At 37.6% G+C, this 144,179-nt stretch overlaps 3 protein-coding genes and 1 long non-coding RNA gene across 10 annotated transcripts in view; 3 read left to right on the top strand and 1 right to left on the bottom strand.

Annotated features, from left to right (window-relative positions):
* The window catches only part of USP16 (ubiquitin specific peptidase 16), a 30,906-nt gene extending 1,660 nt beyond the window's left edge, over positions 1-29,246 (bottom strand). Inside the window, exons 1-16 of one of the 7 annotated variants that reach the window (XM_068546948.1) lie at positions 29,006-29,245; positions 22,438-22,539; positions 20,604-20,782; positions 17,374-17,477; positions 16,191-16,294; positions 15,101-15,288; positions 14,441-14,536; positions 13,726-13,856; positions 13,325-13,412; positions 12,213-12,291; positions 10,751-10,842; positions 9,964-10,020; positions 8,868-9,044; positions 6,009-6,669; positions 4,494-4,588; positions 3,202-3,288 (exon numbers count right to left, since the gene is read on the bottom strand). In XM_068546948.1, the coding sequence (XP_068403049.1) occupies positions 3,202-3,288; positions 4,494-4,588; positions 6,009-6,669; positions 8,868-9,044; positions 9,964-10,020; positions 10,751-10,842; positions 12,213-12,291; positions 13,325-13,412; positions 13,726-13,856; positions 14,441-14,536; positions 15,101-15,288; positions 16,191-16,294; positions 17,374-17,477; positions 20,604-20,782; positions 22,438-22,498 (2,199 nt within the window). In that variant the 5' untranslated portion in view covers positions 22,499-22,539; positions 29,006-29,245. Of the gene's footprint in view, positions 1-3,201; positions 3,289-4,493; positions 4,589-6,008; positions 6,670-8,867; positions 9,045-9,963; positions 10,021-10,750; positions 10,843-12,212; positions 12,292-13,324; positions 13,413-13,725; positions 13,857-14,440; positions 14,537-15,100; positions 15,289-16,190; positions 16,295-17,373; positions 17,478-20,603; positions 20,783-21,939; positions 21,993-22,437; positions 22,540-25,864; positions 25,968-29,005 lie in introns of those variants that run through there. The other 6 variants (XM_068546947.1, XM_068546949.1, XM_068546953.1 and 3 more) reach the window with 6 other exon arrangements.
* LOC137766031 (uncharacterized) lies at positions 26,029-28,564 on the top strand. Its single transcript, XR_011074263.1, has 2 exons — positions 26,029-26,129; positions 28,316-28,564. It is a non-coding gene; the product is annotated as an uncharacterized lncRNA (long non-coding RNA).
* Positions 29,247-29,276: 30 nt separating the features above from the next.
* On the top strand, positions 29,277-41,181 carry RWDD2B (RWD domain containing 2B). Its single transcript, XM_068546955.1, has 6 exons — positions 29,277-29,431; positions 33,916-34,090; positions 39,084-39,310; positions 39,427-39,494; positions 39,620-39,982; positions 40,556-41,181. The coding sequence occupies exons 3-6, from the start codon at positions 39,104-39,106 to the stop codon at positions 40,788-40,790; spliced, it is 873 nt and encodes a 290-aa protein (XP_068403056.1). The 5' UTR covers positions 29,277-29,431; positions 33,916-34,090; positions 39,084-39,103; the 3' UTR covers positions 40,791-41,181.
* Positions 41,182-50,107: 8,926 nt separating this feature from the next.
* Positions 50,108-120,271, top strand: LTN1 (listerin E3 ubiquitin protein ligase 1). Its single transcript, XM_068546946.1, has 30 exons — positions 50,108-50,232; positions 55,112-55,315; positions 55,809-55,907; positions 56,426-56,656; positions 59,221-59,273; positions 59,987-60,167; positions 81,585-81,758; positions 82,765-82,955; positions 83,687-83,822; positions 84,672-85,481; positions 86,008-86,049; positions 88,574-88,763; positions 89,292-89,531; positions 90,373-90,526; positions 91,315-91,459; positions 91,922-92,108; positions 93,873-94,032; positions 94,985-95,089; positions 100,395-100,537; positions 104,358-104,493; positions 104,689-104,833; positions 105,752-105,965; positions 106,439-106,676; positions 107,015-107,089; positions 110,101-110,287; positions 113,732-113,903; positions 114,784-115,004; positions 116,712-116,906; positions 118,160-118,327; positions 118,921-120,271. Exons 1-30 carry the CDS (start codon positions 50,191-50,193, stop codon positions 118,981-118,983), a joined length of 5,301 nt encoding a protein of 1,766 aa, XP_068403047.1. The 5' UTR covers positions 50,108-50,190; the 3' UTR covers positions 118,984-120,271.
* The last annotated feature ends 23,908 nt before the right edge of the window (positions 120,272-144,179 follow it).

Raw genomic sequence — 144,179 nt, 5'->3', positions numbered from 1 at the left:
ACCACATCCAGCTCATCACATAACCCAGCTCTGAATTCCACAGCGTACATTCCCCGACCCCATACACAGCTGCTATTGCTACGAAACAAAATTCTGTAACCATGCAGCCTGGAAAATTCATGATTTTCTACCTCACCAGGCCCTCAATGTGACCGTGTAATTTTATAATGTGTCCTCAGTTAGCTGCCTCTTCCATGGATGTCCTTCACAGCAACTAGACCAAACTGTCACCACTCTCTTGTAGCCTCTCCTTATAGTTGACCTCACCTCCCACTTCAGGAAAATTGAGACATGACCTACCCAGCTGCATGTTGCCCACTCTCAGGAACATGAAGTCTCCTTCCCTTTGGTTCAGAGATTCTCCACTTAGTGTCCTTATCCCAGCCTTCCTGGCCTCCTCCAGGATCTTTCCTCAGTTATCTCTCTTTTCTGTGTCTTTTACTTCTAGATTTTCCTCTTTGCCTACAAACCTAATTAAATCTCCTAGTATTAAAAAAAAAAAACTTCATTGATGCACATTTCCTTTTCAGCAAAAGCTCTAATGTATCTATATGCTCTATCTCCAACATTCTCATTCATTTCTCAACCTACTGAAGTTACCAACACTTCTTAAAAAACTTACCATGACCTCTATACTGTCTAACACTTTCTAGTTTTTTTCTCTGATATTCTGACACTGAGGCCACTTAATCCTTTCCTTGAAACCTGAACACAGGACAATGGCATTTTAGGCAAAAGATGGATTCCTGATGACCCTGTATTCAAAACTAATCCAACCAGAGCTATTTCTATTTACAGGCATATCTCCTTTTATTGTACTTTGCTTTATTGTGCTTCACAGAGACTGCATTTTTTAATAAATTGAAGGTTTGCGGCAATCCTGCACTGAGCAAGTCTATCGGTGCCAATTTTTTTAATAGCATTTGCTCACCTGGTGTCTCAGTGTCACAGTTAGGTAATTCTCAAAATATCTCAAATCCTCCACCAGCAAAAAGATTACAATTCAGTGAAGGCTGAGATGATGGTTAGCATTTTTTAGCAATAAGGTATTTTTAACTAAGATATGCACATTGTTTTTTTAGACACAATGCTATTACACAGTTAACAGGTTGCAATATAGTGTAAGCATAGCTTTTATATGCACTGTGAAACCAAGAAATTCGTGTGACTTGCTTTATTGCAATATTTGCTTTATTGTGGTCTGGAACGGAACCCAAAATATCTGAAGTATGCATATACCAGCAAAAGTGGCCCTAGCCTATGGTAGTAACATAAAAATAATGACAATTCACTCTACCCACCACGTCTGAAATACCTTTCTTGGAGAATTTTAAATTGGGAGAGAGAAAGGGGGAATTTCCATCATTTCAAGTTTTGCACATAAAGACTTAATATGTTTACACTGAAGTATTTAAAACCTGAATAAAGAACAACAGTTTAGCTTCTTTTCTTCTCCAAATTTTTCAACATGGAGATTCGCTGATATCCTCGGTGGTGTCTTCTCCAACCTACGCCTCTTACACTCTGATGCTCGCCAGAGTTCTGTCATTAAGTATCTCTCCTTTCTCTCTCCTTGTTTACACAAGAGATCCTATCCTCTCATAGTTTTAACCACCACCTATGTATTGATTTCCGAATCCTTATCTCCAGCCCTAACCCCTCTATTCTGGCCCTCAGACATGTACATCCAAATGTTTTCTAAACATAGCCACATGAATATCTCAAAACGATCTGAAACTCAGTGTTTCCCAAACTGAACTTATTATTATTCCTTTCTCCACCTCCCAACCTGCTCTTCTTCCTGTATTTCTTACCTCAATTTATGGCACTCCCAACTGCCCAGACACTCAAATCAGGCCCTGGGAATCATACTCAACTCCTTCTGTGGCACCCTCAGCATCCATTTAAAGGCCTCTGCCTCATCTTCCAGAGGCAAGAGATCAAAAGTCTTGTTAGGGGCTTCCCTGGTGGCACAGTGGTTGAGAATCTGCCTGCTAATGCAGGGGACACGGGTTCGAGCCCTGGTCTGGGAAGATCCCACATGCCGCGGAGCAACTAGGCCCGTGAGCCACAACTACTGAGCCTGCGCGTCTGGAGCCTGTGCTCCGCAACAAGAGAGGCCGCGACAGTGAGAGGCCCGCGCACCGCGATGAAGAGTGGCCCCCACTTGCCACAACTAGAGAAAGCCCTCGCACAGAAACGAAGACCCAACACAGCCAAAAATAAATAAATAAACAAATGTGGGGTTTAAAAAATAATAATAATAATAAATACTTAAAGTGGATACATTTAGGAATGGAAGCAATGTTTAAAAAAAAAAAAAGTCTTGTTAATTTTACCTCCTGAAATATTCCTTCAATCTCCCCATCTCCAGCCCTAGTTTAAGCTGTCATCATCTACTGACTGAATTAACTCAACAGCCTCCTAACTTCTCTGCCTCTAGTCTTGTCCTCCTAAAATCCAGCCTCCATTGCTTCAGCAAGTAACCTATGTAATATACAGACCTGGCTGTGTCACCCTGTTGCTTTAAGTTCTTCAGTGGCTCCCCACCGCATACCTAATAAAGCCCAAGTTTCTCATCACAATCATCTTCCAAAGCCTCATTCCTCTCTCACTCCTCTGGCTTCATCTCCTAACATTCCCAAGACCTTGCACTGTGAGCTCTAGACCTGCTTATACAGACAGTCCCCGGCACCCACCGTGCCACTTTACACTGCTCTGCCTTTGCTCCTGCTCTTCCCTCTGCCTGGAAAACTTGTTTCCTCTTGATTCATCATACTAAGTCTTACTCCTTGAAGTCGCAGTTGAGGCATGTTCTACCTCCAGAGCCTTCCCTGAACCACCAACATGCTGGGTTAAGTGCCTATCACCCCTGCTCTGTGTATACCAATCTTAGCACTCAACCATATTAAACTGATATTATCCATTAATATATCTGCTCACCTTTAGTTATATGCCCTCAGCTCCGAAGACGTCTGCCACAATAACGGGGGTTCAAAAAAATGTTGAACTGCAATAACAACCTAATGTTCAACATGATTCATCACAGATCTTGACATTATAAAGGTACAAAGATCAAAGACCCGGTCTACTCAGTAGTTCCTATCAACTTCATAGATATGTGAGTTGCTGTTGGAGTACTTGGTAATAAGCTATGATTTCCCTTTAAAGGATTTTCCCAAAAAGGCAAGTTCCACCTACCTTACATTTAAGGGTACAAAAAGGAGCCAAATCTAAGATTTCTGGAAATTTTATGTGTCTGTTAACTTTGCGTAGGTTAAAACCAGCCTATAAAAGAAGGATAATAGATTAAGTTCTCTTCCTGGAAAAGCTGTACATGTTAAGTAAACTGTAGTCCCACCTCAATGCCCAGAAGAACACTAACATCTAGCCCTCGTTCAATCTGCTTAGAAGACTATCTCCCTGACTACTAATTGATTTCCAGTTAATTTGTTTTTGCTAAGAGCAACACACACACACACACACACACACACACACACACACACACACAGTCCAACACACTGAGATACCTGCTCCTATAAGAAAACTCTCAATGTTTCTGCTTTAGGCATCTGGAAAAGCCAGATTAGACAAGAGGTTTCGAGTGCTTAAATCTCAGCAATAGCAGGGACTTCCCTGGTGGTCCAGTGGTTAAGAATCTGCCTTCTAATGCAGGGTACGCAGGTTCCATTCCTGATCAGGGAACTAAGATCCCATAAGCCACGGGGCAACTAAGTCCACATGCCACAACTACTGAGCCTGTGTGCCACAACTACAGGGCCCATGTGCCATAACTAAGACCCGACGCAGCCAAAAATAAAAGAAATAAGTAAAAAATAAACATAAAAAAAAAAAACCTCAGCAACAGCAGAATACTGTTCTGTGAAGCACACACTTTCAGCCTCACTTTCTAACCAAGCTTGGTGAACTGTTCAGAGAGACCCACCCAATTAGTCAAACTCATACCAATCACAGAACAGAAAACACTATGAAGGTACTTTGGGACTCGAACTGAATTTACAACTTGTACTGCTCATAGGAAAAAGTCTTCCAGAAAAGATGGAGTCACCAAAATGATGAAAAGCCAAGGTACCAATCAATGCCTTTTTATCAAGGGTCAGTAAAAATAAGATACCACACAGATCACTAAATTTCCCAAGTGTGAGATATAACTAGTAAACTGGTCTTTTTTCTTTAAACCTGAAAATATGATTAGAGTAAAATGCTAATATATCTAAAAAGAGTAACATGAGTTCTAGTAAAACTGAGGCGTGATTGTGCCTAAATTTCTCTTCCACCTTGACATGCATCTTCATCAAACCCCTTTTGTGTGGTAACATAAACATATGTATTATTTTACTTTCCTACTTCTTTGAAGTTAGAATTAAGAAATAACAGAAAGCCAAAAAAAACACAGTAATATGTTGGGACAATAACAAATAAAGCAGGTGTCACATATTTAGAACAAATTTTAGGTAACAAACAAGGGGTACCTGCTGAAATCTCTTTAAGTGAAGAGTGAGAACAGGAGGAGCAAGGGAAATGAGCATCTGCTTCTTGGCATTGGTGTAAACATGCTGCTTTTCACCTACAGAAGGAAAGTAATTTTAGCAGTGTGAGGACCATTTTAGACCCCCATATAGCATTCACATCTGCTATAAAACCATTTCCAACATCTAAAGCAAGGATCAGTAAGCTTTCTGGAAAGAACCAAATAATAGATATTTTAGGCTTTTTGGACCAAGAGGCAAAATCAAGGATATTTTGTAGGTATTAATACACAAGAGGAAATTTCCACAAATTTTATAGAATTCAAACTATAATAAAATAACTGAGTACGATTGCAGTCTACTGAAAAGAAGAATGGAATCATTTTTGGAGAGGTAACAATTAGGGTTCAAAGTTCATGTTTTCTACTACAAAATCATTTTCAAATGTTCATCTGTAAAAAATATTTTTAGCTCGGAGATCACACAAAAACAAGAAGCAGGCCAAATTTAGCCTGCAAACCATAGTTCACTTACACCGGCTCTAAAGCAGACAGAAATGCTATAAAATCAACACAATTTACTTTTTGTATCAACAAGTAAATAAATAAAAAGCTAGACTTTTTAAATGTTTCAACAATTCTAGTAAGAATCCTTAGGAATCTATGATGCCTCCCTATCCCACTTACCCAAGATCAAATAAAACACAAGGTGGGGGCAGGGGTAGGAGGGGAATTATCAATATCTTTCTGTTCTGTATTTGAAGAAGGTGGTAAGAAAGCACTGTCCTCCCAGTACCTTGCACTAGGCACGTCACTTCAGCCCGCTGAAGAATTAAAGTGTGGTTTTCTGGATGCAGGGGAGATGAGGGTCATCACAAATGACAGGAAACTGAGGATACAAAGAAACAGCCCCTAACTGTTAAGCAGCCTGCTCTGATAACATCTCAGTGGGATGATTTCCCTACAGGGAGTGGTATCAGAGCACAAACTGCCCCACTTTAACTGCTGCTGGATGCCACAGAGTACTAGCCACATCAACAAAGTTCTGCTTATCCGTCCTTCTGTTAAAATATTTACACAGGGGGCTTCCCTGGTGGCGCAGTGGTTGAGAATCTGCCTGCCAATGCAGGGAACACGGGTTCGAGCCCTGGTCTGGGAAGATCCCACATGCCGCGGAGCAACTAAGCCCGTGAGCCACAACTACTGAGCCTGCGCGTCTGGAGCCTGTGCTCCGCAACGGGAGAGGCCGCGATAGTGAGAGGCCCGCGCACCGCGATGAAGAGTGGCCCCCACTTGCCACAACTAGAGAAAGCCCTCGCACAGAAACAAAGACCCAACACAGCCAATAAATAAATAAATAAATATTTTAAAAAAATATATATTTACACAGGATTTTGGGAAAAGGGAACTTATTGACACCATCCAAACCCTGATACAATTAAACAGTAGTACTCTACTGATACAGTGCAAAATGTACCCCTAAACATTAATTTTACTTTCTGTGAAAGAATCTGAATACCTTTTATATTTGCCTTTGGTCCACTATACTGTCTCCGTGTGCACACTTCACAAAGCAGTTTATTAGCATCTCGAAGTTTCTCATTTCGGGTGAACTGATATAAACAATGTTGGATTGAACATTCATCAGTACTGAAAGCTTCCCTGTTTGCAAGAGTACAGAAAGCAGTTTCTGGATCTTCGTTTACAACCTCATATACCTTCGTCCCGGGAGTATGAGCGTCATTCAGAATCTCTAAATTTATTTCGTCAGGTTGAAGAGCAGCATTCAAGTTAAGGTTCTTAAATCCACTGGAAATGTCCACTTCTCCACTGCTCCCTTCCTTCATGTAGGCACCATTTAAGTTCCTAGTACATTCAGCAGGAGAGGCCAAAACGTTCAGATCATTATCCATGTTGACATTTTTCATATCTACTTCCTCTGTGGATTTTTGATTGTCAGTTATACTTTCTATCATTTTTTCATGGCCATTCAAATCTTTCTGATTAACACAATAGTCTTTATGTATAACTTCCTCTTGTGAAATATGGTTGGATTTAATATCCACTTCTCGCTGAAGTGACATTTCAACTTCACATTCATTATCTTCAGGATGGTCAATGGCACAGACATCATTTAAATGAAGAACTTTTCCTTGAATTTTTTGTTGCCTTCGTTGGTTCTGTGTAAAAAGTACAAAACATTAAAAAGAAACAACAACGAGAGAGAGGAAGGGGAAAAGCGTACACGTATCACATCAGGTTTTCCTGTTTATCAATCAAAAATAAATAAGTTAATAAGGAAGCGTTCACTCCCAGAATTCCGACCCTAAAAGTTCCTTTACTATCAGGGATCAAATAAATTATAGAGAAAAGTTCTTTGGGGCTTCCCTGGTGGCGCAGCGGTTAAGAATCCACCTGCCAATGCAGGGGACACAGGTTCGAGCCTTGGTCCGGGAAGATCCCACATGCCGCGGAGCAACTAAGCCCATGCGCCACAACTACTGAGCCTGTGCTCTAGAGCCTGCGAGCCACAATTACTGAGCCCACATGCCACAACTACTGAAGCCTACACTCCTAGAGCCTGCACTCTGCAACAAGAGAAGTCACCACAATGAAAAGCCCGTGCACCGCAACAAAGAGTAGCCTAGCCCCCGCTCGCTGCAACTAGAGAAAGCCCACGTACAGCAAGGAAGACCCAACATAGCCAAAAATAACTAAATTAAATAAATAAATTTAAAAGAAAAGTTCTTTGATTGAAAGCAGGGATAAAACATCACCAATCATCAAAAAATTGTCACACAGGGCCAAATAAAAATGTGCAAGACATGGTATCTGATCCAGACAGAGCAGTAAGGCTGTTGAACCCAAGTAGCCATGTATTAAAGCAGGGGGCAAGTGTCTACACACACACCAGGAAGGGATATATCCATGTGAGTTATAATTACCAGATCAAGGTTTCACTTAAAAGATAAAAATAAACTGAAAACTCAAGGATGTATAAAAACAAACCAAAAATTCAAGGATGGGCAGAGGGATGGAGGAAAACATTCCAGGAAACAAATGGCCCAACACTAGAGAAGCAAGCAAGCCACATATATAGACGACAATAAAATACTCTATCCACTTAAATCACCTTCTTTGCCATTTGCTGCCCATGTCCAAGTGCGGGGCGGGGGGGTTTGCATTTTATGCAGATTTCTGTTACTGTAATTCCTAAAGACTCAAGGGGTTAGCATTTTGAGTTGTCACTAAAAGGATAGTCCCTGTGAGGCTAATTCGTAATACCAGAAAGCTGAAGGGCAGCACATAGGGCTCTGGACACAAAAATTTTCTGATATGCTTCAGTTAAAAATAGTACACATGAAAGAAAAATGGGGAAAGGATATAAGCAAATACTTCAAAGGAAAGGAAATACAAACATCCCTTAAACATAAAAACATACTTAACTTCACTTACATTAAAATAAATGGAAAATAAAACTGCACTGAGATACTATTTTCCATCTATCAGACTGGCAGAAATCTAAAAGTTTGGTAATACTCTGCTGTCAAGGATAAGGAGAAAAAGCACGTCTCATATGTTGCTGGTGGGAATATAAATTGGTACAACTTTTGTGGAGGGCAATTAATTTATCAAACCACAAATACAATCCCTCTTCTCAAAATGTGCCCTATCGATGACATATGTATAGGGTGATTCACAGCAGCACTGGCCATCATAGCAAAAGACTATAGGTGTTCGTACACCTAAATCAAAAGAGAAATGGTTAGATGAACTATAGTACATCTATTATACTATATTTAGTAGTATGTTTACTACTAAAATAGAATACCATACAGCTGTTAAAAAAGGAATCTTTGTGTCCTGAAATGTAAAGATCTCCAACAATCTAAGTAGAAACAGACAAAAAGCAAGGTCCAGAACACTGTGCATAATTTTTAAAAGGAGTGAAAAACAAGACTACATATTTGTATTGTACTTGATCATATTTTCCAAAAAAACCTAGAGGATACATAAGAAACTAATGAAAGTAGTATCTAGGTCATACAAGGAGAGAGACTTTTATTGTACACATTTATATATTTAAAATTTTTTGAATGTCAATGTATTAGCAACTCAAAAAATTACTGAAAATGAACTAAAGTTTTTTTAAAGTTGTCACAAGTAATGCAGAATTTTTTTTAAAAAGCACATTTTCTTCACATATACTCAGAGAAACTTCACTGCAGAGAATACTAAATGAGCTAATTCTGTAATTGCCCAATGAAAGTGCTGTATATAAAATAACAGACATGTCTACCAATGTCACTCAGACTTTAAACTCAATAGTTCAAAAAATTAAAATGAGAAAAGTATGGTTTTCCTCCTAATTACCCACCTTGGCTTGCTTTTTGGCTTGCTTCTTTGCTTTTTTCTGTAAGTGCTTACTTGTTCCTGAAGGAATATCATTTCTCTCCTTTATATAACTGTCATTATCTTTTTCTTCCTCACTTTCTTTATCTTCATCATCCATGGTCTTTTTCAGATTTTTATCATTTATACTTTTCTTACCACTCTTAAAATATGGAGAGAATATGGGCCAAAAATAAAACTTTACTATTGTTGGTGAAGAGATTTCATGTTACCTAAATAGTTTTCTACTCCTATTTTACACCAGATTTATTTTTCACAATGTTTGGAAACATGTCTAGGACAAAATTCATTCATCTCAAACACCAGAAAGCAATCTTCACATACTGAGAAAACAAGCAAACAAACAAATAAAACAGTAAAAAAGGGAACTTAACATATGAGTGTAATAGAAAGGAATTTAATGAGTTGTATTAGACACATGCTGTATCAAGCTGTAATTACGTCTATTTCTAAATGCACTTTCTGTTGGTAAGTGATTTACATGTCCCACTACAGGTATTCCTTTTTATTCTTTTTTTTCTTTGCATGCAAATGACAGTTTTAAAGAAAGAACAAACAGAGTAAGTTTAGTAAGACTTTAATCACTAAGTAACAGTGATTTAAAGGGACCCCCAATTCATATTAAGTTGAATAATGATTTATCCAATACTCATAATATGTCCTCTTTTTCCTATGACTACTTGATAGGAACTAAATTAATATGGCTTAAAACTGAGATACTCTCTTAACATTTATAAACTTAAGTCTGTAAGGGATTTGTGGTTAATCTTAAATAATGAAAATAAATAGTAATTTATATGAAGTAAATATTTCCCGATATGTAAACTAATCAAGTTAATTATCTATAAATAATTCTAGACACACTCTTTAAAAATATATATATATTTATCCCATTCTCTTTTCAAATCTTTAAAACTCTTCTGTCTCATACACACTAAGAAATATTTCTCCATGCTTGGCCTAGTAATGTACAGCTTGGAAAAGGTAGCAAGCCCTCACCCATAAATCTAGCACAGGAAAGAAAAAAATCTACTTAAATAAAATAAACGCAATAGTCTTACCTGATCATCTAAAACCGGTAGAGACAAATCAAGGAACGATTCATGAACCAAGGAGACCTTAACCAACCAAAAAAGAAAACGTAAAAAGGAGGAAAAGATTCACTTTAAACATTATATAGTAAAATCATGGGGGTGGGGGTGCTAAATTTTAAAATAAAGGCTTAGGGGCTTCCCTGGTGGCGCAGTGGTTGAGAGTCTGCCTGCCAATGCAGGGGACGCGGGTTCGAGCCCTGGTCCGGGAAATTCCCACATGTGGCTGGGCCCGTGAGCCACAATTACTGAGTCTGCACGTCTGGAGCCCGTGCTCCGCAACAGGAGAGGCCGCGATAGTGAGAGGCCCGCGCACCGTGATGAAGAGTGGCCCCCGCTCTCCACAACTGGAGAAAGCCCTCGCACAGAAACGAAGACCCAACACAGCCAAAAATAAATAAATAAATTAAAAAAAAAAAAAAAAAAAAAAAATCAGGGAAGCTACCAACAAATGAACTTTCTCTGTTGCTTTAAAAAATAAATAAATAAATAAATAAATAAAGGCTTAGGAAAATGAAATGAAAAATTACACAGTGTTGAGGACTCTGGGTTAGGGGAAATCAATTAAAATATTAAATAACTTCTTCCTGATATAAGGAGTGCTCATAGTTCCAGCAAAAAACTATGCATACTTGGACAGTTCAAAAAGAGTATCTTATGAAACTAACTAGACATTTCTGTTTTTGAAAGAAACAATTGATAAACTGTACACTATTAATATTAACGCATAAATCCAGTCTGCACTCCATCTACTTACAGTTCTGCACTCATCACACATGATTGTACTAGTTAGTTCACCACCAAATACTCGGTCCACAAAACTTGGTACTGATTTTTTCTTTTCATAATCTATAAGGGGAAAAAATCTATCAATTATCCTTACATAATTAATGAAATAAATCAAAACTACTTACTTACCTATCTAACCCTAAAATTTAATTTTAATTTCCTATCCTATTGACTTGCTTTTCTCTATTCATAATTACCACAATTTTATTTTTATGCTACAGTCAGCAGCGTATACTCCACTTCTAAGCATAACACATTTGAACATAACCACATCTTGTGAAAAAGAAAAAAAAAGTTCTTACCCAAGATCTAGTCAGTGGAAAATAAATTTTGCGACTTTCTGTATATCAGTATCTTGCCTAGTAAAACAAGCAGATCGAGCTATAGACAGAATGCTATTTTAGCTCGCTTCTAGCTCCAACATTCTAACACTGGCAGCAAGTTTGGGAGTCACTTGCTTTGTGAACTCCACTTAAAACAAAAACAAAAAGCCCTCAGGAGAGTATTTCAGACAAAATCCTCCTTTTATTTTTCTATGTTCCCAGAAATAACCTTGCTAAGTTTAGCATAAGGTGACATAATTTTACTACCTAGTAGTCCAACTTTCTAATTACATGAAATGTGTAGGCCTTATTCAAATGACAGGTGTCATTTATACAGAAACACATTTTATGACAGACAGTGCGAACAGGCTTGATTTTGTCTCTCTGTTGCTGGCCAGGCCAGCACCAAGGGCACCAAGGAGGTAAACAGTTGCTATGTGTTGATTCTGAACTGTGCTTTACAATACAGTAGTTGCTAGTCACTGGGGCCACTTAAATTTAAATTAGTTAAAATTAAATGAAAATAAAATTTAGCTCCTTAGTTGCACCAGTCACATTTCAAGGGTTCAGTAGCCACATGTGGCTACTGTATCGGACAGCAGACGGAAGTGCTCCGTCATCACAGAAAGTTCTACTGGACAGACCTTTTCTAAATCTTTAAATGTCACATAATAAGAATAAAGTTGTCTCCATGATTAATAAACCAGCTGACAACTCTCAAAGACAATCACTGCTAATTAAAGTCTAAGCTTTTGAGGGAATTCCCTGGTGGTCCAGTGGTTAGGACGAGGCGCTTTCACTGCCGGGGCCCGGGTTCAGTCCCTAGTCGGAGAACTAGCCAGTCCGACTAAGATCCCACAAGCCGTGTGGCGTGGCCAAATAAATAAATAAAGTCTAACTTTTTGAAAAATAAAATTTTACCTTTGGAGTATTGAATAATTGTTTTAAATCAACGAAGATAAAGAGAAATTATAATAACTGTGGATAATAATATAAATAATATAAATTATTAATAACTGTGGATTTGAAATACATGTGCTAGCAATCTTGTCCTAAAGTACAGAGGAATTCAACTATAGTGCTTTAGTTCAAAAATTCAGACATTACCTTTAACTTTATTTTTTAGTTCTTCATCCAGTTTTTCAGTAGAATTACCAAATGCTTTAAGAATTCCTTTACTCACTCTCTAAAAGTAATAAAATAGATATATATACCATTAAATTTTATAGTTATTTTCCTTAAAAAGTATGTAATCAAGTCAAGAAAGTGATCAAGAATTAATTAGCTCCCCAAACTTACTGAATAAAAATTAATATTTCTAAAATCACATTTTCAAAATTAATTCCAGGAGCTAAAAAGAATTATACTTAAAAAAACAATCACTAACCCCTGAGCAAAGGCACCATCTTATCATTTTCAAGATTTTAACCTACTCAAACCAAAGCTTTTCAGAACATGCCCACCTCCTTTGAAAAGACCACTGAAATACCATGTCCTAGAAGCAGAGTGGATAATGAGAGCTACAGGGAAAAACTCCAGTGCTCAAAGCCCAGCTTCATCACTACTGGATGACCTTGAACCAGGCACTGAACTTCTCTATACCCTAGTTTCATAATCTATGAAGTGAGAAAATGACGTACGGCATGGTTGTGAGGACTGAGTAAGGTAATGCTTACAAAATACTGAGAACAGTGCTTGACAAAAAATAAGAACAACATAAATATTAGTTGTTATCACTGTGTTATTACTAATTATATCCACATTCCCCCAAATTACTTTACATCCTGGTAATTAACAAAAAATTTAAAATACAACAAATGTTCCCTGACTCTTACAAAATAAAAATACTTCCTAGGTTCAAAAAGCAGTGTTAAATCACACTCAGAATTAAGAGTTAAGGGTGCGCTGCAACTGGGAGTCGTCTGGGGGAGACACATTTTCCAGTACCTTATAGCTCTCCTGGTATAGGCTAGTACAATAGAACCCTTAAAGAACAATAACGCTGTAAACATCAAGCAAAGTAGAGCATTATGAAAAGGAGACTCATTTCTAATTCCCTTCATTCATTCTAATAATTAAAGTATATTAGAAAAGCCTGGTGAAGAAAAAAAATTTTTTAATATAATGGGCTCGACTGCTCTAATAACTCTTAAGACATCAAATGACAAAGAAGTTAATGAAGATCAGATTATAAAATACACTCGTCAAAATATGCTAACTTGATGTTCTTCTGCTCTCATTCCATCCAATAAATAGCGAAGCAGCTCCTGGCTGTCTTGCTGCTGATAGCCTTTAAATCGCATTGCTCTACAGAAAAGAGAAAAAGAAAAAGAAAGAAAAAAGAAAACCAATGGTGAGTCTACTAAAATGAAACTATTTTTTATAAAATCTCAGGATCATATCCCAAATCTTGGCGTGTTCTAGTTTCTCAAAAATTTGTTTAGCCCAACAACATCCTTAGTAGATTTAATTTTCATACGAAGTACATATTTTTTAATCCAAATGAAATAAACCATGCTTTCATATATCTACCGAATTAACTCTAAAGCTAATAATTTTTTCATATTATTTCCCAGCATCCTACTGATGCACTGAAAGCACAATCAAAACAGATACTCACTTTTTACAGACCTGAGAAAAGAGTTCTCTAGGTGTCACGATTCCCTTTTTGGTCTCTTGCATCTCATTAAGAAACTGGCTCATGGCTAAAGTAAGAGGGCCTGGAGGCTCAAGGTTTATTTCTAAGGGTTCCTGAATATGGGAATAAAAATTACTTTCTTCAGTCAAATTTTGGAATCATTTATTTTATCAAAATGTAACTAGTCAACCTATATTCCTATGTTCCTGACAGAGTTGTCCCAATTAAATTCTCAAAATGTACATCAAAAGATGGAGAAGGCTTCTGGTCACAGACTTTGATAAAGAATTCAGTTCTACTGTTTTAGATTATCAGGAACTTACTACCTAGGAACTGAAAGAGCCAAAGCAAAATGTAAATAATAAAAATGGATAAGGTAAAATTCATTTGGCTCTATAGCATTTAAGTCACCTGAAAAGATGTTAAAAATAAGAATGCATGCCTAGGGCTTCACAAACATCAACAGCATTCCCAAGAAGAAAGCCAAACACTCAGCACAGCAGTACATGGCATACACAGAGCAAATAAATGCAAAGGCCCCTTATAAATTTCCATTAGCCTGAAAATCCTTAACTTGGTAGCTTAAAACGAAATAAACAAAAGAGGTGAAAATGAGCATCAATTCTTAAAAATAATTTAAAATGCTGCTATTCAGAGAGGAAAAGTACTGAATAAAAGAAAATTTTAAAGTACGTACTGTTAATGCCAAATCAGGTGGTTCAATTTTTACAATCGTTCCAGACATTTTTACTTCTTTTAGTAGTTCTCTAAGCACGGGTGTTTGTGACAAATTCTGGAATGTAGGATGGAAAAGAAAGGGAAAATTATTTAAAGGCAAACCAATTCATTCAAATGTTTTTTAAGTGCCTATTCTACCAAAACAGAAAATCACTATCAACACTGCAACTTTTATTGGGACTGTCAAACAAAAAGTAGTATCATGCTCTTCCCCCCACTCTAATTGGTTCATAAATACTTCAGTTCTGAGCTGATTCATCACCTCAGAAGGTCATTCTCCCAACCACCCAATATGAAGTAGCTACCCTACCACCACCACTACTTATGACTACGTGTAACTAGGTGTTTGTTTCTGTACTCGGTTCTCCTGTTTCCTCCACCCAAGTGAAAGTCCTTTGAGGGCAAGGGCCATGTTTGTTTTGAGCCCTATTGCACCCCAGTGCTTAGCACAGTGTTTTACTGTCATGCAAAGTAAACATTCCCTTGAGTTCTTTTTTGAAAACACAGAAATAAACTACTTACAAGGGAAAAGCTCAAGACTACAAGTAGCAAATATGCAAAAACACCCTACGAGGAAAACACTAGATTTCCTTAAAGGGGGAAAAATTAATATTGGCACCTGCATAACTGCATTGAAGAAACATGTATTTCCCAAATTACTGAGTCCTTTCACAGTTATTTGGGAAGTAGAATTCATGGAAGGATTTTCTTTAGCCACGTTTTCCTTTTTTTCTCTCTCTTGCTCATTTTTACTCTCCTTTTCTAGTTTTTTATTTTCAAGTTCAATATTACCACTATCTTTTGCTGCTTTAAAAAAAAAAAAAAAGAAGAAGAAGAAAAGACTTATTAGCAAAATGTATAACAGCCATACCAAATGCAAAGTTATACTGGGGACCAGAATTTGTGAATTTTACCTAATAACATGATTTGCCACCTGTTTGATTTTAAATGTTTTCTTACAAATATAAGTAAATTACCATCAAGAGAGAAAAACCAATAAACAAAAAATATTCAGAACCGATGTAAGCATTACTTTGACAAATGAAACCAAACAGTATATGCTTCAATATAAATCCCTTTTTAATGCACAAATGTTTTCTACAAATGAGCATATCTTACCCTGTGAAATCAGAGTATAAAGCAATCAAATAAAGAATGTGGACATGAAATAAATTTTTAAATGAAGTCTGAGGGTCAAAAACCAATCCTGAAGTTAGGAACAAACAATTCTGGCTTGGCAAAAGATACCACTGTGACTGTAAAAATCTAAACAAGCTTTTAAAGTAAATGATGAAAGCCAACCCAATTAATTTAATTATGTATGAAAAAAACCTGAGAAGTATCTGGCCTTTTGAAGGAGTTACAGGCACTTTACTTTCACATCATCCAAACAAATGTAACAAAATAAATTCATTATAAGGCAGGTCTCCCTTAAGCCCCTGTGCCAGGGTATGGGAATAGGGTGTTACTGCCCATTACTTAGTCCAGACTCTGCATCACATTTGACTATATTATTTCTCAGATTCCCTTCTAATTCTAACTCCTTATAATTATCTATATTCTCACTGTTTTACATTCTTAACCAAAAATAGTTTGAAATCAATCATAATGTTATTCAGCTATATGTAATGCTACGGTATGTTAAACTAAATATCAGCAGATTATATAAATCAACATTACAGTATATATTAAGAAACAAATGATTTTACCTGATTTTGGAGCTGTAATACCGGCTTGTTTTCTAACATAATCAACCACCTGACCCAATCGGTTTGAATTACAATACTGCACCTCATCATCACATAGGTAACACCTGTGTCCCAAAAGACCCCAGAGAAGAAAAGTAACAAACTGACAACCACAAAAGGGCACTAATTTTAATTCATGGAACCCAAAGTGTGTAACCCTCAAATTATTCTACTAAAGAAACTGAAAATGAAAATTCTATGTTTTGAAGGAGACTATACATATTAACTCTGGTTTACTGTTAAATAAGGTTAGCCTGAATTATAGCTACATATAAATACTGTGAAAATACTCCAAACATTTTACTGAAATGGCTATTTATAACATTAAAGTGAAAGTTTTTTCTAATATTTCAAATTACAGACCTACATCATCAAAATTAACAAATTTTACAACTGACAAATGTTCAGTGAACACTACTGTGTAAATGGTTTTTAAAGATGTAAAATTTTATTTTAATGAGGTTAAAAGAAATGCCAGCCTGACATTTTCATGCAAATTCATTGCCAAAATTTACTATATTCTCAGTTTATCTGGAATTTGTTCTTAGTGTCCCAATTTTTTTTTTGATGCTTTTTTCTAAGTATTTCTTTTTTTTTTTTACCTCTTTATTGGAGTATAATTGCTTTACAATGGTGTGTTAGTTTCTGCTTTATAACAAAGTGAATCAGTTATACATACATGTATGTTCCCATATCTCTTCCCTCTTGCATCTCCCTCCCTCCCGCCCTCCCTATCCCACACCTCTAGGTGGTCACAAAGCACAGAGCTGATCTCCCTGTGCTATGCGGTTGCTTCCCACTAGCTATCTGTTTTACGTTTGGTAGTGTATATATGTCCATGCCACTCTCTCTGAGTGTTCCAATTTTTCAACTAAAAACAATCTACCATTCACTTTGTAATATCACAAGAAAGAAAAACAAGTGTGAAAATTCCTATGTCTTCTCCATGCTATAATTTTTGTGTTTGTACAATACTAAGCAAAAGCTTCTCATAACATCACATTCTCTAGCCTTCTGAAAGTGATGGTATTTAAACAAATACTACAAAAATTTTAACTTTCTTGCTCTTTAAACATTTCAAACAGCTCCATTCTCCAACATTTCAAATGATTTCCAGCAAATGGGCACAGGAGTTGAAACTCACCATACACTCCAGTTGTCCAAACTAAGAACCAGACAATGAGGTTCAGATCTCGGCGTCATATAGTGCTTCAAGGCATGCTGCTCCTGAGAATTTCTGCCGCAGCCCTAGAGAATCACAATCATAAACCTCAAAGCCACAAAAATTCACCAGGAGAGAATTCATAATCTACAATGAATAAGGAAGTGGGTCAAGAAATTCTGCCATTCTTATAATTTTGAAAATAAAACTTTAGACTCTAGAGAGTCCAGATTTTGTTAAAACTTAAATATGAATAGGCAGCTGAGGACATTTCAGGAAGAAGGTGTGTATAAACCCAAGCATTAGGACTCTTGCACTCCAACTTGTCCTTTCCAGTCCCAACTAAACCATGCTAATGTAGTCATTCACTAGTTCTAGTTCAGACTCCTTAACATCTTCCTAAGTATTTTCCTAACTTCAACCTTTCTTCATATACATATTTTTTAGTTTAATATTCCTAAAACAAAGCTCTGTTCATATACTCAATTCAAAAGGGATGAACTGCTCTTAAACTCCTACTCACCAAACCTGATACCCTCTGATCCCAATTCACCTTTTCAGGATTATCTCCCATAATCTCCTATTTGAATATCATCTACCAGCTAAAACCACAGCCCTTCCACAATACAATTTTGTTCACATTATTCCATTTGCCTTGAAATTCTTTACCGTTACTGCCACTGATCAAATCCCACCCAGTCTTCAGGATCTTGCTCAAAGGCCACTTCCTCTCAGAAGCCTGTGCTTATCCTTCAAGATGAGAAAACACTATATTCTTCCTCTAAACAAACTCCTACAAAACATGGTATAAATTCCTGGTGGCATTCTTTATTTTCTACCTTATATTAAAGTTGTTAATGTTGATATCCTTCCTCCCCTGGAGTGTAAATCCTGAAGGCATGAAAAACAGAATTAACCTATTACCAAAAACCTAGCAAAGTGAAGGTCAATAAGCATTAATTGAACAAGTAAATGGGAGATTTCACCTACATCTGCATAGGCATATTCATAAAAGAACACGACCATATTGTGTGTCTCCAGGTGATTAAATCACAGCTAAGAAATACATCTTCACTGTGTATCTATCTGAACCAGGCTTCCAACTCTTTGGATAGCACTACAATAAGTGGTCCTGTTTCTATTGTAGCTAATAAAAATATACTTCAGAGGGGAAATATTTATCAATGGCTTCTAGTCCTTTAACTATGATATCAAACCTACTGATTTAATTTATCCCGCTCAACATTTAAATCTAAAATAAACTAATTAACATTTGATATTAATTTTGAAAATTATAACACCATTTGAGATTATTTGAAACTTAAACATGACATGAGTTATCGTAAGACAACAGTTGAGAATCCCTTGCTAACACTGCAAAAGATAACTCTACTAGGATAAAAGTTAACAGTTAATACTGACATTGTCTTACCCTTAGGAATTAAAAAGATAGCAAAATAGATAAAATTTATAGCAGGAAATGTATTGTGGAAAATTTGAAGTAGTAAAATATATTCATCCTCATCACATGTATCTAACAGGTTAAATGAAAACTTTTCAAATATAAATAAACAATAAATATGTTCTTTACTAGTATATAAATTTTTTTTAACTGTCTGACCACAATAAGGTATCACCTATCAGAATGTTTAAAATAAAAAACTGTGACAATACTAAATGCTGGCAAGGATGTGGAGAAAGTGGATCACACATGCTACTGGTAGGGATATAAAATGGTACAACCGTTCTGGAAAAGTTTGGGAGTTTCTTAAAAACTAAACATTTAAGGGGATTTCCCTGGTGGTCCAGTGGTTGGGACTCTGCACTTCCACTGCGGGGGGCACAGGTTCAGTCCCTGGTCCGGGAACTAGGATCACATGCCATGTGAGGCAGCCAAAAAAAACCAAAAAACTAAACATTTAATTATCATATTACCCAGCAATTGCACTCTTGGACATTGTCCCCAGAGAAATGCAATCTTAAGTTCACGCAAAAACGGGTACACAAATGTTCACAGCAGCTTTATTCATAATCACCAAAAAAGTGAGATAAGCCCCGATATCCTTCAACAGGTGAACAGTTAAAGTGTGGTACGCCCATACCATGTAATACCACTCAGCAATAAAAAAGAACTATTGATACACACGACTTGGGTAAACACTCAGGTGATTAGGCTAAGTGAAAAAAGCCAATCCCAAAATGTTGTATATTACATGATTCCATTTATATAACATTTTTAAAATGACAAAATTTTAGAAAGAGAGAACAGACTAGTGGCTGCGAGGGGCTGGGGGGAGGGATGGCAGTAGAGAAGTATGACTTTAAAAAGGCAACACAAGAGGTCCATGTAATGTTGGAACTATTCAATACTTTGACTGTGGTGGTGGATACACAAAACTACATAGGTGACAAACTGTACAGAACTTAATACACACATACTCACATGCACAACACACGTATACCCACACACAAACGAAGTAAAACTGGGGAGACCTGATTAAGACTGATGGATTGTATCAATGTTAGTATCTTGGTTGTGACATTACACTATAGTTTTATAAAATGTTACCACTGCCCTGTAGTCCAGTTTCCTAACATATAAACTTACCACCACTAAGGTTGACTAAGAGGTTCTCCTGCCCTCTAGTACCAAGGTAATACCTGTGAGCTGTTCTGCAACCCACATACCACCCAACCCCAAGGTATTCATTCCCCCAGCAGCCAGAAATGTGGCCTGGTGACAGCTCACAGCTCAGTCTGTCCATCCCCAAGAATTATCCTCAGTGGAAGGAAGTTGCCTTGCCCAAGGTTAGTCCCCTTCCCCAGAGTCAGCCCATATCCAATGGCTGGTCTTTGCACAAGTACAAAGGCCTGGCCTCTTGCCTCAACTCAGGACCTCTCTGAAGGCCAGAGTTCACTGTGGGATCAGCTGAGGCCCCGTAGCACTGCCTCTTTGCTCTCCCTCTGCCTAAACTTGCTTCCCTCACTGTTTTCCTTGGGTGGTACCTGAGAACACCCCCCAATAAACCACTTACACACAAATCTCACTCTCAGAATCTGTTCCCCAGGGAACATGACCTATGCCAGCTAACATTCTGGTCACCCATACTGTACTTTTAGGCAATATCTTCTAAAATAAGTTCATACTTATATAAATTTATAAGTTCATACTTAAATAATAAAATCCCATATCAATCAAAATCTAAGCATACCTGATGGCCACATTTAAGACACAGCCAAACTGAAGGATCTTCTTCTGTTTCTTCTTCAGATTTATCTTTTACTTTATTGTCTGTCTTACAATCTTGGCAAATGTTCCATTCCACATTCACTAAAGCCTTTTTCAAATTACCTTGTTCCAATCCTTTTCTAATGTGTCTGCACATAGGTTCTATTAAAACAAATAATAAAGGAGTACGTGAGGTAAAATACGACTTTCTTCAGTTAATCTCAAAACTTACACTTGATTTGAACTTCAAAAATGAATTTATAAACAAATTTTTAGATAACCTGAAAAGTTAAATTTTTGTTTGATATTTGATTGTAAGATGATTATGTAAGAAAGAGATTTTATACAAATTTTGAAGTCCTAGGTATAACTACCACCACCCCAAATCACTTCAATTTATTTATCACATCTATTATTCTCTTTATTTTAAAAGGTTTGTAGAGAAGGTCCCTCATTCAGTCAACAATACAACTACTGCACACCCAGCACTGTGACAGATGCCAGGGAACCTAAAAAGTGACCAACTCACAGCTCTTTCTTTAAGCAGCACACATCCTAGCAGGAGAAGCAAATAAATAAATAAATGTACAAGAATCTCTGAAACATGTTATAGCAGCACAAGAAGGTTGAAGTCAACGAAAGTTTCACAGGGGAGGTAATGTCTGTACAATCTTGGAAGATATTTACAGTAACAAAAACTCATATTAATTAAGCACTTAACTATGAGTGTGACACTGTGCTACATTATCTCATTTAATCCACACAACCACCCCAGAAGGTAGACTCTACTATGCCCAATGACACATGAGAAACCTCAAAGTTAGTGCCCAAGGTCACATAACTACTGAGCAGCTATGCCAGAATTTGGATTCAAGTCTTTCTTATTTCACGCTCATAGTTTAAACTATGACCTCATGGAGTAAAGAACAATCTGAAAAGGCCACATCTCATGAACAAAGGGATGGTGGTGTAAAATGTAAAAGTGCATGCTGTCTCCTGAGAATGGCAGTCACACACGTTTAAAAACGAGCAGCTGGACCTGAAACTGAAAACCCCCGCTGGGGCTAGATCACTAACAGGCTTCGCAAGCCACTCTAAAGGGCTTCAGTTCTTTCAGGGCCCCTGGAGGTTTAGAAACTCATCAAGTGACACAATTAGCTTTATGTCCACTGAGTGTGCACCAAGAGAATATAAATGCAAGTGAGATCATGTGAAAAACTACTAAATCCCAGTAAGTCGTCAAAAAAACACAGACTGAAAAAAGAAAATACTCTCTTTCAACTAGCAAATCAGGAAAGATTTTTACAAATGATACTAACCTGTGTCAATAAAGGTTCAGAGAAATGGGCACTTTGTTATGCTGCAAGGGGGCCTGTAAATTAGTAAAACATTTCTGAAGGGCAATTTGGCAATAGATCCAAAAGAGCCTTGAACATATTTATACCATTTTATTCAGCAATTCTAATTCTAGGATCTGTACCAAGAAGATAACCAGATGTGCACAGTTTTAGCTATAAAAATGCTTACTATGACTCTATTCATAACACTGAAAAGTTAAAGATTTATCTACATTTGTAACAGTAGGGGATTACCTAAATAAATTATGAAATGTGCAACCATGGTCTTTTACATCAATGGAATAAACATCACGCCATTAAAAATGTTGTGCAGACTATTAAATGACATGTCTATACAAAGATTAAGTTAAAATGCAAATTACAGAATAATGTACACTTTGATCCCATTTTTACATATTAAAATAGATGTCCATTTAGGGATACAAACAGTACTTTAAAGATTTAGTTGGTGAAATATACCTAAAGATTCAGAAGAATCATCAATTGGAACAGTTTTTCCCTTTGTCCGTTTCTTTCCCATGTTGGCACTTTATGGATTACTTACTGACACAAAATAACAATCTAGAAAACAAGATAAAGTTAGCTTGACAAAAAAAAAAGTATGTTTTACAGTTCTCTCGGAGACAGTTACATAGCTAAACCACATAATCTTGTGTGTCTATTAAGTTACAAAAACCATTCACATGTATCATCCAGTTTTCAGTGAGAACCCTGAAGTAGAGTATTACCTCTGTTTTTCATAGCCTAGGAAACTGATTCTTAGTAAGGTTAAAAGGTTTTCAACAAATGTAAAGGTCAGGAGAGAACCTACACCTTCTTACACAGATCTTGAAAAGTCTCAGCCCCTTATATTATTAGGAATTCAACTTCTCACTAGATAAATGTGGAATGGTGGTGGCACTTTGAAACAAGATAATTTCTCGTCCTTCAAAGCCATCTTTCTTAGCTCCTGCAGGGAATGCAATTTGATTGATATTTCTCAAAGAAAATTAAAAATAATTCTGAAAACAATCTCCTAGAGGGAGTTAGAAAATTCACAAAATAATTCAAAGCCAAATATAAAAAGTGACACACGGTTCTGCATTTTTCCACACCAGGATTTCCTATGGATGTTAGCTGAAAATTGATTACATATGCATTCTCAACCATTTACATTATATTCTTGACAAAATCAGTTTGGACTACTATGATAAATCTAGTTCATATCAAATCACCTCCTTAGTCAACAATTAAAAATTAGAAAACATGAAAAATACTGAAAGTACATACAGGTCTACCTAATAGCGATTATGAAAAGTATATTTTACATACATTAGAATAACTTAGTGTCAAAATCACTTAAATGACTAAAATAATTATTTTACCTGGGATGCTTATTAAAATTCTGATTGCATAAATGGAAAGTAGGACCTGGGACATACGTTTTTAAAACACTTCCCAATTAATTCTGATACTTAGCTGTCATCTTGCTCTGGCTTGGAGTATTAGAAGTACTCCTCCTTTAGCTCTTAATGGGTTAGGGTAACTAAAGGTAATTCCAAAAGGTTTGTATGAAGAATGAGTGGCAAATTAAATAACTGTTAACCTTTTCAAAGATAATATAAAACGTAACAGTTTCATGTTTACAAAATAAATGAATTAACTACTAACAAAAGAACACAACTATATGGGTATATATAAAATGAGGGTATATTTTATGTAATTTTCTCACCCCAAAATAATATTTAACATAATTTATCTTATCTAGAATTGCAGATTTTAGGGGAAAAAAACAGCATCCAAGTTCTTGCCTCCAATCCAACTCCCTCTAATCTGTGCTGCATTCCAGTACCAGACATATCTTCCAATTTTCGTCGTATCACTCTCTTGATTCAAAGTATTTAACAGTTTTTCAACCCACCCTCCTATGCTGGGCACTCATGGTCCCTTATAAATTGTCCCCACCGCTGTGGTAATCCTGACTCTCATTACTTCTCAACAAAGAACCACTAACGTTTGATCATATAGTGCTTTTGATCTTCAAAGCCTTTTCATAAGTATTATCTCATTTGATTTTCACAAAACCCTTTAAATGGAGCATTTCGCTAAAGAAGGCGACTCAAGCAAAACGATGAAAGATCACAGGGTGGCAGAGATGGAACTAAAACGCCGATATTTTGGTTCCAAGACAGAATCAAGCCAGTCTCTTCGGTATCCTCCACTCCAAAACACCCTGCCCCTACCTCTAAGCCTTTGATCTCCAGATAGGAGTTCTCTCCATCTATCCAAATCTTCCCAATTTCTCCAAGATTTCCATTTCAATGGAGCCTTAGGCAACCATTCTACTCTAAATGAACCACTCAACTCTACTTCCCCAGCTAGTGTGCACTATTCATCTTGTACCCTAATCAGATACATAAGTGGGCTGCTTCTTAAATCTTTAACCTGAACATGTGTTATTTCTCTATCTGGAATCTGAACTTCTAGGAGCAAGAAATGGTTTTCGGCATTACTTCTGAACCGCCTATAGCATTTAGCATAGTGTTAGTACATAGTAGGTCAAGAAATACTTCTTGCATTGAAATAGAAAAAGAGAATAGTACCTGAGGCATTAAGGATGATTAGGTGCAAAGGTAGGTACATAAGAATGAAGCACACAAGTTCCGGTGAAAAAGAGAAAGGTAAAGAATGAAGAAATCTTCAATAGTGAAGACAGCACTAGCAAATCTGGTTTGAGGACTGCAGTAGCCCAGACTCCAAAGTAAAACTTAAAAGACGAACTGTAATTGCTGCAGGCAGAGGACAGTAAGGGGGTTGCTTCAATGATGTGGAAAGAGCTCCAATAATTTTTTTTAAATTTATTTTATTTTTATTTTTTGGCTGTGTTGGGTATTCGTTGCTGTGTGCGGGCTTTCTCTAGTTGTGGCGTGCGGGGACTACTTTTCGTTGTGGTGCGCGGGCTTCTCATTGCAGTGGCTTCTCTCGTTGCGGAGCACGGGCTCTAGGTGCGCGGGCTTCAGTAGTTGTGGCACGTGGGCTCAGTAGTTGTGGCTCGCGGGCTCTAGAGCGCAGGCTCAGTAGCTGTGGTGCACCGGCTTAGTTGCTCCGCGGCATGTAGGATCTTCCCAGACCAGGGCTCGAACCCACGTCCCCTGCATTGGCAGGCGGATTCTTAACCACTGCGCCACCAGGGAAGACCCTCCAATAAATTTTTGACAACTATAAAGGGCATCTAATGAGTCGTTGAGAAGAGAGTACTGTGAGTACCATCAGCTATAAAACATCAATATATCTATAAAATTTTTCAGACAAGTCTTCAGATGAGCGTTACTTTTTGCAGGACTCCACACAAAATTGAAATCATAGCCGGTTTTGCCGGCTCTCATATTATCCAGTTCCCTTCCCTCTCTGCCCTCCCAGTCTTCCCATGCCTGCTCGGTTCCGTTAAAAATGCGTTTGGGAAACTTTGCAAGACTAGAACACGGCTTTCAAGTTTTGAGTAGATTTATCCTACCCTGGGAGCACTGATTTGGTTAGGTGACAAATGCTGCCTATCCTACTAACCACCACACGGACGCGGCAGCAAACTCAGCCCCAACCCATAGGGTGCCCCTAGCCGCGCGGCGCCCGCCACACCTCCCCTTCCCTTCCAAACTGCTCCGCACCCACGGGGGGACCTCGGGGTCCACCGGGTCGCGGAGGGCGCCAGCACCAACAACTCATTGGTCAGCTCCTGGAACTGACAGGACATGACGCCAATGAGAACGCGGTACCGGGCCGAGGCCAGGGAACGTGCTTAAGGACGAGGGCCTTCGAGAGGAGAACGAAGTCGGGCAGGAAATTCGGACTCCCGGCGCGCAGGAAGTCGTGCGAGTGATGACTGCGAGGCAGTGGGAGCAGAACTCACCCACGGCGACAGCGCCCATAACTGCATCCCCTAATGGGCCCTCGGGCTGGTCAGCCTGCTCCGTCTTCCTCCCGGTGACGAATTGAAAGCGACAGAGCGGAAGCCAGCGCGACCCCTAGAAAGCAACAACTTCCGCTATGCAGCATTATGGGAAGTGGCTTTGGCCCCAGGGTCCGGCGGCACTGACGCCAGTCAATCAGCGCCTGCGCGGGGCTCACACCGGACGTCTGAACGCGGCAGTCCCTGGAAGCTTGGCTGTCAATGAGTAATTCCCGCTCGCGTGTGGCTATGGGGTTATTGAAATACTTCTAAAGTGTGGGTACCTGGTGGTGGTCAGACATTTGGAGTCTCCAGGATAGTTACCTTACTCAAACTCATCGCATCTGAAGGCTGGCTAAGAGGGGGACATTTAAAGTTCACGCATTTTTCCCTAATTCTGTCCAGTCGATTTCTAAAGTTGAGTATGTAAATAGTCTTTAACTAACCTTGCCGACACAGGGTAAAATTTACAAATATTTACTGTTTACTCGTTAGAAATAGGTAAGTGCCAAGCCCTCTGTAAAGTGAAAGAAACATGGGCCTCATCGCCCTGGACTATTGTCTTATGCAGAAGACACAATAATTGCTAGGAAAAAAAGATGCAGGTGCCAACAGAAAAGCAGGCAAGGGATATAAACAGGTAATTCACAATAAAAGAGCATGATGTGAAGAAATATTCATCCTTATTAGTAATCTGATAAAACTAGGTTAAGAAAGTGGCATCCTAGGGACTTCCTTGGTGGCACAGTGGTTAAGAATCCGCCTGCCAATGCAGGGGACACGGGTTCGAGCCCTGGTCTGGGAGGATCCTACATGCCGCAAAGCAACTAAGCCCGTGCGCCACAACTACTGAGCCTGCGCTCTAGAACCTGCGAGCCACAACTACTGAGCCTGCGCTCTAGAACCTGCGAGCCACACGTACCTAGAGCCCGTGCTCCACAAGAGAAGCCACTGCAATGAGAAGCCCACACACTGAAACGAAGAGTAGCCCCAGCTTGTTGCAACTAGAGAAAGCCCGCGCGCATCAAGAAGACCCAACACAACCAAAAATAAATAAGTAAATAAATAAAAAGAAAGTGGCATCCTAATCTGTCCAATCGGCCAGAGTAACGATGGTTAAATCTGGGGGGAAACTGGCTCTCCTGCTCTTTACTGCTGATATAATTTAAGTTTTCTTCATTCAGCACATAGGCTTTTTTTTTTTTTTTCTATTCTAAAACAGCCTTAGGGCCATTGTACCACCTGCTTCCTCTTCCTAGAATGCTGTTCCCTTTTGATCTTATTCTAATTTTGTTCACACTTTAAAAGTCACTTCCTCACAAAGAAATTGGCTGAGCAATCTAGGAAACATAGCTACCCGATCACTCACATCACCTTATTTTACTTCTCCACCCAGCAATTATCACTATCTGGTATTTTTCTTTCATAGTTACCTACATTTACCTCCTCCCCCAGCCTATCCCCTTGCCTCCATAGATACACAGAAACAAGCAAATATAAGCTCTTTGAGAAATGGGACATCTTTGTCTTGTTCATGGCTGTATCTCTAGTACCTGGAAGTGTTTGGAACACAGTGCTTAATAAATACTTATTGAAGAAATATAGTCATGAGAAATGCTTGTACAAGAATGTTCATAGCAGCCTTATTCATAATAGTCCAAAAACTGCAAACAGCCCACATCTCCATCAAGAGGAATGGAAGAACTGTGGTATAGTCACAGTGGAATACAACTAAGCAAAAAAAAAAGAAGTTACTGATACACACAAAAACATGGATGACTCTTTAAACTATACTGAAAGAAGCCTTACACAAATGTACCTACTGTGTAATTCCATCCATATGAAATTTTGGAACAGGCAAAACTAATTGTGGTGGGAAAAAAAATCAAGAGTAGTGGTTGCCTCTTGGGTTGGGTGGGGACTGACTGGGAGGAGCATTTAGGAACTTTCTGGGGTGCTGGTAATGTTCTATATCTTAACAGGATTTGAGTTACAAAGGTGTTTGCATTTGTCTAAACTCAGCAAATATACATTTAAGATGTTCATTTCATTTTTACTTCAAAAAAAACCTGATCGGGATAGAGTAGGATAATCAAATAGCTCAGAAACCCCATTAGGGGATTGTAGATAAAGAGGGAACTTTAGGGGGCTTTGGGAGACCACAGTAAGTTAATGATCACTCAAGAATGCAGGTTTGCCTAACCACAAAACCATGCAACAAAAGAATGAGGCATGCCTCAAAACAATAAAACAATGGTAGCATGAGACCCACATCCTGCCCAGTGAGCTCAGTAAGTTAATGACCCCTAGGACATGCTCTCTGAACACATAAAAAACAATAATTTATGGAAAGGTGACACTTCAAAGTGAAAGACCCTCATTGTACTGAGACCTGAAATAATTTTTCCACAGTGCCATGACAGTCCCAGCTTGACCATGTAGGGACAAGAAAAACTCCCCTGCCCAACCTGGAGGAGGAGCTGATGATGGAAACATGACATCTACTCAAGAATGAGGAAGAAGCTGGTCTTTTCCCCCTCCCCACTTTTCCTTTGATTATAAAAATGTAACCCACGAAGTACTCGGGGCAGCACAACGCTCGCCTGCCCGCCTGTAAGCCTCACAAACGTCCTATTCTAATAAATCACTTCTTATCCATCACTTTGCCTCTGGCTGAACTCTTTCTGCTCTGAGACATAAAGGAGCAGAGCTCCTGGGAGCGCCCCCCCCCCAAAAAAAAACGCCACCTAGCAGTTTCAATAGTACCTGACATCAATGGATATCAGTTTACAAATCTTATAAATTTATGAGATTTCTACAATGAATATGTAACGTAAAGGAAAAAGTGCATTGTGTATATTTAGTTCGTGAGGAAAAACATTTTTAATTACTCTCGTGTTGGAGTCGCGTTCAAACTGTCCTTTTATTAGCCGGGACAAATTTCTGTGCATGCACAGGGTCCTTCCTAAGGTCGCCAAGGCCAGCATCCACGCTCACCTGTTCCTATTGCCTTGCTACTCGGCGTCCTTCAGGGACCAGGAGGATCGTTACTGATTGGGAAGATCTTAGGAATGCAGAAAGTGGGACCCCACCACTACCTACCGAATCCCGATCTGCATTATATCAAGATCCTCGAAAGATTCCGCTGCGAGTTCAAATTTGAGGAGTGTTATTTTAATGGACCATTTCCTGACTCAGGAAACTTGCCGGCTATGCGTCTCACTGACAGTGGCAGCAGCTGGGAAACGCCAATCCGGTAGAACAAAAACTGCGCGACCGAGAAGAAGGAAGCTGGGCCCAGGAATCCCACCGGTCTCTGCTCGGGCTTCCGGGATGAGCGGGCCTGCGAGTGCGCATGCGCCAGCCTGGAGGACTCGGTCTCACTTTCCCAGGCTGCCGGGCCAGAGCGGTTTGTAGACTTCCGGTTGCCTAGCCCTAGAATTCTGAGGCTCCCTCCGGATGAGAATTGAGCTGTCCGTACTGCCGGGAAACTCGGGGTTACAGCACCGAGGGGGTCCATGGCTCGAGGTGAGTCCTTGTCCACTGGTGCTCAGCGGGATTAGGGTGGTCCGTCGCTGCAGCGGCCCCTTCCACGTCCCGGGAACTTGGCGACCTGGTGGCACCGCCTTCCCACGACCTTCTCACCGCTCATTGGTTAGAGCTGGCTTCGGGGTTTCCTGGCCCCGCCCATTCCTTTACCCTCCCCGCACCCCCACCCCAACCCTCACCCTCACCCCCACCCCCACCCCCACCCCCAGCCTGGTCAGTCGTTAGGGGCGAGGGCCCCTGCGAGTCTGGCTTCGGTAGTGGCCCTGGCAACTTTCTGAGACGGTTAGGAGTCGGGCAGCGAGACGCGCTCCGCCCTTAAAAAAAAAAAAAACTTAGGGGGGGAAAAAGGATTCCGCTCAGGAAACTCAAGATTCATTCTGCGTTCTTACAGCATTCATTAAAATCTCGAGTCAGAAAATTCTCATAAGGGTGTTTCTGGGACTGAAATCTCATCTACGAAAATAATTTGACAAATCACTTACTTGTGACATCACTGTAGTTGTCCACCCGTAGGTCTATTAGTCCCACACTTTGCTGGTTCCATTTCATCTTCCAGACCTCCAAACTCAATGAGGCCTCCTCCCAAATTCACTCACTCCCTGACTGAGTAAACAAACGTGCCTTTAAATAAATGTCGATTACTCCCCAAATTATATCTTCAGCCGGATCTCATAGCTGGACATCTCTGCTTAATAGGTGTCCTGATAGGCACTTCATTACCTAGTATGTCTAAAACCAAACTTCACATTTCCATCATCTTCCCCATCTAAGTAAATGGCAGATCCATTCTTCCAGTTTCTTAAAGCCTTGGAGTTATTCTTGCAGCTCACATATAATTCATCAATAATCCTATTGGTTCTATACTAAATCTATGTCCAGAACATGAACAGTTGCTTACCACCTCCATCGCCATACCTTAATCCAAGCCACCATCACCTCTCCTCCTATCATTGTGGTGCCTAACCTGGTCACCCTGCTTCCATCCTTGTTCCCCTACCCTCTTCCCGGCAGTGAGTGCGGGCCTCTTCATAAGTTAAACCCCTCCAGTGGCCTTCCATATCAGTCAGGATAAAATCCCAAATCCTAGCCATCCCTATGAGTTCCAACATGAACTGCCCCATACTTCCTTTCTAACCTTGTGTCCTAAAACCCTTGCCCTGGCTCATTCGGCTCCAGCCACCTGGTGTAGCACCATCCTGCTTCATGGACCTTGGACATGCTGTTCCTTTTGCCTGGAAAACTTTTTGCCCAGTTAAACACATGGCTTTCTTCTTCAGTGCCTTCAGGTCTCTTCCCTGCATCACCTTAGCAGAGAGGCTGTCCCTGGCCACCCCGTGTAAAATTCAACCACCCACCCTGCAACTTGAGCCTTACCTTCCTTATCTTCTTCATAACCGTTATTCACTGGACATACATATATGTGTGGGTTTTGTTGTCATGGTCTTCTCCCACTAGATTAAATCTCTGAGAGCGGAGTTTTTTTGTTACGTTTGTCCATTAGAGTCTTAGTGTTTGACAACACAATAGGTGCTCAAGAAACATTTGTTGAATGAATATAATAATAATAGCAAGTACTTTATGGCACTTAATCTGTTACCAGGCACTACTTTAAGCACTTTCCACACATCCTCATTTAATCCTCACAGCCACCCTGTCATTCCCATTCTGGAGATGGGGAGACTGAGGCACAGAAAATTAAGCCACCTGCCTAAGGTCACACAGTTGGTAATTGGCAGAGCCAGGAGTTGCACCTTGGCTGTCTGGTAACAGAGTACATACTTGAACCACTATGATAAAAAAACCAAAGTAAATTCACCTTCTCTAATAACCATGTAACAAGTTGTTTCCTAGTTTCCTCAACTCCAACACGACTAGAAAAGATACGGAATTCCAATAATCCAGGAATTTTAAATATTTATGAAGATATTTTTAATAACTGAGCAAATGCTTAATTAAGTTAGGATGTCAAGTGAAAATAGTAGGATATAAAAATATACAAAGTCACTAGAGAGTAAAGCAAACATTATATTTAAAGGAGGGAGGCATGTGCAGTTCTAACTGTGTAGAGAAGAGCAAATATCATTAGGTCTGGAAAAAATGTTTGAGGGTCAGAAAGGTTTGGGATACTGTGCATACTAAACCCTCTTGTTAGAAATTCATGGTGCATGTTGGCATCTAACAATAAAGACTCTGAGAAATCACACACAAAAAGTGTGCCATATAATTTATTGTCCTAGACTTCTTGGTGATCCAGTGGTTAAGACTCCATGCTTCCAATGCAGGGGGCACAGATTCAATCCCTGGTTGGGGAAGTTCCACATGCAGCGAGGTATGGCCAAAAAAAAAAAAAAGTTTATTGTACAAATGGGGTCACTTTTGTCTAGGATAAATACTAAACCAGTCAGGACAAGAAGATGACCCATGGTCACCCTAAAGAAACCTATTGAGCTTTGTGTCATTCAGCATTTCAAGAACTTATTTAAGCACACAATGCTTTATGTATTTTTTTTTCCCAGCATGGCATTGACACCCTGGTAAGGCGTTTTAAGGACATGAGTTGAGAACCACTGGGATTGGGAATGATTAGGTGGTGTTGGCATTGGTTTATACTCTGATCTGTGGAGACTGCCTATCGTATACATGACGTTATTTTCATATTTTCCTGATTCGTGTCCAGTTAATCCTAGTGAAGTTAACACCCCACCACATTAATCATTCCCATAATCTTTGGTGTGTTTTTGACAGGACCCATTGCAGCTACTGACCTGACACCTCTGAGTAGTTTGCATTTCTTTTTAAGTGGAAGAACTTTTTTTGCTCTTTAAAAGTACCATAGAGTGAACTAGCTAAATTGTTGGCCAAATACCATTTTCTGATGTTAAAGAAATGACCCAACTATATTGGATGAAATAAAGAAGACTTGAATAAATAGAGAGACATGTTCTCAGAGGGCTTATAATGGATCATGCAAGGCACCCTTTGGGAAGTAGATCCGCTCTCAATACGCTGGCATTTTGTGATGCTGTGTCTTTGAAACTAACAGCCAGATGGTGAACTGGGATAAATTCTCTCTGTTACTGACCAGGGATCTTGGCCTCCTTAATCAACAGAAATTGATAAGAGGCCAGACAAGAAATTCAGGCAGGGCTTTATTGGAACCCCTGCTGCAGCAGGAGGGAGCGAAAACAAGTAACAAGTTCCCTTGCTCACTCCGGGGGCAGGGGTAGCTGTTTCCTTATATGGGGTGAGGATAGCGGTGGGTCCAGGGGTCGGGGTGGTCTGCCCACCCCATTGGTGGTGCTGTGTGGGTTTTTGGTCTTTTTGTATGTTGTTCATAATTTGCCCCAGTTGCGCCTGCATGTAGTCATTTTTAGTCCCTTATAGTTTCTTTGTATTTTTTTGCTCGAGGAGACATTTGTCCGCATGCAAGCACTGCAGCAAAAGGTCCCAGGTCCCAGCCTGTCTCAACTCTATTGGGTAGCTGTCAGGGTCATCAGCCAGTATGCCTTTCCCCCCGGGAACCTAACACACCTCCACCCCATTCTCCCAGACCACAACACTGTTGCCCAATCACCGATTATGTGAACTTTTCCCTAATAGATAGTTGGCGCCCTCTTGCTTGTCTCAGTATACTTCTATTAGACACTGCATACAATCAGTATAATGACAATGTGGAGTGTGAATTGATGGTTGATGGAGAGATATTAGAGGCGGAGGCCAGGTAAGGGGAGTCATGGTTCTGGAAGGAAATAGATACACACTCAACTTTGAAACTTTGAATAGGCTGTTTAATAAAGGGGCTATTTACAGAGGTGTGGCCAGGTTTAAAGGAACCATGACTATCCCTAGGCTGTAAGTTCTGCTGGAGCTAAAGAAGAAGGGCTGCCTGCAGAAGCTTGGTCATAGAGGGTCACAGCCATTGTCAGAATACCACCAAAGCAGGGAAGGAGTAGTGAGGAAATACTCTAGCCTCTTTCTCCTCCCATCCTCCCACTTCCTGCCAGAGCATTGGCTGAACCCAACCACAAGAAAGGCAGAAGACTTGGGTGCTATAGGCTATAGAGGTCAGCTGTGCAGAGTCCAGGGCAGGGAAAAGAAGGACCAAGAATGAATTTAGAGGATAATCAGAAAGTACCCAGCACAAGAAGAAATATTCCAAATGATGAGTCCCTGAATTAGACCTTGGTAGTTGGGCTTGTGAAGAAGGGACAGGTTCAGGCCTATGCTGTTTTTCTTGTGCTTTCCTGCCTTGCACACCTGTTCTCTCTCCCCACTATGCCTCCTCCTCCCTTGTCTAAGTCTTACCCTTCCTTCAAGGCTCAACTCATATCCTGCTGCCTTCCTCAAATCTTTCCTGATGACCTATTTCATTGATTATGCTCTCATCTTAATCCTCATGATAATACCTATACTGGTCATTTAACACTTGGCCTGTTTACCTTCTTTGTTCTATATTTTATTAGATATAAGTCCTGATCTTCGAACTAAATAGAAAGTTCCAAGAAGGAATGAAGGATGAAACTCTACATATAGTAGCTGCTCAATAAACCTTTACCAACGATTAAAAGGAATTCCATGAAGGCACCACTAGCTGAAATAATGGTGTTTGATTTCACGGAGTAAATTCTTATTGAGAAGGTAAGCCATGTTTGCCTCTGCAACAGTGGGATTGAGCTCTTCTTCTCCATTCGGAAGAGTAACCCTTATTTTTTTTCTGGTGAATTTAGAAGTACTACATGCTAATCATAAAACATCAAACAATATAGAAGCACACAAATTAAAAAGTGAAAATCCTTCTCTTCTTCCCTCTACCCACATTTAGCCAACTGTTAATAGTTCGGTGACTTCTCTTTGTGATTTTTTTTCAAATATGTGTGATGGTATAAGAATGAATAGTAATATCATTATTTATTGATTAAGATTATTTATATTGCTCTACAATCTACTATTTTAGGTAACCATATAAAATGAACATCAATGTTAATATCCATTTTTTAAATTATAATATTCTACTGTTTGGGTATACAGGCATACCTCATTTTATTGCACTTTGCAGATACTGTGTTTTTTACAAATTGAAGGTTTGTGGCAACCGTTGAGCACATCTATTGGTGCCATTTTTCCAACAGCATTTGCTCACTTTGTGTCTCTCTGTCATATTTGGATTGGTATCCAGAAATCCAAGGGTACCAACCAGAAAAAAGAAAGAAAAATTTAAGCCCTAACAAAAGCCTGCTCTATCTAATAAGGTATCAAGAAAAGTACAGTCTAGCAAGACAGAAAACATTTAAATAATAAATACTGTATACTAGGCAAATCCCACGAAAACACTGTGGCCTCTCCCCTACTAACACCAGCAAAGGGAGCCTAGATTCCATCTTCACTGAGCTGTAATAAGCACGTAATGCCCACCCCTTGTCAGAAAGGTGCCAAAATGTCTGAGTTGGGACCCAGGACTTTCTTCCCTGCTAGGCAGTAACAAGGACTGCACTACAGTGTCAGTGTCAGCCCCATGTCAGGTCCATGTCAGACCACATGAAGAGTTTGTACGTCCACGTGATGCAGCAATAACAAGGGACCCTCTTTTATCCTTCTGGGGTGTTGTCAGAGAGGTCTAGTGGAAAGTCAGAGCTCTCAACACCACCTACCATTTACAAAGCCACCCCTAACCCTGGTGTTAGTGGAGGCCACCTGGGGAGCAATAATGAGGCACTCCTATCACTCCCAGCCAGGGAGGTATCCTTAGAGGCCTACAGTGGCACTAGAACGCCCATCCTCACCCAGCAGTAATGAAGAACTCTCTCCACTCCCCCACTCACCTTAGATGTCAATAAAATCTGAGTAGGGAACCTGGACTTCTTTCACACTTGGTAGTAATGAAGCAGCACCCACCTCTTCCCCTCCTGAAGCATTATCAGAAAAAGCGTGCTAAAATGGACGATTTAAATAATACCCAGAGTCTCCTAATACCCCAAGTGTCCAAGCTTCAATCAAAATCGCTCATCATACCAAGGACAATGACAATCTCAAACTAAATGAAAAAAGAAAATCAATAGATGCCAATACCAGAATGACAGAGATGGGAGACTTATCTGACAAAGATTTTAAAACCCCTATCATAAAAGTTTTCAACAAGCAATTACAAACACACTTGAAGCAAATGAAAAAAATAGAGTCTCAGTAGAGAAACAGAAGATATAAAGAAGAACTAAAAAGAAATGTTAGAAATGAAAAATACAACAACCAAAGTTAAAAACGCAGTAGATAGAATCAACACCAGAAGGAAAGGAGCAAAGGAAAGAATCAGCAAACTGGAAGTTACAACAAAAATTACCCAATCTGAATAACAGAGAGAAAATAGACCAAAAATAAATAGAGTTTTAGGGACATGTGAGACTATAACAAAAGATCTGACAGTCATGTCATCCCAGAAGGAGAGGAGAAAGAGGACAGAACTGAAAATGTACTTGAAGAAATAATGGCTGAAAATTCCCCAAATTTGTCAAAAGGTATAAACAGATTCAAGAGACCAGATTAATGTGAAGCAAGATGAACCCAAAGAAATCCACATCAAGACACATCATAGTCAAACTTCCGAAAACTAAAAGAAAAAAGTCTTGAAAGCAGCAAGAGCTAAATGAACCTTAGCTATAAGGGTAAACAATTCAAATAAGAGAGCATTTTTCATCAGAAACTATGGAGACCAGAAGGAAGACACATAATACTGTTCAAATGCTGAAAGTAAAGAACTATCATCCCAGAATACTTATATCCAGTGAAAATATGCTTCAGGAATGAAGGAGAAATCAAAACATTCTATGATAAAGGAAAACTAAGAGAATTTGTAACTAGAAGACTTACCCTAAAAGAATGGCTAAAGTAAGTTTTCTAAACAGAAAAGAAACAATAAAGGAATTATGGAGGAAATATCATGACTGAGCAAAAATATGAATGAATAAAATGGATTTTCCTTGAGCTTTCTACATCATATTTGATGGCTGAATCAAAAATTATTACACAGTTGTTCTAAATATATGTAGAAGAAAAATTTAAGATCACTATATTATTAATAGAGGGAGGTTAAAATAAAAGTGACATAAGATTTCTGTATTTTACTGACACTGGTAAAATATGATACCAGTAGACTGTTATAATTTGTATATACATATGTGTGTAATTATATATATATAATGTTATGTATATATAATTTAGAGTAACCACTAAAAAGGCTATAAAAGGAAATACGTGGGGCTTCCCTGGTGGCGCAGTGGTTGAGAGTCTGCCTGCCAGTTCAGGGGACACGGGTTCGAGCCCTGGTCTGGGAGGATCCCACATGCCGTGGAGCAACTGGGCCCGTGAGCCACAACTGCTGAGCCTGCACATCTGGAGCCTGTGCTCCGCAACAAGAGAGGCCGCGATAGTGAGGGGCCCGCGCACTGCGATGAAGAGTGGCCCCCGCTCGCCGCAACTAGAGTAAGCCCTCGCACAGAAACGAAGACCCAACATAGCCAAAAATAAATAAATAAATTTATAAAAAAAAAAAAGAAATACATGCAAAAACATTATAGATTAACCAAAATGGAATTACAAAATGTTTTCAAAAAGGCAGGAAAAAAACCCCAAAGAAATGGAAAACAGATAGAAAACAAAATGGTTGACTTAAGACCTAACATGAATATTGCATTAAATGTAAATGTCTAAATACTATAATTAAAAGATAGAGATTGCCACACACACACACACACACACACACACACACACAGAGTTATCTCATCCAAAATGTCAGTGGTACCAATATTAAGAGATGCTGAACTAGAGTCTAATTAAAGTCTAGACTCTAGACTTTCAACAAATTCATGTTTTCTACTGCATACACACTGCTGCTTTCCAAGGTAGCTGGTGTTGACAGTACTGAGCCTGTCTGAAGTTCTGCAGCTCCCTTCCCCACCTGACCAAGCAGTTAACAGAGGGAAGAAAGCTGAAATTTGTTAGTTATAATTCATTCACCCCTTTCCATCTTCCAGAATTTTGTTGACAGCTTTTATCTATTATTTCCTCTCCCTTTGTATTTAAGAATCTGTTCCTTTACTGTAGTTTTAATGGGGGAAAAAGAGAGAGAAATAAATACATGTGCTCAGCCTTCGTGTTTTATTAGAAAGCCCCACACTTTTTCTTGCAAATGAAATTAAAATCAATTTATCAAATTCTAAAAATTTTTTTAAATCATATTTTGATTAGCAGCTTGGTAACCTTTATAACCTTGGAGTGGGGAAGACTTTTCTAACAAAGATTCAAAGTCCAGAATGTGTAAAAGAAAAGGCTGGTGAGTTTGCCACCTTACAAATAAAAACTCATGAATGGCACACACAGACACAGAACACCATAAAAAGACTATTAAGAATTTTTTTTAAAGGAGGGTACTGTGTAAAAATTTTAAACTTCCATGTAGCAACTTTCTGGAAGGCAGCCTGGCAATATCTACCAAAATTTTTAAATGCTGTACCAACCAGCCACCTGTACAAACTGATTCTTGAATATACAGTATTCACAGTTCAACATGCTTATGTGTATATATATATATATGTATATATATGTATATATATATGTACATGCACATATATATATATATATAAAAACTACCATTATAGAAGTGTTCATAATAGAAAAAATCTGGAAGCAACCCAAGTGCCCATCAGTAGATAACAAACGCAATAAATTATGACATATCTACATGAGTCAGTATGACAGTCAACCACTAGAAAGAATGAGATAGAGCAATATGTGCTGACAGTGAATAGATCTCCAAAATATATTCGGGGGGAAGAGGGATAGGAAGTAAGGAAAAAAAGATGTGTATATATGATCCCCTGTAGATACATTTTAATTATATATTTCATTCTCTACGTTTATTTACACATTATACCAACATGTGTTTTCCATATATGTATAATGCCTAAAATGTTTTCTGTTTCTGAAACACCAAAAACTCTGCCTTGGATCAGGGACTTGGACAGATAGGGGAAGCAATCACCAGCAGCAAACTGTATCTTCATTTTTTAACCTTTCTCTGCCATTTGAATTTTATAATCTTGTACTTTTTTTTAAAATGTTAACATGGGTTACTTGAGCTGTGGGATAATTAGCCTTTGTTTTCTCTTTTTCACATTCTTCTACTTTTTTTAAAAACTAACGAATATTAAGTTAAGAGGGAAAAATTAACCATCCGCATAACTAACTCTCTTATTCTTTTCATTCTAACTTTCCAAGGTAACCAATCAGAGCCTCTGTCCTTGTTATATCATTGATATGGCATTTGACTACATAATTAGTTCACTTCAATGTAATTGCTCATTGTGGCAGCTCAAGACGCCACATCAACTATCTAGAAACAGAGGAATTTGGTACCTGCTTATTATTAGAGTTTTATGGCTCTCATTGGATTGTCCCTTTCTTTGGGTCCTTAGCATATTACATCTGAAAGTAGAATAACCAGAAGGTACTCTGATTAAATTTCATATTTTATGAAGAAATCAAATTTTCAATAAGTATCCATATTCAGTAAGTACCCATATTGAGTTCTCCCAAGATTGTATAAATACTTGTAAATGTCTCTATTATCCTATCTTCCTAGAAACCTACAGATATCCAAAAATGATTGAGATTGAACAGGCAGAGGCCCAGCTCTCTGAGTTAGACCTGCTAGCCAGTATGTTCCCCGGTGTGAATGAGCTCATAGTGAATGACCAGCTGGCTTTAGCAGAACTAAAAGATTGTATTGAAAAGAGGACAATGGAAGGACGATCTTCAAAAGTTTACTTTACTATCACTATGAACCTGGACATATCTGAGGAAGCAATGGTAATTCAATTTTACTTTTGGAAGCATGTTTCATGTTTACTTTTGAAACATGTCTCAACTTAAAACAGCACTTACGGCATTTCCCCACCCCCCCCCCTTTTTTTTTTTTTAATCAGGTGATGTTTTCTCTGGCCTGTGTTCTTCCCTTTAAATACCCTGCAGTTCTGCCTGAAATTACTGTCAGGTATGGTACAGAAACTGGCCAACTCTAGAGGTCAAAACTAATCTGAGAATAAAAGCAATTCTCAAGTTTGTTTTCTGTCCCAAGAAAATTGATTTAATTTTTTAATCCCGTATCTTTTCCATCAGATCAGTATTATTAAGTAGATCCCAGCAGGCTCAGCTGAATACAGATCTGACCACATACCTACAAAAGAATTGTCTTGGAGATGTCTGTATATTGAATGCCACAGAGTGGGTTAGAGAACACGCTTCTGGCTATGTCAGCAAAGACACCACACCTTCCCCTGCTCCAGGAAGTACAGTCCAGCCAGCTGACCTCATTCTCACAAGACTCTGGATCTACAGCCATCACATCTACAACAAATGCAAAAGAAAGAACATTCTAGAGTGGGCAAAGGAGCTTTCCCTATCTGGGTTTAGCATGCCTGGGAAACCTGGTGTTGTTTGTGTGGAAGGCCCACAAAGTGCCTGTGAAGAATTCTGGTCAAGGTTGGCTTTCACGACTTTTGTATGCCTTGTCAATAATTTTAGTACTAAACACAACACTAGAGATGTGGAAATCAGTATGTATGGGCACTCAGTCTAAAACAGCACTCACATATGATCAGCATCACTCCCTTCGCCTGATACAGGGCGCAAAGAAGATGTTCTGTAGATAGATGTTAAATCGAGCCCCTGCCCAAGATGGTGTCTACTGTCCCCTCCATGTCTATGGATCTGGTTCTTCCCTCATCTTAGTGATGCTGTAAGTTGTGTGAACCCTGTGAAACAAGGGGGTTTCTAATCTTCTCATTTCTGAGAAGTCCCTTTGGGAGGTCGAGATTCAGCAATTTCCACATTTCTAAAATGCTAATACGAGGCAGTGATAATGGCAATAAGTGAGTTTGGGGGTGGGATTATAACCAGAATCATATTTGATTAAAATAAAATCCATGGGAGATAAAAGTAGATTTCTTTACTTCTAGGAAAAGGCACTGAGAAATCTGTTTTATAACTTCTATTTTCAGTGCTTTAGAATACACAACACATTTTCAAAATTTCTACTCTGAAAATTTCTTTCAGACTCAGAAAATTAAACTGGAAGAGAATTTTAATTCGCCATCGAGAAGACATTGCTTTTGATGGTACAACTGAGGAAATGGAAAGACAAAGAAAATTTTCAGTTTTTGAAGAAAAAGTATTCAGTGTTAATGGAGCCAGAGGAAACCACATGGACTTTGGTCAACTGTATCAGTTTTTAAATGGCAAAGGATGTGGGGATGTTTTCCAGATGTTCTTTGGTGTGGAAGGACAATGAGCAGAGGAGTAGTTGAAAGTGTTTTGCTGCTGTTGGTCTTTTGACTTTCTCCCCGACTCTTTCTTGAAAGATTAAGTAATTTCACTTTAGTCCCATTCTAAAATGTTAAGGGGGAAAAAGAGGAAAAGTAGTATAGCTGAAATGCATCAGTTAAAAATATTCATGATTGAATGCAGAACTGAGTTTTATAATCTTAAAATTGTTGATAGACATGTCTTGACATATAAACTACCTATTTTGAGAGAGAAGTTAATTATATTTGAGGACGATAGTGTTGGTGATAACTTGCCACTTATTCCCAATCCCCTTCCCCTTTATCTGCCTCCGCTAAGAACCTGGGAAAGTTTAATGCTCACTCTCTCCAGGCTCTCTTGCAGCTGGGGGGGGGGGGTGGGCAGGGAACCTTTGGGAAAACTTTTGCTTCCCTGATTAAAATGATAGATGCAGCTAGGGCACCTCTTCCCTCTCTTTCTGTCCAAAATACCAAAGTGATGGCTGGAGCTGCAGTAGTCCTTTCAACCACGAGGGAAGGAAGGGCCAAGAGAGCCACAGAGATGCCAGTCCTCAAGCTGTTAAACTACTGATCGAACACTAGCCGCTGCCTATCTCCAGACAGCTTATTATGAAATAAAACCAGTTTTATGTATATTTCTCTGCCTGTTACTAGCAGTTAAAAGCAAGTTTGCCAAATAGATTTTTTTCAAAGCATAAGTTTTGCATCTGCCCCAGGCATTTGATACAAAGGTAAGTGAAATTTTTCTTAAACGGAGTTTTCAGTTCATCTCTATTTTTGTATACGTATGCTCTGCCCCTGCTCCTTGGCTCACCTCACAGAAGGCTTTGAAGCACGAGCAGAGCTCAAACTTTTTAATAGGCCTCAACTATTCATCAAACTGGTAATTTAGAGCATTCGTTTTTGGAAAATTGGATTTTGACAAATTTTTCTCTCTGGAAGTGGCTTTCTGTAAATTTATTTTCAGCAAATTGACCTAGAGTCAAGTAAACACACTACCTGGATTTTGAGGCCCTCCATAAATCAGTTTCCAAAGTGTTTATTAAATATTTACTAATTGCTAGCACTCAGCTTGGTACTGTGTGTTGGGTATTCCTTGAAAAGTCAGACTTGGGTAGAGGGGTGGGCGTGGGGGGACATAATGCATTGTTTATCTTAGTAAAAAGTTGGAGGCAATGTAGGTGCCCATCACTAAGTGAATCAGTAAATACATTATGCTACGTACTATCCAAGTAAAAATCAAAAGTAATAAAGTAGAACTAACAAGGCAATGTGGATAGATCTTAAATATAAACACAAATAAGAATCCAAATGGTATTCATAGCACAGTGCCTATATTGGCTGCAAATCTTATGTGCTTCCTCAGATTCCCTCCATGCTGCCCACCTCCCCAGTGCCCTGTCAATTGCCCTGGAAATGCCAGTCCTTCCTCCGCTGCCACCACACAGCCAGCTGAACCAGCTGGTCGTTTAGTTTCTGACTCACTCCGGCCACTTCCAGATTTGGGTGAAATACCCCACAGAGCATGAGACTGACATCCCTAGAGGCCACCAAAGGGGCCAGGTGATGCACATGTTACTTTCAGCAGGACTAAATTGCTATAATTTTTTTAGTCTTTGTACATTATTTTAATAAAAAACACATTGTTATGTGTAAATATATAGATCTCAAGTGTAATATAAAAACATAGACTACAATAATGTAGCATTATAAGTTTTCTTCCCAGACAGACCTGTCAAATTTAGACATTGAACTATTAACACAGTGACCAAGAGAAGTACAGATTTTCCAACCTCATGATTAATAAATTTTTTTGGAGAGTGGATGGAAGTATTAGAAAACAGCAAATTAGGTGGTCCTGCCTACATTATATAATGTAAGAGACACAATAAAAGCTGTAAGAAACTATAATTAAATGTTAGAGGCAATATAGCTTTCTTAGACTTTTACCAATGATTATGTACTTCATATATAGACATCCTTAAATGTAAAATTGTTCAGTATGTATCTTTATTCCACAGTGACAGTTTGTCATGTATTAATCTGAAAAATATCTTGAACTGGAATCATCTATAAAGAAATAATGATAAACCCTTAAAAGAAACTTTTAGTCCCAAATCAAATCATGTTTAAAAATTAAAAGATCTGTAGAACGCAAGAGTGGGGGCAGGAAACATTGACTACATGTCCATTTTTATTTGTAAAAGTAATTCCTGTACAAACAATAGTATTATTGAGTCAAGTAAAACAAAACAAAATTTAAACATTCTAAAGTTAATCCCACAAGCCCAAATGTTCAGATTGGAGTAACAAAGTCAAAGCCAGTCCTACCATCTGCACATTAATTTGATAAACTGCATTAAAACAAACAAACAAAAAACTGCATCTGCTGCGGTGCACAACTGATGATTACTTTCGGCACTTGTATAAAAATAACTGTGGCACCGTTTTGTTTTTGGTTTTGGTTTTAGAAAGCTGTGTATCAGGGAAGCCCAACATAATGTATCATTCGTGAAATTCCATTAAAGCTACAAGGCAGCCAAGAGTTAAAGGCATACAAGGACAGGTGCACGTACATAACTTGCCAGTCCGCTGCCCCCCGAAACAATGATTACAACTACATAGTACAAACTGGGCCCACAAAAATTCTGCAAAAGGGGGTACAAGGAGCATGTGCTTCCACTTAAGCACAATCTGGCAATCTGATCCCACCGCGTGGAGTAAGGATGGAGGCTTTAATGCCTTTTGCGGACTGCTTCGAGGAACAGGGCCTGGCCAGGGAGGATTCCGGCTCATAATGAAAGGCAGGTGCCCGGCTACCTACGGAAACCGGGGTCCCGAGCGGCTCCCAAGAGCGCTGGGCCTTAACAGACACCACGGCCGTCTTCTACAACCCCGCACCTCCCCCGTGCAGGACCGCCGCACGTGCAGCTACAGAACGCAGCTGGGAGGGGCCCTAGGACGCTTCACGCATGCGCCCCGCCTTCGTCGGTGCGCCCCAGAAGCACTAGCCCGTGAGGGTCGGAGACGTGGTGAGCGCTGGGCAGTTGGGCAGGTAGCGTAACCGCAGTTGGGACAGCTGGATTCGGATCTGGTGAAAGGATTCTGGCCCTGGCATGAGTCCTGCGCTTGTCTTTCGGACGGGCTTCCTGCAGCCGTGCCAGTTGCAGCTCTGGTGCTGAGATAACGGTTTTTGTTGGGTGGTGGTGGTGGTTGTTGTTGTTTAAAACTTATCTTTTACTCTCTTGGGATTTCCCGGATGTTGCTAACAGCTGGGATGACTGGAGGAATGATGCTCTCTGGGACCTGGGTGGCACCTTCGAGGTTCAGGGTGTCTCCCGATTTTAACCAGGGAATTACTGAAATGGAGGCTTAATTTTTTTAATATTAAAAAAATTTTTATTTGGTTTTAAACGGATACATTTTTTGAAAGAAATTTAAGTAGTTTCAGAGAAGTTTAAATGACATGTGTTCTCAACAATATTGTCTTCCTGAGATAGTTTGAAGTTCTAATTTATGATTCTTTAAATAACACTAAATTTAACCCAAAATGCAATATGATAGGAAAAAGTGATTTTTTTCAGAAAGAAAATTCTTAAGTTTATTGGCCTAAAGTTCTTATTTTACCTGTTCTTTTTTAAAAATTTATTTTATTGAAGTATAGTTGACTTACAATGTTGTGTTAACTTCTACTTTACAGCAAAGTGATTCAGTTATACGTATACATACATTCTTGGAAAAAGTAATTTTTGATACACCATCACTTTTGTTCTTAAAATATTTTCAAATTAACTATTTTCAAATAGTTCCTAAATAATAATTTCCTTTGGATGACTGAATATAGGAATTTTGCTCATACAGTATGGAGGCTTAATTCCCCCCCCCCCACCCACCCCCCACCGGGGTGTTTGGCATTTTGGATTTTGTAAACTTGTTCTCTTGCTTTCCCCCGCCCCCCAAATATATGTAAATAAGTGTAAGCAATATATTTTTACTAGAAAAGATGACCATTGAGAAAATGTACACATAACTGGATATAAAACTCACCCATAATCTCCTGCCCAAGAAGACAAATTTTTGTTTTATGTTTTATTTTTTAGTATATTACTTTTGCATATGTGTATATGTTGCCTTCCTTTTTTAAACAAGTCATACTGTACATGCTGCTTTGTATCTGCCTTCTTTAATTAAACAATAGGTTGTAAACATTTCCATGACATTAAATATTTTCAAGACTGTCTTGTATTCGGTTGTCTGAGTGTACCGTAATTGATTTCAGCAGTTCACTGTTTTGATCGTGAGATCATAACATTTTTGGTTTGGTTTGGTTTGGTTTAGTTTAGTTTCAAAAACGAAGCTGCTCTGAGCATCCATTATTATCTCTTCAAGGTAGATTTCTAGAAGTGGAAATTCACTCAAACTCTGGATTTGTCTTGCCGATTGCACTTGTGAAAGGTTGAGAAATGAAAATTGCAAGACCTCTAGAATTTCCTTTGCCTTAGATTTTTACCAACACTGATTATTATTTTGCCAGTTTAATAGATGGAAAACTCTACATTGGTTTATGTTATTTTCAATTGACTTTTAGTGTGGGCTAATACTTTTTACACGAGTACTGGTCAATTTTATTTCTTCCGTGGTGAATTGCCTGTTTATGCCTTATTTATACCTAAATAAGAAGGCTTAAAATAGTTATTTGTAAGAACTTTTTTTTAACAGTAAGCATATTAACACCTAGTTAATGTTGCAGATGTTTCCCAAGCTTGTCTATTTTTTTTTTCTGACATAGAAAAAAAAAAAAAACACTTTCAAATTAATGTTACTTAAATGTATCAGTCATTTTCTTTATGGTTTTCTGTCTTTGGAGCATTGACTGGGAATGCTTTCCCTACTCCAGGATAATTTAAAAGTATGTCTATATAACCTTATAACTTTTTTTTGTTTTAAAAAATCTTATTGTGAAGTAGATATGTAACATTCATACTATTTATCTTACTATGAATATTTACCTTATACAAAAAGGTAAAAAGAAGTAAAAAATGAATAGTCATAATCTTACCAACTAGTTTAAGAAAACTTTACCGACAAGTAAAACTTTACCACTCTACTACACGAGTGTGGTTGAAATCCTCTTGTGTACTTCTGCTGATTACAATTCTGTTCCTTGGCAGTATTAACTCCACCCTAAAGTATTTATCATTCCCATATATTTCTTTTTTTTTTTAATTAATTTATTTAATTTTTGGCTGCGTTGGGTCTTCGTTGCAGTGCACGGGCTTCTCATTGTGGTGGCTTCTTTTGTTGCAGAGCACAGGCTCTAGGCACGTGGGCTTCAGTAGTTGTGGCACACAGACTCAGTAATTGTGGCTTGCGGGCTCTAGATCGCAGGCTCAGTAGTTGTGGCACACGGGCTTAGCTGCTCCGCGGCATATAGGATCTTCCTGGACCAGGGCTCGAACCCATGTCCCCTGCATTGGCAGGCGGATTCTTAACCACTACGCCACCAGGGAAGTTCCCCCATATATTTCTCTGTACTTTAATGACGTGTGTGTGTATCCCCGTGCCACATTTTATGGCTTCATTTTTAACATTCAGTCATCAGCAATTCATTTTAGAGTGCTGCATGAAGTAGGTACTAAAGTTATTTTCTCAGAAGGCAAGCAGTTGTTCCAATGATATTTGCTGGATAATCCATATTCTTCAGACATTTGAGATGCCACTTTTATCAGAGCCTGAATGTGGGTTCTGGATTTGCCATTCTATTTTAGCTTATTCCTAACAACACTATTAGGATTGCTACGGCAATATCTTGAGTTTTGAAGTTTAGAAGGACAAATCATTGTTATGCCTGCTTTTCAAAATATCTTTAGCTATTCTTTCATGTTATTCTTTCAGGTGAGCTTTTGAGATAGTTTTGTGATATCTGAAAACAAAATCTTACTGAGAATTCTTTTGGGAGCACATAGGTTACAGACTTAACTTTCAAGATTTGACATCTCAGCTATTGTAATTTCCCATCCTCTCTCTAGTTATAACTCTTTAAGTTTTTGTAGCTTTTTTCCTCTACGTACTGCACCTATATATTAATTTTTATGTATTTTGGATTTTATAATTATCTTTAATTAGGTCTTTTATTTTAGAACTTCTTTATTATTTTATAACATCAAAATTGATGTTGCAATCTGATAGGACAGATTTCTCTCTTCATTGTTTACCAAAAATATCCTTTTGATTCTCCTTTTATTCTTCCAGATAAACTTTTAAATCATGTGTCCAAAGTTCATTAAGACTTTGGTTTACATTAGAGTTATGGATATTTTGATTAGAATTGACATAATATTACCACTTTGGCAGGCACTGTTTAGAGTACTCTGGTGTAAGAGGGTCTCATCTTCAAAAGAGACAACCACTGGGAACTGTTACGTAACGGAGACTATTTTCGAATGCCCAAACCAATTATAAAATGGCGTTCTAGGAAAATCAAACAGAGACCTGCGTGGTTTGGAATAGTTTGAGGGTTTACATCAAGTGATATGGATCCTTGTTATGAAATGTGGGCAGTGTCAAGGAAATAGAAAGAAATGAAATCATGAGATATTTCGAAGTAAGAATAGTAAACAAGGGCATGGATAATCACCCTGGTCCTTTCCCTCAAGTTGTTTTTCCCTGATAAAAGTCCCTGCACAGAAGTCAGTCCAGTTTCTTGACTGGCCTTTCCAAAGGCCATGCTAATTCCTTAGTTCACTGACTCTGCCCCTCTCTAGTCCTGTTTAGAGTGTTCTTCCCTAGGTCTGCTCTTCCTAATTTTGTCCAAGCTTTGGGCTGAAGTTGTCATCCAGGAAGTCTTTCTGACTATTCCAGCACATTACTCTCCCCCTCCTGTAGCATTTTTGATATGTGACACCCAAATTATCAGTGAATTGCCTGATATCGAGTACTATTTCTTATGGTAAGCTGTTTTCCAGCTATACTGTATAACTCTTAAGAGGACACTGTGATTTGTGCAACTGATAATGTAAGGTATTTTATACAAACAACTTGATTAAATATTTATTTTTATTTAAAATTACATAATTAATACATGAATATATTCTCCTTGTATAAAATAAAATCTTACAGGGAAGGCTTAATTTCCTTTGACTATAACTCTTAACCCTAATCTCTGTTCTTGCCACCTCTTTCCCCTAAGGATTAACTTCAATTATCAGATTGGTATGATAATTGCATACCAATTGCAGCCTTTTTTTCTGTGTATTTACATAATATATATGTATCCATATAATATTGTTTTATAAATTTTTTAGACACAAATGGTATTATGCTGTACATATTACTCTATTTGCTTTTAATTTAAGAATGTCTTAGAATTCTTCCCATGTATGTACAGATAAACCTCTCTTAACTGCTGCCTAATAGTCCATAGAATAGATATAATTTACTTAGCCATTCCCCCAATGGATAGACACTACGTTGTTTTCAATTATCTTGCTATTATAGTGTTTCAGTGAACATCCTGCAGCATGTCTCTGGATGCATTTTTTAATCAGGGTCCAGTCAGGAAAACAGAAACTTCACTACTTATTTAAAGAGAAAAAAATGTAACATGGCAGATTGGTTAAAAACGAGTATAAAAGCAAAAAGAGAATCCTGAGGTAACACAGAGGTGATTACTGCACAGCAGCTACTATCACTAGGGCTAGAAAAGGAAGGAAGGAAAGAAGAGGTTGGGGTAATCCGAATTTAGAAGTTTGGAGGAGGGCCTGGAAAAGCTTGGGGCTCAGTTCAAGCCTATGAAGAGAGGGTGGTTCCTGGCTGGAGCTGCTCTCTGGAGCTCAAAGAAGGTACTGCGTGATGCTGGGGCTCTGACTTCTGAGAAGGGGGCACCACAGGCCGTCTTAAGAGCTCAAAGGAGGGGGCCCATGGAGCTAGGACTCACACCGCGGAGGTGAAAGGTCCTGCCTGGCTGCTGCTGGTACCCCTGAGGTGTGCAATGAGGTTGACTCTGATTGTCGAAAAAAAAGATGGAGACGGAAAACAGCTGCTGCCTAAACCAATTGCTGCTACCAGGGCAAAGCGCTGCTGCTGAGATGATGTTAACAGTATGGAGCAAGTCCCTTCTTCCTCTTCTCTTTCCGTCTCCTTCTAGTCCATCGTCCCCCGCCCCTCCCCCCCACGTTGAAGGAAGCTAACAGGAAGCCAGTTGACTAAAGGAGAAATAGTCTGCAGAGCCTCCGTATCATGGAGTTGATTATAATAGGGTGAGTGTGTGGGCATGAGAGATAATAACCAGCAACATGTGCTTATGTTTCTCTACTGCGATTCTGAGGAGCAAAATCACTAACTACAAAACCGGTAAATTTCAAATTTTAAGAGAGACTACCACACTACCCTCTTTTCTAAAAGCTGCACATAACACTTTTGATATGGGGGGGGGGCGGAAACGCGGAGGGGGGCGGATTTAGAGTTGCCTAGAGCACTACTTTGCAAATTTTAACAAAACCTGGGGAAATTGTTAAAAATGCAAAATCTAATTTAATAGTCCCAAAGTGGGCCTGACAGTCTGCATTTCTAAGAAGCAGCCGGGTGAACTGATAATTGCTTTTTTGCGTGGGGGGATGGGCTGCGTTGGGTTTTAGTTGCGGCATGCAGGATCTTCCTTGAGGCGTGCGGGATCTTTTCGTTGCGGCACGCGGGCTCCTCTTCAGTTGTGGCCTGCGGGTTTTCTCTCTCTAGTTGTGGCTCGCCAGCTCCAGGGCGCGTGGGCTCTGTGCTTTGCGGCACGCTGGCTCTCTCGTTGAGCTGAGCGAGCTCAGCAGTGTGGCACGAGGGCTTGGCTGCCCCTCTGGCATGTGGGAATCTTAGTTCCCCGATCAGGGATGGAACCCTCGCCCGGTGCACTGGAAGGCGGATTCTCTACCATTGGACCACCAGGGAAGTCCCGATAATTGCATTTTAAAAGGTCTAACATTGTCCCATCTTCCTTCAGCCACTACTGTGCCATTCCATTGCTACCCTTGTATGAAAATACCTCCCTTATGGCCCATGCCGATCTCCTACCCGCTAAGCAAGGAACAAACCTTCGCCGCAGGAAAGCGAAGAAGCAGGGTTTGGCGCTATTGGTCCAATGCTTGGCTTCCTATTGGGCAGGGGTTACGTCACTCAGATGGGCGTGGCCACAAGTGTGACATATCCCGCCACGGATGGCCAGGGACGCGGCAGGAGGCGGGAGGGGAAGTGGGGCGGCATGTGGGCGGGGTGGGTGACGGAAGGGGAGGGCCAGGGGAAGGCGTTCCTGTGGGCCCTTTTCCGGTGCAAGGGGCCGGAAGTTGTGGCTCGGTCGTGTTAACTCGGGGGCTGCGGGGGGAGAGTGCCGCTGAGACCGCGAGCATGGGCGGGAAGAACAAGCAGAGGACTAAGGGGAACCTGAGGGTGAGTGTGGGGTGGCCCAGCCAACCTAGGAGTCCTCGCCTCGCAGTGGCTGGCTCCGCCCGGCGCAGGGCCGGAGGATGTGTGGAGCGCGGCTGTGGGGAGGCGTGTGTTTGCGTGTCGAGTGTGACCTCTCTGTTGTGTGTGCGTCCCCGCGGGCGGGGTGGGTTATCCCTGAGCAGACTGGGGAGTCGTGAGAGAAAAGATGTTCCGTGCCAGAACTGTCCCCACCCGAGCATATTCCCCCCCCCCCCAACATTTTCATTAAGAATTGGTTCCGTGTCAGCTTCAAGAGGAAGGTTACCTGGCCAGGGTGGCAGGGGTGAACAAGGGAATTGGGTGGGAAGCAGTTAAGGTGAGCCTGGTGTGCACGGTATCTCGCATCATGTCGCTCCTTCGCTCAGAAACCTGCTGTGGCTCCCCACATCCCTCGGGGTAAAGGCTAAAGCCGTGACGACGATACATACACGGTGCATGGTCTGCTGCGGCCCCTTTCCATCTCCGACCCCATCTTCAACTCCCTCCGCCTCGCTCACTCCATCTGGCCACGCTTATCTCTTCACCGAACCTTGACCTTGCCTGGCAGGCTCCCCGACGCTCTTTTGTTAGGTGCCTCCAAATTTTGCCCGAGATATCTCAGTGAGGTCTCCGGTGATCACCCTATTTTAAGTTGTAGCCCTCCCCCCCACCCCCGCTCCCTTTTCTCCTTTCCTGCTTTATTTTATTCCATTGCATTTATGACTTTTAACATATTAGTTGACTGTCCCGCTTCATTTACTGTCTTGCTTCACTAGGATATTAGTGTAGGATATAAGTATCATGAAGGCAGGCGTTTCTATCTGCTGCTGTTGACCTTGGAGCCTAGAACAAAGATTAGCATATAGTAGAAGTTCACTAAATACTTGTTTAAACCCCAGAGTGGACTAAACTACAGGATTGGGGATGCCATAATGATATTTTTTATAGTACTAGGTTTATTATGGCACAGTCTAATTTTATGAGGATGCTTTTTTCCTGTTTCTGAAACAATTCTCGTGATTCCAGTACCACATTTTCTTAGGTCTGTCACTTAATCTGTTTTGGAGGTTAATAATAGTAACAGTGATAATAGTAACTTACCTTGTGTTAGTACTCTCCTAAATGCTTTACTTGCATCCTCATTTAATTTTATTTTTTTATTTAAAAAATTTTCTCAATGTTTACTTTTGAAATATTCCAAATATTAGGAAAAGTTGCAAGAATATTAGAGCAACAACTCATAAATTCTTTACCTAGGATTACCAATTGTTAATCTTTGGTCACTTTTGCTTTCTCTTTCTAAAATATATGTATTTTGCTGAACCGTGTGAGAATTAGTTGCAGAAATCATGACCCTTAACTCCTAAATACTTCAGCATGTATATTCTAAAAACAGCACCATTCTTCTACACAACCATGAGCAATTATAACATGCAGAAAATTTAACTTCAGTATAATACTATTATCTAATAATATACATTATCATATTCAGATTTCTATAGTCATCTCAATATTGTTCTCTATGAGTTTTATTTAGATATAGCGTTTAAAAAATTTTCTAAATTTATTTTTGGCTCTTGGTGCACGTGGGCTTTCTCTAGTTGCAGTGAGCAGGGGCTACACTTCATTGCGGTGCACAGGCTTCTCATTGCAGTGGCTTTTGTTGCAGAGCACGGGCTCTAGGCGCGCGGGCTTCAGGAGTTGAGGCACGTGGGCTCAGTAGTTGTGGCTTGTGGGTTCTAGAGCGCAGGCTCAGTAGTTGTGGCGTGTGGGCTTAGTTGCTCTGCGGTATGTGGGATCTTCCCGGACCAGGGATCGAACCCATGTCCCCTGCGTTGGCAGGCGGATTCTTAACCTCTGAGCCACCAGGGAAGTCCCTAGATATAGCATTTTTAAAAACATCCAAGATCCATGAAAGGATCACTCATTCCATTTAGCTATCATTTAGATCTAGGCAGTTTCCTAGTGCCTTTTTTTGGAGGAAGATTCTTTTATGACGTGGACCATTTGGAAGAGTCTAGGCAGTTGATTTGCTTAACTTAGATTTGTCTAATTGTTCCTTATAATTACATTCAGGTTAAACAGTTTTTGACAGAAATGCTTCATAGATGATGTGTATTTCTCAGTGCCTCTCACACCACAGGGACACATAATGCCTGTTTTTCCTGTTATTGGTGGTATATGTTTAATCAGTTGTTTAAGGTGTTGTCCATTGTATAAGTGTCTCTTTTTATTGGCTATTAACAAATAATATGTGGAGTAGTAATTTCGGAATAACCTGTTCTCTCATGGACTTTCACTTAATGGTTTTTAGCATCCTTTGATAATTCTTGCTGGAATCAATTATTATTATGGTGGTTTGAAAACTTATGTTTAATCTTGACTACACCTAAGTCATGATTTAGTGACTGTTGTCTCATTTTAAAGGTGATGATTCTGAGGCTTTGAGAATTAAGTTGCCTAAATTCATGTAGTCAGGAAGTTGTGGAGTTGGGATTTGGACTTCAGAGTGGCAGTCATTTATTCAACAGAAGACTTTGAATACTGAATGCCATGTATTCAAAGACGATAGAGAAATTTTCTGTTCTTGAACTATTAGTTTGATGATAGACAGATAAGTAAGCAAATAATTGTAATATATTAAAGAATTATGGAACAGGTATCAGTAGAAGCAAAGTGGGAGAACAGCAAAGAACGGTGATTGACCTGAGGGGCAAATGTTGAAAACATGAATGTGTTTTCAGGGATAAGTGGGAGTTTGTCAGGGAGAGAAGAGATTACACAAAGACCAAATTGTGGGTAACTAATAAGAACCTGCTGTATAGCACAAGGAACTCTGCTCAAATACTCTGTAATGGCCTGTATGGGAAAAGAATCTAAAAAAAAAAAAAGTGGATATATGTGTATGTATAATTGATTCACTTCGCTGTACTCCTGAAACTAACACAACATTGTAAATCAACTGTACTCCAATAAAAATTTTTAAAAAAAGAAGCATGTTTGCTGTTTGAAAAAAATGAATAGAAAGACCAGATTGTGAAAAGGCATGACATTTTCGGGGAACTTTGTATTGAGTTTGGAACTAGAACATAAATGGTGGGAACAAAAGGGAGCAGGGAGGAGGAAGTGGGACAAGAGAAGAAAAAAGTGTTAGAAAGATGACTGGAGAGGTCGAGGCCAGATGGTGAAAGATCCCGAAAGCTTCCTGAATTTGGTCTTTAAACTGTAGACTCAGGATTGCCACCTCAAATATTATACCTCTAGAAGCCAGGCACAAAAGAATGAAGTAGGTGTAGTATAAGAAAATTAACTGCCAGAAATAGTATCGAGGTTCTTAATTTTTGAACTGTGGGTATGAGCATCTAATGTACAGTGGAGAAAGTAACAAGAAACAGTAACTACATTTTAAGTTCAAAGTAGACATTGAAAAAAGATACAATTAGTTGAAAATAATTTGTTTCTGTGAAACTGGACATCTGATACCTTTTCTGCACCTGGTTGTCACTGTCAGCTCTGGTCTTCAGGTCAGTTCAGAACTCAGCCTTGACTCTTTTAGCTTTTAGCTTTTTATACTATTTCATTATTCTGTTTCATAATAAAACTGTTTACACATGAGATTATAGGTAAAATTCCAATGTCTTAATATCATCATAGTTTTCAGAATTATAATTCACTAACTTCCTTTGTAGCTCTTTATTCATGTATCAATATTGAGAAAGGTGAACTGAATAATTTTAGTTCATTTTAATAAAGTTTTAAAATAGAGAACCTTTTTTGAAATTAGGCCAAGTGCTACTGTTTTGAAAAAATATCTAGTCCATCATTTTCATTTCTGGTCACTCATTTCAGTTTAGGAAGTAGTACAGATTATTATTCCTTGATAAATGATTTTCCCAAACACAGTTTTGCTAGGTATGAACAAACTGAATCACACATTTGGATTTGGATTTTCAGACATTCTTACGGAGGAATAAGAAATAGATGAGTTTAGATGGGTTGTGATGTCATCCTGGACATTGAACTGAGGCATTTTCCTATTAGATGACAATGAATACATTAATTTCTTTCAACAGTTCAAATATTTTCTTTCTTTGTCACAAAGAATCCTTTAATTTTTAGTACTGGAAGCCACTATATTGTGTATCAAACAAGCCACTGACTGTGTTTCAAAACAAAGGAGTGTATCTTATATCCTGATCATTGTATTGATTTTTATGTACATACTAATGTAATTTGTAACCATTTTAGCCTAAAGAGATTTGGTTAGGCTGTGGGTATGTGGAAATGAGTGTGTCTGCCCACAAGGAACTCCTGGTCTAGAAGTTGCTATCATTAGACTTGTCCTAGGGTAGTTGCTTAATAAATATTTGTTGAATGAGTGGGTGAATGAAAAGATATCCATTTATGAGTTAATTTTGCATCACTACACAGTATACATATGTGTGTGTACATACTATTTATACAAAAGTTGGAAATAAAAAATTTCATACAACAGTACTTATTCTTACCATATGTGATGCGTTCTGATTTTTAAAATTTTGTTCTATTTCTTTAAAATGTTGTCATGGCCCATTAAGTTGATATCATGAGTCTCTAATGGCTTGTAATCACAACTTTAAAAACATGGTTCTGATGTTTAGGAAACCAGGAAATAGCTCCTAGGAACATTAGTGTTCAGTTCTTGGTGACAAAAATATTTATCTTTGGGGAACATTGCAATAGATGCATAAGCTAGGGGGAAAAAGTCCTCAAATAGAAGTTTGCTTCATTGTGGGAATTGTCAAGTAATTACTCCAAAGAACTCAAAGTTAAATTTTGAACTCTTCCTTGACTCTGACTTTTTTTCTACCTACTTTCTTACCAGCCTTCAAACAGTGGCCGAGCTGCAGAACTCCTTGCCAAGGAACAGGGAACAGTGCCTGGATTTATTGGTTTTGGAACATTTCACAGTGACCTAGGCTATGTTCCTGCTATTCAGGGAGCTGAAGAAATAGACAGTCTTGTGGATTCTGATTTCCGAATGGTGCTGCGGAAACTTTCAAAGAAAGATGTCACAACAAAACTAAAAGCAAGTTTTACCGTTTTCATTAAAATGGTCAAGAAAATCTTTTTGTTAAAATGTCATTGGCATATTTTATGTAAAGAAGAATGAAGAATCATCACTAATAAGTACTTTTACAATTGTACTTTTTTCTGACACAGACTTTAGGTTATACTTATCTTCTAGGTTATAAGTTAGTTTGTTTTTCTGCACTTCTTAGAATCACTTTGGAATTCTGGCTTTACATTTTTTCCTGTTAAGTAATGTAATTTTGACTCTCTAATTTTAAATGGTTTTTGTTTTTTGTTTGTGTATGTTTTATATATTTTTTAAAACAACTGAAAAGTTTCTACCATAGTAACCTATAAAGGAACTCTTCAGATTAGTCCCATATGGCACAAACAGGGATGGTGTATTCTCACGTTACATAAAATAGACTAAGCTTCTAGAACAGCATAAATATAATCAACAGCCAGTATTATGGCTGTTGATCCTTAACAATTTTAATAATTTATTTTAGGCTATGCAGGAATTTGGAACCATGTGTACAGAGAGAGACACGGAAATTGTGAAAGGAGTTCTTCCATACTGGCCAAGAATTTTCTGCAAAATTTCACTTGTAAGTATTAAGACTTGGCTAGTTTATTTCTGTTGTGGTTTTTTTGTTTTGTTTTTTGTGTTTTTTGTTTTTGTTTCTGGTTGAAGTTGTGGGGACTATCAAATTTATATGATTCATTTTTGGTGAGGGTTGTGGAATGTTATGTCAATATTATTATGCAGATTGGATCATGTTGGGTTGTAAAAAGGAGGCTGTTAGGTCCTTACTATAGAATTACCTAGATACTTTTAAGTCATAGCACATTTTGACAATGTAATTTCTTTGTATACTTGCTGCAGAAGAATGAGAATGAATTGCTTATTTATTCCAGGCTTAGCCTTGACTCTATCTTGAATACAGTCATTTTTAACTCGTTGGGAAAAGGAAAAATTAATCAGTTTTTTAATATAATTATTGATTTTAGTTTAGGTTTGTGCATAGGTGAATTCTTATTAATGGGTCCTCATCGCATACCCAGAAATGTCAGTATTTGTTTTTATGGGTTAGAGCTGTTTTAAACCATATTATATTTTCAATAGGATCATGACCGCCGGGTTCGAGAAGCCACACAGCAAGCTTTTGAAAAGCTTATCCTTAAAGTTAAGAAACACTTGGCTCCTTACTTGAAAAGTTTAATGGGCTATTGGCTAATGGCTCAGTGTGATACTTACACACCAGCTGCATCTGCAGCAAAAGATGCCTTTGAAGCAGCTTTCCCTCCAAGCAAGCAACCTGAAGCCATAGCATTTTGTAAGGATGAAATTACAAGTGTAAGTCCTTGGAACCATTCTGTATCTAGTTTTTTGAAGTATTTAAGGGATATAAGGCATATTACAAAGGCAGCTCTTTTACCTAGCATTGTGAGGATATGAGAAGTGAAATATTTTCAATGGAAGATTGCGTTTTTTAAACGGTGTTTATCAAAGTTGACCATTTTGGCTTTTTAAACATAATTAACTTTTTGGATTGGATCTTTCTAAATGATTTAAGTTTTCCCTGTTTATTTTAATGTCTTCATTTACCGTATCTAAAAAAATTTAGATATGTGCTTTGTAATATATAATCTAAAAAAAGAATACATCTAAAAATCAAATCTAAACTTTTTTCCCCCATATTTCCAAATCAATACATGTATACAAATCTGTTTCATCCTGGTATTCCTTTGTATATATAGATATACAACAGTTTATTTAACTTCTTTCATTTTAATATACATTTGGGATTTTTCTCCAGTTTTTTTTTAAGAATAGGTTTATTTATTTATTATTTTTAAAAATATTTACCCGGTTTTTTATGATAACAAACAATGTGCCTCAGTGAACATTCTTGAATAGATTTCTTCATACCCTGTAGGAGTGGGAGTTACCAGAACTTCTAGTAACTATATGTTGGGTCACAGGGTTTAAATTTCTTATAGATGTGGATAAACTGCCCTTCAAAGGGCCATACAAATTTGTACTCCCATTAACAGATATACATTTCTCCAACACTTGGCCAACAGTTTTGCCAGACTGATACCAGCCATAACTTTTGTGGCTTTTAGTTTGTACACAGTACCGTCCTTCCTCATTTTTTCTCTCCTTATTTGCTATTCCTGATATATGGACTGGAAAAAACTAGAGGCCAATTTGTTAGCATTATACCAAGAGATAAAAATAGGTGGGCTGTGAGTCCATTGAGGAGAAGTAAAGATTTAAAAAAAAAGATAATGCTTGCATTTATTTCCTCATTTAGTACTCTTACATTTCCATAGCACCCGATGTATAATCCTACTTAAACACCTTCCCTCCTCCTCCCTCGTTTTCTCCCTGCTTCCCTCCTTTCAGTTAGTCGACCTTTCTGTGGCTTCCCATTATACTTACAAGTCCAGATTTCTTATCTTGGCCTACAAAGCTCTGCATGATGTGGTCCCTTCTTACCTATCTGATCTCTTCACCCAACATCTCTACACGCACAAGCACACACGCACACACGCACACACGCATTCTAGTTCCCCCTTTAAGTTCTTGGTTCTTACATTCTTTATTTTCTGTTGTACCAGAGTTGTTTTTCTAGGGTGATGGTTTGTAGTTGTGTGGTTTTTTTTGGCCGCACCGCGCGGCTTGTAGGATCTTAGTTCCCGGACCAGGGATTGAACCGGGGCCCCAGCCTTGAAAGCGCTGAGTCCGAACCACTGGACTGCCAGGGAATTCCCTAGGGTTTGTAGGTTTAATCATACTCTCAAAGGGAGTTCTCTATCCCAACTGTAAATTAAATATCATTGGTTTCTTTAAAATATCAAGTGATGAATGTTATGAGTGAAGTATCATGAGTTTGGACACTTAAGAGTTTTAGAAAATGGATTTTGAGATAATTAATTCGGCTATTCATAGTTTTGTTTATTTGGTTGGTTTTTTGTTCTTGGTTTTATTATGGATGGGTAACTGATCATTGGATATGTGGATTATTTCCTCCATTATTTTACCTTTAGTTGGCTGTGTCACAGATATACAGATACTGGGTTTGAACTTTCCTAAGTTCAAAACACATTTATTAGAGAGGAGTTAGGCAAATGAGATCCAAATGTCACAGTGTCTGTAAGAGAACATGGGCTCTGGGTCATACCACTGGGTTCCAGTCCACTCTGCCATTAGTTGGGGTGTTTGACCATGGGCACGTTTCTGTGCTTCCATTTCCTCAGCTGTTAAAGTAGGAATTAACTTGTACTTCATCGAGTTGTTTTGAGGATTTAGTTAATGCACGGAATGTGCTCAAAGCAATACATGGTAAGTGGAAAAACTCAGTAAATGTTGGTTATTATTATTGCTGATAAAATTGATACTGGAACAGTGGACTTGCTAGTACTCTACCCCAGAAGTAAGCAGACTTACTCAGTATTTCAAGTGGAACCTTAAACCTTCCTCCACGATGGAGCAGAGCACAGTGTGTGTTCTATGTGAGCAGGGAGGTGCTCAAAAAAGAGGGGCGAGGAAAGCAGAGCCTAATTCACTCCCAAACTTACTAATCGGACATCCCATTCACTTCACTGCTGTGTACAAGAGGAATGGAGAAGCAAGGGGCCAGGAGTATTTAAGGGAAAATTCCTCTCAGTGGAAACTGGAGGTGTTTGGAAGAAGTACCTTATCCTTCTTTACCCCAGCAGGTGCCAACCTTGGGGATTGATAGGGGGAAAAAATTGGTAAAATTCAAACCTTTTAGTTTTGCTACTTAATTTTGCTACTTTTGTGAGAAAGGGGATAAAAACTTTTAGATAAGATGAAGTTTATGTTCTGTCTCTTCACCACTGACAATTCAATAAAATCTCAAGGCTGTGGCATTTTTCTCCCCTCTATAGGTGCTGCAGGATCATCTTATAAAAGAAACACCTGATACACTCAGTGACCCACAGTAAGTTGTATTGTTTCTGTGTAACTCAGATTAAGTGAAACTATGTTTCACTCATAGGTAATAAGATGGTAATTTCAATGTGACATTTTTTTAAAAAGGGATGCTAAATGTAGAGGTGAAAATACTTAATATAGTGCTATTTGCCAGGTGCTGTTTTAAGTGCTTTTACCTGCAAGTTGTCCCGCTATTTAACTTGAATTATCTGGGAGCCCACGATTTGGTTCTTTTACAAAGAGATGTTTTTAGGTTTTTTCAAGATTTGCCTTTTGACAGTCATAGCAGGAACCATTTTAAGGTCTGGATGAAAATAGTTGAACTATGAATAGTTCTATTGAAAGAATAGTAAGATGTTCCATTTACTTTTTACTCTTGTGTTCTAATCAAACTATTAAGAGTCTGTAAGGGAAAGTACTCTTAGATGCAGTGTTATTTATTCTCTAATCATCCAATTAACTGCTACTGAGAGCAGTGTACATGCGCACTTATGAATGAAGCCACAACTCTTCATTTACTTTCACCTTGTATTATTCAAATAATATGTGATTAAAATTCTGTATTGGCATTTTGCGGGGGTTTGGCACAGGGAGAATGAATATAGAGATAAAGCAACTTTGGTAGATATTCAATGATAAAACATTTAAGATAGAAGTGCTGAATATGTATTTTGTCTTATTCTCAATCCTTATATGTATTTATTTTCTTTTTACATCAAGAACTGTTCCAGAGGAAGAGAGAGAAGCTAAATTCTATCGGGTTGTAACTTGTTCCTTATTGGCATTGAAAAAATTGCTTAGCCTCCTACCTGATAATGAGCTTGATTCTCTGGAGGAGAAATTTAAGTCTCTTTTATCACAGAATAAGTTTTGGAAGTATGGAAAACACAGTATACCTCAGGTATCTTAATCTTTTTTATTTTAAGGCATTTCTCTGATTCCGTTTTCTCCCCTGATCTTGTTATTTTTTATTTAGGCTTCATGTTTATTGTTTATGTTTAAAATTCTGCAAACACATTTTTGTGGTGGGACTGAATTACCTCTTACTAGAATGTCCTTGTATTTTCATTTTTTTATTTAGTTGTTTGGACCTCAGATTCAGAGTTGAATCATCATCTTTCTCTGTTCATGGCACCTTAAAACTGCTAGGTGTGTACAAGTCTCTTCCTTTTAATGTATTTATTTTTTCCCTTTTGTCTGTCTGTCTCCGTTTTCCACCTCCACCAGCTGCCCACCCTAAGTGTGATTAATGTATGTGCTTTCGTCTGTGCAGTCGATTCTCATTATTTACTGTGATTTTATTCTGTGAAGTCCACGAACACTGAATTAGTGAATACTGAAGCATTGCTCTTAGGGGAAATGCAGGATCAGGCTCCTGTTAGTCTCTTGTCACGACATTTTTGACAGTTGGTCAGTACATAACCTTGTTTTATGTGTGTCTGTTTAAAGACACCTTATTTAATGTATATTGTTGATTCACTAACTTTGAATTCCCACACAACAGCACTAGACATCATGCCTAAATGAAGTTTATCTAATTTTCTCTGTTAGGCATGTCACAGCCTTTTTGCATGTGTTTTTAATTCACATAAATGATACTGTGTTATATTTCGTCCCATTTATTGCTTTTTACTTAGTAGGTTTTTTTTTTATACATGTACTTTTTGTTTGTTTGTTTAAAAAAATATTTACTTATTTATTTATTTAGGCTGCACCGGGTCTTAGTTGCGGCATGCGGGATCTTTTTTTTCTTTTTCTAAATTAATTAATTAATTAATTAATTAATTATTTTTTTGGCTGTGTTGGGTTTTCTTTGCTGCGCGTTGGCTTTCTCTAGTTGTGGTGAGTGGGGGCTACTCTTCCTTGTGCTGTAGGTGCGAGGGCTTCAGTAGTTGCGGCACGCGGGCTCAGTAGTTGTGGCTCGCGGGCTCTAGAGCACAGGCTCAGTAGTTCTGGCGCACGGGCTTCGTTGCTCTGCAGCATGTGGGATCTTCCTGGGCGAGGGCTTGAACCCGTGTCGCCTGCATTGGCAGGCGGTTTCTTAACCACTGCACTACCAGGGAAGTCCCAAGCTCACAGGATCTTTTAGTTGCGGCATGCGAGCTCTTAGTTGCGGCATGCATGCAGGATCTAGTTCCCCGACCAGGGATCAAACCCAGGCCCCCTGCATTGGGAGCACGGAGTCTTACCCACTGGACCACCAGGGAAGTCCCAGTAGTTTTTTAAAAAGTACAAAGATATTTAAATTTATCACATTCCTGTATGTGTATCTGGCCCATGGCTTCTAACTGATGTGTAGTACTCAGAAGTTTGCATTCATTCCATTTTACCTGTTCATTCCCCCAGTGATAGACACCCTGATTGCCTTTGACTCCCTGCTCTCACAAATAAAGCAGCAGTGAGCATCTTTCATGTATCCCCAGATCTGTGAGAATTTCTTTTTCTGAAATTCTCTTGATTTCTGAATTGCTGAGTCAAAGAATATAGGCATACTTAATTTTCTGAAGTAATGTCAGATTGCTTACCTGATTGGCTGCATTAGTCTAGGCTCAACTGTCAATACATGATGACTACTATATATCCTTATACTGTAGCCAGGACTGGGCATCATTCAACTTCCTATTTTTCAGTAGTCTAATTAGGAGTTCAAATGATACCTCTCTTTAATTTTAATTACTCTGCTTACTAGTGACTTTTAACATCTCTTCATAAGCTTTTCAGATTTTTATGTTTCCTCTGTAAACTACTTATTCATATCTTTCACCCCTTTTTTTCTATTGGAGATCTCTTTTTCTTATTTTACTGGAGTTCCTTGTATATTTTAAATATTAGTCCTTTTGTCATTTTTAGGCATTGTAAATAATCTCCCATTCTGTCACCTTTCATGTGTCCTCTTTTATAAAGAAATCTTAATTTTGATGTAATCAAAACCACTGATATTGCCTTATGAAGGCCTTTCTCACTTTTAAGCCATAAAAATATTGTTATATTTAATAGTTATATCTTTTTAAACAGCTATATCCTTTTTTAAGTTATATTTTTCTTAACATATCTTTTAATCTCTTTAGTTTTATCTTTCATATGAAGTTTTTAATCCATCAATAACCCACCTTTTTATGTGGTGTTAAGTGGAGATCTAGTTACATTTCTCTTCATGTACAGTGAGCCACTTTTCCTAACATCACCTAGTTAAACTGTTCATTCTCTCCCTATTGATTTATGGTCCTGCCATTATGGTATATTAAGTTCCCATATGTTCATGAGTTTTTCTCAAAACTCTATCTTCTGATCTATTAGTCTTTGTTTCTTCTTATGCCAGTACCACTGTTAAAATGACATTATGATATGTCCTAATAATTGCTCAGGTGAGTCACTCTTTTTTTCATCTTCAAAACTAAGTTGTTTTAGAACTTTATTCTTCTGTATAAATTTAAATAAATTTATTGAATTCCTCAAAAAAAATCTAACTGGAATTTTGATTGGGGTTTCACTGAATGATTTGGGGAGACTTGCTGTTTTTAGGTTATTGAACCTGATGTTATAATTACCTCTCAATTTGTTCAGGTATTTAAAAAATATCCTAGAATAACTTTTTAAACAAATTTTATTAAGGTATGACTTACATACAATAAAATGCAGTCATTTTAAGCTTACAGTTTAAGATTTGACAGATGTATACACTCATCTTCATGTACATACCCACATAACCACTACAATCAAGAAGTAAAACATTTTTATCACCCAAAAATTGGTTCCTTGTGTCCCTGCTAGTCATCCTCTCCCTTAACCTAGGCAACTATTTATCTACTTTTCTGTCACTACAGATTCGATTTGTCTTTTTTAGGTTTTCATATAAATGTAGCCATATATTACTCTGTATCTGGCTTCTTTTCTTTTCTTCTCTTTTCTTTTTTCTTTTCTTTTTTTGCCTTGCCGCACAGCTTGTGGGATTTTAGTTTCCCAACCAGGGATTGAACCTGGGCCCTCGCCAGTGAGAGTGCGGAGTCCTAACCACTGGACTACCAGGGAATTCCCTGTATCTGGCTTCTTTTGCTCAGCATAATGTTTTTAAGATTCTTTGTTGTTGCTTGTATCAGTATTTCAAAGTGGTTATACTATTTTACACTCTTAATCAGCAGTGTATGAGATTTTTAGTTCCATATCATTACTTCAATATTGTCCGTTGGTTTTTTTTTTTTTAATTTATTTATTATTTATTTATTATTTATTTTTGGCTGTGTTGGGTCTTCGTTTCTGTGCGAGGGCTTTCTCTAGTTGCGGCAAGCGGAGGCCACTCTTCATCGCGATGCGCGGGCCTCTCACTATCGCGGCCTCTCTTGTTGCGGAGCACAGGCTCCAGACGCGCAGGCTCAGTAGTTGTGGTTCACGGGCCTAGTTGCTCCGCAGCATGTGGGATCTTCCCAGACCAGGGCTCGAACCCATGTCCCCTGCATTGGCAGGCAGATTCTCAACCACTGCGCCACCAGGGAAGCCCTGTCCGTTGTTTTAAGTCATTCTCTTGGGTGTGGGATCGGGGATTGGCAAATTACAGCTCATGGCTCAAAATCTGGCACACCTGACCTGTTTTTGTAAATCGTTTTTGTATTGTATGTGACTGCTTTGTGCTAACATAGCAGAACAAAGTAGTTGCAACACAGTCCATATGGCTTGCAAAGCTTAAAATATTTGTTTTCTGGCTCTTTAAAGAAAATGTTTGCTGACCTGTGGGGTAGAGACTTTACATTGTGGTTTTAATTTGCACTTCCCTGATGGCTAATGGTATTGAACATCTTTTTTTTTTTTTTTTTAAGATTTATTTATTTTTATTTATTTATTTTTGGCTGCGTTGGGTCTTCATTGCTGTGCATGGGCTTTCTCTAGTTGCGGCGAGTGGGGGCTACTCTTCATTGTGGTGCGCGGGCTTCTCATTGCGGTGGCTTCTCTTGTTGCGGAGCACAGGCTCTAGGTGCGCGGGCTTCAGGCGGCATGCAGGCTCAGTAGTTGTGGCTCGCGGGCTCTAGAACACAGGCTCAGTAGTTGTGGCGCACAAGCTTAGTTGCTCTGCAGCATGTGGGATCTTCCCGGACCAGGGCTTGAACCCGTGTCCCCTGCATTGGCAGGCGGATTCTTCACCACTGTGCCGCCAGGGAAGCCCTGAACATCTTTTAATGTGTTTATTGGCCATTTGTTTTTCTTCTTTCTTTTTTTTAATTTGGCCGCACCGCTTGGCTTGCGGGACCGTAGTTCCCCAACCAGGGATTGAACCAGGGTACCAGAAGTGGAAATGCTGAGTCCTAATCTCTGGACTGTCAAGGAATTCCCTATCTTCTGCTTTTTTGAGGTGTCTGTTTAACCCTTTTGCTCATTTTTAATTTAATATGTTGTAGTTTTTATATCTAAAATTACAACTTGGTTTTTGTATTTTCTATTTCTTTGATGAAATTTTCTACTTTTTTAAGACTTTTTTTAAGAGCAGTTTTAGGTTCACAGCAAAATTGAGGAAAAAGTACCAAGATTTCCCGTATATCTCCTGCCCCTCACATACATAGCTTCCCCCCTTATCAACGTCCTCTCACCAGAGTGGTACCTGTTTTTCTTTTTTTAAACAATTGATGAACCTACATTGATACATCATTATCATCCAGAATCCATAATTTACATTAGGGTTCACTGTTGATGTTTTATATTCTGTAGGTTTGGACAAATGTATAATGACATGTATCTGTTTCCTATATTTTCATTCATTGTTGGCATATTTTTCTTTACCTCACTGAGTGTAGTTATAATAGCTGCTGTAAAGTACGTGTCTGATAATAACATCTGGGATCACATTTTCTTGGCTTTCACATGTTGAGGGATTTTAGATTGTATCCTACACGTAAATATTTAGATTGCATCCTAGACGTAAATATTTAGATTGTATCCTGGAATGTTATATTTTGGAGACAGGATTATTTTATATTGCTCCAAAGGGTGTTGATGTCTTTGTGTTAGTGGGCAATCAACTTGGTTAGACTCAACAAACTCTCATGCCTGCAGTGGGCATGGTTCAAGTGTCAGCTGTAGCTTTAGACTGTTTAAACACAGAACGTGGGGGTTCTCTTCGTTGGTTCTCTTCTTTCTGGAGTTCCCTATTACTCTCTTGCCATCTTGGTTACCCTGGGCTCCTTTTCCTGGTTCTTTCAGTTCTTCCAACCAGAAGGATGTCAGGCTTTCTGTTGCAGTTGTAGCTGCCCCAGTGCCTCTGTGGTGGTGACTGCATTCACCTTCAGGGCAAAACTGCACAAAATGGGAACTCAGTATGTGTGATTGCTTACTCCAAGTTATGATACCCCCTCCAAAATGTGTATTTCAGTCTTCAGAGCCCTTGGATAGTTTTTTTGTGTCGGATTCACAGAGTCTATAGTTGTTCTTTGCAGGAAGATCAGTGTTATCAGCCTGTCACTACTTGATATTCTTTTGCCTATTTTTAAGTTGGGTTTTTGGTTTTTATTGTGAGTTATGAATATGCTTTACTTATTCTGGGTACAAGTATTTTGTCAGGTAAAGTATCATGAATGTTTTATTATAGTTTGTGGCTTGCCTTTTCACTTTTTTTCCATGGTTTTTGGAGAGTAGGTGTTTTAAAGTCCCATTTATCAATTTTTTTTTTTTTTTACACTTCATACTTTTGATTTCTTATATAAGGAGTCTTTGCCTACTTGAAGGTTGCAAAGATTTTTTTATATTTTATTCTAGAAATTTTATAGTTTAGGTTTATTTAGACTTAATTTTTGTGTATGGCATAAAGGTGAGAGTCAGATTTCTTTTCATATAGGTATCCATTTCTTGAAAGACTACCAGCTCCTCCTCACCCCACCACCCTGGCACCTTTGTCAAAATTCAGTTGAACATATGAGATTTTAATTTTGGACTCTTACTCCGTTACATTTTATGTCTGTCTTTACACCAGTACCACTCTTTCTTGATTATTATTCTTTTACGGTAAGTCCTGAAACCCTCCAACTTTGTTCTTCTTTTTCAAAATTATTTAGCCTATATCAGGCCCTTGCCATCCTGGAATTGTATTTTATAATACTGAACATGACTTCATGGTTTTTGTTACTATTGTGAAATGGGTTTTCTCTTTTGATTCCATTTTCTATTTTGTCTCTACTGTTGTATAGGAATGCTATGCTTTTGTGCGTTAATTTTGTATCCAGCAACTCTTCTGAACTGTTAGTTCTTTTTTTTTTAATCAATTCTTTTATTATTTACAACAATCTTTTGATAATTTCTGCCAAATTTGTTCTGATATATTCTTTTTTTTTAACATCTTTATTGCAGTATAATTGCTTTACAATGTTATGTTACTTTCTGCTTTGTAACAAAGTGAATCAGCTATACCTATGCATATATCCCCATATTTCCTCCCTCTTGCATCTCCCTCCCTCCCACCCTCCCTATCCCACCCCTCTAGGTGGTCACAAAGCACCGAGCTGATCTCCCTATGCTGTGCGGCTGCTTCTCACTAGCTATCTCTTTTACCTTTGGTACTGTATATATGTCCATGCCACTCTCTCACTTTGTCACAGCTTGCCCTTCCCCCTCCCCATATCCTCAAGTCCATTCTCTACTAGGTCTGTGTCTTTATTCCTGTCTTGCCCCTAGGTTCTTCAGAAATTTTTCTTTTTTTAATTCTATATATGTGTGTTAGCATATGGTATTTGTTCTTCTCTTTCTGACTTACATCACTCTGTATTACACACTCTAGGTCCATCCACCTCACTACAAATAACTCAATTTCATTTCTTTTTATGGCTGAGTAATATTCCATTGTATATATGTGCCACATCTTCTTTATCCATTCATCTGTTGATGGACACTTAGGTTGCTTCCATGTCCTGGCTGTTGTAAATAGAGCTGCAATGAACACTGTGGTACATGACTCTTTTTTAATCAGTCATCAGTTTTTTACACATCACTTTATACATGTCAATCCCAATCGCCCAATTCAGCACACCACCATCCCCACCCCACCACAGTTTCCCCCCCTTGGTGTCCATACGTTTGTTCTCTACATCTGTGTCTTAACTTCTGCCCTGCAACCCGGTTCATCTGTACCATTTTTCTGGGTTCCACATACATGCGTTAATATACGATATTTGTTTTTCTCTTTCTGACTTACTTCACTCTGTATGACAGTCTCTAGATCCATCCACGTCTCAACAAATGACTCAATTTCGTTCCTTTTTATGGCTGAGTAATATTCCATTGTATATATGTACCACATCTTCTTTATCCATTCGTCTGTCGATGGGCATTTAGGTTGCTTCCATGACCTGGCTATTGTAAATAGTGCTGCAGTGAACATTGGGGTGCATGTGTCTTTTTGAATTACGGTTTTCTCTGGGTATATGCCCAGTAGTGGGATTGCTGGGTCATATGGTAATTGTATTTTTAGTTTTTTAAGGAACCCCCATATTGTTCTCCATAGTGGCTGTATCAATTTACATTCCCACCAACAGTGCAAGAGGGTTCCCTTTTCTCCACACCCTCTCCCGAATTTGTTGTTTGTACATTTTCTGATGATGGCCATTCTGACTGGTGTGAGGTGATACCTCATTGTAGATTTGATTTGCATTTCTCTAATAATTAGTGATGTTGAGCATCTTTTCATGTGCTTCGTGGCCGTCTGTATGTCTTCTTTGGAGAAATGTCTATTTAGGTCTTCTGCCCATTTTTGGATTGGGGTGTCTGTTTCTTTAATATTGAGCTGAATGAACTGTTAATATATTTTGGAGATTAATCCTTTGTCCGTTGATTGGTTTGCAAATATTTTCTCCCATTCTGAGGGTTGTCTTTTGGTCTTGTTTATGGTTTCCTTTGCTGTGCAAAAGCTTTGAAGTTTCATTAGGTCCCATTTGTTTATTTTTGTTTTTATTTCCATTACTCTAGGAGGTGGATCAAAAAAGATCTTGCTGTGATTTATGTCAAAGAGTGTTCTTCCTATGTTTTCCTCGAAGAGTTTTATAGTGTCCAGTCTTACATTTAGGTCTCTAATCCATTTTGAGTTTATTTTTGTGTATGGTGTTAGGGAGTATTCTAATTTCATTCTTTTACATGTAGCTGTCCAGTTTTCCCAGCACCACTTATTGAAGAGACTGTCTTTTCTCCATTGTATATCTTTGCCTCCTTTGTCATAGATTAGTTGACCGTCGGTGCGTGGGTTTATCTCTGGGCTTTCTATCTTGTTCCATTGATCTATGTTTCTGTTTTTGTGGTAGTACCATATTGTCTTCATTACTGTAGCTTTGTAGTATAGTCTGAAGTCAGGGAGTCTGATTCCTCCAGCTCCGTTTTTTTCCCTCAAGACTGCTTTGGCTATTCGGGGTCTTTTTTGTCTCCATACAAATTTTAAGATGATTTGTTCTAGTTCTGTAAAAAATGCCATTGGTAATTTGATAGGGATTGCATTGAATCTGTAGATTGCTTTGGGTAGTATACTCATTTTCACAATGTTGATTCTTCCAATCCAAGAACAGGGTATATCTCTCCATCTGTTGGTATCATCTTTAATTTCTTTCATCAGTGTCTTATATTTTTCTGCATACAGGTCTTTTGTCTCCCTAGGTAGGTTTATTCCTAGGTATTTTATTCTTTTTTTTTTTTTTTTTTTTATTCTTTTTGTTGCAATGGTAAATGGGAGTGTTTCCATAATTTCTCTTTCAGATTTTTCATCATTAGTGTGTAGGAATGCAAGAGATTTCTGTGCATTAATTTTGTATCCTGCAACTTTACCAAATTCATTAATTAGCTCTAGCAGTTTTCTGGTGGAAGTTTTAGGATTCTCTATGTATAGTATCATGTCACCTGCAAACAGTGACAGTTTTACTTCTTCTTTTCCAGTTTGTATTCCTTTTATTTCTTTTTCTTCTCTGGTTGCCATGGCTAGGACTTCCAAAACTATGTTGAATAATAGTGGTGAGAGTGGACATCCTTGTCTCGTTCCTGATCTTAGAGGAAATGCTTTCAGTTTTTCACCGTTGAGAATGATGTTTGCTGTGGGTTTGTCATATATGGCCTTTATTATGTTGAGGTAGTTTCCCTCTATGCCCACTTTCTGGAGAGTTTTTATCATATATGGGTGTTGAATTTTATCAAAAGCTTTTTCTGCATCTATTGAGATGATCATATGGTTTTTATTCTTCAATTTGTTAATATAGTGTGTCACATTGATTGATTGGCGTATATTGAAGAATCCTTGCATCCCTGGGATAAATCCCACTTGATCGTGGTGTATGATCCTTTTAATGTGTTGTTGGATTCTGTTTGCTAGTATTTTGTTGAGGATTTTTGCATCTATATTCATCAGTGATATTGGTATCAGTGTGATGGTGGCCTCATAGAATGAGTTTGGGAGTGTTCCTTCCTCTGCAATTTTTTGGAAGAGTTTGAGAAGGATGGGTGTTAGCTCTTCTCTAAATGTTTGATAGAATTCACCTGTGAAGCCATCTGGTCCTGGACTTTTGTTTGTTGGAAGATTTTTAATCACAGTTTCAATTTCATTACTTGTGATTGGTCTGTTCATATTTTCTGTTTCTTCCTGGTTCAGTCTTGGAAGGTTATACCTTTCTAAGAATTTGTCCATTTCTTCCAGGTTGTCCATTTTATTGGCATAGAGTTGCTTGTAGTAGTCTCTTAGGATGCTTTGTATTTCTGCGGTGTCTGTTGTAACTTCTCCTTTTTCATTTCTGATTTTATTGGTTTGAGTCCTCTCCCTCTTTTTCTTGATGAGTCTGGCTAATGGCTTATCAATTTTGTTTATCTTCTCAAAGAACCAGCTTTTAGTTTTATTGATCTTTGCTATTGTTTCCTTTGTTTGTATTTCATTTATTTCCTGTCTGATCTTTATGATTTCTTTCCTTCTGCTAACTTTGGGTTTTGTTTGTTCTTCTTTCTCTAGTTTCTTTAGGTGTAAGGTTAGATTGTTTACTTGAGATTTTTCTTGTTTCTTTAGGTAGGCTTGTATTGCTATAAACTTCCCTCTTAGAACTGCTTTTGCTGCATCCCATAGGTTTTGGTTCGTCGTGTTTTCATTGTCATTTGTCTCTAGGTATTTTTTGATTTCCTCTTTGATTTCTTCAGTGATCTCCTGGTTATTTAGTAATGTATTGTTTAGCCTCCATGTGTTTGTGTTTTTTACGTTTTCTTCCCTGTAATTCATTTCTAATCTCATAGCGTTGTGGTCAGAAAAGATACTTGATGTGATTTCAATTTTCTTAAATTTACTGAGGCTTGATTTGTGACCCAAGATGTGATCTATCCTAGAGAATGTTCCGTGCGCACTTGAGAAGAACGTGTAATCTGCTGTTTTTGGGTGGAATGTCCTATAAATATCAATTAAATCTAGCTGGTCTATTGTGTCTTATAAAGCTTCTGTTTCTTTATTTATTTTCATTTTGGATGATCTGTCCATTGGTGTAAGTGAGGTGTTAAAGTCCCCCACTATTATTGTGTTACTGTAGCTTTCCTCTTTTATAGCTGTTAGCAGTTGCCGTATGTATTGAGGTGCTCCTATGTTGGGTGCATATATATTTATAATTGTTATATCTTCTTCTTGGATTGATCCCTGGATCATTATGTAGTGTCCTTCCTTGTCTCTTGTAACATTCTTTATTTTAAAGTCTATTTTATCTGATATGAGTATAGCTACTCCAGCTTTCTTTTGATTTCCATTTGCATGGAATATCTTTTTCCATCCCCTCACTTTCAGTCTGTATGTGTCCCTAGGTCTAAAGTGGGTCTCTTGTAGACAGCATATATATGGGTCTTGTTTTTGTATCCATTCAGCAAGCCTGTGTCTTTTGGTTGAAGCATTTAATCCATTCACGTTTAAGGTAATTATCAATATGTATGTTCCTATGGCCATTTTCTTAATTGTTTTGGGTTTGTTTTTGTAGGTCCTTTTCTTCTCTTGTGTTTCCCACTTAGAGAAGTTCCTTTAGCATTTGTTGTAGAGCTGGTTTGTTGGTGCTGAATTCTCTTAGCTTTTGCTTGTCTGTAAAGCTTTTGATTTCTCCATCAAATCTAAATGAGATCCTTGCCGGGTAGAGTAATCTTGGTTATAGGTTCTTCCCTTTCATCACTTTAAGTATATCATGCCACTCCCTTCTGGCTTGTAGAGTTTCTGCTGAGAAATCAGCTGTTAACCTTACGGGAGTTCCCTTGTATGTTATTTGTCGTTTTTCCCTTGCTGCTTTCAATAATTTTTCTTTGTCTTTAATTTTTGCCACTTTGATTACTATGTGTCTCGGCGTGTCTCTCCTTGGGTTTATCCTGTATGGAACTCTCTGCGCTTCCTGGACTTGAGTGGCTATTTCCTTTCCCATGTTAGGGAAGTTTTCGACTATAATCTCTTCAAATATTTTCTCTGGTCCTTTTTCTCTCTCTTCTCCTTCTGGGACCCCTATAATGCGAATGTTGTTGCGTTTAATGTTGTCCCAGAGGTCTCTTAGGCTGTCTTCATTTCTTTTCATTCTTTTTTCTTTATACTGTTCCGCAGCAGTGAATTCCACCATTCTGTCTTCCAGGTCACTTATCCGTTCTTCTGCCTCAGTTATTCTGCTATTGATTCCTTCTAGTGCAGTTTTCATTTCAGTTATTGTATTGGTCATCTCTGTTTGTTTGTTCTTTAATTCTTCTAGGTCTTTGTTAATCATTTCTTGCATCTTCTCAATCTTTGCCTCCATTCTTATTCCGAGGTCCTGGATCATCTTCACTATCATTATTCTGAATTCTTTTTCTGGAAGGTTGCCTATCTCCACTTCATTTAGTTGTTTTCCTGGGGTTTTTTCTTGTTCCTTCATCTGGTATATAGCCCTCTGCCTTTTCATCTTGTCTATCTTTCTATAAATGTGGTGTTTGTTCCACAGGCTGCAGGATTGTAGTTTTTCTTGCTTCTGCTGTCTGCCCTCTGGTGGTTGAGGCTATCTAAGAGGCTTGATGGGAGACTCTGGTGGTGGGTAGAGCTGACTGTTGCTGTGGCGGTCATCAGAGCTCCGTAAAACTTTAATCCACTTGACTGTTGATGGGTGGGGCTGGGTTCCCTCCCTGTTGGTTGTTTTGCCTGAGGCAACCCAACACTGGAGCCTATCTGGGCTCTTTGGTGGGGCTAATGGCAGACTCTGAGAGGGCTCACGCCAAGGAGTACTTCCAAGAACCTCCGCTGCCAGTGTCCCTGTCCCCACGGTGAAACAGAGCCAGCCCCCGCCTCTGCAGGAGACCCTCCAACACCAGCAGGTAGGTCTGGTTCAGTCTCCCCCAGGGTCACTGCTCCTTCCCCCGGGTCCCGATGCTCACACTATTCCGTGTGTGCCCTCCAAGAGTGGGGTCTCTGTTTCCCTTAGTCCTGTCGAAGTCTTGCAATCAATTCCCACTAGGCTTCAAAGTCTGATTCTCTATGAATTCCTCCTCCCGTTGCCGGACCCCCAGGTTGGGAAGCCTGACGTGGGGCTCAGAACCTTCACTCCAGTGGGTGGACTTCTGTGGTATAAGTGTTTGCCAGTCTGTGAGTCACCCACCCAGCAGTTATGGGATTTGATTTTACTCTGATTGCGCCCCTCCTACCGTCTCACTGTGGCTTTTCCTCTGTCCTTGGACGTGGGGTATCCTCCTTGGTGAAGTCCAGTGTCTTCCTGTCGATGATTGTCCAGCAGCCAGTTGTGATTCTTGTGTTCTCGCAAGAGGGAGTGAGAGCACGTCCTTCTACTCCGCCATCTTGGTTTATCTCCCACATGACTCTTTTTGAATTATGGTTTTCCCAGGGTATATGCCCAGTAGTGGCATTGCTGGGTCGTATGGTAGTTCTATTTTTAGTTTTTTAAGGAGCCTCCATACTGTTCTCCATAGTAGCTTTATCAATTTACATTCCCACCAACAGTGCAAGAGAGTTCCCTTTTCTCCACACCCTCTCCAGCATTTATTGTTTGTAGACTTTTTGATGGTGGCCATTCTGACCGGTATGAGATGATATCTCATAGTTTTGATTTGCGTTTCTCTAATGATTAATGATGTTGAGCATTCTTTCATGTATTTGTTGGCAATCTGTATATCTTCTTTGGAGAAATGTCTGTTTAGGTCTTCTGCCCATTTTTGGATTGGGTTGTTTGTTTTTTTTGATATTGAGCTGCATGAGCTGCTTGTAAATTTTGGAGATTAATCCTTTGTTAGTTGCTTCATTTGCAAATATTTTCTCCCATTCTGAGGGTTGTCTTTTCGTCTTGTTTATGGTTTCCTTTGCTGTGCAAAAGCTTTTAAGTTTCATTTGGTCCCATTTGTTTCTTTTTCTTTTTCTTTCCATTTCTCTAGGAGGTGGGTCAAAAAGAATCTTGCTGTGATTTATGTCATAGAGTGTTCTGCCTATGTTTTCCTCTAAGAGTTTGATAGTGTCTGTCCTTACGTTTCGGTCTTTAATCCACTTTGAGTTTATTTTTGTGTATGGTGTTAGAGTGTTCTAATTTCGTTCTTTTACATGTAGCTGTCCAGTTTTCCCAGCACCACTTATTGAAGAGGTTGTCTTTTCTCCATTGTATATTCTTGCCTCCTTTATCAAAGATAAGATGACCATATGTGCGTGGGTTCATCACTGGGCTTTCTATCCTGTTCCATTGATCTATATTTCTGTTTTTGTGCCAGTACCATCTTGTCTTGATTACTGTAGCTTTGTAGTATAGTCTGAAGTCAGGGAGCCTGATTCCTCCAGCTCTGTTTTTCTTTCTCAAGATTGCTTTGGCTACTCAGGGTCTTTTGTGTTTCCATACAATTTGTGCAATTTTTTGTTTCAGTTCTGTGAAAAATGCCAGTGGTAGTTTGATAGGGATTGCATTGAATCTGTAGATTGCTTTGGGTAGTATAGTCATTTTCACAATGGTGATTCTTCCAATCCAAGAACATGGGATATCTCTCCATCTATTTGTATCACCTTTAATTTCTTTCATCAGTGTCTTACAATTTTCTGCATACAGGTCTTTTGTCTCGTTAGGTAGGTTTATTCCTAGATTTTATTCTTTTTGTTGCAATGATAAATGGGAGTGTTTTCTTAATTTCACTTTCAGATTTTTCATCATTAGTGTATAGGAATGCAAGAGATTTCTTTGCATTAATTTTGTATCCTGCTACTTTACCAAATTCATTGATTAGCTCTAGTAGTTTTCTGGTAGCATCTTTAGGATTCTCTATGTACAGTATCATGTCATCTGCAAACAGTGACAGCTTTACTTCTTCTTTTCCGATTTGGATTCCTTTTATTTCTTTTTCTTCTCTGATTGCTGTGGCTAAAACTTCTAAAACTACGTTGAATAATAGTGGTGAGAGTGGGCAACCTTGTCTTGTTAATGATCTTAGTGGAAATGGTTTCAGTTTTTCACCATTGAGGACGATGTTTGCTGTGGGTTTGTCATACATGGCTTTTATTATGTTGAGGAAAGTTCCCTTTATGCCTACTTTCTGGAGGGTTTTTATCATAAATCGGTGTTGAATTTTGTGGAAAGCTTTCTCTGCATCTATTGAGATGATCATATGGTTTTTCTCCTTCAATTTGTTAATATGGTGTTCACATTGATTGATTTGCATATATTGAAGAATCCTTGCATTCCTGGGATAAACCCCACTTGATCGTGGTGTATGATCCTTTTAATGTGCTGTTGTATTCTGTTTGCTAGTATTTTGTTGAGGATTTTTGCATCTATGTTCATCAGTGATATTGGCCTGTAGTTTTCTTTCTTTGTGACATCTTTGTCTGGTTTTGGTATCAGGGTGATGGTGGCCTCGTAGAATGAGTTTGAGAGTGTTCCTCCCTCTGCTGTATTTTGAAAGAGTTTGAGAAGGGTAGGTGATAGCTCTTCTCTAAATGTTTGATAGAATTCACCTGTGAAGCCATCTGGTCCTGGGCTTTTGTTTGTTGGAAGATTTTTATTCACAGTCTCAATTTCAGTGCTGGTGATTGGTCTGTTCATATTTTCTATTTCTTCCTTGTTCAGGCTTGGAAGATTGTGCATTTCTAAGAATTTGTCCATTTCTTACAGGTTGTCCATTTTATTGGCATATAGTTGCTTGTAGTAATGTCTCATGATCCTTTGTATTTCTGCTGTGTCAGTTGTTACTTCTCCTTTTTCATTTCTAAATCTATTGATTTGAGTGTTCTTTTTTTCTTGATGTCTGGTTAATGGTTTATCAATTTTGTTTATCTGCTCAAAGAACCAGCTTTTAGGTTTATTAATCTTTGCTATCATTTCCTTCATTTCTTTTTCATTTATTTCTGACTTGATCTTTATGATTTCTTTCCTTCTGCTAACTTTGGGGGTTTTTTGTTGTTCTTTCTCTAATTGCTTTAGGTGTAAGGTTAGGTTGTGTATATGAAATGTTTCTTGTTTCTTTCTTTTTTTAAAAATTAATTAATTAATTAATTAATTTATTTATTTATTTATTTATTTATGGCTGTGTTAGGTCTTCATTGCTGTGCGCGGGCTTTCTCTAGTTGCGGTGAGTGGGGGCTACTCTTCGTTGTGGTGCGCAGGCTTCTCATTGTCCTGGCTTCTCTTGTTGCAGAGCACCAGCTCTAGGTGCACAAGCTTCAGTAGTTGTGGCACGTGGGCTCAGTAGTTGTGGCTCGTGAGCTCTAGAGCGCAGGCTCAGTAGTTGTGGCACTCGGGCTTAGTTGCTCTGCAGCATGTGGGCTCTTCCTGGACCAGGGCTTGAACCTGTGTCCCCTGCATTTGCAGGCTGATTCTTAACCACTGCACCACCAGGGAAACCCGTTTCTTGTTTCTTAAGGTAGGATTGTATTGCTATAAGCTTCCCTCTTAGAACTGCTTTTGCTGCATCCCATAAGTTTTGCGTTGTCGTGTTTTCATTGTCATTTGTTTCTATGTATTTTTTGATTTCCTCTTTGATTTCTTCAGTGATCTCTTGGTTATTAAGTAGTGTATTGTTTAGGCTCCATGTGTTTGTAATTTTTACAGATTTTTTTCCTGTAATTGATATCTAGTCTCATAGCGTTGTTGTCAGAAAAGATACTTGATATGCTTTCAATTTTCTTAAATTTACCAGGGTTTGATTTGTGACCCAAGATATGATCTATCCTGGAGAATGTTCCATGGGCACTTGAGAAGAATGTGTATTCTGTTGTTTTTGGATGGAATGTCCTATAAATATCAATAAAGTCCATCTTGTTTAATGTATCACTTAAAGCTTGTGTTTCCTTTTATTTTCATTTTGGATGATCTGTCCATTGGTAAAAGTGAGGTGTTAAAAGTCCCCTACTATGATTGTGTTACTGTCGATTTCCCCTTTTATGGCTGTTAGTATTTGCCTTATGTATTGAGGTGCTCCTATGTTGGGTGCATAAATATTTACAATTGTTATATCTTCCTCTTGGATTGATCCCTTGTTCATTATGTAATGTCCTTCTTTGTCTCTCGTAATAGTCTTTGTTTTAAAGTCTATTTTGTACAATATGAGAATTGCTACTCCAGCTTTCTTTTGATTTCCATTTGCATGGAATATCTTTTTCCATCCCCTCACTTTCAGTCTGTATGTGTCCCTAGGTCTGAAGTGGGTCTCTTGTAGACAGCATATATACGGGTATTGTTTTTGTATCCATTGAGCTAGTCTGTGTCTTTTGTTTGGAGCATTTAATCCATTTACATTTAAGGTAATTATCAATATGTTTGTTCCTATTACCATTATCTTAATTGTTTTGGGTTTGTTATTGTAGATCTTTTCCTTCTCTTGTGTTTCTTGCTTAGAGAAGTTCCTTTAGCAATTGTTGTAGAGTTGGTTTGTTGGTGCTGAATTCTGTTAGCTTTTGCTTGTCTGTAAAGGTTTTAATTTCTCCGTCAAATCTGAATGAGATCCTTGCTGGGTAGAGTAATCTTGGTTGTAGGTTTTTCTCCTTCATCACTTTAAATATGTCCTGCCGCTCCCTTCTGGCTTGCAGAGTTTCTGCTGAAAGATCAGCTGTTAACCTTATGGGGATTCCCTTGTGTGTTTTTTGTTGTTTTTCCCTTGCTGCTTTTAATATTTTTTCTTTGCATTTAATTTTTGATAGTTTGATTAATATGTGTCTTGGCGTGTTTCTCCTTGGATTTATCCTGTATGGGACTCTCTGTGCTTCCTGGACTTGATTAACTATTTCCTTTGCCATATTAGGGAAGTTTTCAACTATAATCTCTTCAAATATTTTCTCAGTACCTTTCTTTTTCTCTTCTTCTTCTGGGACCCCTAGAATTCGAATGTTGGTGCATTTAATGTTGTCCCAGAGGTCTTCCTGAGACTGTCCTCAATTCTTTTCATTCTTTTTTCTTTATTCTGCTCTACAGTAGTTATTTCTACTGTTTTGTCTTCCAGGTCACTTATCCATTCTTCTGCCTCAGTTATTCTGCTATTGATCCCTTCTAGAGAATTTTTAATTTCATTTATCGTGTTGTTCATCACTGTTTGTTTGCTCTTTAGTCCTTCTAGGTGCTTGTTAAACGTTTCTTGTATTTTCTCCATTCTATTCCAAGATTTTGGATCATCTTTACGATCATTATTCTGAATTCTTTTTCCGGTTCACTGCCTATTTCCTCTTCATTTGTTAGGTCTGGTGGGTTTTTGCCTTGCTCCTTCATCTGCTGTGTGTTTCTCTGTCTTCTCACTTTGCTTAACTTACTGTGTTTGGGTTCTCCTTTTTGCAGGCTGCAGGTTCTTAGTTCCCGTTGTTTTTGGTGTCTGTCCCCAGTGGCTAAGGTTGGTTCAGTGGGTTGTGTAGTCTTCCTGGTGGAGGGGAGTAGTGCCTGTGTTCTGGTGGATGAGGCTGGATCTCGTCTTTCTGGTGGGCAGGTCCACGTCTGGTGGTGTGTTTTGGGGTGTCTGTGGCCTTAATATGATTTTAGGAAGCCTGTCTGCTAATGGATGGGGTTATGTTCCTTTCTTGCTAGTTGTTTGGCATAGGGTGTCCAGCACTGTAGCTTGCTGGTCGTTAAGTGGAGCTGGGTCTTGGTGTTGAGATGGAGATGTCTGGGAGATTTTCACCGTTTGATATTATGTGGAGCTGGGAGGTCTCTTGTGGACCAGTGTCCTGAACTTCGCTCTCCCACCTCAGAGGCACAGCTCTGATGTCTGGCTGGAGCACCAAGAGCCTGTCATCCACACAGCTCAGAATAAAAGGGAGAAAATAAAAGAAAGAAATAAAGAAGAAGATAAAATAAAATAAAGTAAAATAAAATAAAGTTATTAAAATAAAAAATAATTATTAAAAAAAATTATTTTAAGTAATTTTTTTAAAAAAAAGGAAAGAAAGAAAGAAGAGAGCAACCAAACCAAAAAACAAATCCACCAATGATAACAATTGCTAAAAATTATACTAAAAAAAAAAACAAAAACGGACAGACAGAACCCTAGGACAAATGGTAAAAGCAAAGCTATGCAGACAAGATCACACACAGAAGCATACACGTACACACTCAGAAAAAGAGAAAAAGCGAAAAATATATATATATCGTTGCTCCCAAAGTCCACCTCCTCAATTTGGGATGATTCTTTGTCTATTCAGGTATTCCACAGATGCAGGGTACGTCAAGTTGATTGTGGAGATTTAATCCGCTGCTCCTGAGGCTGCTGGGAGAGATTTCCCTTTCTCTTCTTTGTTCGCACAGCTCCTGGGGTTCAGCTTTGGATTTGGCCCCGCCTCTGCGTTAGGTCGCCTGAGGGCATCTGTTCTTCACTCAGACAGGACGGGCTTAAAGTAGCAGCTGATTTGGGGGCTCTGGGTCACTCAGGCCGGGGGGAGGGAGGGGTACGGATGCGGGGCGAGCCTGTGGTGGCAGAGGCCAGCATGACATTGCACCAGCCTGAGGCGCGCCATGCGTTCACCCGGGGAAGTTGTCCCTGGATCACGGGACCCTGGCGGTGGCGGGCTGCACAGGCTCCCGGGAGGGGAGGTGTGGATGGTGACCTGTGCTTGCACACAGGCTTCTTGGTGGTGGCAGCAGCAGCCTTAGCGTCTCATGCCCGTCGCTGGGGTCGGCGCTGATAGCCGCCACTCGCACCCGTTTCTGGAGCTCCTTTAAGCGGCGCTCTGAATCGCCTCTCCTCGCGCACCACGAAACACAGAAGCAAGAAAAAGTCTCTTGTCTCTTCGGCAGCTCCAGACTTTTTCCCGAACTCCCTCCCGGCTAGCTATGGTGCACTAGCCCCCTTCAGGCTGTGTTCACGCAGCCAATCCCAGTCCTCTCCCTGGGATCTGACCGAAACCCGAGCCTCAGTTCCCAGCCCACGCCCGCCTCGGCGGGTGAGCAGACAAGCCTCTCAGGCTGCTGAGTGCTGGTTGGCACCGATCCTCTGTGCGGGAATCTCTCTGCTTTGCCCTCCGCACCCCCATTGCTGCGCTATCCTCCGCAGCTCCAAAGCTCCCCCCCTCCGCCACCGGCAGTCTCCGCCCACGAAGGGCCTTCCTAGTGTGTGGAAATCTTTCCTCCTTCACAGCTCCCTTCCACTGGCGCAGGTCCCGTCCCTATTCTTTTGTCTCTGTTTTTTCTTTTTTCTTTTGCCCTTCCCAGGTACGTGGAGAGTTTCTTGCCTTTTGGGAAGTCTGAGGTCTTCTGCCAGCATTCAGTAGGTGTTCTGTAGGAGTTGTCCCACATGTAGATGTATTTCTGATGTATTTGTAAGGAGGAAGGTGATCTCCACATCTTACTCTTCTGCCATCTTGAAGCTCCTCCTCCTCCTGTTCTTATTATTTGTCTTTAGATTTTTCTTTTCCTAAATTTTTAAAAAATTGATTAATTTATTTTTTGGCTGCTTTGGGTCTTCATTGCTACACGTGGGCTTTCTCTAGTTGCTGCGAGTGGGGGCTATTCTTCATTGCAGTGCGTGGGCTTCTCATTACGGTGGCTTCTCTTTTTGCAGAGCATGGGCTCTAGGCACGCGGGCTTCAGTGTGGCGTGTGGGCTCAGTAGTTGTGGCGCATGGGCTTGGTTGCTCCATGGCATGTGGGATCTTCCCAGACCAGGGCTCGAACCCATGTCCCCTTCATTGGCAGGCAGATTCTTAACCACTGTGCCACCAGGGAAGTCCTGTCTTTAGAGTTTTTGGAATATTTTTTATAGCCTTTTATTTTGCTATGATTATAAACAGTAATTTGGGTTACTTTATAGTTTCTTTTTTTCCCCTTTTCTCTGTATTAATTAGGTTCTCAGTACCATGTTGAATAGAAGTGGTGATAGCAGGCATCCTTTTCTTGTTTCTTACTTTAATGGAAATAGTTGTAGACTCTTAATGTTGAGTATGATGCTCTTAAACTATGAATTGTGCTCTTATTTATTTATTTGTGTATTTATTTTTACTTTAGGAATTGTGCTTGGTTCTTTTTCAGATCTGCTGTGCTTTTTCTAAGATCCTTTTCCCTTTAAATTTCTTTAAACTTTTGTTTCTTTAAATATAATAAACATTGTTGTTATGGAGTTTGTTACTGATAGATAATTATAAGATTTAAAGTCTCAGGTCTCTGTGTTATCTTTTGGTTCTGCATCGTGGCTCATGGTGTCTTATTTTTTGTTTGGCTGTATTTAATTTTGTGCTGACTAGTATATTCATAGGGATAATTTGAGCCCCCAAATGAAGGCTTCTTACACTACCGAGGATTTGTATTTGCTTGAGCCAAAGAAATAGAAAGTTGAATTCTTTCTGCCTTCACTTTTGGCTTGGTAATTCCTAATGTCTCTTCAGCCCTGTGGTGTTCTTAAGATTTTTAAAAAGTATTTTTTTTTTTTTTAAATTAAGAAATTTTAAGAGTAGTTATTTGTTATTTCATTTTTTTTTTTAAAGCTTGATGGTATTCACATTGCTTAATTTGTGTCATGCTTTATTTATTTATTTTATTTCTTTATTTATGGCTGTGTTGGGTCTTCGTTTCTGTGCGAGGGCTTTCTCTAGCTGTGGCAAGCGGGGGCCACTCTTCATCGCGGTGCGCGGGCCTCTCGCTATCGCGGCCTCTCTTGTCGCGGAGCACAGGCTCCAGACGCGCAGGCTCAGTAATTGTGGCTCACGGGCCCAGCTGCTCCGCGGCATGTGGGATCTTCCCAGACCAGGGCTCGAACCCGTGTTCCCTGCATTGGCAGGCAGATTCTCAACCACTGCACCACCAGGGAAGCCCCTTAAAAAGTATTTTTTCTAGCCCTTTTAGTTTTATTAATGGAAGGGTTAGTATGAATAACCTACTTGCCATTACCATAAATAAAATTTTATCATACCTTGACTAGGCTTTAGTTTAATTCAGCTTTCCATTTTTTTCTTTCAGATCCGCTCAGCCTATTTTGAGTTAGTTTCTGCTTTGTGCCAGCGTACTCCACAGTTGATGAAAGATGAAGCATCCAAAGTGAGCCCATCTGTCCTTCTTAGCATTGATGACAGTGACCCCATTGTATGCCCTGCTCTCTGGGAAGCTGTGCTTTACACACTTACAACTATTGAGGTAAGTTAAAGAGGTACATTTAGTACATCTGGGAATATTTGTCTTCTTAGTTGTATTTTAGAAGCCGTAGATACCATGTGAGAGAGCCTATCAGATTATAATATTTAAAACTTGCTAGAAAAATGCTTTCTTGGGAATAAAATATTTAATCCAAAACTTTGTATAAATCTTAAACTGACTATAAAATGATATAGCATTTTTATTTTACTTTCAGTTTAGTCAATATCAATTATCCTTTAAACTTATATGGCCCAATGAAATCAACATATCTGAATCTTATACTTAAGATTAAATATTGCTGTCCCTTTTAGAAAGCAGCTTTTTTTTTTTTCTTTTTTTTTTAACTTGTTTAGAAAGCAGCTTTTATAGAAATCTTTTCAGTTAAATATTACTTCTTTTTTGGCTGCCTCAGGCCTTAGTTGCAGCACACGGGATCTTCATTGAGGCATGCAGGATCTTTCGTTGCTGTGTGCGGGCTTCTCTCTAGTTGTGGCGTGCGGGTTGTTTTCTCTTCTCTAGTTGTGGTGCGCAGGCTCCAGGGCATGTGGGCTCTGTAGTTGTGGCGCATGGGTTCCAGTGTGGGCAAGCTCTGTAGTTTGCCGCACACAGGCTCTCTAGTTGAAGTGCACGAGCTCAGTAGTTGTGGCATGCGGGCTTAGTTGCCCTGTAGCATGTGGGATCTTAGTTCCCTGAGCAGGGATCGAACCCACGTCCCCTGCATTGTAAGGTGGTTTCTTTACCACTGGACCACCAGGGAAGTCCCTAAATAGTTATTTCTGATCAATATTGTCCTGGAAGCATGTTGTATACATAATTACTAAATGTAATAAATTTCTTATAATTTCAGACTTTTAGTTTTTAATGGTGGTGAGAGATTTTGACCCTCTTTAGGTAGAATACTTGATTTTTATTTTTGAGAGTCTATGTGTCTTCTCTCTTAATTGGGAAATGTATGTTTATGATCTCTAATTATTATTATAATCTTTTTTTTTTTTTTTTTGGTAAGGACTGTTGGCTTCATGTAAATGCAAAAAAAAGTGTGTTTCCCAAGCTGTCAGCTATGGTTCGTGAAGGAGGTCGGGGTCTGGCTGCTGTCATATATCCTTATCTTCTGCCATTTATCAGCAAACTCCCTCAGTCTATTACAGATCCAAAGTTGGATTTCTTCAAAAATTTTCTCACCTCCCTAGTTGCAGGGTAAGGAATTTAAATTCTTGACCTTTAAAGCAAAATAGATTTTTTCTTATTTTCATAAATGGGCAGAACGACATACTTGTTATTATCATATGTAAATTTCCCCAAATTGTTTTGCTGTTCATTAAACACTTTTGAAGTTTTAGAGAATTACAATTGGAATTCTTTTTTTGGGTACTTTCAAGACTTCAGTGGTAGTATGCAGCAGAAAGTGAGATAAATTATGGCAAGGCCCTTAGGTGGAAATAGGCTCTTTTTCAATGACCCATTTTTTGGTATGTTGAAAATACAAATGCCCGAGTGCAGAAAATGAACCAGTGAACTTTTCCATTAACTTAAATATAATAGCTGTTTAAAGTCACGCTTAAAACGTCATTTCAGTGTATTTGTTGAACTTAGTAAAAGATACCCGGTTTTATTAATGATTAAAAATTTTTTTTCCACTACAGTATTATCTTTATTTGGTTAAGTCCTCTCTTTGAAATTTGCAGGTGGATTGGTTCATGAATAGAAAATAAATATGTTATCTTCTGTTGATACATTTTTGAAGATATGCTATTTTTCATAGTTCTTCAAGTTTATAATCTAATTGGGCTGTATTTTGGTTGTTCTTAGTTTTTCATTGAAGAATTTTATTTTTAGAAATTCTTTTTCATGCCTTTATTTTGGTGTTTTTGTATTGCTTATTTTCTTTTTCATGAAGGAGTAAGCCACAGGTATTTATTATTTCTTAGGCTATCAACAGAAAGAACCAAAACCAGCTTTTCAGAGTGCTCAGCAGTAGTATCTGCTTTTTTTGAATGCTTACGTTTTATAATGCAGCAAAACTTAGGTGAGGAAGAGATAGAAGAGATGCTCGTCAATGATCAGGTATTTATAATGTAAAAAATCATCAGTGCCTTTGCACACTAACTATAAAGAATCAAGCTCATTGTGTCTTGTTGCCATTTTTATTAATTAGCCTTCCTTGTAAAGATTTCATTTTTATGATTTACAAATTAGGTAATGTGTATTGCTGACCAATAAATGAAAATTTCTGTATTGTTAGTTGTTAGCATAATACCATAATGCCTAAGTACTAGTCACTCTCTGGTTGTACAAACTCTGTTTTAGAGAGTTGCAATGCAAAACAATTTAGAAGATGCAATTTTCAACATTTTGTATTTTAGTTTATATTATAATCATCTTCTTCCTTCTAAAATATGTAGTACATTTATCCTTTTGTGAGCAATTGTGCTTGGCTTTTAGAACTAGTGATGAGAGCAGGTCCTGGAATATGGTTCCTTATGGTAGGAAATTAATTAATATGATTATATAAGCCCAGATCCTAGTTGATGTCTCAGATAGTTAATTTCTCTTATCTTTGTAATTTAAGAGAAAGCACTGAATTCTGTGGGTCCTGTATGTCTTTCATATTGGTTTCGAAAAAAGGAAAAAACTTTGAATAAGTTCAGAAGATGCAAAGAGTTGATGACCAGTGATCTTGGTCAATTATATCATAAAGAATAAGTAATTCGGGGGGATACAGTGAAATCGTTAGGCTCTTTGAATGATATGAAGATGATTTTCAGGTTCAAATTAACTCTTTTCATAGTTCTGGGAAAAAAATTCATGTTTTTCAGTTATTAAATATGAAAATTTATAATGTTTTACAAATACCTTGTTTAAATTTTATTTTCCCTGAAAACTGAACTTTAATATTTCTACCTTCTCTTTCAGTTGATTCCTTTTATTGATGCAGTTCTCAAAGACCCAAGATTGCAAGATGGGCAGCTGTTTAACCATTTGGCAGAAACTTTAAGTTCGTGGGAAGCCAAAGCAGATTTGGATAAAGATGATAAAACAGCTTACAATTTGGAGAAAGTGCTACTGAATTTCTGGGAAAGACTGTCAGAGATCTGTGTTGAGAAAATCAGTGAGCCAGAAGCCGATGTTAAGTCAGTTTTGGGTGTTTCTAACCTATTACAGGTCCTTCAGAAGCCAAAGAGCTCCTTGAAGTTAAATAAAAAAAACGTTGGTAAGGTTAGATTTGCTGATGAGATGCCCGAAAGTAATAAAGAGAATGAGAAATATGTCTCCTCAGAAGGAGAGAATAGTGAAGGCTCTGAATTAATGGCTGAACCTTCTCTCACTCACAGTTGCTCAGACCTTATATCACCCCTAAGGAAAAAACCTTTGGAAGACTTAGTCTGTAAACTAGCAGAAATGAGTGTTAATTATGTCAATGAACAAAAGTCGGAGCAACATCTAAGGTTTCTTTCCACTCTGCTCAACTCCTTCTCTTCAAGCCAAGTATTTAAAGTGCTATTAGGTGATGAAAAACAGAGTATTGTCAAAGCCAAGCCTCTTGAAATAGCCAAACTTGCACAAAAAAATCCCGCGATACAGTTTTTATACCAGAAAGTAATAGGTTGGCTAAATGAATATCAAAGGAAGGATGCTGGTTTCTTGGTGGACATTTTGTACAGTGCCCTTTGTTGCTGTGATAATCATATGGAACGAAAAGCTGTCTTGGATGATCTAATTGAGGTATTACTGTTCTGTATCTTTTTATTTTCATTTATTTATTTATTCATTCATTCATGCATGCCTGCATGCAGGATCTTTGTTCCCCAGGCAGGGATCAAACCTGTGCCCCCTACAGTGGAAGCATGGAGCCCTAACCACTGGATCACCAGGGAGTTCCCTGTATCTTTTTAAACTATAATGGTTTACACTGGCACACTGATTATGGATGAGTAGAACGAGACCTCTGTGGGGGTTATTTTGGGATTGTTTCTTAACTATGAATGTCAATTTAAAGACAATATATTCTTGATTGGGATTGGGAAGTATGTGAGACTTCTGGGTAGCTGTTCAGTAAGAGTAAATATGTTAAGATAACAAAAGCTTGGTAATAAAAGGGTAAGTTCTTTCAGTCCATACTTTTTAAAGCTGGACTCGCTAAAAAAATGTTTTAGTTTTGTAGTGGTTCCATGGTCACTTCATTTACTAATAAAAAGTTTTACCAGTTACTGTTTTTTCTAGCAGATTGTTTCTCTTTTTCTTCTTTTAGGTGGATCTGAAATGGAATTCTATGCTTCAGGTCATTGAAAAGGTATCTTAGAGATTTTTCTCTTTTTTTTGTATTTATAAGTATAGAAAAATGAAACCACAGCTATATTCACATAATGGTATGTGATCAGGAGTCTCTGTTAGAGAATTTCCTTATTATTGTCACTTTCTTCTCATAATTTGAGAAGACATGGTGTTCAGCTTTCTATAGTATTATTTTTCTGGTTAGGAATATCAGGGAAGAATGAACAGGTTCTGGAAGATCCAGTGTCTCTTCCCTAGTGGGCAACAAAGGAAGAGTTAAGCATTTATCTTAGTTTATCTTTTAAACTAAGGTTTCTGCTGTTATCCTAGTTATTTTTTCTTCTGTGGAAATGGATTGAATGGTTCTAGCTTTGAGTAGAACGCATCAGGATATTAAGTTTGTTTTACCCTGGAATACTGTACAGGCAAACTAAAGTCTTCCCACCTTTATTTAATTGCCATTTGACTAAGTAAGAAAATTAGTGATGAGAATAATAAAAAGAAATCAAGGAACATAATTCAGAAAAATTTTTGAATGGCTTAAGTATTCTTTCCTAATGAAGATGTAAATGATATAACATAACACTTTTCCAACCATAGAAATGTTATGACTAGCTGCCTAAAAGTCTTCCTTTTCGTAAAGAACTTTTTCATTATTTTAAAATTTTACATACATAACTCTAATTTACAAGTTTCTTTTTTTTCTGTCTTTTTAAATTATGTTGAAAAAACATATAATTTGCCATAGTAACCATTTCTAAGTGTACAGTTCAGTAGTGTTAAGTTTATTCACATTATTGTGCAACCAATCTCCAGAACTTTTTCACCTTGTAAAATAGAAACTATACCCATTAAACAATAACTCCCTATTTCCCCCAGTAGTTTATTTTTACAAAATAAATACAGAGTATTAATTTACTCTTTTTCAATGGGAAATATAACTTACTAGACACACCATTTGAATTACTTTATTCAGTACCTCCTCTCCCTATAGGCAGGCTACAGGAAAAGCCAAATTATGAGAAAGCTGCTTGATAAGTCTAGAATCAGAGCAAACGTATATAGTTAATAATTTGATAAGATAAAGATTGATATATCCATTTCCAACTTAGGAATGTACCTGCCAGTAGTTCAGGTACATCTGTTTAGAAGACTCCTCTTCCTGGGCAGTGTTTGGCAGTTCATAGCCAGTGTTTGCTTCCTGTACTTCTGTGACTAACTAGTCTCCCTAACCCCTGTTAGATTCTTTCTGTGGATATGTTAAAACATTGAGAAGTTGGACTTCATGTCTTAATAACCTGAGAGACATTTTATTCAGAAGTTTGCTTTTTGGATTCTGTAGGATTCTATAAAATAGATTGGTTTTATTTGGTAAGCTGTCTTAGGAAAGCCAATATTATAGCTGTCTAAATTCTAGTTTTTCTTGTTTTTATGCAACCTCATACTTTATGAGTAGAGTCCTAAAGTCAGCTTCCTTAAAAACAAACCTGACTTTTGTAACCAGAAAGAACCTTAGAGATTTTCTAAGTTAATCTTCATTTTTCAAATTAGGAAATAGGCCCAGGTTGGTTAAGAGCTTTGTCTAAGGTCATAAAGCCAGAATAGTGGTAAAGGTTGGGTTAAAATAGAAGCTCTCATTACCTACAGTTTTTTAAATAAGGAGATGAAACAGTTTTGGGGGCACTACCCAATCTGCACGTGGATTTTTTTTTTTCCAGATTGCTTTGAAATGAGCCAAGTTGCAAATTCCTTTCTTCTCAGCCCTTAAACCAAAAGAAGCTCTGGGAACATGGATCACCATGCTTTTGGGGGTGGATTTACAGTTTTTTTCCTTGCTTCCCCACCCCATGAAAATAAACCAGTTGCTGTCAGCTATCTGCCCCAGTAACTATTTCAGAAAATTTGGGCAAATGATAAGTCCCATTGTTCATATTGAAGTAATTTACCACTACTGTATGTTAATTGTTCTTTAATTTTAGCAAAATTAATGAAAAAAATTTAATATTTGTAGAGGATTTTAAAATCCGTCTTTAAAGTTCATTCATTATTCATTGAACATATCTGCAGTGTTGATAGCAGGTATCAAAGAAGTTTAAGACAGTCTCTGCTCTCAAGGAACTTACAGTCTCATTGGAAACAAGACATACACAGATGAAACATTATAAATAATAATACAACCCAGTAAGTGCTCTAGAGATTCAGAGAAAAGCAGTGATGAGTATGGGCTGGCATGGATGGGGGAGACTTCACAAAGCAGGGGGGATTTATACTGAATCTCAAGTAATGGATGTGATTTTGATAAATAGAGAAGAGGGGGAATATTTATGGTTGGGAAGATAGCATGAACAAAGCATGGAAGCGTACATAAGCAAGGCTTAGTGGGGAATAGGGAAGATACCAGCCTTCTTAGAACTTGAGGAGGAGGCATGGGGGATGATGTTGAGGCCATGATGATGAAAGGAGGTAATATGGTACAAGTAATATTTTGGCAAGTCTACTTTTTGATCTTGCTTCTAATCTTTGCTTTAATTTTATGGTTTTAGGCATGTTCTAGTTCAGATAAACATGCTTTAGTAACTCCTTGGCTAAAAGGAGATATCCTTGGCGAGAAATTGGTAACCTTGGCAGATCATCTTTGTAATAAGGACTTGGAATCCACAGTATCTTCTGAATCTTACTTCTCAGAAAGATGGTCTCTTTTAAGCTTGGTATTATCCCAACATGTTAAAAATGGTAGGTAAAAATATGGCTTTTGTTTTTTAGTAGGGAGGGAGTAGTTTTTTCACCTTTTGGGAGGATTCCGTGCTGCTCAGTTTGCATAATATTAGTTGAGAATAACAAGATTTAGTTCACTCAAATATCTGAATTTTGTAAGCACCCTAAATGTTTATAAATCTCTGTAACATGACTTGGAAGGTATTTAATACTTTTAGTTTTATATTTTAAAGGGTTTTGAATTTAGCCATTCAGTCTAATTTTGTCTAGCATTGCTTTTTTACTTAATTTAAAACAGCTTTTTTTTAATGTGAGGGCTTTTATGCGTGGGGAACAGATTGATTTGTTGATGTGATTTTCTTTTATCTAAAACATAAACACCTTTTTTTGTTTACGAAAAAAACACATGGAGAGACCAAGGTGGAATGTTAACCCAAAGTAAAGTATTAAAATACACTGGTTAAAAAATTAAAAACAAAGATTAAAAAAAGGAAATCACACTGTTAATATTTCTTGTATTTTGTCTGTTTGAATTTTTTTCTGTAGATTACTTGATTGGAGAAGTATATGTTGAAAGAATTATTGTTAAACTTCATGAAACTTTATCCAAAGCAAAGAAATTGTCAGAAGCTGAAAATAATGACTCATCAGTGTCTTTTATCTGTGATGTGGCCTATAACTATTTCAGCTCAGCGAAAGGATGCTTGCTAATGCCATCATCTGAAGATTTATTGTTAACTCTCTTTCAGTTGTGTGCTGAGAGCAAAGAAAAAACACATTTGCCAGGTAATAGCCTACTGCTCAAATGTTTTGTTGGGAATCTCCGGCTCTGACCTTCATAGTGTAAGTGCCCAGGCTTTATTAATTGAATCATAATGTGTTTGAACTTTGAAAGCGTTTTGAGTAAAGGACTACAAATCTTAAACACTTTGAGCTTTAGAAACCAAGTTAAAGATGTATATAGACATTATATCTAAAGTTTTTACTTGATATCAAAGAAATGGTTTTGGAAGGGGCCATGATAGATGAGTTAGAATCTTAGCTCCTTCACTCAGTAACTCTCGCAAGTTGCTTAATTTCTTGATGCCTCAGTTTCCATATTCATAAAGGGGGACATGAATACCTTCTTCTCTTATAGTTAAAGACATTCAATCTTGGTGTATAGTAAAATGAAATTGAGATTGCCTTTTTAAGGACTATATTCCTGTCTTATGTGTTAATTCAGAGTTATTTGTGAAAGGAATGTAAAAAATACTCTTGAAAAAAAAAAATGCTGTTAATGGAGAGCCCTCCTCCCCACCCCTTTCTTTAATACTAACTTTTCTATTTGGAAAAGGTATAATATTTTTCATATCTCCAGAAAGGCAACTCTCTTATAAATAAGTTCAGAGCAGAAAAAAGCTGACTTTAAAAATCTTAGCATTTTTACATTTATATGGCATGAGTTAGCTTATATTATTGCATGTTTATGACATAGTTATTTTGTTTTAGCCGTTGAATAGTAATTTTATGTTTTCTTAATGGTACCTTAAAAATCTCAGATCTGCAATGAGCTCTTTCAGACATTTTGTACCGATGATAGTTACTTCATAGGGATTATGAATCACTGTTGACATCTTGATTTTAGACTTTCTTATCAGTAAACTGAAAAATACATGGCTCTCTGGTGTGAATTTATTGGTCCATCAAACTGGCGACACATATAGACAGAGCACCTTCCTACGTTTATCTGCTCTGTGGCTGAAAAACCAAGTTCAGTCTTCATCATTGGATATCACAAGGTAACCTTTTTTTGTGCTCAGTTGCAGAGTATCTCTTTAATAATTGATCATTGTCCTTAATAAGATTCCATGATTAGTGTGAGTGCCTATGAAAAATGACGTGTTTGTTATGTAAGAAATCTACAGGATTCTAAGGGAAGATCCAAACAGATTTTTTCAAAAGGATTTTGTTTTAATGATCATCCATTTAAGCTCAATTAATTGGAGAGTGATTTGTTCTGACCATAATAATTGATGGTCAGTGATGTGATAGGGGTGCTGCCCTGTGTCTTAGGCTGGTATGGATTGTAACCGTAAACTCTTACGGCCACCACGGACAGTGATTGTCCTTCATTGTTTATTTTTTGGGGGAGTCTGGTAGCCACTGTTGTAAGGGGTTGGATTGCAGATGTATTTCACATCTCATGCCTAAATCCATATATAAAAATGAAAACTAAGAGAATGCATCCAGAGCTACTGGGGTTGGGTTAAATCTTTTTCTGATTATCATGCTCTTTTCATGGAATAAAGTAGCTATATTTCAGAAATATCTGATCTGAAATAGGTCATTCCCCTTCATTCTGAAATAGAAGCAGCACTTGATTTCAATTATAAAATGTTGGATAAAGTCCCCTGTTTGATTGTGTGTTAGTCACGAGGGGAGGGTGGAGGGGCCATTTACTTTTATTTTGAATTGTCTTTTTTGTTCAGGTAAACTGTTACCTGCCGTAGGGTATTTAATGTATACCAGGGTGTTCAAATTGGTTATAACATAACTGCAGTGGTTAAGTTATTTGCATTATTTGCAGTCTTCAGGTCCTATTGTCTGCTGTTGATGATTTGCTAAATGCGCTTCTAGAGAGTGAAGATACTTATCTTCTGGGAGATTATATTGGAAGTGTAATGCCAGACAACAGCGAATGGGAAAAGATGAGACAGTCTCTTCCTATGCAGGTATGTTTGAGATTGGAGAGTACTTATTTTTTTCTGAAGTTTGGATTTCATGCAAGCTTAAATATTTTAATTTTATTCTGGGGAAGAAAAAAAGTAAATGAAATGAGTATCTTACTTTGTGTTTCTGCCTTTGAATGCTCCTGTGTTGGGTGTTTGCTCTTTGCAAGATACCAGTTGACACTTGGCAGTTGCCATGGTACAAGGTAAATAAGACCTTGTTCGGTCCTGAAGGAATCCTAAAGAAACACACACATTGATCATTTCTGTTCGTAGAAACCAAACTTCTAGGCTTCTGTGGTTTTACTAGTAAACTAGCAATAGCTTCATTTTTGAAGTTATTCTAATAACATTTTGAAGATATTTTAATAACTTTATTTTTGTTCCCTTCTTAATTGCAGAGGTAGTAATTAATTGAACTATTGAATGCTTTTGTGTATAACTTAATGTATTTTTTTTTTACAGTGGTTGCATAGACCTCTTTTAGAAGGAAGACTGAGTTTGAATTATGAGTGTTTCAAAACAGATTTTAAAGAACAAGATACAAAGAAACTTCCCAGCCATTTGTGTACTTCAGCATTATTGAGCAAAATGATATTAGTTGCACTGAAAAAGGAAATAGTCCTAGAAAATAATGAGCTTGAGAAAATAAGTAAGTATATATGAGCATTCAGGTAAATACATATGAACATAAGTAAGTATATATGAGTATTCAGATAAATACATATAAACATACATCTTGAAGTAATTAAAATGTAATTTTGAAATAATTTTGATTATACTTCAATCTAAATCTTTAAAGAATCAAAAATCCTCAGCTCCTTTTAATTATTTTAGCAATGAGAAACTTGAGGACACTTAAGAGATGAATGTTAAATTGCAAATCAAATGGAATCATACTGAATATCTTGCTGTAGTCTTGTTAGCAATAGAGCAGAATTTGGTATAAGATGTTACTCTAGCTGGCATGACACCAGTATAAGCATATCCTATGGCACATAACCCTAAAGAAAGTGGTTAAGTGAGTCTTGTGTTTCATCAAGGATTCTGAATTTTCAATTAATTTTTGAATCAATCTACCTTTGTATAGGGCTATAATTTTTTTCCCAGCAAGTGGAGCTTCAAATGTTGAATTTCAAAAGGATTTAAAAATTCCCCCATTCCAGGAAATGGTGTAGAATTGTAGGTAGCAGTGTGACCTGTACAAAATGGCCTGAAAGGTGGAGGACTTGCGTAATTCCTGTATCAGTCTTGATTGTGAGCCCTCAGCTGAGTACAGTTACTAGCGTAGGAGAATATTGTGCCCTGTGGAAGAAAGCTGGAACACCTCTCGTGGTGAGCGAACTCCACATGCAGTTGAGGTCAAGGAGATTAGCCTGCTGTTTACTTTACTCATAGAGTGAATCTGTCCAAAAACAACAATGGAAATTAGAGTAATAATTTTTGTTTTTCTTATCTGGAACTTGCAAGGGATGGGATTTGATTTTTGAACCAGGTTTCAAGTCTTCTAACTCCAAAATCCATACCTGACTTTATAAAAGAGAGTTGTGACTAATTATGTATTGAAAACCTGTGACATGCCAGGTTTTGTGATACTTGGTCATTTAATTCTCACAGTAGTCCCATGAGGTAGATTTGTATTATCCTAGCTGATGACGATGTGTGCAGCTCATTTGAATCCAGACTAGTCTGTCACCAAGGCCCATGCCCTGTGTACTAGATCATGCTCTCTCCCATTTCTTAACACATTGACTTGAACTTCTCAGGTCTTGGGTCCCATAGTTGTTTATCCTGGATGCAACTTCTTATCATTTGTGGCAAAAATAGTAGGAAGATTCTTCCAGTATCTGTCTCTGATAACTTAGGTTACTGTCACATTCTTAACTAATCAGAAAACGGACCAAGTAATGTTTGGGAGAGGAGTGATATGTTGTATCAGGTATTCTCAGCTTTCATTATAGCTGAACATCAAATAGTTGAAAATCAGTTCATAGGTATTTTATTTCTTTCTTTCTTTCTTTATTTATTTACTTACTTACTTACTTAACTAACTTACTTACTTACTTACTTACTGCGCTATGTGGCACGTGGGATCTTAGTTCCCCGTATCAGGTATTTCATTTCATTATACTTGAACATCAAATAGTTGAAAATCAGTTCATAGATTATTGACTGATTGATTGATCGATTGCACTACGTAGCATGTGAGATCTTAGTTCCCCAACCAGGGATCGAACCAGCGCCCCCTGCGTTGGAAGTGCAGAGTCTTAACCACTGGACCACCAGGGAAGTCCCAGTTCATAGATATTTTGAAATTAGCGAGCACAACAATGTTAGGGAATGGGGGGGACAAGTGAAAACAGTTCAAAGGTCTGTTCACAAAATATACTCAGTAATGTGTTGTCCATTCTGTTAGTTGCAGAACTGCTCTATTCATTGCAGTGGTATGAAGAATTAGACAATCCACCTATTTTTCTAACTGGATTTTGTGAAATGCTTCAAAAAATGAACATTACATACGATAACTTATGTGGACTTGGTAATACTTCTGGCCTTTTGCAGCTGTTATTTAACAGGTAAGAATCTCTTTCAATTTCCATTTTTTTATGACTGTTTTGCTAGTTTATGGCTTGTGTCTTTAAAATGTAAGCCCACTTCATGCTAATCTTTGAATCAGAGGGTTTATCTAAATTAATCCCAATTCTTAATGATAAATACTTTGTGGATACTAAGTACTTGATTTACTCTTCTGGTGAGACATTTGGACTTTGCCTGTGTTATTAAATCCATAAATACATTCAAGGGCCAGATGACAATGAAAGAAATAGAATCCTGTAGAAGTTGTTTTAATTTGTCATATGTAACCCATCCTTCCACTACTCTAAATTTAACCTTTTACCTTGCATGTTGTTGCAGGTGAGTCTTAATATCATAACCACAAAACCCTCTCCCCTAGACGAGGAAGTAGGTATGAAAACAGAGTTGTTGTAGAGGTTATAGCAGTTTGATGGTTAGCTCGTTGAAATTACTGTGTTGAACTGCTTTCTCTTGAAGAGTTTTTCACTTGCCTGTAGTATTTTTCGTATGCTTTGCAGTATCAGAGGCCCCAGGCTGAACAGGTCTTCCTTTCCAGTCCCACTCTACATACTTGACACTCAGAACTTTCCTCAGTGGATATCAATACCTCCTTGCTTTCTCAACTTCAACAATCCTCGGTGTCCTCCAGGATATGTCCTCTTTCCAGCTGCAACCTCTGGTCCTCAAGCTTAATCTTTAAGGTCATCTCCCCTATTGGAACTTGAGGGGCTTTGGGATTGCCTTGGATGAGAGCTCAATATCAGCTGTAAAGGAGTTTCAGAAGTTAAGTTCCCAATCCTTTTGGTAATAGCAGTTGTTTGGGTGCAGAAGTGCTGTGTGAATTGATACCCTTACAAGGTGATTTATTTAGTTCTGTAAAAGGAATCCAGGTAAGCATTGTTTAAAAATCTTAACTACACTTTAAAAACGGAATTTTTTTTCCTCTTTTAGATCCAGGGAAAATGGCACCCTTTGGTCTCTTATTATTGCTAAGTTGATCCTTTCCCGAAGTGTTTCATCTGATGAAGTAAAACGGCATTATAGGAGAAAAGAAGGGTATTCTTCTTGAAAATACTTTTACTTTGAAATTTATTATGAGTAGTCACTTTGGCAACCCCAAACTAACAAACAGTCTAATGAATCAGGAAAACAAGACTTAGGAAATGAGGAAATTAAAGAAAATGAGACTTAACAATTTAAATTGCTTTAGGTTGTGGACACGTCTTTTTTTTAATAAGCATTTTTAACCTTATAACATTTTGTTGAGGAATTTTATATATGCTATAAATAATTAGCATTTCATAAACTTGTTCTCTTTTCCCCAGAAATCTCTCTGGTAGAATCTATCTCCCTATCCTTCCATCACTTTATTTGCTAAATGGAAATGATAAGGAAAGTTACTTACTCTTAACTCTATTCGATATCCTGTGATAAGCCATAATGGAAAAGAATATGAAAAGAATGTATATATATGTATAACTGAGTCACTTTGCTGTACAGCAGTAATAAACACAACATTGTAATTCAACTGTACTTCAATAAAAAATAAATTTAAAAAATTAAATTAAAAAAAGGTTACTTTTAAATAAGGATCATCCTATTGACGTATATTCTAAAAATGCAATAAATGTGTTCTTAAGACAAATAGTGAGGTTGGACATACTAGAGATTTACTAGAGTTGATCATACTAGAGAAGCTGAGCATTCAAATTAAACACCTAGCTGAAATTTACCAAGAGGCATTTTGAATTTACTGATTTACCAAGAAGAATTCAGAAGTTATATGTGTGTGTGTGTGTGTGTATTCTGGTACAGTAGAGTTGTAAGCTAAATTTTGATGTTTTTAATCTTATTTAAAAATTTAAAAAATTTATTATTACTATTTTTTTAGAAGAATTTATATATATATATATATATATATAAATTTATTTATTTGGCTGCATTGGGTCTTCGTTGCTGCACACAGGCTTTCTCTAGTTGGCGATGAGCGTAGGCTACTCCTCATTGTGGTGCATGGGCTTCTCATTGTGGTGACTTCTCTTGTTGCAGAGCACGGGCTCTAGGTGCACAGGCTTCAGAAGTTGTGGCACGTGGGCTCAGTAGGTGTGGCTCACGGGCTCTAGAGCGCAGGCTCAGTAGTTGTAGCACATGGGCTTAGTTGCTTCGCGGCATGTGGGAATGTTGCCGGACCAGGGCTCGAACCTGTGTCCCCTGCATTGGCAGGTGGATTCTTAACCACTGTGCCACCAGGGAAGTCCTAAATGTATTATTTTGAGTTCAGTTATTAATGTGGATTATAGGTTCACATGTAATTATAAAAAATACAAAGAAATTCTGTGTACCTTTCATTCAGTTTCTTCCAGTGGTACCAGTTTGCATAATTTTAGTACAATTTCCCAACCAAGAGAATGGCATTGATACAATTCACTGACCAAGTTTACTTGCACTCAACGTGTTTGTGTGTGTGTTCTGTGTGGGTTACCACCACCATATTACAAGCTACAGAATAGTTTTATCATAAGGATCCCCTATGTTACCCTTTCTTGCCAAAGCCACCTCCCCTCTTGCCATTCTCCTCACCTCTGGCAAACAATAATCTGTTCTCTATATAATTTTATCATTTAGGAATGTTATATAAACGGAGTCATATAGCATATGATCTTTTGCTGTTAGCTTTTTTTTTTAAGTAATTTAATTAATTAATTAATTTATTTTTGGCTGCGTTGGGTCTTCGTTGCTGCACACGGGCTTTTCTCTAGTTGCAGCGAGCAGGGGCTACTCTCCGTTGCGGTGCGTGGGCTTCTCATTGCGGTGGCTTCTCGTTGCGGAGCACGGGCTCTAGGCGCGTGGGCTTCAGTAGGTGTGGCTTGCGGGCTCTAGAGCGTAGGCTCAGTAGTTGTGGCACACGGGCTTAGTTGCTCCGCGGCATGTGGGATCTTCCTGGACCAGGGATCAAACCCGTGTGCCCTGCATTGACAGGCAGATTCTTAACCACTGCGCCACCAGGGAAGTCCTGATGTTAGCTTTTTTTATTCAGCATAATTTTTAATTTTTTTCTGATTATAAATGTCATAGGGAATTAACTAAAGAAGTATTAAAACTAATTATAAATGAGATGGACATATACTTGACATACAGAAATCAGTATCTTTCTTATTTACCAGTAATAATCAATTTAAAAATGGCATAGGAAAAAAGAAATTCTGTTCACAATGACAACAAAACTGTAAATACCCAGAAATAAATTTAACAAAAATTTAAAATTGTAAAACTTAAGATCACAAAAGAAGGTGGGACAATAAATTATAAAAATTGTTGTATCTGTAATTTCAGTGTAATGTCAATCAAAATTTCAGCAGAAGTTTTTGAAAAACTTGACAAACTGTTCTAAACATAGTATGCATTTGAAGGAAAAAAATGCTTAAGAATAGCTGGGACATTTATGAAAGAGAAAAGTGAAAAGGACTTGCCCTACCAAAATAATAATTAAGCAGTATGAAATTGGTGAACACACAGATCACTGGATCAAAATATAGAGTCCAGAAACCAGTCCACACATATATGAAAATTTAGTTTTTGATACAGGTGGTCTTTCAAATCAGTGAGATGAGTCAATAATAAATGACATTAGGAAAATAGGACATGTGTTTGAAAAAAATTGTGAGACCCACTCCCTTACATTATACATAAAAGTAAAGCCCAGATGAAAACTAAATGTAAAGAACAGACCTATGAAAGTATTAGGGGACAATGAGACTATAATCTTGGCATGGGGAAGATCTTAAGCAAAGCACAAACCCAGAATCCATAAAAGAAGCAATAGATACCTGATTTTGTAAAAACAAAAACCTTTGTGCCCATCAACAGATAAATGGATAAACAAAAATGTGGCATATACATATAGTGGATATAATGGAATATTATTCTGCCTTAAAAAGGAAGGAAATTCTGACATGTTAAAATGTGGATGGGGAGGGAGGGTGGGAGACGCCACAGGGAGGAGATATGGGGTTATTTGTATATGTATGGCTGGTTCACTTTGTTATACAGAAGAAACTAACACACCATTGTAGAGCAGTTATACTCGAATAAAGATGTTAAAACAAAATGTGGATGAACCTTGAGGACATATGCTCAGTGCAATAAAACAGTCACAAAAAGGCAAATGCTGTATGATTCCACTTATATGAGGTACCTAGCATAGTCAAATTCATAGAGACGGAAAGTAGAATGATGGTTGTCAGGGTCTGAGGGGAAGGGAGGTGGAGAGTTCTTAATTAATGGATAGAGTTTCAATTTTGTGAATGAAAAAGTTCTGGGGATTGGTTGCACAACCATGTGAATGAACATAACACTACTGAACTGTACACTTTAATATGGTAAATTTTACATAATGTGTATTTTACCACAATTTAAAAAGAGAATTTCTGTATGATAAAAGTACAGTAAGCAAAGGTTAAAGGGCAGGTGGCAAAATGGAAGAAAACACTTGCAAATTAATAAAGAATTAATATTCATAATATATAAATAGCTTCTATTAATAAAACTATTCAAATTGAAGAATATATCTAGGACTTGAACAGGTAATTCATAGGTGAAATAGTCAAAGGTAGTTCATTTATGAAATGTGAAATACAAAAGAAATACAAATTAAAAGTAGTACATTTTATCTACCATATTGCCAGGGATTAAAAAGAGTCATTAAGTGTGCAGCTAACCAAACTTGTACAGTTTTAGTGAAAATGTAAATTGATTATGCTTTTTTGAAAAGCAACTTGAAATTATCAAAATATAATACACTCAAATCCTTTGATTTTGCAGTTCTACTTCCAGGAGACTAGCCTAAAGAGGTATTTGCACATATGCAGAATAGTATCTGCTCAAGGACAGTTATTACAGCATTATTTGTAAGAGCAAAAATTTGGGGGGAAAAACCTAAATGTCCACTAATAGGGAAATAGTTAAATTATGATAGTGTGGAATATTTGGGTTTTTTTTTTTTTTTTTTTAGATTTATTTTTGGCCTCGTTGGGTCTTTGTTGCTGCGCACGGGCTTTCTCTAGTTGCGGCGAGCGGGGGCTACTCTTTCTTGCGGTGCACGGGCTTCTCATTGCAGTGGCTTCTCTTGTTGCGGAACACGGGCTCTAGGCGCTCAGGCTTCAGTAGTTGTGGCACGCGGGCTCTGTAGTTGTGGCTCACGGGCTCTAGAGCGCAGGCTCAGTAGCTATGGTGCACCGGCTTAGTTGCTCCGCGGCATGTGGGATCCCTGGTTTTGTTTTTAATCTAGTTATGTAGCTTTAAAGTGGAAAGAATGAACTTCCCTGGTGGCGCAGTGGTTAAGAATCCGCCTGCCAATGCAGGAGACATGGGTTCGAGCCCAGGTCTGGGAAGATCCCACATGCCGTGGAGCAACTAAGCCGGTGCACCACAGCTACTGAGCCTGCACACCACAACTACTGAAGCCCGCACGCCTAGAGCCGGTGCTCCGCAACAAGAGAAGCCACCGCAATGAGAAGCTCGCACACCGCAACGAAGAGTAGTCCCCGCTCGCCACAACTAGAGAAAGCCCGCGCATAGCAATGAAAACCCAATGCAGCTAAAAATAAATAAATACATAATTAATTAAATTTTAATAAATAAATAAAGTAGAAAGAATACTTTATACCTATATGTTCTGATGTAAAACAATCTACAAAGTACAGAAGTGTATATACTTGTATACAAAGTATATAAGCTGCTGCATAGAACAAGGAGATCAGCTCCATGCCTTGTGACGACCTAGAGGGGTGGGATAGGGAGGATGGGAGGGAGGCTCAACAGGGAGGGGATATAGGGATATATGTATACATATAACTGATTCACTTAGTTGTTCAACAGAAACTAACACAACATTGTAAAGCAATTATACTCCAATAAAGATATTTTAAAAAAGACAATCTACAAAGTATATAAGTGGCAAATAATACAAAACTTAGGTAAATAAAACCCAACTATATATGTGCACATATATGAATATCAGTTCATACAAACAACATGCAACTAGTACTCTTTAAATTGAATCAGTAGACTCTTAAAGAGAGCATAATCATGTATAATTTTTAAAAATTATACATGGGGAAAGTTATTTTAAAAATTAGAAACGTGAAAAAGAGAAAGAAGCAGCAAAAAATAATTATCCACAGTTGCGTCATCCAGAATCAGCAAGTGTCAATCTCTTTCCTAGTTTCTTTTTTTTTCTCTACAATTATTTTATATGGTGGAAATATTAGTCTTTCTGAATAGTCTGAATAAGAAGAATTTTCTGAAATAACTAAATATTTAGGATAAATATAATTCATACCTTTTTTTTTTCTTTAAACAGTTTTTTTCCACTAACAGAAGGTAATATGCATACCATTCAAAGTCTCTGTCCATTTTTATCAAAAGAAGACAGGAAAGAATTCATTGCTCAATGTATACCTGCCCTTTTGGCCTGGACCAAGGAAGATGTTTGCAGTATTAATGGTCAGTTGCTTGGTAATAAATATTTCACTAATTATTGCTTGAGATGAAAGAAATGTTTCTTAATATCTAAATCCAAATCTAGCAGAGATGAATTATAGTTAATTTTTTTCCTAGTTTATAATTATTCTATATAACAAGTTGACTCAGTAGGACGAGTGTCATTGGAGAGTGGCTGTTACCATTTTGCAGGTCAGAAATGCTGCAGCCTTACGGGAAGATTCACAACCACAGATACCCTCTAATCATTTCTTTTCCATGTACAGCTTTTTTTAGCTACGCGTCATCTCTCCCTAGTCAACCAGTGATTGAACTTACAAAGGCAAAAGAGGGAACAGCTTTTGTTATGTTTTAAACTTTTCGGACATTCTGTACTCTATTAGTTCATTTGCTTATTAGTTTAACAAGCACTTACTGACCCTGGCTATGTGGCAATTCCTTCTGTAGAGAAGGTAGACATAAAGTTGTATGATAACTGACGTAGCAAAAAGATGTCATATGTGTGGAAGCGCAGAAAAGGAGTTTTCTACATGGCTTTGAGATGTTCTGGCTATTTCACAAAGAGAAATATTTCAATGGAGTGATGAAAGATAGTTTTCCATATGGACACAGTTGGGAAAGGTATTCCAGGTACACAAAAACATAGGAGAATGCAGATAGTTCATTTTGGTTGACATTTAAGGTAGAAAGTCGGGGACAAAGCTGTTAAGGTGCACAAAAATATGGATTTTTGAAAAACATCATAAAGGCCTAGTTTTGTCATTTATGGAGTTTGAACTTCAAGCGGTAGGAGGTAAGGAGCTATTGGCCCAAGTTAGGTAGGAAGGTAGTAAGACTATCACATTGACGTTAGAAAGGTTATTTTGACAACTGTGTGAAGGGTGAATGTGAGAGAAGAGAGATTAGGGGTAGAAGACTAGGTAGAGAGCTATGGGAATAATCATGATGAGAGATAAGAGAGCTTGAATCAAGGCACAGATGGAAGAGAGGAGATGGAAATGAAAGACGTAGGAAGTAGAATTGATGGGGTTCTGTGATTATATTTCTGGACTGGGTATATGGAAGTACCATTAGGCCTTATAGGAAACCCTATAGGAGACTTGAGGATTGGAAGGAGGATGGGGAAGGAGTATACAGGGAGCTAATGTTGAGTTTTAGACACATTAGGTTAAGGTGTCTTTGGAATAAATACTAAAATGGAGATTGTCAGTAAGCAATAGACTATTGGCTGGATGGAAATACTGCTTTCAAAGTCCATGTCATGTAGGTGGTAGTAAAACCGTAAATAAGTATGAGCTTGTTTAGGGAGAGTGAAGAGTGAAAAGAATATCAAGGGAACACCAGTACATAGATTTAATGAGTATGTGGATGGAGGCACATTTGAGAATAAGGACTAAAGATAAAAAATAAGCAAAAGCAGAGTTTTAGGTAATATTCATCACCCGTTAAATGCCACAGTCCAGCCATTGGCTTTGGCATTGTTGGAATGAATAGTGGTGAGAAAATGGGAGCAGATAGTCTGTTCTGCGTGTTTGGCAGAAAGGGATGTTGAAAGAGGTGAAAGCCGGAGATGAACACAAGGTCAAAGGGGAAATATATGTTGTGGGGACGGAGGGGGAATAGAAAATAGAGACGGGATAACTGACAATAGCTCCCACTGAGAAGGTGAGAGGGGAGGGCATGTAGGGCTGGATCTAGAGCAGTTAGAAGATACCAACCACGTATAGGTGGAGACAAGATAAGGAACAGTGTAGGATGGACGCACATGTAGGTATAGAGGGGGTTGGGAACTTCATGGCTTCATGTCTCTTTAGGTCATTTAATAAGTAAAAACTGGATTGTAGATTTTAAGAAGGGTAGGGAAAGTTTGAAATAGTGGAAGAAGAATATGTCCATCAAAGAACAGAATGAAACAGAATTGCCTTGATAGCACAAAGGGCCAGCTGGTGTCAAAAATAAACTTTTGTGGCATTAAACTTTACCGTTGAGCTCACTTATATAGTTAAACTGTGGGATTAGGTTGGGATTTGCAGTTCTGGAACAGGGTTACAGTTGAACTTATTGTGCATGGAAGAGAGGATTACCTAATGGAAGTGTAGGTGATTTCTCCAGCACGGGTTATAACTGAAGGATGGCAGAGAGGGGGAAGGGGCAGGAGACAGGACCACGGTGCCACACAACTGTGTGCTGTTCACACAGACCAGAGGTGCCCAGCTGTGCAGAGGCCAACAGGAACGGGAATGTTTTTAAGATTTGACAGTCAATTTTGCTCTTCCAGCCAAAGTGACAAAACAGAATTAGCTAAGAAATACTTTTCAGTTATTAGAAAATCAGTTGTTTCTGATTAAACTTGAGCCTCTTCTATTTTGTCAGGAAGATTTTTAAAAAAATTCTTCCTCAGCCTTTAAAGGAAGATTACATTGTTATTAATTAATTAATTTTTGCTTTTTCCCTTGGTTCCCATTTGCCTACAGGATAAAAACCTAAATCCTTAGTTTGGCCTATAAGACATTTTACAATCTTACTGCAACTATTTCTCCGGTTTTACCTCTTTTGCTTCCATCCTGGACCCTGACCATGCTAAATTCTCATGAATTTTGAACACTGTACTTTCTTACAACTTTGTGCCTTAGCATTCCTTGGAGTGTCCCTTTTCTAGGCTTGCAGACTTTGATCTTTTGATAAATCCCAGTTCACACACCAACTTTAGGAAGCCTCTTCTGACTCAATCTGATTTCCTGTTCTGGGCTCTCAGTTTTTGGCCATATTATATTCTAATTTGTTACGTCTGCCAATACTGCTAGATGAGTCCCTTCAGAGACTGGATTTTGTTCAGCTTTCTCTCCCCAGCATCTAACATTGTACCTTGTATTCACTCATTTATTTGTTCTTCATTTAGTCAGTCAAAATAAACGTCTCTGGATCTCAGGCATCATGCTAGGGGGACATATGCTAGTGGTAAGTAAAACAGACAAGGTTCCTGCTCTCACGGAGCTTACTTTCTAATTAAGATAATAAGTAAACATGTACACCTAGGGAATAAGGTCAATAATATTTTAACAATTTAACAACCTTCTATGGTGATGGATGGTAACTGGTCTTACTGCAATGGTGATCATTTTGTAATGTATAAAAATATCAGAAAAGCTATGTTGTACACCTGAAACTAATATAACATTGTATGTTTTAATAAAAAAGTAGAGCTCCTCCCCCCAAAATAAGTAAATAAACAAACAAACATTAGTGCTATAAAGGCAACAAATAAGTGATATTAGAGAAATGAGGAGGTGCATACTTTGTATACTTGGGAATTTCAGTGTGGAGGCAGTATTTAAGCTGAGAGTTGAAGGATAAGGAGGAACCAGGGATACTAAAGATTTAGGGAACCCTTAAGAACTTTCCAGACATAGTAGATGCTTACTGAGTGAATGTATGAATTAGGAAACAGTATGTTCTATCTTCCAACTTTATTTAACTTTGCACTCTAGCTAAGGTTTGTTTGTTTTTTGAGAGGTAGGTATGCTGAATAAGTCCTATACTTAAGAAAACAAAAAAGTAGCATAGGTTAGTTTAATGCACAGTATCATTTACTTGTTTCCCAGCTTCCCTTCCACACTTTCTTTTCTGTGCTGGGTGTGGAGACAGGGTCCCTGCCCTGTGGAGTTTATAAGCTCATTCGTTGACTCTTTCATGTAAGCCCTAATTTTCAGAGTTCTTAACCTGGACACTTGTGAAGAAAGTTTTTAACCTATCTCAAAGTAGACTTTCTTTTTTATAGTAGCAATACAATTAAAAACATTTTTAATTTTTTATTTTGCTTTAGGAGGTTTTGGACATCTCGCCATTTTCAATTCTTGTCTGCAAACCAAAAGCATAGATGATGGAGAGCTATTACATGGTATATTAAAAATTCTGATAACCTGGAAGAAAGATCATGAAGATATTTTTCTTTTCAGTTGGTAGGTAATACTTTATACAGTTTTTTTCCCTCTATTTATGATGTGGACTGAGATTATGTATCTTATAGTCACAGTTTTGTAGAGCAATAAGATGGTAGACATTTCAGTCAGTCTGTTGTAAATATATGAGATTTAAATGTTTCCACTTGAATGTCTATGTAATTCTTCAATGTTTTGTTTTTGTCTTTATCACAGTAATCTGTCAGAAGTAAGTCCAGAGATACTGGGTGTAAATACAGAAATAATCCGGTTCCTTTCCCTATTTCTGAAATACTGCTCATCTCCTTTGGCAGAGAGTGAATGGGACTTCATCATGTGCTCCATGTTGGCTTGGCTGGAGGTAAATTAACCTGCTGGGTCATCACGGCTACCGGGTCTTCGTGCATATCTGTGTACCAGAACTATTCGCTAATCTTCTTCAAGTAACGATTGTAGTTAGCTCCTTTGCAAACGTTTAAACACTTTATAGATATGTTCCACACCAGCTACTACTTGACAGATCAGTAAAATGATGGAGGTTTAATGTCTGTCAAAATCATTCAGTAACAAATCTGCTAATTGCTTTTAAAATGTTCTCTCCATTAGCTCATTCTGGCATAATATTTGCAATACAGCCCATTAAGGTTTTATCTTTTCATGACAAGTTTTTAGGTCTTTTGGTTCTAATTAAATTATTCTTAAAATGTACTGTTTCAGTATTGCCAGAGTAATGCATTAAAGATTACGCAAATTCGGAGGGAATTAGTGTTCTTTTTATGACCTAAAGCAACCAGATGTGTAATACTCATGGGCTGTCACATAGCAAGTCAGTCAGGGTTGAATTTGTCTGAATCTCTGCTTTGCCTGCTGTTAGCTGTGTGGCTTAGAGTATTAAAGTTTACCTAGTTGAGCCTCAGTTTCCTTATTTTAAAATAGTTTAACAATGCCCAATTACTAGGGCTCCTATAGGGCTCCTGAGAAGATTATAAATGTGCTTTTAATGTACTCAACTTGGTAAATAGTAATTGATAATATTTTCTTTCATAGTTTTAGAAATAAAATAGAACATTTTAGAATAAATAGATTGATTCTATTGATAATTCCTAATATTTAATTTTGAAACGAAGTTATTTTGATGTAAAATATATAAATGTCTTCTGAGACTATGCATTTCAACTGCTTCTTTTCAAATTTAGAGAAATGAAAGGGACTTTTCTTTATTGCCTTGATTTGTAGTATTCTAGAAGTCTGCTTACTTATTTAATTTTTGTTTCTTCAGACAACAAATGAGAATCAGACATTGTATTCTGTTCCACTTGTACAACTGTTTGCCTGTGTCAGCTGTGATTTGACCTGTGAACTCAGTGCTTTTTTTGATTCCACAACTCTGGATACCACTGGCGGTCTTCCTGTAAATCTAATCAGTGAATGGAAAGAATTTTTTTCTCCAGGCATCCACAGTTTGCTTTTACCTCTTTTGGTAACTGTTACAGGCAAGTGAAAAAGGGAATAATAGTGAGATTCATTGAAAATGACTTGTTGAAAAGTTAAAAAAAAAAAACAACTCTGGATGTTTAAGTCACACAGTGCAAAATAGTAAAAGAGCCAGAGAGAAAGCTTGGCATCTCAGAAGCATCATATATGCTTCTGCTTTACAGACAAGAATTGAAAAATGGCAAGACATCTGAAGACCATTGAAAATTAAAATAATACTAATTCAGATAACAAGAATAGATTTTTTTAACTCACATGTCTTTTTTTTTTAAGGATGAGATAATAGAAGTCATTAAATAGTTGAGATTATCTGAAATATATATTCAGTTCATGTTTCTAGTTAGGACTGCTTTAATGTTTGTCAAGTTTTTATTTCATTTTCTTAAGTAACATTTGGTTGTCTGTGAATGGGTCAAGCTGTATTACTCACTTTGTTTTGGGGTATGAATATTTCTTTCCTTTTTGTCATCAGGAGGAAGCAAAGATACATCTGAAACATCATTTCAGAATGCAATGCTGAAGCCCATGTGTGAAACATTAACTTATATCCCAAAGGATCAGCTATTGAGTCAAAAACTCCCTGCAAGATTGGTTGCTGGCCAAAAAACAAACTTGCCAGAATATCTCCAGACTTTGTTAAATACATTAGCCCCATTACTCCTTTACAGAGCTCGACCTGTGCAAATTGCTGTTTATCATATGCTATACAAGTAAGAATTCTTTCAATTGAATCAATGTCGTGGTGTTCTAAAAAAATGGAATATATATTTAGCTTTAACTTTTAGTCATTAAAAAAAGTCACAGTAAGAACAACAACAAAGTAAGCTTGACTATGCATTTCAATAACAGGGATGCCAAGTTTTTGATCTTTTAGGTCACTGTTCTCCATGCACTGTTTACATTTAGATAGTCCTGGCCATAATGGGTTATTTCAGAAAAAACTCAGTAAAAAAAAATATGATCATTACAAAATAAGTATTGGTCTTTCTGCTTTTAAGCATGATTTAACAATGAACCGTTTAATATATTTAAATATCCTAACTTCCAGATTGATGCCTGAATTCCCACAATATGATCAGGATAATCTAAAGTCATATGGAGATGAAGAAGAAGAACCAGCCTTGTAAGTTTTTTTTAATACAGAACTTCTTTGATTTACGGGATTACATCCCAATAAACTCATTGTAAGTTGAAAATTGTGTTGAGTCAAAAATGCATTTGAGGGCTTCCCTGGTGGCACAGTGGTTAAGGATCTGCCTGCCAATGCAGGGGACACGGGTTCGAGCCCTGGTCCAGGAAGATCCCACATGCCACGGAGCAACTAAGCCCGTGCGCCACAATTACTGAGCCTATGCTCTAGAGCCCGTGAGCCACAACTACTGAGCCCACGTGCCTGGAGCCTGTGCTCCCCAACAAGAGAAACCACCACAATGAGAAGCCCACATACCGCAGCAAAGAGTAGCCCCCACTTGCTGCAACTAGAGGAAGCCCACGCGCAGCAATGAAGACCCAACACAGCCAAAAATAAATTGATTAATTAATTTTAAAAATGCATTTGATACTCCTAACCTACTGAACATCAGCTTAACCTCACCTACTCAGCCTCAGAACACTTACATGAGCCCACAGTTGGGCACAATCATCTAACACGGGGACTTCCCTGGTGGCGTAGTGGTTAAGAACCCGCCTGCCAATGCAGGGGACACAGGTTCGAGCCCTGGTCTGGGAAGATCCCACATTCCACGGAGCAACTGAGCCCGTGCACCACAACTACTGAGCCTGCGCTCTAGAGCCCGTGCGCCACAACTGCTGAAGCCCGCGCGCCTAGAGCTTGTGCTCCACAAGAGAAGCCACCGTGGTGAGAAGCCCACGCACCACAACGAAGAGTGGCCCCCGCTCACCGCAACTAGAGAAAGCCCACACGCAGCAACGAAGACCCAAGGCAGCCAAAAAAAAAAAAAAAAATCATCTAACACAGAGCCATCTTATAAAGTGTTGAATATCTCATGTAATTTATTGAATACAGAAAGTGAAAAGCGGAATGGTTTTCTGGGTAAGAATGGTTGTGAGAGTATTGGTTGTTAACCCGCGTGATCACGTGGCTGACTGGGAGCTGCAGTTCGCCACCACTGCCCAGCATCATAAGAGAGTAGTGTACTGCACATCGCCAGCCTGGGAAATGACCAGAATTCTTAGTGTGGTTTCTATTGAATGCTTATTGTTTTCACACTATTGCAAAGTTGAAAAATTGTAAGTCAAACCGTCATAAGTTGGGGACCATCTGTAGTTTGCTTTATTAAATGCTCATAATCCATCATAATGACTTTAGAAGACTGAGGCAATACAAAAGCTCTAAATTTAGAGTATATGTTCCTTCAGGTCTTGTAAGTTTATCTGTAAGATACAAATGAAATTTAGAGTTCACCCAAAGAGATAGTTACTCTCTCTTCTTAATTGTTCGTAAATCATTTTCAGTTTGCTACCGTTTAGTAAAACTGTCTTTGGCCACATGGGAGCTGTGGAAAGAGTATATCAATTCAGAAATCTATTGTGCACCCCTTTGTGCAAAGTATTAATTAAACGTTGAGGGGAGAATACAGAGTTAGGTAAACAGTATTTTTCTTAAAGAGTTTATAATCTAATATAGATGACATTACCCTATAATAGAAGACAGTGTATGACAAGTGCTAAGAAAAAGGATGATGTTAGAGGGACACAGCTGCTGTGCCAGGAAGAGAAGACATTCTCGTGAAGAAGAGACATTTATGCTGGACCTTTCAGATTAGGGAGCATTTTAGTAGGGCAGGGAAAAGTTGTGCGAACACCATGTGCAAAGGCATTGAGGCATGAGTGTTCAGGAAATGCTTGGGGAATATTGAATAGTTGCCATTTAACGTATCTTTTAATTGTCTAGATCTTCTTCCACTGGAATATAAGCTCTGTGAAGGCAGACATTTTTGTCTCTTGTTCCTGACTATATTCACAGACCCAGGTTTTTTGGCATAAAACAGTCATGAATAGTGCTCATTTGTTGAATAAAAGTATAAATGAATATGTGTGGAGTAGGCAAGGAGGGTAGAGTGGAAGATGAAGCTGGAAGGGTAATGAAGGGCCTTCAAAATGACATTTTCTAGGAATCGGGGCATTGTTTGGTAGAAGATGGGATACCACCAGCTGATTCTGGCAATAGTATAAAGCCTAAACTGTACGAAGAAGCAAGCAGAGGGGGAGGCCATGCCAGAAGTCATAGCAGTGCATGGAGGTTAGTGTAGAAAGTGGAGAGCTGTTGTTTGTAAAATCTAGTGACGGTTGGTATGGAATGGAAAAGGGTTGGTACATGAGATGGTGATGTTGAAGGTAAAAACTTAAGGGCAGAAGCTTAAAGAAGACTTGTTTATGGACTGGTAGTAGGAAACCACAAGGGAAGAAAGATCACAGAGGTGAAAGGAGAGAACCAAGCTAGAATGTCAGAGAGAAGGGAGTTTGACAGGAGATACACGCAAGTATTTCACTTTTTGAGAATCTTATAAGCTCATCTGTAAGTGTTAATGAGTGCAGTACTTTGGTAAAGAAAAAAATTACTTCACATTGTCATGAATTAATGTGAATGTTAAAATTTACTTCATTGAAGAAACAGAGTCTTTTTACCCTTTATAGGATGATAAAGGACCCAATAGGATTTATTAGCCCTAATCATTCCCCTGACTAGCCAAGGGACTTCAGACTAATAATTTAGCTTCTCTGGGTATCTGATTTTTTTTTTCATCTATAAAACAGAAGGTTGAAATATATGTTTTGTAAAAGGGTCTTTCCTTTAAGTGCTAACCTCTAGAGTTCATATTTTATAGCATATTTTATATATTTATAAATATAAAAAGTATATTTATATTTTTATATTTTTTATATTTATAAATATGGAAATGTAGGTATATATTTATATAATACTTTATGTCTTTCAAATTCTGTAACTGCCTCTGTGAATTAGGGGTCAAAATTGAATCTATAAAGGGAGACTTTTAAAATGGTTTTTGGAAAATAAAGATTTTTTTTAAATGCTTGACATTTATACGTGCTGTCAATTTGTTAAGGGACGAGTTATGAAGAAAATTGTGGTGTTTAATCATTGATTCTTAGGTCACCACCAGCAGCACTGATGTCTCTTCTTAGCACTCAAGAAGACTTACTAGAAAATGTTTTGGGGTGTATTCCTGTTGGACAGATAGTTACTATTAAGCCACTGAGTGAAGACTTCTGCTATGTTCTGGGATACCTCCTCACTTGGAAATTAATACTTACTTTCTTCAAAGCTGCTTCATCTCAGGTAAATAAAATGAGACGACTTTTGACAGTTCTGTCCTATATGTATTTCTCTGTTACTGTCCTAAACCCTTTCCTTCCCCTACTTTTGGAAAAAAAGGGGAAATGCCTCACATTTTAATCTAATCTTATCTGGCTAATTTCAGACATTTTGCTAAATTTATTTCTGTCTCTGCTTCCTCATCCTCCCACAGGTTTTTACACAGACACACACACATACACACTCAGTTTTTTTGCAAAAGTAATTAATCTCTGGAATGTGCTTGGATCAATTTTTTTTTCTAACTGAATGTAGCCACCAAGTCCTTTTATTGCAGGAAACCAGATTTCTATAATTTAATTTTGTGCTACCACAGTAAGAGTTTCAAAAGAATCGGATATTGCTATTCTTTTTCCTTTGGTCAATTTCTGACTCTTGTGGAGATGTCAATTACTACATCATTGGAAATTTACCTTACTTGAAAATCAGTGTTTAGAGAAAGATCTGTGAAATACTACCTTATATAATTCAAACCATTATCGCTAAATAAAGAAAATATCCTACTGTAATTATTTTTACCAAATTATTTTAGCAGGCACTAGATGTCTCTGTTGTCTCATGTTTAAGAAGGAAGCTGGAGAAATCTACTCCATTTTTAAAAATTCTTTTAGACAGATTCCCACTTTTAAAAAGATTAACACATTGATTGAATCAGTTTAATAAAGTAGGTGGCTTCTTTGACAGGTTAATACAAAAAGACTTAATTATTACATATTTAAAGTGTGACTAAACATCTTGGCATTCATTTCCAATGTGATTTTTTAGAATCCTTAAGTTATAATTTACGTTACTAATAACCCATACCTTGGTATAAATATATAAACATAAGCACTTTTGCATTTGTTTAAGGGGAAAATCAAAAATCACAGAGGCAACGCTGATCTAGATGTTCAAATTATTTTCTTTTCAGTCCTACCACTTATGTTTGTGATTTGAGCTAATTTTAATTTGCTGTATGATGTATTTCAAGAGCTCCTTGTTAAGCTTTTAAATTTGTTTCTTAAAATATTATTGGTCTCTAAAAAACTGCAGCAAATTGAAGTTTTTATGTGTAAGAATTTCGTTCTCGTTATCTTATATTCAGAAATTAAGAATCTTGCCACGCCTCATCTTTCCCATTAGGCCAGAGTGGAGGAGGGGAAGGGGGCACAAAGCATTACAGCAACATTTACTGAGCCTAGAAATTGAACTGAGCTGTCAACAGATAAACCAGCATAACCCAGTAAATAACACTAATTAGAGGAATCCTTAAAACAAACTGAAAAATTTTTAAAAACTTTGGTCCTTAATCTGAGTTGTTTTTAACTTTCTTCTTAAAAAAACTAGTGAATCAGATTGCATTAGAAGCAAAGGTGTGTGTGTGTGCACGCACCTGTATGTGTGTTTTTTATAGTTTTGCTGAGATATATTTCACATATCATCAAATTTATTTAAAGTGTACAGCTTGGTGTTTCTAGTATATTCACAGAATTGTGCACCTATCACCACTATCTAAATTTAGAATATTTTCAACATCCTTCCACACACACCCCCAAAAAAAACCCTTACCTATCTGCAGTCACTTCCCATTTCCTTTCAAACCCCCCAGCCACTGGCAACCACTAATCTATTTTCTGTCTCTATGGATTTGCCTACTGTGGACCTTTCACATATGTGGCCTTTTGTGTCTGGCTTATTTCATATGGCATAATGTTTTCAAAATTCATTCATAGTATAGCATGTATGAGTATGGCATTACTTTTTATGCCTAAATAATATTGCGTTGTATGACTATACCACATTTTGTTTATCCAGTCATCCAGTGGGCATTTAGGTTGTTTCCGCTTTTTGCCTATTGTGAATAAAGCTGCTGTGAACATTTGTGCATAAATTTTTTGTGTGTACATATATTTCTCATTTCTCTTGCGTTGTATACCTAAGAGTGGGATTGCTGGGTAATAGACATGTGTTTATAAAAGCCCACTGATATATGTATTAAGTTTTTTTAAAAATTCTACTTTGCTTCCAACTTTTTATTTTGAAAAATATTCGGATTTACAGAGAAGGTGGACAGCAGACATCATGATGCTTTACCAAAAGTATTTAAACATATGTCTCCTAAGAACAAGGACATGTTTCAACATAAATGTAATATAAATATTACACTCAAATTTAATTTCGATGCAGTAATATTATCTAATTTGTATTTAAATTTTCCCAGTTGTCAGATGTCCTTTGTAGTTTTATTTCCTTCTATATTGAGGTTTCAGTCAAGGGTCATGTTTGCATTTGTCTGTCATATTTCTTTAGCTTATAATTCCTCTACTTTTCTTTGGTGTCATTCACCGGATCAGTTATTTTGTAGACTGTCTTCCAATTTGGATTTGTCTGGTAGTTTCCTCAAAATTAGATTCTGGTTGCTTTTCAGCAAAAGTATTTACTGCACAGTGGTGATGTATTCTCAGTGCCTCACCTCAGGAGCACAGAATGTCATGTGTCCTTTTATTGGTGGTGTTAAGTTTGGTTACTTGGTAAAGGTGGTGTTCTCCAGATTTCTTCATTGTAAAGGTTCTTTGATCAATTTTTTAAGAATCAATTCCAAATACTATGGCTTGATCTTTGTATTTGACCGTTCATAGTGTTCAGAAAATGGTATATTTGTACTATGAAGAAACATAGTGTAAGAAATAATTTTAAAACAGGTACAAATAGCAAAGAGCTACAAGGTAAATGTGAACAAATGAAAACTACCTTATTGAGGAACAAGTCTAAAGCACATGTCTCACATAGATACCTATGGTACACCCAGTGGTGCCAAATTTTCCTGTTTTTAAAAAAGAAACCAGAAAAAAAATCCATATTTTTTGTGAAATTTCCTGATTTATAAAACAACTAATGAGAAGACCCCAAGACATTTTGAAATACTAGTTTGTGCTGTCATAAAGGGATGTTGAAATGTTTGATATAGCATGAGGTCAGCCATAAAAATGGGATTAGTTTTAAGTAGAATTTTGAAAGATTAGAGATTATGGTGCGGAAGGAAGGTGTGGAAGATTTGGGAGGAGAGTGAGCAAATCGTCTGTGGGGAATGGCGAATAGGTTTTTCTCAGCTCAGAGACTCCAAGTGGGGGTGAACTTATCAACAGGGAGACAGTTTGAGAAAGATGTTAGGGGCATATGTCTGATGAGGGGATAGTGAAAACTTCTGCTAGTTTATGAGAAGGAGGAGCAGTGCCTTCAAATGACACAACTGGAAAGTAAGACTGTGGCATGTATTTTATAGGACTCTTCCATGTCATTCTCAGTGTTCAAATGAATTCATTTTTGTATTGTGTTCTTGTACAGTCTGTTACACTTTAGTTTGTTCATATCTACTGATTGTCTTGGTTTAATTGGGTTTCCTAACAAAAATTGTTTACTCTCCACCAGCTTCGAGCTCTGTATTCAATGTACCTTCGAAAAACAAAAAGCTTGAATAAATTGCTCTATCACCTGTTCAGGCTTATGCCAGAAAATCCAACCTTTGCAGAGACAGCTGTTGAGCTCTCCAATAAGGACCCTAAAACATTCTTTACAGAAGAGCTCCAGTTGGGTATTAGAGGTCAGTATGATGTGTGTTTGTGTTCTTTCTTAGAGACTAGGTTCAGATCAGGTTACCCTGAGGGCATGGAGAATAACCCCAGACGTGCGTCCTGGCTATGAGAATGTTGAAGTGCCAGATTTTCCGTATTTCTCTAAATAGGACATATAATTAGATTTTGTGGATAAGGTTGTTAAGAATTTAATTAATTTTTGAAGCTTACTTTGTTGAGACTATTATCTTTTACTCAGTAAACAAGTATTTGTTACACAATAATGTTTTGTAGGCCTGTAAATAAATAGTCTTCAGCTGGGGAAACAAAGATAAGTAAAATTTATTTTTCACTCCAGGAGCTCACATTTTAGCTGAAGGGATAGACATGCATGCATCTAGCTGTGCCGCAGTGTTATAAGTGATTTCCTGAGAATAGGAATTTTTTAAATGCCTTGGAGATCTGAGGATGGGACTTTGTCTTGTGAGTACTGAGGTGGGATTCTAGAACTTTTGCATAACACATCAGTGAGCTCTGAGAAAAGTAAAGGAGGCCAGACTCTTTTTCATAATTTATAAGAAAAAAGAATCTTTAATTCTTCCTCCTCTTTGAAGTGTGTGTGTTTCACTGTATTTGTGATCTTTCATGTGAAATAAAGACGGCTATTTCTAGGCAGATTTTTCAGTGTCATTCAGGATTTTCATTCTTTTTACAATTCTAATTGTTCATTTTGAATGTGTGAGAAAAAGCTAATACTCTAGAGTTCTGGTTTCTTTGGTATGTTTGTTTTATGAGCTCTAGCACTAGTGTTAAGGAATTGAAAATGATTTTCTAAGAAAATACTAATATTAGTCTGTTATTCTATGTAAGAAATATATGTTACTAACTAAGAATTTGTTTTTTCCTCAGATACCTCAACTCTTCCATACCATATTCCACACTTGGCTTGTTCAGTCTATCACATGACATTAAAAGACTTGCCCGCCATGGTTAGGCTGTGGTGGAATAGTAGTGAGAAGCGTGTTTTCAGTATTGTAGATAGATTTACAAGCAAGTATGTTAGCAATGTTCTTTCTTTTCAAGAAATATCTTCTGTGCAAACAAGTACACAGCTATTTAATGGCATGACGGTTAGTATTGTCTTGGATTTTTTCTAGAAAAGTTGTTTCAGTATTGGTTATGTCTGTCGGTTGTAGTGAGTATCGTCACAATTGTAACTCTTGGTTCAGAATTTACAGAAATTGTCCACTTTATTTTCAGATTATTGGATATCAAATCTCAAATTAATGCATAGGTTAAAATGATGTTATAATTTTATTTACCCCCACCAAATAGTTTTTGAACATTCATTAGTTAATTCAAAATATATATTGGGATACTTACAGATGCCAGGCACTGTGTGCCAGTCACCTGCAAAATGAACAGTTTAGAAGGGTCAGATTCCTGTCCTGTAATAACATACAATCTAATAAAGGGAAAAGAGTGATACTGATAATGTTTTTTTGCATTGGAAACTGGAAAGTGGCACATTAAGAGGAACAATGCTCTGCGAACAGAGTGGGAAAAGTTCATCTGGCTGAGGGGATTAGGTGAGACTTTATGGAGGAATTTTACTTTGAGGTAGGCAGGATTTTTTTATGGGGAATAGCATTTAATATAGAGAAAACAGTATAGTAAAAGCAAAAAGCTTGAAGATGGGAATGTAATTTCTGTGATGGCCTAAGAAATGATGAATAGCCCAGTATTCATATGGAGTAGGACTCATGAAGGTAAATAGAGAACAAACTGCTTCTATGATGAATTGGGGCCATATTGGGAAAGGCCTCAAGTAACAGTCTAAAATATTTGGGCCTATGTAGCCACTGAAATTTTTCTTTTGTTTTGTTTCCTTTTTTTTTTTTTTGGCTGTGTTGTGTGGCTTACGGGACCTTAGCTCCCTAACCAGGGATTGAACCCGTGCCCTCAACAGTGAAAGTGTGGAGTCCTAACCACTGGACCACCAGGGAATTCTCTGAAATTTTTCTTTGGGGGCAGTGACACTGTCAGAGTTACAATCTGTGAAATTTCTCTGACTGAAATCTTATAACATGGACTATTGGCATGGAGCTTGGGTTCAAGTGAATAGTTAGGGAGACTTGTAATGTGTGGACGTTATGAGGAGGGCCCAGGGAAGGCAGTATCAGTGAGAATAGTCCTTAAAGGGGGAGGGATGTGAGAGATTTTGTGGTGATTTATCCAAACTTGCAACCAGTTAATATCTGGAATGTGGTAGAAGGAGAATTTTAAGATGATGCCAGGGTTTTTAGTGTGGAAATAGGAACGCCAGAGGAATAAATCTTTAAAGGATGATAATTTGTGTTTTATGTTGAGTTTGCAATGCTAGTAAGAAAATCAAGATCGGGTATAAATATTCTGGCAGTTGCTGGTTGGCTCTAAAGCTCAGGAGAATTCTGTGGTAGAGAAAGACTTGAAAAACATCTAAATAGCAGTGTTATTTGATACGTTAGCTTTGGAAGAGAAGGAATAATTAATAATAACCCATTCTGTTATTGGTCTATGCCAAAACTATGATGTGACAAACCTAATATACTAAAACATACTTTTTAATGAGTAGTGCATTTCTTCTTGAACATCTTTGAATGTCGTAACATCACTATAAAACATTTCAGGTATTTGAACCTATTTATTAAATATCTCATGTCAGATAAGTGAACATGTTTACCCGTGTTTTGTTTGAATGAGGACTGGCTGCTAGCAGTCAACCTGTCAAGATGGTTTTTGAATGAAAGGGAAGAAAAGAAATTTGGCAAAAAAATATTACCTTCCATGTGTTGCAGGTTAAAGCTCGAGCTGCTACTCGAGAAGTCATGGCCACTTATACTATTGAAGATATAGTTATTGAACTTATAATACAGCTGCCTTCAAATTATCCATTGGGTTCAATAACAGTAGAAAGTGGGAAAAGAGTTGGAGTAGCCGTTCAGCAGTGGCGAAACTGGATGCTGCAGCTAAGCACTTACCTCACCCATCAAGTAAGTGTCTGTGTACACATTTGGCTTTCTAAACTAGAGAAAGATTGCTGATTTACTATTTGAAAGGGCAATAAAACAAAAATATATCTCTTCTGCTTAAGTAGAAATAGATATTGTATTTTGTTGGATAAACAGATACATGCCTAAATGATTTGAACCTGCCAAGCTCGTGGTTTGTTTTTTTTTTTTTTTTTTGCTGCTTTGGGTCTTCCTTGCTGCGTACGAGCTTTCTCTAGTTGCGGTGAGCAGGCGCTATTCTTTGTTGTGGTGCATGGGCTTCTTGTTGCGGAGCACGGGCTCTAGGCGCACGGGCTTCAGTAGTTGCAGTACGTGGGCCCTAGAGCGTGCAGGCTTCCGTAGTTTGTAGCACATGGGCTCAGTATTTGTGGTGCACGGGCTCAGTAGTTGTGGCACATGGGCTTAGCTGTTCCGCGGCATGCGGGATCTTCCCAGACCAGGGCTCGAACCCATGTCCCCTGCATTGGCAGGCGGATTCTTAACCACTGCGCCACCAGGGTAGTCCCCTGCCAATCTGTTTTAATTTTTCAGGCTTTACAGCTTTTTTTTCTGGTGTTTGAGAAGAATTGACTTTACTTCATTGACATTGTAGATGATACAGAACAATACATGGTATTAAAGTTTGAGAGGGAATCTTTTTGTGAGACATGGGACAGATGAATGTCTTCTGAGCTACTTTACTTTAACATTTCAACTTTCCTTCTGTGGTTAGAGAAATCCCAGTACTTTCAAAGACCTTTGCCTTTTAAACAAATTGTAAGTCTCTAGTTTTGTTTGCACATTGTGATGTATCTCAGACATTCTACAGTAAAGAGAAATTATTTTAAAACAAGTATATTCACCAATATTGTAGAGCTGCAACAGATCAGCATTTGAGTAGGTGAGATAGTTAATTTCATCATTTTTAGTTAAAAGTTAGGAGAGCTGATCCAAATGATTTAATTATTTAAAAAGTTTCATCAAACAATAAGCTAAGACTATAAAACTTGAAAATTGGGGCAGGAGCCTTTCTTTCAAGTCTGCCTTTAATGTAGAAAAATTATACCTGGTTCCTAAAACCTGGGAGGTCATTTTAAAAACCAGTATTCTTAAAACTTATAATCGTGAATATAGCCAAGCAGATTCTCTTCTCTCCAAATTATAATACAACTTTAAAATTTGTGAAATTGAATAAAAATAATACTGGTGGTCTTCAGTGTGTATTGACTTTATTTATCTATTTTTCTTTTTAACAGAATGGCAGTATTATGGAAGGCTTAGCATTATGGAAAAATAATGTAGACAAACGTTTTGAGGGTGTTGAAGATTGTATGATTTGTTTCTCAGTCATTCACGGTTTCAACTATTCTCTTCCCAAAAAAGCCTGTAGAACATGCAAGAAAAAGTTCCATTCAGCCTGCTTGGTAAGCTAAAGAGAAATTAACTTATTTATGTCTTATATATTCTATATGTATGATATCTAACCTTGGAAAACAGTGGATGTTAAACTCTTAATTGTGGTTAATGGGAGACATATTAAAAATGTTTTTTCAAAATTTGTGAAAGATAATTAGTAATTTACTGAGACTGGTGGCATCAAAGCCCTTTAATAAGTGGATGTTTCTAAAATAGCTCTCGGCACTCAAAAAATAGATGGTCTTGTAAGATCTACACCGTAAAGGAGACTGAAGAAATTGGAACTGAGAGCCATCTGGTATGAGAGCTTTTTGCTCTTTTTAAACAGCATATTGGAAAGAAAGCCGCCCTATGTTCAGTTCCTTCACAGGAGGTCTTCCTTACACATCTTCGTGGTTGCGTGCATGCCTAGGTGGAAAGCGTCACAGTGTGGCCTTTGGAAGGAATACTGAGTTGTGTTGATTTTGGAGATGAGCGGAGGGGAGCAAACATTTCAGTATTCTCCCTTGTCTTACTTTATTATTTTAAGGTAACTTTAGATGTGTATGTAAAATGACAATTTTAAAAGTTTTTAACATTTAAATACACTTTTCTTTTTCAGTACAAATGGTTTACGTCTAGCAACAAATCCACTTGTCCGCTCTGTCGTGAGACCTTTTTCTGAGATTTTTTTCTTTTCCCCATTGGAATTGATCCCTGAAGTAAATCAAGCAAAGGCAGTGGATTTGGATTCATCTTGAAGTGTTGATGTGAGAAGGCCAGTGAGCATTCTTTCAAGTAGGACCTTCTCTGGAAAATTATTTTGGTTAATGTAATGACCCTAAAATCAGGTTTACTTACCTTTAGATTGCTTTGTAAATGTTCGGAAACCTTTTCTTTTACATAAGAATATTACATACTGGAGAGAAAATATTTATATTAATAGTTTAATCTCTTTGTACATTTAAAAATAAATAAGGAAAAACCCTAAATTACAGAACTGGAATTTGTGAAAGTGTTGTACAACTGTATTATACTGATAAACCCATTCAGTTTGTTGATCTATGTTCTAGAACAGTCTGAGTGAGGTAAATGAATTGAGAGGGTTGATTTACATTTACAGATATTTTAAGACTTATTTATTAGTTACGACAACAAAATTAGTATTCTGATATTTGTAGATTATTTTAATGATAAAGTGACATTAAGCTATTAATATAGCTTATCTTAAGCTATTTAAAGCATGCTCTGAAATCCTATATAAAAGAGTATAAACTGAACTTTAAGGTGCCTCCATTTATAAAGGGTTATGAAATTCAGAAAATTAAATTCACAACACTGACCTTTTACTGTAGAAGAAGAATTTCCTTGTACTAGTGAAATTTGAATTGCAGACTTGTCAGTGAATTTATTACTCAGTTGGAATGAGTCTCCAGAGGGTGAGAATTTGAGAGAAACAGGAGTTAGATTATTTTATTCGTGAAGCAGAGTGGTAGTTATTCCTCTATCAAGAGTGAAGAAATAAATGAGTTATTTCTGAAACTTAAGTGGTGGAAAAAACAAAAAAATATAAAAATGTAGTAGGAGGCTTTCAATTTTGTAAGCAAATTTTGCTATTCTTACTGGTCAAAGTTACACTAAATTAGAGAGTTGCAGGGAGGTAATTTTTTCTAGCCTTCAGAAGTACAAGTTAAGAATTTTAATACTAAGTAAAATTCAGTTTAACAGGCTGAAATGGGGTAGGTGCAGACCTGCCTTTTGCCACAGCACTATTGCCCTTAAAAATCGTGCCCAAAATATAAAACTGTGGAAGTTTGGAACTTGGAATAATTTTATTGCAGTCTTCCATCACATGGGAAATATTAGCATCTTTAATAGCAAGGTTACTTGGAGGATCAGCTAATCATCTCTGTTGCAAATGTTTAATTGGCAAAAAGCAACTCATGTTAAATAAAATTACTGCTTACCATCAACTGGGTAAAATGGTTATTATTGAAATAGTATGAATGTGGTCAGAGTAATGTAGTGGAGAGTGAAGTATTACGTGTGAGTTAAAGATCTCGAGTTGTATTTGTAGATGCAGTGTCCGGCCCAGTTTTGTCTGTCTCCTAAATTTTTCTCTGTAGTATTTATTATCTTATAGTCTTGAGGCTCAAGGAGTCAGTAAGTGAAGTACAGATAGCAAAATGCTACTACCTCTTCTTAACCCCTTTCTTAAAATATTCTCTCTTTTTCTGTCTCTCTCTCTGACATAGTAAACCCAAAGGATTGTGTTACTCCTCTGTGAAAATTACACACTTTTCCTTTATAAATTGTTTTATAATAAGACTTTGTTTATAACTTTTCCAGTATTGGTACATCTTGATTTCTGACCCAAACCCCAAGTAGAAAAGAAAAGGGAATAATGGAGCACTGTTTTTCCACATTATTATTTAGGGCATCAGGTTTTTGGTGAAACACTATAATTAAGTGGGATACCTACTCTTCATACTTAGGACTCTTAGCACATTTCTTTGAGACTTGTAAATATAAATGTAAAACTTGTTATTGTTTATATGCTAAAGAAAAAGCTTTCCAAAATAAGACTGAAATTCAGAATATCACATAATTAAAGTTTATTTATATAGCTTTGATAACTCGAGAGCATCCCTTAAAATTCTAGCATAAGGACATTTTAAAATTGCATGAGATTCAAAGCCCATTAGGAAAATTATTAATTTAAAACCCTAATGTAAATTGCAAATTTTAGAATTTATTTTTAACTCATATTTATCACATGCTGTAATGTATGTACATAAGTTCTGTGGCTTAAAATAATTAATGTTATTACTTGACAAGTTTTTGTGGTGTGAATACTTAATGTTATTATTTGATTGTTATACCATATGTGCCCATTAAAATTCTTTTTAATTGCAAAATATTTCAAATATACATAATAATAATATAAATGCCCTTGTACTCTTCATAAACTATTTTGCCATATATGCTTCTGATTTTTAAAGAAATAAAATGTTACTCTTTTGTACTCTTCCCTGAGGCCATCTCCTCCTTCCCTCCATAGAGCTAACCCACTATTCTGAAGTTGGTGTGACTCCTTTCTACTTCAGATTTTATACTTTACCATGTATTTGCATCCATAAATAATATATAGCAGCTTTTTAAAAGTTTATGATAGCCTGTCACAAGTGCTCTTTTGTAATTTGCTTTCTCATTCAACATAACTGCTGTTTAGTATCATTATATCAGTTTGCTTACCATTTCCCTCACTAATGGTCATGTCAATTGTTATTTTTTGCCATTTTGAACCATGCTGCAAGTGTACATTCTTGATAATATTTTCTCATGCAAATGAAATGTGCTAGATATTCTGGACATATGCACCCACATGGTATTTCAGGTGGTAGATACTCTGATTTTAGATGTGTGCTCTGTGACTTTAGATGTTGTCAAGTTGCTGTCCAAAGTGGTGTGCAAGTTTGCACTCCCAGTGGTAGTGTAAGAGAATTCTGGTTTTCCACTAAAACGCTTAGTCTCACCACTTATGAAGTTTTCCAGTTAGAGCTGTGAGATAGTAGCTGTTTGTTTTAATTTATATTTCCCTGGCTACCATGAATCTTAGCTTTATTCCATATATTTATTGGTCATTATTTTGTGAATATATTATGTATGTGCCTATTTTTCTCATGGATTTTATATATTATTATTTTGATCCTAATGCTGTATCTCTTACAGGGATTCTTCGAGTAGGTGGCTTGACTTTAACATGGTCTGTAGCTGTCTTTAATTATACAGAATTTTTCAGTTAAATTGATCATTCTTTTCCTTTATGTTTGAGCCTTTTCTGTGTTAGGTTTAAAAAATTGGTTCCTTCCCTGAGGCTTAAAAATATTCTTTTATATATATTTTGTTCTAAAAGTTATGAATTTCAAAATATACCGAATTCACCTGAAACTAAATTTTGTGACTGTTGAAAGGTAGAAGTCCTGCCCCATATTGATAGCCAGTTTTCATAATATTATTTATTAAATAGTCCACCCATTGCCCATTGACTCTGTAGTGCCTCCTCTCTTATATTACCGAATCTTGTATGTGTATTGGTTTCTGGCCTCTGTATTCTATTGCATTGGTCTATTTATCTGTGTTAATTCTACACACATTTTTTTTTCTTTAAAAAACATCTTTATAATTAATCTTGAAGAGTAGGCGAGTAGTCTTCTGCTCTTGCTCTCCTTTAAGACTTTTCTTGGATAGTCATATCCTCTGCATCCAAGAACTCCCTTTCCTTCTGCTTGTTTACTATCATGGCCAATTTGTCCTTACTACAATGAGTTGTCTTATGGAAGAATTTGGCAGGTGTCCATCCTAGGTTTTATCTGGTGGGACCAGAAGGCTCTTTGGGCTTTGCCAGATTTTATACTTTAGGTTTTACAGTCCAGTTATTCTGTTTGGTTTTCAAAATTAGAGGCAAAAATTTTGTGTATTTATGGTGGAATCCTTGAACCTCTCCATGAATTTTTCTTTCTGTTTTGTAAAAGTTCCTTGCAAAAGGACTTTGGGCTAAGCAGAGTGTTTGGCGTGCGGGTCAGCTATTTCCAATTAAAGTCTTTTTTTTTTTTTTTAACCTGTGGTTTTCTTTTTAAGGACAGCAACTTCTTTGTGTAGCACCAAGGCATCAAATAATTTGTATATTTGTTGTCCAGATTTTATAGGGGTACCTGAGGAGGTTAAGAAACTTCAGTTTCCATGGCATTCCAAATTGATGTGCTATTTCAAAAATACTGGCTACAGTATATCGATTTACTCTTTTATTTTTAGTAATGTGATGTACCCTATAGAAGACCATAAGTTGGACCACTTGAGCCTATCTGGTTAAGTCCTGGATACTATTGTATAGCCAGATAACATTCATTCTTTAAGATAAGACCCATTAACAATCGACATCTGTAGGAACTTAGTTGTAGAGTATTCAAAATGTCTGTTCTGGGCATGGACTTCTTGAACTGCAGAATCATAATCATGGGAATCTCTTTTATCAGCTAAAGTTAAGAGAGTTTCTGGATTTGAGAGGGCATACAGTTCTGGTGTACAGTTGATAAAATGAGAAGGAGAAAGTGAAAATATACATTATATAGTATCATCAGATTTACTTTTGCATATTGATCTTTTACCCTGCAACTTTTCTGAATTTGTTTACTAGTTCTAATAGTGTGTGTGTATTCCTTAGAATTTTCTATGTATAAGATCTTGTCGTTGGCCATAGAGACAGTTTTATTTCTTTTCCATTCTGGATGCCTTTTATGAGGCATCTGGCTAGGAACTCCAGTGTTGAATAGAAGTGGTGAGAGCAGATATCTTTTTTTTGTTCCTGATCTTAGGGGGCAAGCTTTCAGTCTTTCAGCATTGTGATGTTAGCTGTTGTTGATACAGTCAGATTTAAAGGTGAACTAAGTACAAATTCTGAAGGTACTTCAACTAATTAGTCTAGGCTGCAGTTTCTCAATGCAAGAGAAAATAAGCTGTTGCATCAAAGGATAGGCTGTAAGAGGCAACGAATTGTTGATGTGTGTGATGCTGTTGAAAAACCATTAGAGCAGATTTCTCAGCCTCACTACTGTTGGCATTTTGAGCTGCAAAATTCTTTGTTTTGGGGCCTGTCCTGTGCATTGTAGGAAGTTTAGCAGCATCCCTGGCCTCTGCTTACTAGATGCCAGTGCAGTATCCCAGTTATGAGAACCAAAAATGTCCGAACATTGCTAAGTGTCACCTAGGTGATAAAATTGTCCCCAGTTGACAACAGTTACCTTAGAGCATGGACTAATCAGGCACCATTCAGTAGAAATATAGTGTGAGCCACATATGGTATCTTAAGTTTTGCTAGTAGCCAAAAATGTAAGAATAGGTGAAATTTTAATAACACAATTTGTTTAACTTGGTATCCAAAATACTATTTCAACATATAATCAATTAAAAAATTTAGATATTTTACATTCTTTTTTCATATTAAGTTTTTGAAATCCAGTGTATTTTAAATTTATAGCATTTCAATTTAGATAGGAAATTTTCATCAGGAATACTTTATCTGTATTTAGATGTCAGGAAATTTACTGTTAAAAAAGTAAATTCATATACCCAAGTTTTTTCCAAACACACTTAACAGTTTTCCAATAACTGGATCTATTTTGAAATTTTAATTAATAAAAAATAAAAATTAGAAATTTAGTTCCTTAGTCACACTTGCCACATTTCAAGTGATCATTAGCCACATGTGGCTAGTGGCTATTGTATTGGACAGTGTAGGCCTAACCTTACATGTACATACAAAAATAAAGGTTCTTGATAACCTAGGAAGAATCACTCTGGACTCAAAACTCAGCTACACACACTTTTACCTATGTCCTGAGAGTCTTTTGCCTGTAAAATTCTGGGATCATAGCTTATCCTTTGGTTAATTTTTGAATCACAACATAGTGTAGTCATATGTCAAAATCAGCTATACTTTGGTCACATGTAGCGTTTTCCAGAATTTTAAAAAATAATTCTGCAGTAAATTTTAACTGACAGTTCTGTTTATTCAATGGTTGTACCATGAGGAAAGTACTATATTCTGATAATGGTCCTGAAATAATAGTTATAGATTGTTGGACATTTCCATTATTTGAGTGGTTTTAGTACTCTGAGGGGTCTGATGTACTATGGTAATAGAATTATTAGTAGGTAAAGTTAGTAGTAGGTAAGTTACCAATATCAGTATATTGTTGTCCATCTGTATTTATAGATCTTCCTCCCTAGGGGTCTAGAAGAAGTTCGGGAAATTGTTAAGTGCTAGTGTTTCCTGGAGTAACATTACTAGAGAGGTAGTAACGAAATAACAAAAATTCAAAACTATGAACAAATAGGCTTGTCCTTTTTTTTTTTTTTTTTTTGAAAATGAAAAAAAAGAAAAAAAAAGGACAGGCCTGTCTGCCTTTACATTAGCTCTTGAGGATACTCCAGAATATTGTTTGAAATTTTTTCTGGGTTTGTTTTTGGAGCCTGCTACTTATTCATCTTTTTTGTTTGTTCATAGTTTTGAATTTTTGTTGTTGCTGTTGAGTTGTTAAGACTTTTCCTAAGGGAAAGGCATCTGAAATGGCCTTGGTAGTGCATTTCCTGTTTGCTTACCCTTTCAAGGTCATTTCTTGAATTATGAAGAGCTGAGTTATTTAAACCATCTCCTAATTTTCTGTGGTTTTTTGTTGTCATTGTTTTTGCTGCTTTTAAGCTTTTTGCCCTCATCGGAGGGGCTGACAATTAAGTGAACCGGTTGTTACAAACCTGGTAGTCCAGGACAATAAATATCAAACCAAATTCTGAATTCTGCATAAATTTGTCTTCCTAAGGTTAAGAAAATTCTTGATTAAAGCTCTCAACTTGACTCTAGATCAAGGTTCAAATATCAGTTTGTTTAGATCTGCATTCTGGTCTAATAGTTTTGAAGGAATATATATAATGTAAATGATCTGTGTTAAGAAAAACTTTGAGGAAAGGATTACTTGTTTTGGAGGTAAAAGAAGGTGCAGGAGGATAGAAGGGGTTTTAGTGGATGGTAAAGCTACAGCTGGGTAGAGAGAAAGGTGCAAGCAGGGTGGGTTTAGTAGGTTTGAATGGGAACGAACTGGTATTTCTTTCACTGAGGCTTTCTAAGAGTCATTGTTTCATTTTGAGGCCACAGCATACCAGTCAAAAGTTGACTGTTGAATGCTTTAGGCTTTTTTCCCCCTAATTTTTCTAGAGCTCCTTTGAAATGTATTAATTTTGATATATCAGAAGTTCCCTATAATGGCTATTGTAATTCTAAGACATTTTTAGCAAAAAATTTGCCTTTATCAAGTTAAGCACAAGAGTTAGGATTATATTGAAAATTGTGCCAGCAGGAGGTTGTGCCTTTGACACAGACAAATCAGTGACAAACAAGAAAAAGGCACTACGTTAGTTGAGTGTGTTTGTTAATGATAGACGAGGTTCTTCAACGAAGCAGAGGATAGGAAGAAGCCAAAGTGATCAGTGACCCCAACAACTGATCCTGAAATATGGACTAAACAAAGTGAACTTCTTTCACAAATTGCCAGATCTTGGGGAGAACTCTTAAGAGGATCTCATAGGGGACCCAAAGCAAAGTTTAACCCATCATTTTAACAGCCAGTTTTCATCAGTCTAATGAATCATTCGTCTTCAGGGCCAACTTGTGTTGATTTGGAGACTTAGCTTATGCCTCCATCTGTTCCCTATGAAGCACTTCCTTATATGTTCAACAGACGCAAGACAGTAAGGGACAAAATAAGAAAACATAAGACAAGAATTTGTATAAATAGATGAACAAGAAAGGGAAAGCAAACCAAGCAGTGGGTCTGATTATCATAAAGACAGAACTAAGTAACCTTATATGAAGATCTATTTGTTTAGAACTCTTAGATAAAATAAATTCAGCAAGTAGAGCTCAATGAGCCCTAGTCAAAGTTCAGATTGTTTTTGAGAAACTCACCTGGCAACAGGTGTGAGGACTATTGGAGTTTGGGACTCAAGAGGCCGCTTATCTTTCCTGCTGGTCCAAGGGTCCACTGGGATACTGTCAAGTGAGGTATTATAAATAATCTTGATGTGAGAATTGTCCAAGGAAGAGATCAAGATTACCACTTGATATCTGAAACAAAGCCTGTATTACTTAAGAAAGGGAGAGTTATGCTGGTTTGGCCTGTCATTTTGAGTAAATCCAATTGCTAATTTTACGTAAGGTTTTTGACTCGGGTATTGTTCTGGTGTTGTGTTGGTTACAGAGGTGGAGTGGGTTGATATCACTCTTACAGTCATGGTTATTCTGGCAAGACCTGTTGGCCAGCCGGCTTTCAGAAGATTTAGTGATAAGTTTATTGTTGACTGGTTGACCTTCAAAAGTGTGAGACTGTCGCTGAATGATTGGCTTGCAGAGGCAAGGTTACTGAATCAAGTTATTGTTGATTACATAGATTTTGAATTGGTTCTAATTTACTTGTTACTGGCTGTAGAACAGTCAGTCTGTTATCTAGACTGGAGAGAGAGACTTTTTTATTCTTAACTGGTTTGTTGGTTGTATAGTTTTTGCTGGATTTAGGTTTTTTTTTAATTAAGTGAAATCCACAAAACATAAAATTAACCATTTTATTTTAGTTTTTTAAAGTTTAATTTTTGGCTGCGACATGTGGCTTGTGGGATCTTAGTGCCCCAACCAGGGTTTGAACCCAGGCGCTCAGCAGTGAGAGCGTGGAGTTCTAACCACTGGACTGCCAAGGAATTCCCAAAATTAACCATTTTTAAGTGGACAGTGGGAATTCCCTGGTGGTTCAGTGGTTAGGATGCAGCATTTTCACTGCTGTGGGCCTGGGTTCGATCCCTGGTCAGGGAACTAAGATCCTGCAGGCCTTGGGGCATGGCCAAAATATAAAAAAATAAAATAAAGTGGACAGTTTAGTAGCATTTAGTACATTAAACAGTTACTTCCCAACCTCCCACCCTACCCCTAGTAACCACCAACCTGCTTTCTGTCTCTATGGATTTACCATTTCTGGACATTTCATATAAATGGAATTGTATAACATGTGACCTTTTATGCCTGTCTTCTTTCACTTAGCATGTTTTTGAGGTTCCTCCACATTGTAGCATGTGTCAGTACTTCATTCCTTTTTTATACATAGCATGTATATACCACAACTGGCTTGCTATTCTTTTGTTGATAGATGTTCGGGTTGTTTTCACTTTTTCACTATTGTGAATAGTGCTTCTTTGGACATTCATGTACAATTATTTTTATGAGTACTTGTCAATTATTTTGGGTATATGCATAGGAGTAGAATTGCTGGTGATTTTTGTGTTTAACTTTCTAAAGAAACACCAAACTGTTTTCCACAGCAGCTGCCACATTTTACATTCCCACTCAGCCAGGTATGAGGGTTCCAGTTTCTTTACAGTCTCTCCCACACTTGTTATTTTGCATTTTTAAAAATTATATATAGCCATCCTAGTGGATATGTAATACTATTTCATTGTGGTTTTGATTTGAATTTCTCTAATGACTAATGATGTTGAGCATCTATCTATTCATATACTTGTTGATTGTATATCTTCTTTGGAGAAATATCTATTCAAATCCTTTCCTCATTTTTAAATCGGGGTAAAGTTTTGTTGCTGTTGCTGTTGAGTTGTTAAGACTTTTTAATATATTCTGGATACGAGACCAAGATCTAGCTTAGAAGGATGTTAATATTCTTTAATTTTGGGAGAAGTCCTTGAGAATTCAGTATTGATTAGGTTTGGCTCTGAGTGACAAAAAATTCAAAGTAAATATGGTTTACACAAGAAAGAAATTGATCTCTTTTGTAAATGAAGTCTAGATATAAGCAGTTCGGGGACCTAGGTTTCTTATGTATGTATATGGACCTTGGCTTCTTATGTCTGTATATGGACCTAGGATTCTTATGTTGTTGCTCCACTATTCTCAATGTGTGACCCCATTTCATGGTCCCAGGTGACTGCTCAAGCACCAGCCATCTTGGGTACTTTACATTCAGCACAAAGGAAGAAAGATGAAGAGGAGCATGCAGCCTTGCCTTAGGGACTTTCCTCATAAGTCACACACAACACTTTTATTTATTTCTCATTGGAAAGAATTTGTTCTTGTGTTCACCACTAGCTGCAAGAGAAGCTGGAAAATATAATCTTTATTCCAAGCAGCCACATATCCAGCTAAAAGTGAAGAGTTCTATTGTTGAGGAAGATGGGGAGAACAGATATGGGAGGACAACAGATATGGGAGGGCAAGTGTCTCTTGCAGCTCCTCTGGTATTTGTGTAAGCACTGTTGTTGCATATGCCATTAAAATGTACAGTCTTTTCTATCCAGTTTAACAGTCTTTGTTTTTTAATTCTAATATTTAGCTCATTTACATAATACAGGTGTGGATACATTTTATAATTAGTTTTCTGGTTGTCTCGTCTCCTGTTCCTTTGTCTCTCTTTTTCTGCCTTTTGGATTAATGAATACTTATTATTTTCATGTCCTCCTATTGTCCTATATTACATTATAAATAAAATTCATATTAGCTTATTATTTAAGGTTATCCTAGAGATTATAACCTTCATACTTGAATTAACAACATCTCATATATTAATACCTTTATCACTTCCTGGACAATTCAAGGACCTTTAGATAACTTCAGTACTATTGTTTTCTATACTGCTATTTTCAAGTATTTTATTTTTCTTTATATTTTAAAACTCATAACGGGAATTCCCTGGTGGTCCAGTGGTTGGAACTCGGCGCTTTTACTGCCATGGCCCAGGTTTGATCCCTGGTTGGGAAACTAAGATCCTGCAAACCGCATGGCACAGCCAAAAAAAAAAAAAAAAGATCTTACTGTTTTTTAAGTCTGTATATTAATTTATATGTGTCATAATTACTATTTGTATTGCTTTTCACTCTTCTCTGCATCTTTGGCAGTTCTTTTCTTTCATCACCTTGACAGTATCATTCATTTGTCTTTTGGAGTTCCATTGTTTCTGTTGCAAAAAATCTGTAAGTGCTATTATTCGTTTTAAAGAAATGTGTCCCTTGCCCCACCCTACCCCCAGCTGCTTTTAAGATTTTTCTCATTGTTTTGTTTATGGTGTCAGATCTTTTCTGCTAGGAGTTGTAAAACTACTTGAATCTGTGATTTGATTTTTTTAGTCATTTTGGGACAATTCTTAGGCATGAATTCTTCAAATATCGTGTTTGCTCTATTCTTCTTTCCACTCCTACTTAATTAGGACTTTCACAGTGAACCATATGTGTCTTAGATTCTCTTCTGTTTTGTTATTGTTTTATTCTTTTTCTTTTCATGTTCAGCCTGGATTTTTTTCTATTGACCTATCTTCTAATTCACCAGTCTTCTCTTCAGCTGTGTCTAATCTGCTGTTTAACTCATCTACTGAGTTCTTAATTTCAGTTACGTTATTTTTCATTTCTATAATATCTATTTAATTCTTTTTTATTGATTTGAACACTGCTAAAATTCTTCATCCTGTGTATTTTCTTGAACATATTACAGTTACTTAGAAGTTATTTGGAAGCCCATGTTTGATAATTCTTAATGCCAGTTTCTCTTTTTCTCTTGATTTTCAATCATTTGTTGTTGCCTCCTGGTATGGTAGGTAACTTTTGCCTGAATGCCTGACATTGTACATGAAAAATTATTGAGATGGTGATATTAACTCTTGATGATGTTATCTTTCACAAAGGATTTACTTTTTTGCTTCTAGCAGGCAGTTTGTATAAGAACAGATCAGTATAAGAATTAGCTGGTTCAAAGCTGATCTTTGGCCCTTTTTTTTTTTTTAATTTTATTTTTTCTTTGGCTGCGTTGGGTCTTCATTGCTGCACGTGGGCTTTCTCTAGTTGCAGTGAGCGGGGCTACTCTTCCTTGTGGTGCGCGGGCTTCTCATTGCGGTGGCTTCTCATTGCGGAACATGGGCTCTAGGCATGTGGGCTTCAGTAGTTGCAGCACGCGAGCTCAGTAGTTGCGGTGCACGGACTTCAGTAGTTGTGGTGCGAGGCCTCAGTAGTTGTGGCTCGTGGGCTCTAGAGTACAGGCTTAGTAGTTGTGGCGCATGGGCTTAGTTGCTCTGCGGCATGTAGGATCTTCCTGGACCAGGGATCGAACCTGTGTCCCCTGCGTTGGCAGGCGGATTCTCAACCACTGCGCCACCAGGGAAGTCTGATCTTCAGTCCTTTTGAGGGTTGGTATATTTACATTTCATCTAGCGCTCTTTTACCTTGGCTGATCCTGAACTCCAATTTTTATATCCCCACACCTCTAAGAATGCCTTAAACTCTACTTACCTTTTCAACCTCTGGGCTACCACTTTCTGCTCAGCTTTTCCCACCTTTAGCTTTTCAGCCTTAGGCCCCTGCTTATGAATAGGCAGTTGCCTTAAGAGGAGAACAAATGCTAAATATCAGTCTCACTTCCATACTTCCCTACTGCACATGATCTGGATTCTTCAGGTCCTTACTGCCTTGGTGGCCCTGGTCTTTTCAAGCGGACCACAGAGATCTCCATCTTTATATCTGTATCTATATCTAATTTTTGGCTAGGGTAGTTGGCCTGATAAAAGTTGGTCTACTATAGCCAAAAGCAGAAGTCCCCATAATCTGTTCCATGACAAAAACTCCTACTAGAGGAAAGCAGTTACCTAGATTATTCCTAGAATATCAATTCCATTCATTTTCTCCTCTCTCTTCTTTTAAAAACTTTATAGCCTTCATAGCAATACTCTATACATATGCAATATTTTGGTATCTCTGCTTGAGCACACTCTGGAACCCTTTACCCCTCTATGTCATGTCTCAGTCTATGTAGAGCTTTTATATACTTTCACCAACTCATGCTTGGATGGAGAGAGGCCGTGATGTAGAAGCACTGGCAAAGCCAGCTGCAGATTACACTTTCCGTTTTTATTTGATCTCAAACTAGAATCCTATCTGCCTTGGTTCAGGAACTTTCACTGTGTGTTTCAGTTTGCATTTAACTTAGTCTTTTCGCCTGGTGTAGACTCTATATCGATTTTAGTTCACAAAAGTGACTCACCCTAAGAGGCTGTATATATTCAGTTTGTTGCAGGGAAGAACATAGATATGCCAAGTCAATCCTTGAGTTAAACCTTTTTTTTTTTTTTTCCTCCCAAATGCTCACCAGTGTGAAAAGGCTTCCTGAATGATGGGTGCCTTTCACTGTCCACCTCCTCCAACTCTCCTTCAGATAAATTTATCAATATAACTTGGGACAATATGCAGAAGTGGCTGCACTTTAATTCATAAGCAGAGACCCTCATTGATATTACATTTACTCCTAAATCCAAGACACAGCAATTACCCTTATTTTACCTAAAACAGAATTTAGCAAATAGAACACACCAAGACTTTTCAAGAGGTACTTGTTGTACATGGAGAATTTTAAGTGAATCTATTTTCATTTTCTCAACTCCCATGTACTCTCCAAAAATCGATCTTCCTGTTAATATACCTGTCTCAGACTGATTCTCTTTCCTACCATCTCTTGCACATTTGTCCTTCTGTTTACAGAATTATGAAATAATTCTCACCCATCTATCTCTAATTTTACAGTGGCCAAGGTAGGGAAAACAAAAAAACCCTGGGAGCCTAGAGAGGTAATTTGAAATACGCTGAGAAAGATGTTTGTAAGGGCTAACAAATCCTTTTTTGCAACTCAGTGGTTTTCAGTTGCTTACTTTCGATAAAATAAAAGCCTAATAGAGGGACTTCCCTGGAGGTCCAGTGGTTTGGACTCCGCACTTCCACAGCTGGGAGCATGGGTTTGACCCCTGGTTGGGGAACTAATATCCTGCATGCCGCCCAATAGAGCTGTCAGTCAATACATCATTAGAAATTATTTCATGTTTAGCATATTACTCAGAAAAATTTAATGAATGCAATGACATTGAGTAACAAAGATTGAGTTACTGTAAAACTCCATTTTCATCTACTTATTCACCTGAAGAGTTTTCTCAGTGATTTTATTTATAAATAGGAAAAATAGGAATAGAATTTATGTCAACTGCTATCTTATTTTAGTTATATATTTATAAGTAATTATAGTAATATATAGTTATAAGGAATATATATATATATCTGTGGAGATATGAACTAAAAATAATAAAACTACAAACTAGTGTCAACTCTAATAAGAGATGAATTTCCAGTAAGATTTAAAATATTTTATGCTTAATTACCTATAAAATTTCTAATGTTTATGTTTTTATTATTTGTGTTCTAATAGTTATTTAATAACAATCTAGAAAAATATTTTTAATACCTACAGCTTAGTCACAGGAAATCAATATTTAAATTTTTTAATTTATATTCATATTTTTACTATACAGCAGTATTATAGGGGGATAAAGAAAATATTTTAAGCACTCCAAATATACTATAATTCTGTAAGGGAAATGGAGTAAAAATACAGATCCAATGAATGATGTCAAATGTCCAACTGTTGAAGAGTTTTCTTGTATTATTTTATTGATGATGGGAATCAAATTGCTATAGCATTTAGATTCTATTAGGTATATTTAAGAGAATGATATAACAGTTTCTATTTTTAAAAATGTAAGTGTTTATAGTATGCCCCTGGAAATTATCTTATTTATACTTATTTAAACTTACAATGATAAACTTTAGTTATCAGTTTTAAAATATGTGAAGTGGTACATACTTTCGCAAAATTTGTTTGGGAAATTCTGTTCTGGCAGATGGTAAGCGAAAGGTTGGCAGCAGGTTCCCATACGAGTTAAACAGACCTACACAGACAGCTCTTTATTGATAGTTTTAGAGACATTTAAAAATGTTTCTTAATTTTAGATTTGGTGCTAGAGAGTTTATCAGGAATAGCATGTCACACTATCTTCCAGGTGAGCCAGTCAAGTCATGGTGCTAGAAATGTAGAAGAAACTGCTGTACTGCTTGGGTCAGATCTTTCAAGGGCTGTATTGATAGGATTCTAGCCATTGCCTGAAGAAAGAGAGAAATCAAACAGAACTCTATGTAGTCAAAGCCTAATTCTTACATAATAACAGAACTGACGGCTCTTACAAAGTGAAAAGTTTACATTTTCTTTTTTTTAAAAAATACATATTTATTAATTTATGTTAAATAACAATAGCAAATCCATCACCTGTTAATATAGAACTGGCATATTTTTATGACAGATAATTATATTTTCCAAAATAAAATGTTTAGTGAGAGAGCAACATAGTTTTACAATTTTTGCAAATTTCTTTAATGTCTGACTTGTTAGAAGGCAGCTGGATTCTCATGTCTGCTTCTGCTTTCAGTTGGCTGCCATCTGTTGTTTTGGTTGAAGTACATTTAAAAAAAAAAAAAGAAAAACTAGCCCCACACAGATATGTAAAGGTTACCTTTTCTATCAGCAAAAGAATATACGTTTTGACATGTCTTACTAGAAGTGAGTTTTTAGTTGTCACAAGATTACAATTAAGTAGTTACATTTTTTGGAAAGCACTTTCCTTAATTTAACACCCTTTCATGCCTGTGTAACTCAAGCTTTGTCATAATCTGCTTGACAGTAGTTCTGAGAACAGTCCTATAGAATTTCACATCTTGTTTCCTCATCTGAAGTCCTGAATGGATGGTGAGTTTAAGCAAATACTTTTCTACATCTAAGTAAATGACAAGGTTTTCTTTTTTCCTTCTCTTTATCCTCGTGGTGATTACCTAAATAGATTTTCTAATCTTGAACCATCCTTGCATTCTTAGTATAAACCCTACTTGGTCATGATCAATACTATTATTACTAATAATATATTTGTGGATTTTAAAGATATTTTTTCAAAGTCTGCTTCTTTGTTCACAAACCACCCTATGATAATCTTTATTGTACTGTATTTATATTCATAAGTGATATTAACCTATAATTTTCTTTCTTATATTGTTTCTGTTTGGTTTTGATATACTAGTTTATCAATGATATAATAGCTCATATTTTAAAAAATGAGTTTGGTTTGGATATACTAGTATATCAATGATATAATAGCTCATATTTTAAAAAATGAGTTAGGGTTCTTGAGTGTTTGATAAAACTCACTTGTAAAATCACCTGGGCCTAGTGCTTTTGTTTTGTGGAGTGGAGTGGGCAGATACTCAACTAACTTTCTTTAATGGTCATAGATTCTTTAAGATGTTCTATTTTTTCACAAGTTAGTAAGTTTTATTTTATTAGGAAATTATTTATTTCATCTGTTTTTAAATGGATTGGTATAAAGTTATTCATGGTATTTTCTTATGATTTTTAGTATTTATACACTGTATGATTTTTCATCCCTAATATTATTGATTTGTGCCTTATTTCTCTTTTTTCTTGATCAACCTAACTAAAGATATATCTAAGTAATCTTTTCAGAGAACAGGTCTTTGTTTTGTTTGGCCACTCAGATTCTTTTATGTTTCATTAATTTTTTTCTGTTATTTCGTTATACTTGTAATAGTTTATTCTTTTTGTAACTTCTTGAGCTATTCATTGATCTTCTATAGTCTTTGTTTTCTAATAGATGTATTTGAGAGATATATTTCTCTCTTTATATTACTTGAACCCTTTTCCAGAAGTATTGATATGTGGTACTTTTTCATTTCATAATTTTCAATATGACTGTTAATTTGACTCAGTTATCTAAAAGTGAGGGTTTAAAATTTTTTTTTGTTGTTTAAAAAATATATGAAGCAATTTGGCCTTCATTTTTATTTTCACTTTTTGAAATAAATTTCTACATATACTTCATTGTGGTTATTATTTCTACTTTGTTGTGGTTACTGTTTTTCTCTTTGCATACTCTAATCCTTAGAAGTGAATCACTAAGACCAGCTCACACTCAAGGGGTTAAAAAGTAGACTCCACGTTTTGAAGGGAGGAGTGTCAAAGAATTTGTGGACATACTTTAAAATCCCCACAGTGGAGATAATGCACATACAGATTTTGGTGGAGCACAATGTTGTGCTAAAAACAAAGTTCTTTCTAATTTATGAAAGCTATGAAGCAGAAGTGAATTTGAAATTGGTTGCAGTGACTGTATTATTTATGATAACATCTCAAGTGTGATATTCTACCAAATAGCCCTGTAGTTAATTTACACACACACACACTCTTTACACTAACTGAACTATTAAACATTTAAGCTAATATTAAAACAAAAAATTTTAAAAAATTAATTTTAAAAATATGATATTTACCATACACTGTGGGAGTCATCCGCCTACTTCAAAAATGTATAATTATTTTAAAGTGACTGCTCATAGACAGTTGTTTTATTACATGTTACTGCAAAAAGTGCATTTATATATCATTCTGTGAAGCATGACTTTCCATTTAAATTAAGTGATTATTCTCAAGTAATTTCATTATTTTCTGTTCTCATTTTTATTTCACACATGAAAAGCAAAGCTATCATTGTTGATGTTTCATTAGCAGAACTTTGCAGTTAAATAATGTCAATATCATCAGATATGTCAAAAGAAATCAGTTAAGTCAATGCCAAAATTGGTCCAGAAATTTTAAAATTCAGTTCAAGGAACTGAATAAACCTCTTGGATATTCATTCCGTTGAAGATACAACCAACATCTGACAACATTGTGCGTGTTAACAAATTAAGTTAAAAAGCTCCACATTGAATAGAAAGCTGTTTGACGGTTTTATTAGTTATTTATTACTATGTAACAAATCACCCCAAACCTTAATTTAAAACAAACATTTATTTTCTAACACAATTTCTATGGGTCAGGAATTTGAGGCTGGCATAACTGGGTGGCTCTATTTTGGGGTCTGTCATGAAGTTGAGGTCAAGATGTTGGCTGTGGCTGCAGTTATCATCTGAAGGCTTGATCGGGGTTGGAGGATACTCTTCCAAATGATTCACTCACATGGCTGTGGGCAGGAGACTGTGGCCTCTCACCACTTAGGTGTCTTCAAGGTGTTGAGTTTTCTTACAAACATGGCATCTGGATTCCTCCAGAGAGAGTGACCCAAGACAGACAGAAGCTGTAATACCTTTTATGGCCAACTCTCAAAAGTCTACATCATCACTTTTGGGCTCTCTAGTACTTACACTCCTAGCTGTGGCATGTTTAGCCCCACTCTGCACCAGTGCCATGTTACACATGCCAGTCACTGCATCTTGTGCCCTCCATTTGAGCATACTTCACTAATGATTACTTGTACCTTAGATAGAATAGGTCTGCCAGGTCCTCAAGGACTGACTTAGCCCATCAACATAGGTTATGCCTTCCTTCTGAAAGCAGAGATTGGCACCATCTGCCAATTCTCTCTGACTCTTGTGTAAACTGCTTGAGTGAGATGCTCAGCTAACACTGAAGCAAGGGATGTAATGGCCATTGGTTCAGGTTCTCTTCTTAGATCCAGTGTCTGTATTTCTAAGGCCAGTTTAGGGCAAGCCCAGCCCTTGCCAGTGTAGGTGCCCCCTTTTCCTCTACTGAGACAAGGGAGTTGCTCAGACTTTACAACCATTACTGCACCTATGAAGGGGGATGGGCATCCCTTACCAAAGCCTCTATTCCTGTGGTTATCAATCCTGGCTGCATGTTAGAGTCATATGGGAAGTTTTGAAAATATACTGATTCCCAGCTCTCATCCCTCAAGATTCTGATTTGATAGGTGTATGGTGGGGCTCCTAGCATCAGTATATTTTGAAATATATTCAGACAAGTAGAGTCTGCAGTGAGGGTTAAGAAGCATTGCTCTATTTTCTCCCTGGTTAACTCGAACAGGGGTTGTCAAACTTTCTGTAAAGGGCCAAGTAGTAAATATTTTAGGCTTTATGGGCAACTATTTAACTCTGCCAGTGTATCGCAAAAGCAAATGAATGAATGAAAAGCTGTGGTCCAATAAAACTTCATTTACAAAAGCAGGTAGTGGGCCAGATTTCGCCTGTGGGCTGTAGTTTGCCAGCCCTTGAACTAGATCAACACAACATGAATAGCACCCCAAAGCTGTTAACAGAAGCCTCTGTCAGTGCCACCAAACTTCAGGAGACTCACTAATGTATTCTGAATTCTGGCAATGGTGAATGGTTAAATTTCACTAGTTGTCACCTGTTTGAAACCAGCTGGTTATCATAGCCCCTAGCTGTGGTGTCTTGAATAGGATTGGACCCGTAGGACCTAACCTTTAACCAAAATCTCAACTATCACCCTACTGTGGCAGTTATGCTCAGGGGCTCTGAGCCAGAAGACCCAGTCTGTGGGACTCTTGTCACACGAGCTATGATATTCACTGCAGTGTCTCAGCAGAAGGCCCTATGGACATGCAGTCACTGTTCCTAGTCCCTGGTATCTCCCCCACTTGGCTGAAGATGCATGTTGGAAGATAATCTTCATGGATCTCTTGTGTTTCTTCATGTCTTGAAATTAAGGCACTAACTTCCCTTTGTTCTGGATTATCTCTTCAAGAATATTTGTATAGGGCTTCCCTGGTGGAGCAGTGGTTAAGAATCTGCCTGCCAATGCAGGGGACATGGGTTCGAGCCCTGGTCCAGGAAGATCCCACATGCCGTGGAACAATTAAGCCCGTGTGCCACAAATACTGAGCCTGCGCTCTAGAGCCCACAGCCACAACTACTGAGCCCGCGTGCCACAGCTACTGAAGCCCATATGCCTAGAGCCTGTGCTCTGCAACAAGAGAAGCCACTGCAATGAGAAGCCCGTGCACTGCAATGAAGAGTAGCCCCCGCTCACTGCAACTAGAGAAAGCCTGCGCGCAGCAACGAAGACCCAACGCAGCCAAAAATAAATAAATTAAATAAATAAATTTTAAAAATACATCTGTATAGTGACCATCCTTTAGAAAATAGTGATAGTGTCTCTCTCCAAAGCAGAGAGAAGACATTTCTCAAAGAGCAGGTACTCTTACCCTCCAGTCTAATAAACACAGTGTCTCCACAGCAAAGGGAAGGCATGCTTAATGCCCACAAGGAAAAATTGGGGTTCCCTTAAATTCAGGGTTTCTCTTCTATAATGCAACCCACTGTGTATGCCAGTTATCCTTCTGGGTCCCTCCATGTTGCTCCCATAGGACTCCAGGGCAAGGAGAAGCTGATGAAAATATGCTGATGCTCATATTAATTGCTAGGCTGAGTAATAAAGTTCTTTGTCTCTGATCGAAAAGCCTTCTTTCTTCTGCCAACAGTGAGAGTGTGTCAGGTTAACCTGTTAGCTTACAAGTAGGGTAAAAGCTCAGATCCTTTACATTTCTCAACAGTGCCGTGTCCTGCAGTGTTTTCTGTGGAACTGCCATTAGTGCTGGCTTACTGGAGCCAATGGGCCTTCATACGATAATCCACTCCCCAAAATGTTGCTATGGCACGTTTGCAAAAGTACTGTCATAGGACCCACAGCCAAGGGCTATAGGTTGGAAACAAGTCTCTCTGGTGACCTGTACTTCACACTCCTTTCCCACTCTTAAATCATGAGGTTTTTCTTGCCAATTCTACTGCCTATGCCAATGAGCTAAGCCAATCTAGTTGGAGTTTATAGATCTGTGAGAATGACAGTGAAACGCAGCCTAAGTTGTTTTCACTTTGCCATTTGGAGGAAAAATCAAATTCATGGCCTAAAGATGAAATTAAAGGTATGACTATAAAATCGTTCACTAAGACCTCAGAAAGATCAAAGGTAGTGTCTTAGAGCATTTTCGGTCAGAATAAAGGCTCTTTAAATATTTTAAGGATGAGCCTCACAGATTCTCTTAAATAATAGGGCCTCTAGGAAGCTTAAGGGCATTAACCCTAAGATATCTCAACAGAAGCCCAAGGTAGAGCAGGGCTTATCTTGAAAAGATTTATGTGTGTGGCATATATCTAATCGAGTTAACCCCAAAAAGATTTTCAGGAGACCTTTAAGTTTTAAAGAGAACTACATCAGTGGAAATACACCTTGGACTGAGACCATCCAAAATGAAAAGAGATTTTGGATCTCTAAACATCTATAAGCAGGGACCAGCCTGAGAAAACGACTCAGATGCAAACATGTGCTACCTTTATCTTGTGGTTTAACAACCCATACAGGATATTGTAGTGAATGCTGAAGCTTGAGAAAGTTCTAGGAAGTTGTCCATTTCATCTCTATTTAACAATTATTGGCATCCAAGTGTTCATATTTTTTCTTTTGTGACTTCTCTTTTTCATTATCAATATAATCAGAATTTCTCATTTTTCAGATATTTGTCCTTTGATATATTATTGTATCTTTCTTTTAAAATCAATTTTTGGGAATTCTCTGGCAGTCCAGTGGTTAGGACTCAGTGATTTCACTGCCGAGGGCCTGGGTTCAATCCCTGGTCAGGGAACTAAGATCGCACAGGCTGCCCAGTGCGGCCAAAATAAATTAATAAATAAAAATAAAATAAATTTTTGCTCTCATCTATATCATATTGCCAATTTTCCTACTTTTTTAGGGAATTTATTCTAGCTCCTCAAACTGGACACCCAGTATATTAATTCTAAGCCTTTCTTCTTTTCTTTTATAAGCATTTAAGGCTATAAATTTCCTTCTAAGTTTTACTTCCACTGAATTCCCTAAGTTCTGATATTGAAATTTTCATATCATTCAGTCATTTAAAAAATGCCCATTATCACTTAATTTTGACCTATAAATTATTTAGAAGCATGTTTTAAATTTTGCAAATGTATGAAGAGTTTTAAAATTTATCTTTTTCTTAGTGATTTATACCTAATTACTTTATAATCAGAGAATATGGGCTATATGATACTGATTCTTTGATTATTACAGGGACTTGCTTTTGGCCTAATAGGTAATTTTGTTTGTAAACATCCCATGTATGCTCATGTATTCTCTAATTGTTGGCTCCAGAGTTCTATCATACGTTAGTCTATAAATCAAACATTTGTATTGTTCAAATCTACCTTTATGTTTTTTGTAAATCTCCTTGATGTTGTGGTAATTGAGAGGGGATTTGAAATCTTCCTGTATGACTGATCGGTCAACTTAAACTTGCATTTCTATTTTTATTTTGTATAGTATGAGGCTCTTTCACATTTACATTCAAGTTTATAACTGTGAATATCTGCCTGTACACCTTTTATCATTCTTTAGTGTCCATTTCTATCCCTAATAACGCTTTTAACTTATTGTCAGTGTATTAGCTTCCCAAAGCTGCTGTAACACAATACCACACAGCTGGGTGGCTTAAAACAATAGAAATTTATTCTCTCAGAGTCCTGGAGGCTAGAAGTCTGAAGTCAGGGTGTCAGCAGGGCCATGCTCCCCATGAGGGCTTTGGGGAAGAACCCTTTCTTGCCTCTTCCAGCTTCTGGTAGTTGGTGGCAATCCTTGGCACTCCTTGGCTTGTAGACTCATCACTCCAATCTCTGCCTCATCTTCATGTGGTATTTTCCCTGTGCCTGTGTCTCTACATCCAAATGTCCTTCTTCTTACAAAGACAACCATCATATTGGATTTAGGGCCCACCCTAGTCCAGTGTGATGTCACCTTAACTTAATTACATCTGCAAAGACCCTATTTCCCAATAAGGTCACATTCACAGGTTCTGGATGGACGTGAATTTTGGGGGGAACACTATTCAACCCAGTATAGTCAACTATTAATGTAGCTATCTCAGCTTGTTGATTTGTCTAATATATCTTTTCCCATCCTTTTATTTCCAATCTTAAAATGTACTATACTTCAGGTAGGTCTCTTAGAATCACTGTATAATTGAAATTAAAAAATTATAACATTTTTCTTCTAGCTAGTGAGTTTAATTCAATTACTTGGATAACTGAGCTATTCTAAATTATATCTCATTACCTTGATTTACCCCCCTTTTCTATTTGTCTTTTTTTTAATTGAGGCTTTTTGTTTTATAATTTGCTGTTTTCCTCTCCTGTTTCTACTATTTTGGTGGTTACCCTTGAACTTTGACCATACTGTATTAGCTTCCTATGGCTGCTGGAACAAATTACCGTAACCTTAGTGGCTTAGAACAACAGGAATTTATTCTCTTGCAGTTCTGGTGGCCCGAAGTCTGAAATGGGGTTGTCTGGGCCAAAATCAAGGTGTCAGCAGGGTCTCACTCCCTTGGGAGGCTTTAGGGGAGAATCATTTCCTTGCCTTTTCTAGCTTCCAGGGCTGATTCCTTGCGATCCTCTAGTTCATGGTCCCTTGTTCCACCTTCAAAGCCAGCAGCATCGTCATAATAAACTTCTCCTCTTTTGTATTAAAATCTCCCTCTGCCTCTCTCTTATAATACACTTGTGATTACACTTAGGGCCTACCTAGATAATCCAGGATAATCTTCCCATCTCAAAATCCTTAATCACTTCTGCCAAGTTCCTTTTGTTGTATAAAGTAACATTCACAGGGTTCTAGGGGTTAGAAAATAGATATCTTTGGGGGCCGTTATTCAGCCTACCACACATCCATATTAAGTACTATCTTTACCTCCTGAACATTGCAGAGAACTTAGAACACTTTCACCCTAATCAAAATGCCCTACCTAATTTTACGCAGCTGTTCAATGTTTGTTATTTCTGTTTTCAAACCAATCAAATCACACTATAATTACTAGTAGTATTTTATATAATGTTTGTTGGCATTTATGTACATCTTTTTGCATTTTATTTGCCATCAGTTATTTTTTCCATTTGAGACCCCTGGGATGTTTTTCCTTTTTCCTGAAATACGTTTGTAGAAGTTCCTTTACTGTAGATCTCTTATTGGTAAACGCCTTCATTTTTACCTGTAAATGTTACTTTTTAAAACCTCACTTGTAAGAGTTTTGCTGGGAACACAATAGGTGGACCACTACTCTCAACATTTTGAAGATCTTACTCCACTGGCTTCTGGCTTCCACTGTAGCTGCTTAAGAACTCTGTTGTGGTTTCAATTATAGTTCCTTTATAGCAGGGGTTGGCAAACATATTAAAGGAACAAAGAGTAAATATTTTGTGGTTTGTGGGCCATATGGTTTCAATGGTAACTTGCAGTTACTCAACTCTGCCACTGAAGCCCAAAGCAGCCACAGGCAATGCAGAAATGAACTGGAGTGGCTGTGTCCTAACATTTTACTTACAAACACAGTTTGTCAACATCTGCTTAATAGTGATGTGTACCTTCCTTCTCTCTGATTGCCTTTTAAGATCTCTTTGCCTTTGGTGTTTTGCAATATCACTACTATATGTCTAGGTGTGGATTCTCCTTTATCCATTTTTTGCTTCCAGGATTCATCTTCTTTTTAATTAATTAATTTATTCTTGGCTGTGTTGGGTCTTCGTTGCTGTGCACGGGCTTTCTCTAGTTATGGCGAGCAGGGGCTACTCTTTGTTGCGGTGCGTGGGCTTCTCATTGCGGTGGCTTCTCTTGTTGTGGAGCACGGGCTCTAGAATGCAGGCTTCAGTAGTTGTGGCGCACGGGCTCAGTAGTTGTGGCTTGCGGGCTCTAGAGCGCAGGCTCAGTAGTTGTGGGGCATGGGCTTAGTTGCTCCACGGCATGTGGGATCTTCCTGGACCAGGGCCTGAACCTGGGCCCAAACCCATGTCCCCTGCATTGGCAGGGGGATTCTTAACCACTGTGCCACCAGGGAAGGCCTATAGTTTTTATCATTTTGAAAAATTTTGGCTATCAGCTCTTTAAACACTTTTTTTCCAGCTCTCCTACTCTTTCTCTTCTCTTTCTGGGAATTTGACTGCATATATATTGTCCTCCCTTATATCGTCCCACAGATCACTGAGGTTTTGTTCCTATATTTTCAGTGTTTTCTGTTTTTAAATCTCCCTTTTTGTATTTGGATTGTGCTGTCACTGTTTTCTTATTCCCTGGTCTTTTCCTCTGCTAATCCCTTATAGTGATAATTTTACTTCATATATCATATTTTTGATCTTTAGAAGTTCTGCTTAGTTCTTTTTAAATATTTACTTCTCATTATACTCAAGTTTTTCTTTATATCTTTGTACTTATTCATAATATTTATAATAACTATCTTAAAGTCCTTGTTTAGTAGTTTATAATCTATCATTGTTGGGTCTGTTTCTACTGATTGATTTTCCCCTGATTATGGTCTATATTTTCCTGATTTCTTCACATTGTTGCAGGAAAGAATTCAAGAGTGAGCCATAGTAAAGTGAAAGGTTTATTCAGGGAGATAACACACTCCAAAGACAGAGTGTGGTCCATCTCAGAAGGTGAGAGAGGCCTCATCTTCTTAAAATGTCAGTTCAGGAAAAACATTAGCCATTACCTTTCCAAACAGTCTCTTTCTTACAGTCTTTTTGGGA

Source organism: Eschrichtius robustus, chromosome 6 (genome assembly GCF_028021215.1).
Source record: "Eschrichtius robustus isolate mEscRob2 chromosome 6, mEscRob2.pri, whole genome shotgun sequence".
Taxonomy (NCBI): Eukaryota; Metazoa; Chordata; class Mammalia; order Artiodactyla; family Eschrichtiidae; genus Eschrichtius; species Eschrichtius robustus.
This window is presented reverse-complemented; position numbering and strand designations above follow the sequence as displayed.

Excerpts from the sequence above, each read along its gene's own strand:
- RWDD2B (XM_068546955.1), top strand. The coding sequence starts at position 39,104 with ATGATTGAGATTGAACAGGCAGAGGCCCAGCTCTCTGAGTTAGACCTG. Across the intron at positions 39,311-39,426 it reads ACATATCTGAGGAAGCAATG|GTGATGTTTTCTCTGGCCTG; the intron begins GTAATTCAATTT and ends TTTTTTAATCAG. Across the intron at positions 39,983-40,555 it reads TGTGAAGAATTCTGGTCAAG|ACTCAGAAAATTAAACTGGA; the intron begins GTTGGCTTTCAC and ends AATTTCTTTCAG.
- LTN1 (XM_068546946.1), top strand. The coding sequence starts at position 50,191 with ATGGGCGGGAAGAACAAGCAGAGGACTAAGGGGAACCTGAGG. Across the intron at positions 86,050-88,573 it reads TGCTTCAGGTCATTGAAAAG|GCATGTTCTAGTTCAGATAA; the intron begins GTATCTTAGAGA and ends TTATGGTTTTAG. Across the intron at positions 91,460-91,921 it reads GACAGTCTCTTCCTATGCAG|TGGTTGCATAGACCTCTTTT; the intron begins GTATGTTTGAGA and ends TTTTTTTTACAG.